A 137,759-nucleotide genomic window follows, 5' to 3' on the forward strand; every position below is an offset into this window, starting at 1 on the left:
CGTGCGCGCATGGTCTAATATTGCTATACTGTGGTGTACAGTGGTGTAAAGTGTTCCTGGGAAAATTCTAATCACTCGTATAATTTACCATAAAACGGGGAATTGACTATCGGGCCGCCCGCTATGGGCCGCCCGTCACGGGCAGGTCTGTCGCATGCGACAGACAGCAGACATATCTGCTCGTCAATTCCTAGGTACGGGCACAGACTCTGTGCCCGTAGCCCCGTACCTTTATATTTTACCCTATATTACTCTTTTTTCCATCTTTTTTCCCTCCCGTCGTCCAACCCTCGTCTTTTGATACTGTTTTGAGTTGACAGTTGACAGCTGTCAAAGTCATATGATATTTTCTGGAATTTGACATGGTAATTGGTAATTATTTGGCTAAAGTGAGGTCCTTTTGCAAGATTTTATCAAAATACAATAACTTTGATCTTAAATATGAAAATGCTAATGTAAAAAACTGAAAACGTATAGTTTTAATAGCAACATGTGTTACTAAAGTGCTAGAGGATTTCGAGTTATAGAAGATAAATAATATGGACGTTATTCGTCGTACAACCATAAACCTGCAAAGCCCCTGTGTTATGATTAAAAACTGCTTTTTTGTATTTTAAAAGTGAGAAAGAAGAAGTTAAATATCATGGCAGCCGTAAAACGATTTCTTTGTGTATACAGTTGTATGCTAATCCTTCTGGAACAATCGACATGTCAGTCAATAAGGCCGCAATCGCAGACTTACTTTCCTTCGCTGTTATCAAACAAATCAAGGTCAAAACGAGATGTGTCTCAAAACATGACAAGTTCCAGCACCACAACTCCACCGGGAGTCAATGCATCGTACGCGAATGTTTCATCTACGGAAAATACGAATGTTGTTTACGAAATCGGACCTTCAAATACATCGATCCTTTCTGTGGTGCCTGTAAATGTTTCGGCGTCTTCGTTGCCGAACGTTTCCGACGCGAGTCCTTCCGACGCAGCTCCTCTGCCCGGCAAAAGCTCTGCAGAGGATGAACATAACAGCTCAATGGCCATCTTTTTCGTACTTTGTATATTAGCTCTGGGGATCCTTCTCATTCATCTGATGCTGCAGACAGGATTTTCTTACTTACCTGAAAGTATTGTTATCGTCTTTCTCGGTGCATTAATCGGAATGATAATCAATTTAATGTCCATTAGGAATATAGCAAATTGGAGAAAAGAGGAGGCCTTTTCACCGACTGCATTTTTCCTGGTCCTTCTTCCTCCAATTATATTTGAATCTGGATATAACCTCCACAAAGGCAATTTCTTTCAAAACATCGGTTCAATACTACTGTTTGCTATTGTCGGTACTGCTATTTCTGCTTTTGTAATCGGAGCTGGTATATATTTGCTGGGACTGGCGCAGGTAGTTTACAAACTAAGTTTTGTGGAGTCCTTCGCTTTTGGTTCACTAATATCAGCCGTGGACCCCGTGGCAACGGTTGCTATATTCCATGCGCTAGATGTAGATCCAGTCCTGAACATGTTGGTATTCGGAGAGAGCATCCTCAATGACGCCGTTGCGATAGTGTTGACAACAGCAGTGTTGGATTCCAATGATCCTCTCATGTCAACTACAGAGGCCATCTTATCTGCTATAAACCGGTTCTGGTTAATGTTCTTTGCTTCTGCCGGCATAGGAGTTCTGTTTGCACTCATCAGTGCCCTTCTGTTGAAGCATGTGGACTTGAGAAAGAACCCCTCACTTGAGTTTGGTATGATGTTAGTGTTCACATATGCACCATATGTGTTAGCTGAAGGAATACATTTGTCAGGTAATGTATGCTATAATATTATTAATATTTTTTAACTTTTTATACAACTCTGAATATTGAAACAATGTTTTTCAATTTTAGGTATAATGGCAATATTGTTCTGTGGTATTGTCATGTCTCACTACACCCATTTCAATTTGTCAACTGTTACTCAAGTCACCATGCAGCAAACTATGAGGACCCTTGCATTTATTGCTGAGACCTGTGTGTTTGCTTACTTGGGCCTGGCTATCTTTAGGTAAGGCAGTTTATGTTCTACAAATCTACACTATCGAAGTTTATAATTATCCACTGATGATGATTAGCTTATTAGGAAACTAATAATAATTATACTTGAAATTGGCTTGATACGCTGCTGCATGTCTAAATTAAAGTCAAATGTTGATTATAATATATCACAAAATGATCCTTTTCAGTTTCAAACATCGCGTGGAACCAGCATTGGTGGTTTGGAGTCTCATTTTGTGTTTACTGGGGAGAGCAGCTAACATATTTCCTCTTGCACTGCTGTGTAATAAATTCCGTGAACATAAAATCACAAAGAAAATGATGTTTATAATGTGGTTCAGTGGTGAGTAGCAAACATTGATAATATACACTAGCTATTTCACCGAGCTTTGCTAGGTATTTGATAAAACATGAATAAAATGACATTTTCTAAAAATGATTCCTAGCTAGATCGACTTATCGCCCCCGAAACCCCCTATATACAAAATTTCATGAAAATCGTTGGAGCCGATTCCGAGATTCCAATTATATATATATATATATATATATATTTATATATATATAAGATTATTTTGATGTATGGAGGAAAACAAGTAAACAATTTTGATTCTCTGTAAAATAAGAGTTTAATCACTAAAAGTAAAATTATAAACAAACTAAATACAACAATAATATCATACCTGTAAAATAAGAGAAACGACAATTACGTTTATTGTTATTCCTCCGATAAAATATTAAAATATTTTTAACACAGATCGTTTCTCTTAAATCATTTTTTCATTATAATAAAATTGTCAACTTACTTCAAAATCAAATAAATCATACTTTCTCTTTGGAACTTATACCAGCCTACTCTATAACAAGAAACACCTAAGAGGTAAACTTACATATATATATATATATATATATATATATATATATATATATATATATATATATATATATATATAATATATATATATATATATATATATATATATGTATATATGTAGCGAGTAGGCAACACAGTCGGGGTGACGGTTGCTAGGCGACGGACTGTGAGGGAACGGAACTTGGTTCTTGGCGATAATTGTATGTAAAGTAAACACCAGTTTGAGATCAGAAACAAGACAGTTTATTTTTTTAATTTCGGGTTGCCAGTTCAAACACTACATACCTTTCCCTCATGTTAACAATTAAGTAGTCTATACCTATAACAGCACTTAGGATAATTTCTATTATAGAAACATATTTAAGCACTTATTTCATTTGCAACATAATATTATAGAATTAATGAATAAGTTGAACATACACATATGTTTGATAAAATAATACTTAACTGAAATTAACATCATAAGCTTATGTAACAAAATCACAATAACACTTACATCCGTCTTGCAAACATTTTAATCAGTATCAAGCATTTAAAGCTTGAGTCTAAGTTTAATCCAAAGATAAACTTAACCACTTAAAGTTAGAATAACTTAATATAAGAAAACTAACAATTAAACACAATTTAGACTTAGTCAGTATTGGGAATTCCAATCATATCTGGCCATAATTCAGGTGGTGGAATGATGATTGGAGTAAGGTCATCCTCAGAGCTTTCTTCTGCTCCTGACTCTCTTGGATGTTCGGAAGGCTCTACTCTATTTGGCCGTGCCAGGATCTGATCTATATGGCGTCTTTGCAGCCCACCATCTTCCATCCGCACCAAATAAGAAGCAGGGCCTTCCACCACCTCTACAACAGCTCTCTTCCATTTTTCTGGTCCATATGACCTTACTAAGACCGACTGGTTGACTGCAAACTTCCTATTTCTGGGCGTCTGTGCAGCATTCTCTAGCTGTACTTCACTTCTACTGGGTGCAGAATCCGGGTGAAGTACTGACACCGCAGTTCTGAATCGCCTTCTGTTCAGCATCTCAGCCGGTGATTTGTTTGTGGAGCCAGGTACAGTCCTTAGATAATACAATACTTTGCACAATCTCTCATGCCATGACAAATTCACATTCAACATCTTTTTAATCTTATTTTTAAAAGTTTGTATTGCTCTCTCTATTTGACCATTTGTTTGTGGATGGTATGGGGGAGAGTAAAGATGTTTAATCCCATTTTTCTCTAAAAATGTGTTGAACTCTTCTGAAGAAAAGGTTCTACCATTGTCGGAAACCACAGTATCCGGTAGCCCCTGTGCTATAAAAATTTTCCTTAAAATAGTAATAACTGTAGAACTGTTCATAGAATTAATCATCTCTGCCTCCAACCATTTACTGTGACTGTCAATCAGAACTAGAAATGTTTTACCTTGAAAGGGACCGGCAAAATCGATATGAACTCTGCTCCATGGCTTCTCTGCTACGATCCAGGACTGTGGGTCTTTAGGTGGATTGTTGCGTACAGATTGGCATTGTTCACATTCAGCAATCACATGTTCAATTTCTTTATCCATATCCACCCACCAGACATAGCCACGCGCGTAAGCCTTTGTCTGAACCATTCCTGCGTGAGGCTCGTGAAGGAGTTTCAGGACCCGTCCCTGTAGCGTTGAAGGAATCACAACTCTATTAGACCAAAGCAGACAGTCTTTATTATGCGATAGTGCCTCGCGCTTGTTCCAAAACACCTGTAAAGCAGGGTCAGAATTCTTCCTAGGCCAGCCGTGTAAAACATGAAAAATGACTTTTTGTAACAGTGGATCCTTTTTGGTTTCTTCCGCAATCTTTCTCGCATCTAACTGCCAATTACCAGGTTGCTCTTCTAACAGTAACACTTCTCTTAAAATTTCTTCATCCTTGGTGGCTGTAGCAGGAATAGTCCACCTGCTAAGAGCATCTGCATTGCCAATATCCTTGCCGGCTCTATATTTAATGGAATAGTCATAACATGCCAGTTTCAATGACCACCTGAGCATCCTGGGTGAAACTTGCTCTGGAATTGGTTTAGCAGGATTGAATAGCCCAATCAGTGGTTTGTGATCAGTCACTATGCAAAACTTCCGACCCATCAAGAACTCATGAAACTTGGATAGTCCAAACATGATAGCCAGGGCTTCCTTGTCAATTTGTCCATAGCGCCTCTCATGTGCTTGTAAGGTTCTTGAAGACATCATTATGGGTCTCTCAGAGCCATCTTCCATAATGTGAGCAATAATCGCTCCTAGTCCATATTCACTGGAATCACAAATGAGTAGTATTTCTTTATTTAGGTCATATCCAACCAAGGTAAGATCCGATGACAGCAACCTCTTTGCTTCATTAAATGCTGTATGTTCTTTGTCACCCCATGTCCAAGGTCTTTTTGATTCCAACAGCCGATACAGTGGTTCTAGAACTGTACTCTTGTCGGGTAGAAATTTTTCATAAAAATTATACAAACCCAAAAAGGCTCTTAAGGTCTCTCTATTAGTTGGAGCTGGTTTCTCTAGGATCTCTTTGACTTTAGCAGGTGAAGGATGAAGACCATCAGCATCAATCATATGTCCCAAAAATGTGATACTATTGGCAGCAAACACACACTTTTTAATATTTAGTCTAAGTCCCAACTCTTGCAGCTTCTTCAAGACCTGACGCAATCTTCCATCGTGTTCTTCTTTCGTGGCACCAGTAATAGCTATGTCGTCTAACAGACATGCTACGCCCTCCATACCAGCTAATGCAGAAGACATTACTCGTTGAAAGATGGCCGGTGCTGCACTGACTCCAAAAGCTAGTCGATTTACCTTCATTAAGCCAATATGTGTGTTCCAGGTTAATAGTTTTGCTGTTTCTTCATCTACTTTCATTTGCGTGTAAGCCTGTTTTAAATCCAACTTTGTGAAAATTCTTCCTCCACTTAACTTCACAAAAGCTTCATTTGATGTAGGTAATGGATATGATTCTGTTTCAATAGCAGCATTCACAGTAGAACGGTAGTCACCACATAATCTTAATGACCCATCAGGTTTTTTAACTATAGTGATAGGCGTAGCCCATTCTGAATATCTTACTGGGGTAAGTACCCCAGTGTCTACCATTCTCTGTAGCTCCTCTTCGACCTGTTTTTTCAACGGAAAAGGTACAGAGCGGGCTCTCATAAATTGTGGCTTAACATCTGCATGTACATGTAAAGAAACTTCGGGACCTGTATACTGGCCTAGATCTTCTTGAAAAATTTCTGCGAATTCTTCTTTGTAAGGTTTCACATCATCGTCAGACCAGCACAGTCCTATTACCTCTAACTGCAGAGGTTGGAACCAGTTCCTTCCCAGAAGATTGGGGCCATGACCAGACACCACTATTAACTCACATTGAGCCTCTTTGTTCCCCAATTTCACACATACATTGGCCAACCCTTTTACTTCAATTGGCTCCTTTGTCCAGGTAACCAATTTCACATTCGTTTTCTGTAAAGGTGGAGGTGTCTTCCATAACTTCGTGAATGTCTCTTCTGCCATAATTGTTCTGGAGGCACCTGAATCAATCTCCATCACAACATTCACACCCTCTATTGTCACCTCCGCAGTAATAGGGGCTGGAGAACTGCCTCCAAAAGCAAAAATCCCCATCATCTTGTCAGGTCCGGTAGTGTTTGTGCATTCCTCACTTAAATCTTGCACCTGATGGAGCCGAGAACGTTTCTTATGGCAGGCGGCGGCTATGTGCCCAAATCTCTTACAATAGTAGCACTTTGCTTTGGTAAACTGACACCGCTCGCTTTCTCTATGCACTCGTGAGCATCTTCGACATTCATTCGATTTGATGTTACCTATATCCATCGGCTCAACACTAGTACTGTCGGACGGAACTTGTTTTGAATCGCTAGCCATAGCAGTGGTGTACATATCTGGATACAGAACTTGGTAATTGAGACACATTTGTAGTGCCACCTCATAGGTTAAGTCCTTTGACTTCTCTTTCGTTTTAAGCAAATCGCGTCTCAAACGATCATCCCTTACACCTAGTACTAGCCGATCTCTCAATTGGCGTTTTAAATCCGAGAAATTACACTTTGCACTCAGAGAATTAATAGCTGCTACAAAGTCTTGTAAACTTTCACCATGTTCTTGTTGACGTTTGTGAAATTTTCCCGCCTCGAGAATCTCGTTCACTTCGGGATGGTAAAACTTGTCGAGAATATTGAATATTTCAATTAAATCCACGTCAACCGGTCTTTTTGGCACTAATAATGACGCAATTAAGGCATATGTGTCCCTTCCGCACTGAGATAAAAACAATGATCGTCCTTTGTTGAGGTTATCTTGACCCACGCCAGCGGCGTCGAGCGCGCACATCAATTGTTCTTTATAGTCCCGCCACTTATCAGTTTTTGGGTTAAATACACCCGGAAACACGATATTCGCAATATTAGCCGTCATTATGCACTATTGAACACTAATTTATCTCCTCGTCGCCAATAAAGTAAACACCAGTTTGAGATCAGAAACAAGACAGTTTATTTTTTTAATTTCGGGTTGCCAGTTCAAACACTACAATATGTTTTGTAACCATTTCTAATTTACATTTTGTGGATTCTGTGGTAATAAACGATTGCACTGCATTACACTGGCGTCCAACGTGGGGCTATTTTTTTCAAAGAAATAACAGACCCAATCCCCGTGCTCCGTGAACTGTTTAGCTAGCCGCTAGCCGGACTGGTATCGAAAATGCCACGAAACACAAGACAACATCCCCGTTACGAGAGTGAAGACGAAGAGGAGACACAGCAAGCAAGCGACGACTGAGAGCCCGGGAACGAGACGATGATTTTCGCCGACCCGCGGCCCACCCCGTCTACATCCACCGCGGCTGCTGGAGCATCTACCACCACCTCGACAGAACGAGTGATGACAGCGATGTTAGAAATGATAATGCAATCGCAGCGTACGCAGGAGGAGACCAACAGAGCCCTCCTGGAAACACTCCGAGCCCTCCCACGGTATGACCCATCCGGCAATTTCGGAGCTTTCACCCCTAACACGGCGACCTCAATGCAGAGAAGCTCGACTGCCCCTGCTGCAGTCGCCGCCCCGCCGGGCAATTTCACTAAATGCACCGCGCGGTTCAACGGGAAATCACGCGACGCCGAGAAACTGGAGGCCTTCTTGGACGCCGTGGAGGTATATAAGGAATGCGCAGACGTCAGTGAACAGCACGCGCTACGCGGCCTGAGCATGTTGCTGGAGGACGACGTGGCTCTCTTCTGGCGCGGCGTCAAGGACAACGTCTCAACATGGGCGGACGCCGTCGCGCGGCTGCGAGGCATGTACGGCACCCAGCTGCCACCGTACAAGATCTTCAGAGAAGTTTTCCGAACTGAACAGTGTGAGGCTGAACGTGCCGACGTATTCGTGTCGAGACTGCGTGCCCTAGTAGTGAAGCTACCCTATAAGGTTCCGGATGCGATGCAGATCGATATGGTTTACGGGTTATTGCATAGGCGTATTCGTAAAAGACTGTCGCGAGATGATGTAACTTCTATGGACAACTTCATAGAGAAATTGCGAGCCGTAGAGGACGCGAACGATTGGAGGATAGCGACTAAATAGCGACTAGCGTGTTTTGATATTTTTGACAGCAGGCTCTTAAAGAAGTGTATAATAAAAAATCTTAAATATATGTATAGTTTTTAATAAAAGTATTAAATATATTTTTGTTGTCTGGTACCTGTAAACACAAGTCCTTCAGGTACTTAGCACGGGGCCAGCAGCAGCAGCGCCCCCGCCCACGTTCTTATAAAGCCTTGTCAGACCAGCAACGTCTTCTGTCAAATTCTGTGGTCAAAGTTAAGGTTAAAGTTAAATTAGCTTTAACTATAACCATAACTTTAACATAATATTGTTGTTGAAGTGCCAATACCTCCTAAATAATGTATTTTTTTAAGAAATCGATTTCGAAATCCTCTCCTACTGGACGGTTTTACAAGAATACGTGATATTATTTAAATAGCAATTTAGAAAATAATACATTTTGTAAAAAAATCGTTATAAATTATTAAAGGAAAATTTTGTAATTTATAAAACCTAAAATGTTAAACGCTTTTTCCTTCTCTTGTCAAATAAGCACCTACAGGAGGTATTGGCACAGTATAGCAATAAGTCCCTACAGTAACAAAACGCCTTTGATGTCGCACGATGGCGCCACCGATGACAGGTACCGAGCAGATATGCCAGGGTTGCCACGGAACGGGAAATAAAATAAAAATAAAATATTGTGCTTGTAATGCAAATGTTATCATTTAATCTGTTTAATCAGCGTGTTATATTTATTATTTATATATTATTATGTCGTACTGCCTGATATTTACGTGAAACTTTATTTTTAGATGATTTTAATTGTCTATTAAAAAAATTAATTAACCCATCAAGCCCCATAAGCTCACCGGTGAGCGAGACACAATAGAATAACAATAGATTTACAAGGATCTACGAATCACGATCGAAGGATTAATAATGAAGACGCATTCGAAACTTCGATTATATAAAATATCCAATCATTAATCACACGTCAGGTGTAAGAGAAGCACTTCAAACCCAGGGATAACAGACGTACCAATTTCTTGGTACACATACCATGTTTTGGTTCCACGTACCATGTACCAAGACTACTCGGTCCTTGTACGTAAAAATACCAAGATAGGCCCTTGACCGACCAAAATACACTGACCATATAGAATAACCGGCAAATTTCAAAGATGCATGTAAAAAAACATTCCAATCAGATTTCCTTTATAATATAAAACTTTTTATAGCAAGCAGTCTCGATAATCAGTTGTGTTGTGTGTAAAAATGTTTTTTCGAAATCTCAATTGGTTTACTTCGGACTTCTTTTCCATTGTTTGGTTAAGCATACGAACCCTCGTTTCTTATAAAAATCTTTGTTAAAAATCATTTATCTATTTTTTTCAATATATTTTACACTAGATGAAGCCCGCAACTCCGTTGCGCCAAAACTCATTTATCGCGCTGGAAACGTACATTTGTCCGAAACAAAAAGTATCCTATGTCCTTTCCCGGGACCCAAAGTATCTCCATGCCAAATGTCAGCAAAATAGGTTCAGCGGTTTGGGCGTGAAGAGGTATCAGACAGACAGACAGACAGACAGACGGACAGACAGACGGACAGACAGACAGATAGACGCACTTTCGCATTTATAGTTATATTTTAATTTTACATTTTATACCCGAATTATGCAGTATAATATCAAAAAGATAATGCAGTTCAAAATAATATTTCTTCCGTGCGTTCGATGATTACTGCCCTCTATTGACAGTAGGTATACGAAATTAAAATATTAATTTTTTTCACTGGGATGCGACTTGCGACACAGTTTGTCATCAGTGTTCCCAGCACCGGAGCGGGGCACAGGCGTACCAGTTTTCTGTCTCCGATACCAGTTTTCAGCCAGCTCGATACAAGGATTTCCAAGTGGCCGTCTAACATCCCTGTTCAAAACTTTTATTACGTGCGCGGTAAGGGCGGTCCAAAGGACAAAATGTTACACTTGGTGTGTGTACCTAGCTAGGTAGCTACTAATTAGTATGTAACAGGGTATTCGACAGATTTTTAATTTATTCTATATTGTTTCTCTCCTTGTTACACTTCTTACAACGTAAACAATAAAACAGAGATGCAAATAAATGCCGCCAAGGCCAACACAATATTAGTGTAAACTGTGAGCCGATATTTATGAAAAATTAAATCCTTTTTGTTTTTTGAATCAGATTTACATCCTTACACTGAACATTTATTATAATATCCCATTGTTTTTAAGATAAGTTATGGTTTTACAACAAAAAATTCGTAGAACGCGCCAACGTCACCCCTGTGGGCGCAGGTATACAGACTCCGCGAGTTTGTGCGCGCGGGCCCGCACCGCCCGCTTCCCCGCGGGTACCGGGTTGATCTGCGCAAGTACATTCGTTTCACTACTGTAGGGATATGTCATATTGCTATACTGTGGTATTGGCATTTCAACGACGGTATATTTTTAAAACTTGTTTCATAAACTTAAAATATTTATAAAACTTGGTCAAATTATGTAACAGGTTACAACAGGTGAATTGTTTTAGTCACCTTAACCTGTAGATGTATTATGTTCAGTATTCTAATCAATTTTCAATTGCGTAATGTATACAGTATACACTACCCAAAACAGGGTCAAAATATCGTAGGTTTAAAATTATCAATATACCTATCTATCTACATCTAAACTAATATTATAAAGAAGAAAACTTTGTTTGTATAATTGTAATGAATAGGCTCAAAAACTACTGGACCGATTTTTAAAATTCTTTCACCATTCGAAAGCTACATAATATCCACGAGTAACATAGGCTAAATTTTATTTAGAAAAAAATAGGTTTCCGTAAGATATTTGGGTTTTTCAACAAGGTGTAAAAAACGACCAGAAAAGTTACTTATTTTGCGTACGCTGCCTAAACTATAAAATACTAGATATCCCGCGCGGCTTCGCCCGCGTAAATTAGGAATTTTACAGAAACCGTACATTTATTTTCCCATGAAAAATAGCTATACTCTCTTCACGTGGTCTACTCTATATATTATATGTACATATTATGTGCCAAATATTGCCATAAAAATTGCTCCAGTAGTTCGTGAGTTAAACCCTTTCTACGAGGGCTGCTATTTATGTATCCGGAATTAAAAAAAGAAACAAACATATATCATTTAATATGGTTTTATTGCTTTTCAAAATATTCGCCGCGATGATCGACACACTTTTGCATACGCTGGAACCAATTTTCATAGCACTTTTTCCATTCTGATTGAGGTATCTCCAAAACGTGCATTTTGAACGCATCAACAGCCTCTTCGCGGCTCGAAAAACGTTGACCACGTAATTTGTTCTTCGCGTATGGAAATAAAAAGAAATCGTTAGGTGCCAAATCAGGGCTGTACGGCGGATGACCAGTCAATTCGATCTTTTGACCCTCCAAAAACTGAGTTGTTTCAGCTGAGGTGTGACAGCTAGCATTGTCGTGATGTAATATGATTCTGCGTTGTCGGTTGTCCTTTCTTATTTCTTCAAAGACTTCTGGTAAACAAATGGTCGTATACCATTCAGAATTAACCGTTTTACGATTCTCTAATGGCACTGTAGCCACATGTCCATTAATTCCAAAAAAACAGGCGACCATTTGCTTCAAAGTACTTTTTGCACGAGTAACTTTTGTTGGTTTCGGCTCATCTTGGAACACCCACACCGTTGACTGTTGTTTAGTTTCGGGGTCATATGCATAGATCCAAGATTCATCACCTGTGTAGATATTATAAACGGCTTTTGACGTACCACGGTTGTATTTTTTTATCATTTTTTTGCACCAATCGACACGAGCCCGTTTTTGATCGATTGTCAAGTTGTGCGCAATCCAACGCGAACATATTTTTTTTACAGCCAAATGTTCGTGTAATATCTTATGTATGCTCGTCATACTTATGCCTAACGACGCCTCTATCTCGCGATATGTAACATGACGATCACGCATTATTAGTTCCCGCACAGCATCTATATTTTGTGGGACAACAGCTGTTTTTGGGCGACCTTCTTTATTTTCATCCGTGAGCATAGACCGCCCACGATTGAACTCACTGTACCAGTGATAAACAGTGGTTTTTGATGGTGCTTCATCTCCAAAAGTTGCGGTGAGTTGAATAAAGCACTGTTGTTGATTTAGCCCACGCCGAAAATCGTAGTAAATCATTGCACGAAAATGTTCACGCGTTAAATCCATGGCAAATGAAGACACGCAGTTTTCAAAATGACGCCACAATGGAAAAATAATTGACAGTCACATGAAACAAAATGTATTCTTCAACCAAAGAGTTCTATTTTCAAATGTTGTAATTACTTTTTAAATATTGTTCTTGTAAGTGGCCAGTTCCGGATACATAAATAGCAGCCCTCGTAATATTTCCCCCGTTTTTCCCACATTTTCCTGAGTTTCTTCGGTCGTATTAGTCGTAGCGTGATAATAATATAGCCTATAGCCTTACTCGATAAATGAGCTATGTAACACTGAAATTAGAAATAAGTTTTTAAATCGGATCTGTAGTTCCTGAGATAAGCGCGTTCAAGCAAACATACTCTTCAGGTTTATAATATTATAAGTACCTATAGATTTTTTTAAATTACGGTATCGCTTGACAAACTCGAGTCTCGATCTAAAAGACTATGAAAAGTACCAATAACAGCCTCATAATCATGGGACGATGCATAGTATAATATGGTAGTGATGATGATGATGATGATAAAAACCTTGAAGTTACAGATTTTTGATCCGATACGGACCCAAATTTTCCACTGTGCGGCGGACCGCGGTCCGCCATTTGGTGACCCCTGAACTAGGTCATAGCGTATTTTGGCTCGCCCATAAATAAAAAACCGACCTCACTTTGGTTTTTATAGAATTCTATCTATTTTTTCCGTCTACTATCAGAGAATTTGATTCATAGGCAGTTTGCAGTCCTACGTATTTTGGTTGTGTTTTGTCAAACCCAAGCGTCAGATCACGACTAATATTGAATTGGAATAACTTGACCAAACGACGTAGGTCCGTCAATTGCCTATGAATAAATTTCTGCTTTTTTTTTAATGAAATAAGGGAGCAAACGAGCAGACGGGTCACCTGATGGTAAGCAACTTCCGTCGCCCATGGACACTCGCAGCAACAGAAGAGGTGCGTCGCCGGCCTTTTAAGAGGGAATAGGGTAATAGGGGAGGGTAGGGATGGGAAGGAATTAGGGGAGGGTAGGGAAGGGAATAAAGTAGGGGATTAGGCCTCCGGTAAACTCACTCACTCGGCGAAACATAGCGCTAACGCTGTTTCATGCCGGTTTTCTGTGAGAACGTGGTATTTCTCCGGTCGAGCCGGCCCATTCGTGCCGAAGCATGGCTCTCCCACATGATCTCGATGGCACATTTATGATATTTCTCGTTGCAGGTCTGCGCGGGGCGATCTCGTACGCGCTGTCTCTTCACCTGGACTTCTCGGACGAGACGCGGCACGTCATCATCACAACTACGCTCATCATCGTGCTCGTCACTACGCTGTTCTTTGGAGGCTCTACGATGCCTTTACTCAAATTTTTAAGGGTAAGAGCTCTTGTGACAACAAAAAACAAGTTACGCTATAGCGGTCCTACGTGAGTACGTGACTGGAGTGCGCGCGGTGCGGCTCGCGAGGGGTGCGGCCCGCGAGGGGTGCGTCCCGCGCCGGCGACGCGACGCGTGGTATGAAGTGTCCTTGTAGTGTCCATTTATTGTAATTATAATTTGTTTAGGATAACTTACGGAGGGGCTATTTCTCAACATTTTAGTACTGAGTGATTATAAACGAAAAAATACGTGTATTTTTATTTTTAACAAGGATCAATATGTATATCGAAATTTGGCCGAAAGGTTTAATTGCAAGCTGTATAATACACAAAAAGTATTTTATCCCGGAAAAATGTACCGTTCCCGCGCGATAAACGAGTTTTGGCGCAACGAAGTTGCGGGCGTCATGTAGTATTTTATAAAGCGATTGTATCTCCCTCAAATTACACGTAGAAGATTATAATTGTGACTTTGTATAGAAAATGACAAGTTTTTGACAGGGAGTTTTGACCGCTACCGCTTTTTAAACGCACTTAAAACAAGCAATGATAGGCTTCGTTTCTGAATATTCTGTGAATTGAAAAAAAGTAGGGTCTGACATTTTTCTAACTTTGAAATTTACAAAAGGTTTGCAACATATATGGCGAGACATATCCAACTTCTATGGCGTATGACACGGCTATCCTGTCACGAGAAAATAGTATGCCGCGACTACTAAAAGTTTTAAAAAATGTGCGCCGCAATGAATCGTTTAACTAGAGCTAGTAAAACCAAAATTATAAAAATAATCGATGCCATTAAAAAGAGAAATGCTGTCTTGTTTTCAGGCTAACAAGAAAACCAAGCGTTCGCGCTCTCAACGGAAACAGAAGGAAGTCAGCTTGTCCAAAACCAAGGAGTGGGGCCAGACCATAGACTCGGAGCACTTGTCGGAGATCACAGAGGAGGAATTAGAGGTACCTGTCCAACTTACATTCTTTTTTTAGGGTTCCGTGGCCGAATTTGTGTACCGTCATGTGCATGATGTAATATTTTTCATAGCATAATTTGTCGAATTATTTTAATTTGACGAGTGATGTCGAATTGAACTAATGTATATTTTATGAACCCTCAGAAGTTAGACTGTTTGGATGAACCCTTAAAAAACCCGACCTAATATATTCTTTATTAAATCCGATAACTATTAGTAATTAGCCTTACAAAAACTAGCGTAAAATAACGCTACTTTTGCAACGGCCTTCGTACCGCAGGTATCCAATGGAATTCCGTCAGTCCGTTTCAACTCAAATTGTTTAAAAAATTGCAATTTCTTCACGAAAATATGTCTTATGCCAATGCATAACTTAGATGGATCTGGGTTAAACTTAACATTAACATTCCTTTACAAATACGAAGAATGGATGAGCTAACTTGACAACTAATCTGCTAACATGCACAAGTTGGCCCAATGCCATGGGCGTAGTCAGGCTTGGGCTCAGGGTGGGGCAGCAGTCAACCTACCAAAGCGGCGGGAGCGCTGCTGGTAAAGGAGAACCGTCAAAAATGACGTTTTTGTATAATGGCAGCGAACGCCACGTTCATTTAAAGCCTTGTCGAACTGTACGGATATTATGATTGTAGTTAGTTGAAAAAAAATTTTTTTTGTTTAGTTAGGCACCTTATAGGTGCCAAACTATAAGGTGCCTAACTAAGCCAGGGTGGGGCAAGCACCCCAGCTTGCCCCAGTGTGGCTACGCCCATGCCCAATGCCAACACTGGGAGAACACAATTACCTACCTAACTTGAATGAAGAGATTAACAGAATATTATGTACATGTCTTCTTCTTTGTCTTCTTTGTCCACCCCATGTTCCCAGTTCATCTGGGGTCGGGTCTCCCTGTACGTTTGCGCCAGAATTTTCTGTTCTGGGTTGTCTCAGTAGTTAGGCTTTCCTGGTCCATCTCTCTCTTGATGTTGTTCCACCAGGTTGCGGGTGGTCTTCCTGGTCTCTTGTACACGTTTGGTATATTGAGGACTTTCTTTACGGTGTAGGCATCGTCTCTTCTTTGTATGTGACCGTCAACATCGATAATGCGCTGTTTCAGGTTTTTGTCCAGGACGATGCCTACTCCGTTTCGCTTATTTGTGGTACCATAATATAAGAGTTGGTAATTGTTTCCAATGTCCCTTGATTTAGAGCCCTTCCACTTGGTTTCTTGGACGCAGCAGGCGTTTATCTTTCTTTTTTGTAGTATGTCGCTAAGCTCTTTACTGCGTCCCGTCATAGTGCCGATGTTCCAAGTCGCCAGTCTTAATTTATGATGACTTAAAATGGTAGATTGCGAACACAAGTTCTTGTCAAAATCGTCGCTTGGGGGGGACGCCCTAGCATGTTTCTTCTTTTTCGCATTCTGTGTCGCATCTACGTCGCTTCGGGGGTACGCCCTAGCATTAGAGTCCCATATATTATTCTTACTTTTCATCATGTACAGGGAGGAGAGTTTTGGCTTTAATTTTACGGCCGGTTGCCACCTGACGCCAAGGTTGTGCTTCTACCTGGAGAAATTTGGGCGCCGCCGTTGGCTCATCTAGGAGCTCTTCCGCCGCCATCCCTTCTGTACGACCCAACCTAGTCGCACAGCACTACTAGTGGCCTCTGCTTCGATTTCCTCAAAGAAGCCTATTAGCAGGGGTTTGATACGGAGTTTCCTTCTCCGGCCTGTTGGTCCGCGAGGGCTATTTTATTTCACCCTTACCCTCCAGCTGCCCTTTTCAAGGCTGCTTGGCGAGTATTCCCCTATCCGCCACCTGGGGACGCGTCCTCTAGGGGTCAGGCTCCCCCGAGGAGAATATTATGTACATGTATTAAGCTTAAATGTCAACATTTCCATAAACTAATCATTAATTCTTTGAGTGTGGTCGTCAGTAGATTCAAGGGATATGACCAATATTAAATATTTGAATTTCAGGTGAACTACTCGCATGCGTCTCGGCTGAAAGGCTTCGTCCGTCTTGACCTGAAATATTTGACTCCGTTCTTCACTCGGCGGTTCACACACCAGGTAAACAACTCATGTATTTCTTATCCCTTGATTACACCTGCCGAGTAGTGTGGCGAGACAGTGGTGAGACAGTGCTCTCGGCCAAATTGATCGGCCGAGAGCACCGAATGCTCTGCCGAGAGCACTATCTCGCCACTTTACTCGGTAGGTGTAATCATGTCATTATCTAAGGCTGGAAAGGTGACTTTCGTTGTAATTTTCGGGTATTGAATATGTATGTCAACCTATAACTGTAACCTTGTCGCATGTAGCATTTAAAAAATGTAAATAAGTGTAAGTTTTTTTTTACATACAATGCAAATCTTGTAATGACTTGCGAAACAAAATAAATGTTTTCGTATTACCACAAAAAAAGTACAGTCTGTTCAGAAATCAGAGTCATTTTGCCTTTATGACAAAAACATAATAATCTTCTTTTGTTTTATAAACTTCTTATTAAAGAAGTAAAGAGCCTGCTGTCAGAAATATCAAAGCACGCTAGCCTCGCCTACACACCCCGCTATCTTCCAATCGTGATATTATAATGATTCCATGAATCGTGCCACCGAGCATTGTGCTTTGCACTGCAGCTAATTGTGAACAATATCGCGTAACAACGGTCCCCGCATTATAGCACGAAAGTAAAGGCAATCTATATATATAAAACTGAAAGGTGACTGACTGACTGATTGACATAGTGATCTATCAACGCACAGCCCAAAAGAAATTTGGCATGCAGGTAGATGTTATGACGTAAACATCCGCTAAGAAAGGATTTTGATAAATTCCAACCCCAAGGGGTTCAACTAGGGGATGAAAGTTTGTATATAATAATACTTCTTAACGCGAGCGAAGCCGCGGGCGAAAGCTCGTATGTGATATTATAAATAAACATAGGTGACATAATTACACAGACTGACATTGATGCAATCATAAATAATAGCAAAGAATTATCGGAACCCCATGACATTAGTGAATCATTCAACAATTACTATATTATACAATTGACAAATAAAAATAAATTTAACTTTGATAGGAACTATATTAATTCGACTTTAACAAATAATAGCCCGAATACTATATTCTTAAAGCCGACAGACCAATACGAAGTAAATAGTATTATTAAAACCTTAAATAACACAAATGCAGTAGGATTTGATAATCTTAAAACTAAAATAATAGCGGCATGCGCCAAACATATAAGCCAACCTCTGAGTTTCTTAATAAACTTATCATTTGAGGAAGGCAGCTTTCCAGAATTATTAAAGAAATCTATTATTAAACCGCTATTTAAAAAGGGATACCTTACTGATATGAATAATTACCGTCCTATTTCATTGATACCGGTATGTCGAAAATTTTTGAAAAAAGTATTCTAAAACGATTATATGATTTTGTCTTATATCATGGAATACTGAAAAGCGAACAGTTTGGATTTAAAAAGAACAGCAATACCACATTAGCTTGCTTTGATCTCATTAAATATATTACTGAGTCGATCAATGACAAGAATCTTGTAGCAGCCATTTTTCTGGACATGACAAAAGCGTTCGACTTTGTAGATCACAAACTGCTTCTTTACAAGCTTGAATGTTACGGCATACGAGGTAAGGCAAATAGTTGGCTTAAATATTATTTATCCAATCGTCTACAATGTGTAGAAATATCCAGATAAAAAAATGGTTTCAAAAGAGTTATCAGATCAAAATGTTTAATTAATGCGTTTGGCGTTCCTCAGGGAAGTATCCTAGGCCCTTTTCTGTTTTTACTTTATATCAATGACTTCGCAATGCTATTGATCATAAAACAGTATTATTCGCTGATGACACAACTTTGGCAATTAAATGTAAAAATAATCAATTATTTCAAAACTTGATAAAAAACATACTTGACAAAATATTAAAATGGCTTGAAAACAATAACTTAAAAGTAAATCTAAATAAGACAAAAATTATACAATTCGGACACTCTAAGACACAAAAATTAACCTTGACATACAATATAATAAATAATAATACAAACATTGACATGGTAAATAACACAAAATTTTAGGACTAATCATTGATGATCGCTGCGACTGGAAATTACACGTAGAACATGTTTGTAGTAAATTGGAAAAATTTGTCTACACAATAAAAAAAATTACGAATTTTGGTATCGGTTGAAGCAGCTCTAAATGCCTACCATGCTTATGTATCCTCTGTACTTTCATACGGTCTATTATTGTGGGGCAACTCAGTTGAAGTTGAAAGAGCTTTTAGAGTACAAAAAAAATGCGTTAGAGCAATATGTGGAGCGTGGTCACTGGATAGCTGTAAACCATTATTTGAAAAATTTCACATTTTACCTTTACCTTGTATGTACTTAAGAGATATTAATGTATTTGTGAAACGGCATCCAGAATACTTTATACTAAGTGCAAATGCAAATGGAAGAACCGCCCCACCAAGAAATAATTTTAAATTATATGCCTCAGTGTAGACTTGATATTTTTAAACAAAATGTATACATTAATGCCATCAAAATATATAATAAAGGCATGTATTTAAATCAATATCTGTATATTCCCGTTTCTCGATCAAAATATTTGAAAGTTTCACCAAAAATACTGACTTGCACACTAATTATGCACCCTAAATAATGCGAATTCAGCATACTTATTTAAAGTTATTTGCGAAACTGTTTTACTGAACGAATAACTATTATAAAAATAGTGTATCTAACATTTCCTTAGTTCAACAAACATACTACAACTTTTTAAAGGAGAACCATCACCTAAATTACTTTTAGGAACATCATTTATCTATACTAATATTATAAATGCGAAAGTATCTCTGTCTGTCTGTCTGTCCGTCTGTCTCGCTTTCACGCCAAAACTACTGAACCGATTGCAATGAAATTTTGTACACAGCTATTCTAGAGCCTGAGAAAGGACATAGGCTACATTTTGATGTGGGGAAATATCTTATTTCCATGAAAATATCGATGAAAATTAATTCGCATTGTAGTTCTTACATGTGACAGCAGATGTCGTTTTTATTGCCGATGGCTCCGTAGCTCATGTGGTTAAGCGCGTGGTCAGCGCTCTTCCGGGGGGTCCTGGGTTCGAGTCCCGCAGGCGGAACAAAAAGTTTTCAATGTTTCTGGGTCTTGGATGTGAATTAAATATTATATAATATGTATCATAATAATATTTCAAAAATCTTAAATATATTTTATGTATAATGTTGTAAAAAATCCAGAAATATATCGATGCAATGAACATATTTTTAGTTCTAATATATGACAAAGATGGCGTTTTATTTTTTACTTCATTGTAACATAGAACTAATCATACTTATTATGTTTTTGTTTATAGTTTTTAATACGTTAGAATATTATGTTTAATAATATTATCACTTGGTATAATAATAATAAATCTATCTTATAGAATTCCTACTGCATTTCTAATTATGTGACAAGTTGACAACAGAAGGCGCTCTAAAATAAAGGACTTCGAGTGTACCGTGTTGGCCTATATTCCACCCAGAAAATATATCAATGCAATGAACATTTTAATTCTAATATATGAAAACAGATGGCGTTTTATATTTTACTTCATTGTAACAGATTACAGAACTAATCATACCTACTTTATTATATTGTTTTTATTATTCATAACTAGCTGTTGCCCGCGACTTCGTCCGCGTGGACTTTAGTTTATAACGCGCGGTGTCAACAAAATTTGTGTCAAATTTAAAAACTTTTTAAAACCCTGGTAAGTGGTACCTCTAGGGCCGCGCTACACCGAAATGGCAGCGCTGAAAGTGCTGGATTCGCCGCTGCCATTCAAGTGTAGCGCGTCGTGAGCGCGGCCCTTAATTAATCAAAATACAGAAAAACAGCGGTGCAGTGTGCACATAATCTATACTAATATTATAAATGCGAAAGTATCTCTGTCTGTCTGTTTGTCTCGCTTTCACGCCAAACGCCAAAACTACCGAACTGATTGTAATGAAATTTTGTATACAGATAGTCTAAAGCCTGAGAAAGGACATACTTTTTTACTGGAATAAAGGGTTGTAAGGGGGTGAAAATGCGTAAATTTGTTCAAATTAAGTTAGTTCCAAAAGTCATAATAGATGGCGCCGTACGTCTTCTACATCGCGCTGACGCTTGCTCAAAAGTCTTTCTATAAGAGGTGGTATCATCTTACATCCAAGTTTCGATTTTTTTCGATTGTTATATCTATTCTACGTTATTAAATAACTCAGTACTTTATCTATGCAGTGACGTAACCTTAAATCTATCAATCAAAGAGAATATAATCACTACGTTTTACTATCAATGATAAATAGTTTATGGGTAAAGTTATTGCTGGGCTAAATAAGCTTTAAAATTTGGCATAAAATATGAAGTTTAATATAAAAAAATGAAATACTTATTGTGTGCACACTGCACAGCTGTTTTGATTTAAGGGGTACCAGGGTTTTTTTATAAAAGCTTTTGACACCAATTTTGTTGACATCGCGCGCTATAAACTGAAGTCCACGCGGACGAAGTCGCGGGCAACAGCTAGTTCTAAATAAAACTCAATTTAATCTGTCATGTTCATATAATTAAGAACACATAAAAATCATCAAGTGCTAACTTAACATGGACTAAACTTTGGCACAGTGAATGGTAATCAGTTTATAAACAATAATAATAAACAATCGGCAAAGAGCGAGTCGGATTCGCGCATAAAGGGTTCCTTACCGATATATTGCAAAATAATTAAGCCTCCGGCTTAGGAATTACACTCTAGGGGTTGACAAGCTACTAAAGAAAAAAAAAAACAACTGGCTTCAATTATGAGTCGACGGAGCCCCGCTACGCGGGGCTTCTGCTTCTGCGTGGTTCACAAAAAATAACCACGATGGCTAAGGCGGGATCTACGCTGCGCTACGCTCCCGCCTTAGCCATCTAACCTAACCCAATCAAGTCGTATTGGGCCAACTTGGCCAGGCCAGTAGTGAATTTTGATAATTTTCTTAATTTTTGTCAAGAAACCTTGAATTATATAGTTTTGGAATGATAAAATCTTTCACCATATCTCATCATGATTACCAAAAATCTTTGTCGCTAACACAGAAATAGATCAAGAATCAAGATAATATATCTGTGGTCCCTAAAGAATAAAGAGCGAGCGCAAAAGAGTGAAGTGCGGCGTTAGATGAGGAGGCCCCAACATGTTTATCCGTAAAACAGAGAAACAAAAAGAAAATAAAGTTAGGTTAAAAATGTTTTAGTTGCACGATTTGTCAATTTGTAGACTTGTTTTTGATAATAGAAATTGATTTTGTTGTGGTGCACATTTCGATATCGTTTTTAAAAATTCCGTTGTAAGATTGTCCAATGGGGATTGTCCATTTTTTTTTAATTTTGCTCATTACAAAAACATTTCGAGGAATAAGGTCAGTGACCGTTTTTCTGTATATGAACGAAAAAAATACCCATTAGTTACTTATATTTTTGAACACATATGTTTAACCTTAGTTTGACCTTCAATGGCGTTAAATTAGCAATAAATTCGACCAACATTACGTTTCGAACTTTTGGTAAGCTTCTCGTATCAGCTTTCACATAATGAGAACTTGCATTTGACGAACCAGCCTTTATAAATAAGATTGAAAGGAAATTTAAAACATACTCAGAGGTCAATTGTCCGCCGATGATGACGTCAGAGCGAAACTTTAAAAATTTATTGAGAAAAAACTAGCCAATGAATTTCAAAATTATTTAATTTATATTCTTAAAATACCCTATTTTAACGAAAAAAAATATAAAAAGTACATGTGATTTTTTTTGGACAATGCCCATTTAGAGTGCAAGTTAGAATTTTTGACCGACTTCCAAAAAGAAGGAGGTAATACGTTCGGCTGTATGTATTTTTTTTATGTATGTTCAACGATTACTCAGCCGTTTGTGGTTCGATTTACAAAATTCTTTTTATGTTGTATAGGGTTTGACTCGAATTTGGTACCATGTTCATAAAAGTGGTGACCTGATGATGGGATCCATGAGAAATCGAGGGAACTCCCCAAAATTTATATGAAAACATATAGTGATTTCAATTTTTTCTGAAGTTTTTCAGGCATATACTACCAAAAAGTAAGATTTTGCACCAGGATGTACCCTGGTTCCGAAGGTACCCAACAGAACTTTTGAATCTTTATAGATACAAGTTTGAGGATTTTGGCTTTATTTAAACTACTCCAAGCAAAAGCCAATGAATCCTACATTATTTCTGCTGAACATAGGCTAAATTTTATTTTGGAAAAAATTGGGTTTCGTAAGATATTTGGGTTTTTCGGACGCCAGGTGTGAAATCAACCAGAAAAGTTACTTATTTTGCGAACGCTGCCGAAACTATAGAACTATTAAATTTTCTAAGTATCTTATAAATATCTATAAAAAAGTCCGCGTACACACTATACTTATCTATGTCGAGTGAGGCACAATAACCATTTTTCTATTTAAAATCTTGAATTTTTTATGGACTACATTTAAACGCGTTTATTTTACTTATGCTATTAATCCTTATGAAAATGAATTATTTCATCACTGAGTACAGTTTATGTAGATAACATTTGGTCTTGGAATGATTAAAATTGAACGTTTAGTTTTGAAATTATGGCGAAATTACAATATAACGATAGTGGGCGTCACCAAGCGGGGGTGCGCGTGCGGGAGGAAGACAATCTGTGCAGTGTGCACTGTCTATGCATGATGCATCCCTTCGGATAATGACTGCGTCCGCGTCGTCGATGTCCTGGGAATCATTTTGCAGCCGTAACCCTTATGATATAACTATGACCGCTAGTAATAATATGTACAACTCTGAGACAACAAGCTATAATATAGCCTTGTGGTCTCATAGGTACTAAAAAGGGTAAAATTATTATTTTTTAACAAAAAATTAAAACCGACTTCCAAAGTAAAAACAAAAGTGATATTCTTAAAAATAATCTAAAAAGAATCAAATAATTACTATTCCTTATTACAGTGCCGTCTTTAGACTTCGCATAAACCTCAATTATTTCTGTACTCAATCTTCATGCTTTTGAAGTCGGTACCAGCTTACCTTAGCGTAAGTTCTATGTCAAGGATCTCAGAACTTTTCCGGGCTGGTAGCGACTTCAAAAGCATGAAGATTGAGTACAGAAATAGTTGAGGTTTATGCGAAGTCTAAAGACGGCACTGTAATAAGGAATAGTAATAGGCTTGTGGACTTTTTTTTTTCTTATTGATAATTGAAAGACCCTTAAAAAATAGAAACATCGCTGAAAGAATGACTCTGATAGCTTAAAAATTCACCAAGATATGACAATTCAAACATCTCATAAAATAGACCTGCCGGAAACGCTCCATACAAAGTGCTACGAAAGACTGACGTCACTCTTTCGTAGTTTGTACGCATCGGGAGAGAACTTTGTTCGGTAGGTATATTAAATATTGCGTTTATGAAAGTGGTTTCATAACAAAAGTTGCTTTTAATTGCATAAGTTATCGATTGGTATACAAATATTAAGAAATTTAATTGAAAAAAAATCGACTTGATTATCTAACTTTGAAGGCGCATAACAAAAAAAATTAAAATGCTATCGAGCTGTAATTTTGGGAACACTTATTTTTCACCGTGAACTCTTTATTTTATTAAAAAAAATTCACTAATCTCTGACCTTGTCATCATCCCTATTATTTGATTCTTTTTAGATTATTTTTAAGATTATTACTTTTGTTTTTAGGGTTCCGTACCTCAAAAGGAAAAAACGGAACCCTTATAGGATCACTTTGTTGTCCGTCTGTCCGTCTGTCAAGACCCTTTTTCTCAGGAACGCGTGGAGGCATGAAGCTGAAATTTATATCAATTACTCAGGTCTACTGTCCCTTGAAGCTGTGAAAAAATCAAACTTCTAAGCCAACGCAATCAAAAGATACAGCCGTTTATGCCGCAAATTTTCGACACTTGCAAGGGAATCAAAACCTACAGGGTGCTTCCCGTGAACTCAGAATCTTGAAATTTGGTACGAAGCAACGTCTTATAGCATAGATAAAGGAAAAATTACGAAAACCATAAATTTTTAGTTACATCACATAATATATTTTTTTTTAATAATTTTAAACTTACTACCCATTTCCTCATAAACGCGTAGAGGTATTAAATTGAAATTCATACTAAATACTCAGGTCTATAATACCTTTAAGCTGTCGGAACCCTCGGTGCGCGAGTCCGACTCGCACTTGGCCGGTTTTTACTTTGGAAGTCGGTTTTAATTTTTTGTTAAAAAATAATAATTGATAAATTTAAATTTTAGTTTTACAAATAATACTAGCTGTTGCCCGCGACTTCGTCCGCGTGGACTTCAGTTTATAGCGCGCGATGTCAACAAAATTGGTGTCAAAAGCTTTAATATAAAAACCCTGGTACCCCTTAAATCAAAACAGCTGTGCAGTATCAGTAGGGTTGCTGAGGATTCCTCTTCCGCTTCCTCATAATAAGGAAGTTCCGCAATATTTTGGGTTCCTCAACCGTTACCGCATCCTCATAAATAAATAAAAAATCCTCTTCCGCTATCGCTTCCTCAAAATTTAAGAGGAATTTATGAGGAATTTCACTGCGCATGCGCGTCGGCCGTCGCGTATGCATCTTTTTTGTGTGCGTGTGTTATGTATAGTACTGAACTCCTCCTTAATTGCTGGACCGATTTTGATGATTCTCTATTGTGTGTGTTTTGAAAATGGTTTAGATTCATAGTTGGGTCCACTGGAAAATGCCCTTTTAATTATTTTTTGTGTAATGTATGTACCTAGTTATGGACAGACAGGACAAAGACTTTTGGGTTGGGTCCGCTAGTATTTTTAATTTCCTATCATCCTCTTCCTCATCCGCTTCCTCTTCCGCTTCCTCATCCGCATCCTCTTCCTCAAAATATATCCTCTTCCTCATCCGCATCCTCTAAATTTGCGAGTGAAAATTCCTCTTCCTCCTAATCACTTTCTCAACAACCCTATTAGTGTGCATATAATATTTCAATTTTTTAAAATAAGTAATCTTTATATTTTATGCCAAATTATTAAGCTTATTTAGCCATTTTTTAACAACAACAACACACAACTTTACCCATAAACTATTTATCATTGATAGGTTTAAGGTTACGTCACTGCATAGATAAAGTACTGATTTAATAAGTAACGTAAAAAAGAAATAACAATCGAAAAAAAATTGCCCATACGATAATACCACCTCTTATAGAACGACTTCTGGGCAAGCGTTAGCGCGATGTAGGAGACGCACGGCGCCATCTATTTTGAATTTTTGAAACTAACTTAATTTGAACAAATTTACGTATTTTCACCCCCTTACAACGCTTTTTTCCAGTAAAAAAGTAGCCTATGTCCTTTCTCAGGCTTTAGACTATCTGTATACAAAATTTCATTACAATCGGTTCGGTAGTTTTGGCGTGAAAGCGAGACAGACAGACAGACAGACATACTTTCGCATTTATAATATTAGTATAGATATCCGATGTATATGAACCATATTTTTGGTGTGAATTCGGTTATAAAGGTCGTCTCGTTTTGTATGTGTTTAAGTTTTTTTTGAAGGATATGGTCAGTTAATCAATTGTTTTTTTTGAGCAGCATTAGTTTTTCTGGTATGCATTCAGTTAATTAGCAGAGTTAAGGTAGTGTGCTGAAAAAATATTCTGATGTGCATTTAATAATATCCCTATAATAAATTTCCAAATCATTTTAAATACCTTAATAACCTAGTATTCAAAAGAGAAACTACAAAGTGGTTAACAGAAAAAAGTTTTTATAGCATCCAAGAATATATGAATTATAATTGAATTTATTACTGTAATTTTGACATTTTGCTGCTTATTTTTTATGAATTTTACTTATTTTGACTTCTAATGGATATTTTAATTCTAATTTAATAATTACTTGCTTCGTTTTGTAATCGATTCTAATTTTGTAATTCTATAAATTAATTTTCAATATTATATTAAATGTTTACTTTGACTTTTGCACGCCACCTGGATGGCAGGATGTTTAGAACAGTATTTTTAATTTGAAGACCTATGTAATGCACTACATTTTTGCAATAAATGTATTTTATTTCATTTCAAGGTCGTAAATATCCCAAAAATGTTTTTGATGATTACTTAAAAATTAAATATTTCCTTTAACCATTATTTTATAAAGTGAGATTGTATCATTGTAATAGTGCAAGTTATTTAATGTTAGTAACTCAATAAGTGTAATAGATATTTGTTGAAAAGCCCAGAAAGATTCTTAATTTCGAAAAATATAACTATCGAGTCAAAATAAGTGAATCGTGTTTTCCGTTAGGCAAATATCAGATAAATATACAATGATTAAATAAATCCCAATTTCATTTAAGTCAATCGTCTTCCGGGATTGTAATACTTTAAATTAGAAAACACGACAAAATTTGGAAGCCCGCTCAAGAGAACTCTCATTTTTTGTCATTAATCAGGTGATGGGCATGCTTTGTCCTAACAAAACTTGGAAACTTCATCTTATCATAGTTCGATTCTTGTTAAAAGCGAAAATTGGTACAATATTTGCTGTCTGAAAAAAAATTGTATTCAAAATATCCTACAGAGGACTATTTGGACGACACGTCAAGAGCCAAGTTCTCAACAACATTTAAATACTTCATTATTATGTTCACAGGAGTTGAAGGACTGCAAGAGTCAGATGACGGACCTGACCAACCAGTGGTACCAGGCCATCAGGATCTCCAACGACCACGACACGGACGAGGACGAGCTGCAGACCAGCTCGATGTCCAACTCGCACACCAGCCTGCAGCGCGGCGTCTGAGCGGGACGCATATATTTTTCATGCACCTCCTTTTTTCATTAATTTTTCTTAGTTTAAAACAGTTGTGTGCGGACAGTTTTGAAAAAAATACTTAGATTGTTCAGTCACTGCGCTCCTTCGCACTGTGCTGATTATCTTGTTTTAGTGCAATATAAAATTTATTTTATAAAAATACTTACTTAAAGTATTAATATGGTTTTTTACCAATATTATTTTAAATGAGCCATTTGTGTCAAGCGGACTAATAACATGGCTATAATATAGATAAATAAAAATAATAGGCCAATGGTCGAGGACGTTATTTCGAACCATTGGTCTATTGTTAAAAATTAGTACAATTTTTGTTTGTGAGAATTATTTATTTTAAAATTAAGCTATGGTACTTAATAATATAATTATTGGTATCTCTGAAAATGAAATGTTATGAACTAATATAAATGTCCCTTAAAATTTTTAACATAAATTATTATAATACAGTACCTACTTATGATTAATCAAAAAACATTCTTGATAATATGAATAAAAATGCTAAATTTTCTAAAATGCAAGCATAATAAAACTGTGCCATATTGTTGTTGTATGTTAAAAACGAGTACAGTTATATTGTGTAATTTGTGATTATTATTGATTTTATTGCGTGTATAATGTATAATAATATAAGGTATATTCGTAGGAATAAATTGAATACCACTTTGGTCACTATTTTATCGTTTGACAAGGCAGGTTTACTTGTAAAATATTTGATTCCTTTGGTTTCTTTTTTAATGCTTAAGAGTTATTTTTATACTACTAACGAAATGCATCTTTCTAATATTCAAGGCAGGTTTACTTGTAAAATATTTGATTCCTTTGGTTTCTTTTTTAATGCTTAAGAGTTATTTTTATACTTCTAACGAAATGCATCTTTCTAATATTCAATAACAGCTCAGTAATTATTTTGTTGCATAGATGGTCATAAAAATTAAATAATCTTTTTAATATTCAGCTTTAATTGCATTACTAATGAGATTCCAGCACAAGTTAAGAAATATCTTTATTATTTTTTATACTGTTTGATACATTCATAATCCACCATAACTTCATGTTCTACTGACTTTGATCGAGACCTATCATAATCTCTTTTTAAATATAATATATTAAGTCTTATGAGCGCCATTACGCTCAAAGCAACAATGCCAATGCCAATCATATTCATATAATATTATGTGATTATAACCCGGTCATAATATCTATAGACCGAAGAGAAGATTAAGGTTTTCCAATCCTCGCGGCGAGCGACCGCGATCGACAAAAATTCAAATAAAATGCCACTTTATGACATTCACTTTGCACTACGCCCCTACAAAACAGCGGCGGCACTGAAGATTGGAAAGTCACTTTTTTAGCGTGATATGCGAATACCACCCAAGAGACGAGTCTGCAGATATTTTTACGGATTGTACGTGTATGACGTATATTTAAATAACTTCCGTCCTAGCTTATAAAGCTTAGTTTTCATATTATATACCAAATTAACGTTTTGAGTATTATTAATTGTATTTTTATATATTCTTTAATTAATTTACTAATGTTATTTCACACTAAACAAAACTTTCCGCCCGCTGTGTGTCACGACGTCGTCAACGTGGAACGGTGCGGTAACGTGGCACGTTACCTTGTCGCGACGTGCAAAACGTCAACGTAACTTGAAAACATAGATGAAGTATATACTATAGTTGTAGTCTTAGCCCGTCATCGCGTGGCCATTTTGTGCTTATTTTCATACAAGTAGTGTGCGTTTATTTTCTTGAATATTTCTATTTTTCGATTATTTCGAAGCACATTATGATATAAAGAAAGTCAATTAGTTCATGATATCGATTAACTATAGTTCAAGTGATGAGAATCAGTAAACACACGTAAAAAGCTATGCAATTTTTATAGCCAAATTATTAATTGATGTGACATTTTTAGCACTAATGTCTTATGTAGCACGAATAAAGGACGAATAAACTTATAAATTATCTTTATTTGCTTACAAAAATACCGATTGAAAAGCCCAAAAAACGTCGTTCAAAACTTACGTATTTAATGTTAAATTCACGTGTTTGAGGCATCCTTTGGCCATTCTTATGGTTTATTATTTAGCGGAACCACAAAACTCAACAATATCTAGCATTAAATGTTCACTAAAAACCTTTATTAAAACTTTTATTACATGAAATATGCAGACCGACCCCTTTGTTATGTCCTAGTAAGTAGGACATAACATTACACGCTCTTGACGCTTATACACCGATATAAGGCTCTCTCCAGTCTATAGTACCTCAATGCTTGAAAATGCACGTCACCCCGACACAATGGTGCACGTCGCCGTGCCTTGTAAAATTCTACCTATTGTGCATTAACTAGGGTATTTTATTCGAATAGAATAGAAAAAGTGTACGTTACGGAAACGTCACCGTAAAACTGCACGTCACGTCGGCCGACATGGCTCGATCTGTTGCGCTTGCTCAGTTAATACCACGGAGCTAACTTTGTATGAGTTCCGTGGTTAATACTTAATGCACAATAGGTAGAATTTTACAAGGCACGTGCAACATTGCGTCGTCGTGATGTGCATTTTCACGTTACGTTAACGTAAATTTGCACGTCGCGACAACGTAACGTGCCACGTTACCGCACCGTTCCACGTTAACGACGTCGTGACGTGGACATGTGGACAGGCCCTTGCACTTCTCCATAAATTGACGATGCAAAATCGATGTTTCTGAACTTTCCAAAAGATAATTTCACTAAGTTTATATTTTTATGTATTTTTAATATTTTAAAGTCGTGAATATTGTGATAGTATTATTAAGTTCGGTTTTAACGCACAGTGTTTAAATCAGTATTTTGGTTGTGTTATTAGATATATATAATATTGTGTATAGTATTGTTAAGGATCAATTTATACTAGCGCAGAGTCGAAGCGCATCGAAGCAAATTACCAAAACTAAACATAACAAATTCAACCTTAACTCTTAGGAGGAATCGCTAACACAGTTTTTCTATACAAACATATTCCCCAATTTACTCCCTGGACAATGGGTCTAGGGAAATTATTTTTTATACCATATTGGGATCTTCATAAATCTATGCCTCTACGTTCGATTTTTCTAAATTTACTAATAAATAAAAAATATGACCCTTCAAAAATCGCAAAAAATGAATGTCCCGTACCCCGCCAATCCACCGACCATAAAACACGTGCACGTGCCTGCGCAGGGTGAAGCGTGATGCCAATAGTTTCTTCGTTTAAATTCTACTGCACCCGCGTTCCCTCTTAACTTCAAAGCGTTAACGCACACATTACTTTTGAGAATTTGAAAAGGGCGCGCACATTCGCTCGAATTCACGTGAATGCGCCCGACCAACGCTGATTGTTTTCGCAGAAGTAATGTGTGCGTTACGCTCTGGAGTTAAGGTTTAATTTTCTATGATCAGTTTTTGGGAATTCGCTTCGATGCGCTTCGATTTTCGACTCTGCGCTAGTATAAAATATTGACCCTTACTATAGAAAATGTTTCACATTTTATGTTTCTGGATTTATTGATTGTGTGTTTCTGGATTTCAAATGTTTTTTTTAACCAAACTTTTATACATTACTTGAATTATGAAACTAGTGCTGATAATCTGCATCATTCTTTCCCTTTGGTTATAAGATTTAGCTACTTAAATATTAGTAAAATGACGTTTATTTTCCTATGCGATTATTTTCTAATCGGCAGTGCAAAATATAATGAAGTTAAATGCTTATACAAAATTTATAAAATTCTGTTATTATAATATTGTAAAACAATAAGATACATTTTCTGAAAATTATATTTAGTCAAACTTCGTATTTCGGTTAAATTTGGGTTTTTGGTCTTAAAAGGTATTGGTATGGAAAGTGACACCAGCAACAATCTTTGTAATGTTGTGTTTAAGTATTAATAAATGTTCCTGTTTTATTGAGCAATTGTGTTATTTTTCTATTCCATAATCCATAAATTCTTCTAACTTTGAGAAATAATTATAGACCACAAAAATGCTAGTAGTAGAATAATGTACCTAGTATTAGGTTGTCTGGCAGAAACTGCTGCTAGCAGTAAGACCGCCTATTTGTACATATTTTTCCTTTATTGTGTTTTTTAAGTCTAAGTTTAGTTTTAAGTTGTAAGTACAAATAATGTATTTTCTATTCTATTCTATATTGTGGAATTGCATGCAAGCCACGAGCACATCTTAATTAATAATATTATTATTAACTATTCTCTATGTAATTTCCCCACCTTATTTATACATTATTTAAACCACATTACACATAAATTTTTTAGCTATTAGCAATATTGGATTGGTAAGTAATTAACACCTCCATCGTGGCATCGCAGACACAATAGATTTTCAAATGTTATGCGGCAGCCGGCTGCTGCTTGGGGATTGATGGGCTAAGTATCTACTAGTAGATCTACTATCTCTACAAGTAGTTGCCCCATTATGCCAGTCAGTTTGCTATTAACAGACAAAAGAGCTAAAATAGGGTGGAAACAGAATAGAAAGAAAAAAATATTTGTAGTTAAAATTATTTTATTTAAATTAGTAACCTTTTAAATATTTTAAAATAATGTTGAGAAAGCATAAATGAGGAGCTGGCAAACAAAACCGGATTAGTCCGTGACAAAAATATTTACAGTGGTTAAAAAACTAGTATCACTACTACTACTACTACTGAACTGATCCGGTTTTGTTTGAAAATGGATAAAGCTTTTTTAACCGGTTTGGATTGAAATAATTAACAGGAATTGACGCAAATGGGTCAAGAGAAGACAAATCGAAAAAAAATATACTTTTGTACTCTGATGGACTTGTCCGGTTTTGTTTGCCAGCTCCTCAAATGTTAAGTGTTTAATATGGTACAAGACATAGATTTTAGTCTTCTTCATTTTCTAAATTGATGTGGCTTCCAAATTTACCATACAAGTGTGCTTTAAGCTCACTCATTTGGGATTTTAGCTCCTCACATTTTGCCTCTATTTCACTTATTTCTGCTTGTCTTTTTGTTTTATTTTCTTCTAACGATTTCTGTAACAAAAATATTTTATTACTTTATATCAAACTTTATTCAACATCTCTGTATCCTTTCACACCAAGAAACGAATGAGGATTGATCCAGGGAGGAGAGAGAGGTAACCCGGTCGATAGAGAAAACTCCTCACAAGGAAATGACAAAAATTTTCCGGAAGCTCTAAAAATGTTTCATACTGGAACTAGGGCTATGACTACCATGTTAATTATCAAGTCTCTTCATCCATTTAACTAATAATAATTAAGTAGTTAAAGTTAGTCAATGTTTTCTGAAGTTTGAAGCTTTTAAGTGAAAATCTGTAATCTTGCTACTCACCATAGTATCTTCCAAATTCTGACATATGAATACCTCTCCGACCAGATACGGAATTTTTTCAGTGTCATCTGCGAGGCTCAACTCTTCTACAGCTTCCTCAAGATTTTTTACATCATTCAGTTTTATTTTTAATTCATCTTTTAAATCATCTACTTTAGCGTTAAGTCTGGCAAACTTGTTAATTTTTTGCTGGTCCTCGTACGATATATGTACATCTGAATCCTAAAATATAAATTTAGTAGTTAAAACTTAAAACAATGAATTAATAAACTTATCAGTGTTGTTCACACTTCATACAAGGTTTTATGATCTGAACGTAGGTGCTATTTCATTCTTACCGGTTGAAAAGTTCCTTTTCCTGAATTTGCCATAGTTTTTGGTGTATAGTATAATTAGCTGTGTAATACTTATAGTTTATTAATTAAATTTGATTTCAGATGTGTTTGAGGGAAATCGTGATTTACAAGATTGTAAGGTTAGATTTTTTTTACAATTGACAAATGACATATTATGTCAACTAGACGTTTTTTTTCTTTCTTATGGCACTTCGGCTATATAACCATGGCCAGTGTCGAGTATAAAATATATGGCGGGAAAATAATAATATTCTTTAAAATTTTCAGCATTGTTTTTCTATATTGTCAAGGGCATAGATAACGGTATGGAAATTTACCCGATACTAGAAATAACGGTAAAAATTGGAATTAATACCGGTAAATGTTATAACGGTAAATAGGATTTATAACGGTAAATATATATGTTCTTTGATAACGTTACCTACCTTTTGTGAAATAAGTACTTAATTTAATCAGTCAATTCAGTATGCAGTATGCACAAAATTAAACTAGACGTGTCTGGTGACTAGGGTTGTTGAGGAAGTGATTATGAGTAAGAGGAGGAGGAACAGGAATTTTCACGCGCAAATTTAGAGGATGCGGATGAGGAAGAGGATATTTTTTGAGGAAGAGGATGCGGATGAGGAAGCGGATGAGGAAGAGGATGATAGGAAATTATAAATACTAGCGGACCCAACCCAAAAGTCTTTGTTCTGTCTGTACATAACTAGGTACATACATTACACAAAAATTAATTAAAAGGGCATTTTCCAGTGGACCAAACTATGAATCTGAACCATTCTCACACACACAATAAAGAATCATCAAAATTGGTCCAGCAATTAAGGAGGAGTTCAGTAACATATACAATGGCTTTATACAGCCGTAGTGAGACCGATTACCGCATATTATGGCTGCGTAGTGTGTCAAAAAAAGGCTGAACAAGTAAACTGTCGCAAAAATCTGAACAGCGTCCAGAGACTGGCATGCCTAATAATCACGGGTTCGTTTCGTCAATACCCACCGCTTCCCTCGAGGCAGTGATCAACCTAACTCCGCTTCCTCTGCTTGTTCAGATGGAGGCTAGAAAGGCCAGGCAGGGCCAGGACGGCGGGCAGGACAAATTAGGCCTCCACCCCATTTAGACAGCTGGAACAGTCTCTTCGTGAATCACCCATCATGGACATGCAATCAGACGCCATGATCAAGGTGCATAGCTTTTCGAAGCAATATCAGGTTCTTATACCTGCCAGGGAGGACTAGAAAGGAAATATCCCAATTAATATTCGCCCTAGCGATATAGTTTGGTTCACGGATGGATCAAGGAAAGAACCGTGCGGGAACCGGATTCTACGGGGGCAAGCCACCAAGAGGCAAACATGCCAGTTTGGGGGAGTTTGCGACCATGTTTCAGGCTGAGGTCTTCGCAATCATCGGTTGCTTACTAGAAAGCCTAGAGATGGCACTAGTTAACAAAAATATTTTTTATCTTCTCTGATAGTCAAGCTGCACTTAAAGCACTGACTGCTGCAGAAGTTTCATCGAAATTGGTTCAGGAATGCATTGAGACGTTGAACATGCTAGGGAGGGACAATACAGTAACGTCCCCGGCAACGAAACCGCAGACGAACTGGCTAGGCTTGGGGCCGAGAGTCTCATATATGGCCCAGAACCGGTCTGCGGAATATCTCCCAGTACTACAAAGCAAGTGCTCGAGGAATGGGTTCGCGAACTAAGCAGAAAGCAATGGGTTGAGTCCCAGGCCTTGAACACTCCAAGGCACTAATTGCTGGCTTTAACAAGAAACTGTCAAAAATAGTGCTCACCATGGGTAGGAATCAATTAAGAATCCTTACCAGAAGCCTAACTGGGCACTGCAAGCTCAATAAGCACCTTAACAGAATAGGTGTTAGTAGCTTAACGACTTGCAGATTCTGCGAGGAGGAGGACGAGACACCTATACACCTTCTCCTTGACTGTCCTGAGTCTGTACTACAGAGCAGGAACAGGCACCTTGGTCGCTACGAATACTCATCCACAGAGGAAATTCGTGGCACCAACCATAACCACATCGTTCAATTTATGAGCAGCATTGGGTTGGGGACGGTATTCTAATGCGAAGGAGTCACAATAGATGACCTGCCTTCAGCAATAAAAAAAAAACATACACAACACACGCATACAAAAAAAGATGAGTAAATAATACAATTCTCTGGCTCTGGCGTGTGCATTGCCATGATTGGATACGCGACGCGCATGTGCAGTGAAATTCCTCATAAATTCCTTTTAAATTTTGAGGAAGCGATAGCGGAAGAGGATTTTTTAATTTTTATTTATGAGGATGCAGAACGGTTGAGGAACCCAAAATATTGCGGAACTTCCTCATTATGAGGAAGCGGAAGAGGAATCCTCAGCAACCCTACTGGTGACTATAGGAAAAATGACGTTTAATGAGAATGACATGGCCAGTACTCAGTAGTTCAGTGCTCAGTATCTTTATTCAAATATTACTAATTTATGGTTTGTCAGCACGTGCGTCCTGCGCTGGCTGCCGGATGGACTATGTTGTTTTGCAGACGACGGGGCGAGGTGGTATACAAAGCACAGACGAATGGAGGCAGTCAGTTCAGGACGTTCGTTCTAGTGGAGATAGAGAGAATAGGGCTAGCTGCCGCCTCGCTGCGTTACTGCAGGTAAACTGGTTTGTGTGATCCACGGACATGCCGCGCCGCCAGAGCCCGCCGGGGACCTGCGGAGCGGTGTTTTTGCCCTTGGTGTGCGTTGGTATTTATTGTATGTAATACATATTGTAGAATTCTCTTTGTGCTATCGTTCGCGGCGAAATTGACCGGTCTGCCCCGCCCCGTCGTGTGCAAAGCGCCTCTGATCCGACGGGCTACGCTCCTTAAAATATATTCCGTATTATAATACCTACATATTTTGTAAATGCTATCATATAATTTTGTGCTTCCTTTTTTAAATGTGTTGATATTTTTTACTACAGTCTACAAAATATATATGTATTAAACGTAGAATTCTAGTAATAAATACTAAGACATACAAATAATTATCCATATTTTGCCAATCCCCCACATTCGCCACAATTAAAACAAGTAAATAAATACGGACATAGGTACCTTGCATAATCGGTAAAAAGTACCCTGCATTCATTGACTAAACAAATTGCGGCACCATCTTGACTTGTTAAGTCTAAGTTTTTTTAAAATGAAAATAAGGGGGCGAACGAGCAAATCACCTGATGGGAAGCAACTTCCGTCACCCATGGACACTCGCAGCATCAGAAGAGCTGCAGGTGCGTTGCCGGCTTTTTAAGAGGGAATAGGGTTATTATCTTATTCCCTTCCCTACCCTCCCCTATTGGGGAGGGTAGGGAAGGGAATAGGGGAGGGGATTATGCCTCCGGTAAACTCACTCACTCGGCGAAACACAGCGCAAGCGCTGTTTCACGCCGGTATTCCATGAGAACGTGGTATTTCTCCGGTCGAGCCGGTCCATTCGTGCCGAAGCATGGCTCTCCCACGTATAAAAAACTGGTGCTCGGAAGTCGGAAGTTGGGCTGCGAGTGAGATTTGGTTTACGACGCATACCACATACCTGATACCAGAAAATATCGTTATATTTACCGGTATTTTCATAACGATATTTTTTGGTTATGTCACTAGATATCAATAAAAAAAATACCGTTATCTGGCTACCATTATGAGAATACCGGTACGTTACGATATTTTTTCGGGTATTCGATAACGTTATGAAGCCCTGCTAAAGTCTAGTCGTGGTTTAAGTAAAAGTCAATACATACAGTCAAGTAGACAAGTCAGTCGATTCAGTAAAGTTCAAACTTTGATGGAGTTTTGGAGGGAACACAAAATAGCACGTTTCTGGATATTGCATCACTTTCCTTCACTTGTGCACGATGACGAATATTTAATGGTTAATATTCTACCAATATTACACATTAAAAACCTATCGACGCCCCCACTGAATAATCAGACAATGTGCTATTGTGGGGTTTTTGCTGTTATGCGATTTTTGGCATCTAGAAGTCAAAATACATCATGGGATTTTTTTTCAGAATTTTTCTGTGGATATTTACAAAGATATAAAAAATATGTGTTTATTCCATAACAAGACTTAAAATTGTATTTTACACCAAAAACTGGGCAGACTAGGCTATTGCGAAAAAATATATCAAAACGAATTGACGATAAACGACTATTGCATGACTATTCGAGTAAATAAATTGCTGCCTACTGCACACTTCCACTCCTGCGCATCTCACTTTCACACTCCTCCCACTCAGGTAGGCGCTGATCACCCGCATCAGGTTCCCCAGACACCTAACTTCAGCTAACCGAACCTTTACAGCTGGCCACCAAGCATTCTCGAAGGCCCCCTCTGTGTCCAGCGATACCACAACAGAATTTTTCTCCTTCTCTATCTTCTCTCTGATGTGGTTCAATAGCCTATAGAGGGTCTTATCTTCTTTCGCGAAGACTCCTAAAAAGTGCTTGAAACTGTCACGACAGCACTTGCTACAGTTTAACGCCTGCAAGCAGCTGTCAGACAGTTAAACATTATATCTTTACAAATATTATCTTTATCGTAAAAAGTCATAGGACCTTTTTTATTGATATTTCCATAGACTTAATTATAGGTTTATGGATATTTCAATAAAGAATAAAAAAAAATTGTTCGGTTGAAAAATAACAATTCCTTGCAATTGTTTAAACAGTTTGTTTAAACAATATGGCACCGGGTTGCGCCCTGGCAACATGCATTTATATCATCAGGAGGGCAATTTGAAGAGGATCGCATAAAAAAATTGAGGTGGAATAGTTTTCGGTAGGTACTCATGCGCCGACTCGTGCTAGTCTAATAGAAAAATTGGCTAAAACATCTTGTCATTTCTTAACGTCTAGTTGAGTTTTGCCGGGAATGTGAAAAAAGTGATGTTGTTTATTATTTTAATAAAATTGTATTAGATGGGTTTTTAACATAGCGACGCCCCCACCGAATAATCGGACAATCGTAAAAATGAAAATGTTCAGGAGAGCCGAAAAACTGAATTTGTTAATAACTCCGTCAAAAAAATAAGAATATCTGAATGTCCCTGGCTAGCTTTTGTGGATGTTTTAAGTCTTCATAGACGTAAGAACGACCAGCGGATGTAGAGTGACATTACATTCGTTTTTATGTTACTCTCAATGAGCCCTTTCATATTTTGATACCCATATTGCAGTAGTGCATTAAAAATATCTATTCCGCTTTCTTGGATGAGCCACCACATATTGGACGTAGAATGACATTTCACATTACATTAGTTTTCGAGTTACTCTCAAAAAGCTCTTTCATTTAATATCCATATTGTATGACTGCATAGAAATAACTATTTCGCCATTTTGGATGGTCGGCCATATTGGATTTAGAGTGATGTCACATACCATATCGTGCATTGTAATCCAAACTAAACGTGTACGTGTAGGTATACTATAAATATGCTATTATATAATATATTACGTAGTCTGAAACCAGCTTTACGATCCCTTATTTTAAGCGGGACTTAAATCTGATCCCACAAATTATAGGCCTATATCGATTCTACTGACTCTAAGTAAAATATTTGAAAAAATAATTTTAAATCAATTTCTATTACATTTTAACTTAAATAATTTATCACACAATAATCAATATCGTTTTACCAAGGGTCGATCCACAACAGATGCTGGTATAGGTCTTCTTTATAGTATATTTGAAGCATGGGAGGGGTCGCAGGATGCCCTAGGGGTTTTTTGCGATCCATCCAAGGCTTTTTACTTTGTTGAGCATGCTACATTGATCAGGAAATTGCACCACTATGGCATTCGGGACTCAGCACTGAACCTTTTGACATCTTACCTCAAAAATAAAACTCAAAGGGTTGATATTAATAGTAAAAGGTCCAATGGGACCAAAATATAATTAGGCGTCCCACAGGGATCCATTTTAGGTCCATTCCTTTTTATCTTGTATATATACTTTATCTTGTTAAGCATAATGATAATGAGATACTTAGTACTTTTTGCTGATGACACTTCACTTATTTTTAAAGTGAAAGGACAACAGTCAAATTACGACGAGGTAAATAGTGCTCTCTCAAAAATAGTTAACGTTAACAACTTACTTCTAAATTCTAGGAAAACTAAATGTTTTTCAAATTTACTTTGCCCAACGTTAGGCAAGTTAAAACCAATATACTATTAAATGATGAGAAGATGGATTTGGTGGACACCGCTGTATTCTTAGGCATTACACTAGATAGTAAACTACAGTAGGGTCCTCATATTGCTAATCTTGCAGATGGGCTCAGTTATAGCATACGCAGTCAGAAAAATACGGGAAATTTCTGACGAAGACTAGTTTATTTCAGTTATTTTCATAGTAGAATGTCGTATGGCATCCTCTTATGGGGAAACGCTGTTTGACATTTTTGGGCTGCAGAAGCGAGCTATGCGTTCAATTTATAAAATGTCAGCTTTTGAATCTGTGAGAGAAAAGTTTAAAGAAATTGGTATTCTAAGACCATGCGGGCACGGGCAACTTAGTTGCACGGCGATTTATTTGTCTCTTTCGAAAAAATAATTGCCATGTCGCCGGGGTGCGCGCACGAGAGCGACAGTGACCCGACTTTTTTCAGTTTTTTTCTTAACAGTCATCAACATGGATTTGGTCGAGACGGCTGTGGTCGTTGCATTCGCTATAAAAAACCGAAGAAAGCGTCGAAAAATAGAATATTGGGTGCATCCACTATGGAGCGATCGACTGACTCTCGGGAAATTTTATACTAGTTTTATGAAATTGAGAGCATACCCAAAAAATTTTTTTAGTTACTTTAGAATGAGTGTCGAAAGTACTCTAGTATTTTAGAAACTCATTGCTGCAAGTACACACAAACTCACGCAGCGGCGGTCGAGTGGCAACTGGCCGGTCGGCAACTTTTTTGTTGCCCGTGCGCGCCAAGTGCGCGCACGCGCATAGAAACCAATAGGGAAGGAGACACAGAGTTGCGTCGCTACGTGCGCGCACTTTCATACTAGCTCCTAGACTTCATCAAGAGACAAATAAATCGCCGACCAACTAAGTTGCCCGTGCGCGCATACCCTTACTGTTGCTTCTCAATACATTTTGGATAATGTATAAAGAATCTTAGTGTATAGGTCAGTGATCTTAGTAAATTTACAACCAAAAGTGACAGTCACGGAAGAAGTAGGTACTAAAAATAAGTACAAATACAATATACGTCTTTACAATAAAATCCCAGAAAACGTTCAAAATAAATTTAAAATAGTAGTCAAAGAACGTTTGTGTGAAGGTCAATGATTTCATAAACGATGGCACATCTTGGGAGTAGGATGGCTGCTTGCAAGGCTACTTCTACATTATTGTATGTTGACATTGTATAATTTTAAGTTACAGCATTGTACATTTTATTTTAAAATATTAATTTTTTATCTCGCTTTTTTTTGGTAAAAAAGTGGGCTCCCTGCGAGTTCCTTACGCCCGCGCCGGTTCTTCTCGCTGGGTGAGTTCCTGAACCGGTGGTATCATATTGTAGACTTTCAACAAATATTTGCAAAAAATTATTCTGAATTTTTTTTTTGAGTTTGAGTTTGAACCTATCTAGGCCATAGAGCCCTCAATGCCTGCTTCTGTCAGTAATCAGGCATTATAGTATTTTTCATAATATTATTATGATATGGGCCAAAATACACGATTAAGATTTGGTAAGAACGCTAAGATCCTTGGTTTTTTTAAGTTCTCTCTGACTTAGGCATTGTCTACCAGAGGCGTTTATAAATAAACAGACGGCACGTATTGGTAATTACGCGGAAATCTGAACTGTCAAATGTGTATAATTATGTAAATCAACACTTGGATATAACAACAGAATTGGCGAGTTGTGATGAGCGCACCGGCCGGGCCGACCCCTCTACTGCGCCTACGCCGACCTTAGACATTCACTCCTGTTTCAAACGTCGAACGGTGCGCGCGCATACTAATAAACTTATTTTTTTTTACATAAACTCGTGATGGAGAAGGAGCCGCAGCCAGATTCCATGGCTACCATTACCATGAAACCGGAGTACCCTCCTTCCGAAGTGTACAGCACTTCCGAGCCGCCACCGGTAATTCCTCATTTATTTTTTCATTTTTTTTGCACAATTATCGTTCAAGATCTGACGCATTTTAAGTAAATAATTAAGATTTATGAATAAATTTCACGTAACACGTTACTAATTAAGTACGTGTCATTCTGAAAATGTACGATTGAGATGAATTATGTGACAGTAATTTATTGTTTTATAGGAAGTTTTCGAACATAAGAATTTGAGTTGTAAATATTATTATTACGAGCATTAAATTTCTAGGCCATTAAATTGCAGTTTGATCAAGATAGTTTAGAGTTAGTTATGTTGTCGGGCGACGTCGAGAAAGCGCCTTTCTCCCAGGCTGTAGCGGTTGTTACGTCCCCGTCGTGTCTCTAGCAGTCCGCAAACTTATTTACAAACCTTAACTTTGGAGTCTAGGCAGTGCCGGATTTATATTGTTTATGCATATAGGCCACTTTTTTTTTAGCCGCCCTATGTACGAAATCTGCCGCCCCTAGACCGCCTATTTATAATTCCATGGCTGAGTCTAGGCCTAAGTTAAGATTGCTAAGGATATCCGCTAAAGAGATAGAAGTTTACTAGATATTTACTTCCTTTTAGACACAAATAAAATCTACGATAAGTGGGCGATTCCGCTAGAGACGACCCTCAACACGAATTTTTAAAGTATAGCATTTGTTAAATTTTTTTATTGAATTATAAATAAAAAGATGTATATTTACTAGCAAAAGAACTTTTATTACTTAACAGATGTTTCAAAATGATAATTTATATTCTTTTATTTTTAAATATTTTAGAAGAAATGCTACAAATGACACGAAAAATCATAAATATTTAATAATTTTCTTTGAATAAAATATTTTATTTATAATTCTCCCCTATTCTTTTAAATTATAAATATTAATTTTGAATTATAGGTGTGCTGTAGTTCGGTTTTATAACAATACATCAAAAAAGGTTTGCTTAAGTTACATTATTTAATTGTTTGTAGTGATTTAGGTGATTTCTTTTCTCAGATTACAATTTACTAATAATAATATGTATTGCATATCAAAAATGTAGATATTAGTAGCAGCCTTATGAATAAATTTAATTTCTTTAGACTTGTTGCGCCTGCGAAATTCTGATGTTGCACCCGCGATCGTGAAAATTGTTAATAATTTCTAGTACTAATTACTTAAATTAATTTTATCTAGTTAAATCATTTCTTTGTCTTATACACTTTTGAAATATGGGTTAATAAATTATTAAAAGTTCCACAATTAGTAGTATTCTCAAATGAACTCGTCCAAGTTCTTAAAAGAGGACCAATTTGGTTGCACCCGCGATAGTACTTCAAACATATTTTGTGGCTTTTCTTAGATTAAATTTTAGTTTTCATTTACAATTTATGATTGAACTAGTTAAAATGTATCCCTTCAAAAGATAATTTATTAATAAATGTGTTTTATTTTGTCATTAGGACGCTTTAAGTGCGTCAAAATGTTGCACCCGCGATAATGGAATCGCCCAAGTACTAAAATATGTACATAACACCACGAGCCATAAAGTTTTTTAGACAGTAGGTAAGTACCTCACGAAAGAGCTTTTAAGATAATTAATACAATTATTATTTAAATGCACAGTCTAAAAAGCTATATATACAATTACGTAGGTATGTCTGCCGTCTGTGAAACATGGACCTTAAGATTTGAACGCTCTTTCTGCAGATTCTTTACATAGGTACTTACTTTCAAATATTTTTTCGAAATTTTTGAAGATATTATTCATACTTTGGACCGGCAAATCCCAAGACCAGTAAACGGCAAACCGTTGTTAGAAAAAACTTACTTTCAGTCACTGTGCGTTACAAATGTTTTCTAAAAGATAACACTTAAGAAGTCGGTTAAAGATACCAATAAGTACTTTTTAGTTGTTGCCGACGACAGAACAGGAGATAAAAAACCTACTGATGATTAAAGAATCCTGAAAGTAAAAAATGTATTATCATGTCTTAAAAATGTATAATATTTTAGATGACAGATAATACACCCGCTTTTTCTGGGAACAAACTCGCGATACGTACTCATAAATGTGAGAAAATCATTGTTCTATTGTTTGTGACCATCATTATAATAAATAACATATAATTGGATTTTATCATGCGATACAATGCGATTGAAATCGCTGAAAAAGATGATGTAATTTTGTTTATTTTAATGGAAAACGAGATTCATCTGCACCAGGCGGTACCGGCACGAGTACGTACGAGAACATCATTTGAATTATTATGGTAATTGTTACAAAAATAAACTATGATTATGATCATAAATCATGAATATTCTAGAAATAAAACTTTTTGAAAATCAAAATAATTGTATGTTACGCGTACACTTCCAAGAAAAACGATTAGTTCCAAAACGACGAATGCATTACCTACGTACAAATTTTTGTAGATATGCTACTAGGATAGGTCCGACTGAATATGACCAACATTTGTGTCAAGTTTTAAATACAAGATGTAACAAAACTAAGTCATAAAACTTTAGGGTCTGTTTGTGTTCCTTGTAGGGAGTTCACTGTGAAAGTAGCGCTGAAAGACCAACATTTTTTCACTTTTGTATTTTATTTTTGGGAAATTCGTGACGCTGGGACACTCGCCCATACAAACGTGAAAAAGAAATTGGTTTTACAGCGCTGCTACTTTTACACTGAACTCTCTACAAGGACCACGTACACACCCCAAATTATTATCACTTAGTTTTGTTACACCCTGTGTAAGCAAACACAAATCTCATTAGCAATGTTGAAGATCAAAATAAAGTCAATGTTATGGTTGGAAAAACCCGGCGTCTTGCAGGGAATAAAAACAAGCCGGAGTGAAATCTTCGTCGCTGACCGACTGTTGAGTTGTTGACACAATAGGGCTGACGTCACGGTGTACCGTGCCATTTAGCGACTTCGTTATATTCTGTATTGACCTATCAAAGACCAGAGTAAATAGCCGTGTATCCTTCAACCCAACACTAGCCACTGTGGTCTGAGAAGTTGTTTTTTTTTTGTTTTTAATAACAAGAAGTTTAAATAAAGTGGCATCTTGATAAACCCACTCTTAAAATAGATATACCTATAGTATTGTTGTAAATGGCATCCGCCTTTTTAGTTTGAACAAAAATTATTTACTTAAAAATCCCCGCACGATCACTAAACGAGAATCTAGAAGCGTCGAGAGCATCTGACTTTTTGTGCGTTTGCGCAACATTTTTGCATTAAACTTTTTCGCAATCGCTATTTGAAGGTTTATTTATAAATGTCGACTATTTGGCTTTATAAACCAGCAACTGCAAAGAATTATCAAACACGATTTGTATCAACTAGAAGTACTTTGTTGATCAAGGTAACTCCGTCAATTTAATTGATAATTAGGGCAATTTAAATAAATATATTTCATTTACTGATCTATTTATAGTTTTACTCAACGTTAGGTTAATCCAATTTGCTTGGTTTATTCGAAAGATTCTTCGAATTAATGCATAATTTTCCGCTTTGAATCTTCATATTTGACAAATAGATCCCTAAATCGGAAAATTATCTATGACTACTCATAATATTTTTAAAAAACCTATCCAACGATACTCCACACGGTGGAGTGGGCGTGAAAAAATAATATCGTCCCCGCTTGACGTGTAGGGGAGGTAGGTACCATAAAGAATATTTTTTTAGAGATTTTATGTACCATTTTGTCGGCATCATTATGTGCATTCATGCCGAATTACAGGTTTGTAGGTCAGTAGGTCCTGTAGTCTTTGAGTACAACCGCGGACAGCAGACAGACAGACCGAAACCTCCGGCCTCCTGCCCCCCCCAACACAAAATTATTATAGTGATTATTCTACAAAAAGTGATTATATTAATAAGATATAAGCCTACACAAAAGTTTTTCACTTAATTTTTGCCCAAACTTCCCTTTAAATAAATGAATCATGGACACTTAGTAATTTACTTAGTGATTAATTGATATAATTTTTTATATATATTTTTCAACTAATATTTAATAATTAATAGCCAAATATCACGTCCTCGAGTATTGAACATGACGTCTCAATAGTCATGCTGTATAAGGTACACATCATAGAGTTAATATTACCTAATAGGTAATATTAACTCTATGGTACACATACACACCTTAAAATATGATCACTTTGTTTTGTTATAACTTGTATATTAAGATAGTTGTAAAATCTGATAACTATAGAGATTGCAGGTGGTCTAGCACCAAGTTATCGTTACAAAGTAAGTTATTTATTGTGTTTTATAACTGCATAGAGTGAGTCAGTCCATAACGGTAAGTATATTATGTGTTCGTTTCACTGTGGGACTCACATTGAAATATGCAAGCTTTTGTGTCTCTGTTAGGAGGTGACATATTTTTAATATTCAATAGATCATAGCACAAAAGAATAGCCATATACAGCCACAACATACTCTACATATATAGCTCAGACTATAATCAGTATACAATAGTAAATTACAAAATATTTCAAGACGTCAATTGTTTCTTTGATATTGAAAAACTTCTTAGGACTGATTTTCGTAACAGAGAATTTAGCGAAGATCAATACTAAGATATATTAGAAACACTGACTAAGAATGAGATACATGTAGTAACGTTTCGTCTAATTATCAGAATATGCAGTATAAATAAAGATGTAGTTATGGTAACGATCATCTTTGCACGGTAGCAATTATTTTAAAATCAGGAAGATATCGTCTTGGTCGGTTTCCTAACGTAATGATCCGAAGACTTTCACTGGGGCAATTCTCTGAGCCGCTGCAGCGAAAGGATTGTCAAATCGATTGCCAATTCGTTTTCTATTACCTCGGTGTGACAATCGTGTTCACTACACTTTTACCTGCTCACGCAATTAGGCACAAGTTAACAAATTAACACAAAGGTAGCCATTGCAAAGTGACGCGTCGATGTAATGGGACGCATTTGATATTCAAACTGAACTTTATTTACTTACTAGTTACTACACAAGCAGATACAAATTCTGAATTCATTTCACAGACTTGCAGCCCGCGGTGTTAGGCTGCTGTTCCTTTAGTTAATTTAAAAATGCATAGCATCGTCACGCCGCAATGTGAATCAACCCAACAATCGATCTGATAATAACCGCGGAGCTTCGCGGCGAAATTACCCCAAATTAATTTAAAAAGTTAAGCACCATAACAATTAAAAGTTTGCGAACATATGAAGCTTTTCAATCTGTCGACTCCCTTTATGAAAAACGAGATGAAAAATTTTGTAGGAACTTTGTTCGAGGTAATGGAGGTAATGTGATTACGTAACCGCATGTTCTGAGTTAACTTGCTCCTCGTAATAAGAAAGTCCTTACAATATATTAAAGCCTTTAAAATGATCTCGTGCTTCGTGTAGGAGGTTACAGAGTGATTAAATTAGCAACTATCTTTATATTATGTTTTTTTCAAGTGCTGTCGTCGCAACGTGCGAAGTGATGCAAATTAGTTCTATCGACAAAACCGCTGACGTATCATAATATCCGTCTTCGTACTTCTTGCAATAGACAAAAGGTTTTTTTATTCGTTAAAATATCAGGTATTCAGGCTTTGACTTGTTTATATGTACGAGCGAGTACTCTAGAATTAGAACCATAAAATTTCCAAGTTTAAACCGGTCTTCTAACTAAACATTATAGCGTCAGATCTTGTGTTAGTCACATACACGAAATATATTATAACAGGTTTGCTTTGCAACTACTTAGGTAATAAATTGACCCGTGGAAAATCAATAATGTTCAAGACGAGTATTTTAAGATGTTTCCTAAATGTATATTATGTTGCAGCATTTATGTTAAGAGCTTTTAAAACGGTCGTCATTTCTCTTAAGTTTTATGAAGTCAGAAATTAAATAACATTTTCGTAAGACATACGCTTAGCTAGTCTGGATTGAAGTTATACATAGTAAAATAATTCTTTCTTCGTTTAAAATTCGTTCTTTTTTCGTCAAACAATAACCCAGATTTGCGCAAGTGTTTTAAGAAATATTTAGTTTTGAAAGTTCCATAACAAACATGGGGGGAAAATACGTATATCTTGGCAAACAGATCTCGTTTAGTAAGGAAAGAAATATAGAGGAAGTGAACAAGAGGATAGCGATCACTTGGAACAAATACTGGTCCCGCAAAGAAATTTTCAAATCACAACTGCCAATACCTACAAAGAAAATTCTTATGGATTCAGAAATACTCCCATGCCTCACTTACGCTTGCCAAACGTGGGCCTTTGACTTCAAAACACGTAGCAGAATCGAGACCACCCAAAGACATATGGAGAGGAGCCTTTTAGGAATAAAAATAAAAGACAAAGTGAAAAAAGAAATTTCTTAAGAAATAAGCAGTTCCTTTGTGTGGTCTTTCCATGTCATTTTTATGTAAACAGTGTCTTGTGTGCAATAAATGTTTAAATAAAATAATAAAAATAAATAGCGATATCCGTAACAGAGCAAAAAATAATGACGCTCTACTATTTTCTCTGAGACAAAATTTTTACTTGGGCCGGCCACATTGCTAGATACATGGATGACAGGTGGACCAAAAGGGTAATAGAGTGGACTGAACCGCAAGGTAAAAGAGCCAGAGGCCGTCCGTGTGCTAGATGGGCAGATGAGATAGTCGCGACAGCTGGACCAAGATGGTTAACAACCGCCATGGACAGAGATGAGTGGCATTCTTTGGAGGAGGCTTTTACCCGAAGGGGGTCCGCACAAGCCTAAATTTAAATCCTATATTTTATGATCTTAAAAAATGTATTAACTTGTATGGAATTAAATAAAGCTCTATTATTATTATTATTATTAAAACAAACATGAACCCTATTTTACGTTACCCTATGTATACGAGTATAGTCAGCCTTTTTATCTCATTCCTATGTTTAACACTATCCCTGTGATATATAGAGCCTATGTTTCATACTATGCCTGTTATAATCTCGTATGTTTACAAGAACCCCTGTTACAGTAACTCTTTTTAACCATCACCGTGTGTTGCAGGCGTACAGGCAGAGAATGTCGAACTCAGTGCAAATCGCGCGGATCGCTGGTCTCACGATCATCGCTGCCTCCTTCATCCTGGGCTCGTTCATCCTGGCCAGCAGCTGGGTGGCGGCACGCGCCTCCTGCCACCAGCTGGAGCAGCTGGATGCCATGCTGGACAAGGAGCTCGCCCTCGAGGGCAGGTCGTATGGAAACGACGCGCTTATTCCGGTAAGTCCCCCTCAATTGTACCTAGATTTTGTACCAGTTTTATTTTCAGTGCTTGTCCATTTCCGTTAAGCTAGCAAGAAATTGGTGACGTCAGGAGCAAAATGTCGAATGCGACCGTCGAAGTGTTTTGTCTCAGTTGTATCTAGCATTTTTAGTTATCAATGGTTTCAGTTCTATCTAATCTTGTCCATATTAATTGCAATAAGTTACTGTGTCAGTGACGTCGTCAACAAAATGTGAACATAATAATTATTATTATACATAATATTTTGACATTTTATTTTTCCGAAAGTACAGGATATTATCCTTATTCCTTACTCTTTACCGTCGGAAGTCCGTACTAATCAATGTCACTTCTGTGAACATAAAACTTACTGCAAACCTGAACGCGAAAAAACTAGGCTAAGTTTTCTATACTTTACCACAAGAAATACCACCAACATAAATGGTAAATGATAACATGTTGGACAAAGAAAAGTTAATAATGTTCAGAATACTGCTCTGATACTTCTCTATGAAAATAAGGTTATACTGCGAGAGAGATGGTAACCTCGTAAGTGTATAATTATAATTCACTTACACTACATAGGGGTAGACATCGTCGTGTAATAGCGAGATTCTTAGAATTTATGTTACATTATGCATGTACATCATGTGATTATGTAAATAAGGTACATATTTTTTGTTATATATGAGGTAATTTATGATGTCGAAGTAGGTTTAATATAAAATAAACAATAAAAAGTTAGGAGAATTAGGTAACAGGTACTTACAGTTATTTGTTTTGACGAATCCGACTGACTGTCAACTGTTAAACCAAAGTTAAGTGAAAGTTTAAGCAATTATGAGACTTTCGGCTCCTCGACTAAATGCTACTGTGGCTATACAGTGTGTAACAATTTAAGCCTTAGGGAGTGTATGAGTCCCCTGTAATAGAGTTCACTGGAAAATTAGCAGCGCTGAAAGAACAACTTTTTTCTACTATAGGAAGGAAGGAAGGAAGGAAGGAAGGGAATAGGGGAGGGTAGGGAAGGGAATAGTGTAGGGGATTGGGCCTCCGGTAAACTCACTTACTCGGCGAAACACAGCGCAAGCGCTGTTTCACGCCGGTTTTCTGTGAGAACGTGGTATTTCTTCGGTCGAGCCGGCCCATTCGTGCCGAAGCATGGCTCTCCCACGTATATCCCTCGGAGACATGCATGTACTTACTTGTATTATCGAAGCAGCTTACTTCTCAAAGTAATGTCAAATGTGTGCCTTACGCTCTGGAGTTAAGGCGGAATTTGTTATGTTTAATTTTGGTGACATTGAGACCCTGACGTGGTAATGATGATGATGATGATGAATGTAATTTGCATAGTAGCATATGCTTTCAGTTCTTAAAACAGCGCCTAAACCCGCGAACTTGTATTTATAAGGAATCCGGAGTTCTCTTAGTATCTTCGGAACCATAGTATACCTCGGTGCAAAATCTTGCGTTTTGGTAGCATATGCTTAGGATGCTTCTTATAAAACCAAAATCACTATATGTTTCCATATAAATTTCGAGGAGTTCCCTCGATTACTCATGGATCCCGTCATCAAGTCACCACTTTTGTGAACATGGTACCAAATTGGAGTGAAACCTAATACAACAAAATAAAAAATTCGAAAATCGGTTCACAAACGACGGAGTAATCGTTGAACATACACAAATAAAAAAAATAAATAAAAAAAAATAAAAAAAAATGAAAAAAATATCCACAGCCGAACATATAACCTCCTCCTTTTTGGAAGTCGGTTAAAAATTCAAATAAAATGCCACTTTATTACCTAGGTCCTCGGCGTCATTGCTATAGCGACCCATGCCGTCTCTGCTTGGTAATGGCATAGAGCAAAAGGCTTTAGCACGAGTTTAACCTCTAGATTTTCAACCAATAGTATACTCGGAAAACAACGGTATAGCTTCCATCGCTAGTTATTTAACCTAACAAGAATTTTATGCCGACATTTTAAATAAGTATTTACTATTTGTGTTATATTGTTATTGGTACGGTCTACCAAAGCTAGAAATAAAAAAATAATGTAGAAATTGTATCCGTCTGGTACAGATTTACTGTTATTAAAGCTCTGGCCACACGAGCGGTAAATTAGAACTCGGCCAATAAGGAGACGGAACGTTCCAAGTATCTAGTGCGTACTTTATTGGATAGCCAATAAGCCGGGAAAGTTGGACTTTCCAAGTTTTATGACAGTATGAATCATGAGGTAAACACAACATCCTTTATTTGTATATCAGGTTTTAGTTTATTCTAGATTTATTGCGAAGTAAGAATTTTTAGGGACTTAAAAACTGAATTTCCCGTCAGTGAGCTAGCTGAAGATGCTCGATCATGTCAGCTAACAAACAAAAAAAACTAAACCAAAATCTATCTATTTAGATGCTACGATGCAATGAACACACACACTCTCAGACATACAAACGTCAAACTAAAAACATCCCTATGATTTCGTCGGGCATTAAAAAGCATATAAATTAAATATCTAACAAATGGTGTTCCGTAGTCCGTACCTACTGCTTGTTTTAAAATATAAAAAATAGAGATCTTTTAAAGTGATAGGCTGTTCTAGCCTTTGTTTTACCAATGATCGATAATAGCGACACAATTAGCGTTTTCATTGTCTTCATTGTGTGTCGCTTATCGGTAACGAAATCCACACACGACTGCACAATAGAAATAAATGTCATTGGAGCACCCAGGAAATAAGGATTTGCAGTCATCGCTTAGGCATACGGCCTTCGGATTAGCTTTCGTCCGTAATGAATTAAAACCTTTACGTTCTCTTGTTAATCTATACTAATCACTACATTATAAAACAAATTCGCTTTTTTCCCCTATGTCCCTTTGTACCCTTTAATCTTTAAGCTACGCAACGGATTTTGATGCGATTTTCTTTAGTAGATAAGAGTGATTAAAGAGAAAGGTTTATAAGTATAATAACATTAATTAAAAAGTGGAGAAATACTGTTATTTTTGGGATTTCTAATGTGATGTCGTAAATAATTACATTTTTTTCGCTTAAATTGCAAACGCAGGCCTACGAGAACAACCTACGAGATTTATCAAAATAATGCACTTAGTATTGTACACAATGAAAAGGTCTAAAGAAAACTTCACGATGGTATATGTCTATCTCTTATGGATATCCCACAGTAACATTTTTTGTCATTTACTTTTAACTACAAATTAATGGCTAATTTTCTAAGCGATTTTAACCAATACAGCATTAATCCTTATTCAATTAAATACTTTAAATACATTATTGATTTAATATAGATCTATATGGTCCTTTACAGCATAATATTATATTAAATATATATATATATATATATATATATATATATATATATATATATATATATATATTAAATTGTGATTTAAATAAATATTTTCGAAGATATTACAGATTTAAAAATTGCGGGACGTAGCTTTTGCAGCCGACCAATGCGGGCCACGGGTAGTTATGAATATAAATCAAAACTACTGAATCGATTTTAATCATTTTTTAGTGAGTGACATAGGCTATATATTGTATACCCGTGCGAAGCCGGGGCGGGTCGATAGTATGTTATAAATGCGACAGTGTGTCTATCTGTCTGTCTGTCTGTTTTTTTTTTTTTTTAATTTCGTCCCCCTAACATTATCAGGGCTATTTATTTTCTATTTGTCTATACATACAATTTGTCTAATCAGCCTTTGATGTTACAATTATGTTCAATACTTATTATATTTTGTACAAAATTTATGATATCCAATATAAATATACGATGTAATTAACACTAGATTTAAATACCAATTCCAATAAAAATACAATAAATGATTCCACTAAAATAAACAATTACAATAAAATACAATTAAAATGTCAAATAATGAAACAACGGCACAAATATAAAACCAAAAGTATAGAGACTATCCTAATATTACAGCTTAAATTTGAACCTAATTATTGTTATCACACAAAATACTACCGTTACGCTTATTTACTACACCCACGATTGTCCTGCAAAAAGCCAGGAAGATATCCCGCTTGGATGGATGGCAGATTCTCACCCGTTATCGATGTGCCCAATTTCTGCTCAATATCGTATCTATTGCTAGCAAAAATTGGGCACTCGAGTAGCAGGTGAGGAACCGTCTCCTCAACTCCTGGCTGACACAGGCAGGACGGATCCTCCTTCAGCTTGAATCTGTTCAAGTAGAAGGCGAATCTGCCATGACCAGTCAGAATCTGTGTGGTGTGGTGTACGATGTCTATTTTTTGTACTATTTTGTATGCAGCAGCAGCGTTTGGGAGAAAGAGCTTCGTGACTCCGGCCGTCCCTCCCACGCCCAAATCGCTAAACTGATTTTGTTCAAATGTTGTATGCAGATACTTAGATAATTTGACTCCCGGGGAAGGACATAGGATACCTACTATAATTTATCCCGAAAAAATTTACGGTTCGAAAAAACTAAGTTCGTCGCAACTTAGCTGCGCACGTCATCTATTATAACCTAAACCATAAATAAAACTAATAATTGTCCGCGGGAAAACCTCCTGCAATAAGATTACATACGTGTGTAGATTTTTCTCGAATCCTATTATTATCGTGTTTATATAATTTTATGGCGTTGTGAATCGAAACAATGATAAAATTGAGCGCTATTATGTTGAGAATCCTATCGAATGTAATTATGATCACGGGATACGTTATTTGTTAAATTTAAATGAAATGAAACGAGTTAAATATGTATATTCCGCAATAATATGTATGAGAGTGATTAAAATGAAAGCTTTTACCGATACGAGTAATTGAATTGGAGGTATCGATGCATATAATATGTTATTGATTAAACTATAAATTCTTGCTGGGAATTCATCTCTCAGTAATAAAGTTGAGTCATCTATTTCCACTGAATTTACTAGTTAACAATACCCGACCGATCGATTTCGTTAAAATTAACCACTAATAGCGAATTTTACGCAAACGTTAGAGGCTCAGAGCAAAGAGCACTACTAGAACATACAGTAAATAATCCGACCAAAATCCAACATGGTGCACACGTCATATCAGAATGTTGATAGCGTTGTCAAACGTTGAACAAAACTGTTTGTTTGCTGTATACGCTGGTGCTGCCTAGTAGCCTCTATGTTTTCAGGCTAAAGCGTGAAAATTCCATTGTACAAATCCGTTACGCCAAAATTCGTTTATCGCGCGGGTACCGTACATTTTTCATGGTTAAAAAGTATCCTATGTCCTTTTCCAGGCCTCAAAGTATCTCCATATCAAATTTAAGCAAAATCGGTTCAGTGGTTTGGGCGTGAAGAGGTAACAGACAGACACACTTTCGCATTTATAATATTAGTATGGAAGTATGAAAGTATGGATTTAGATCAATCAATCTACACCTGATAAAATTAGTGCAATAGGATTTTGTTTGATTACTGTTGACTATTAATCTGATAGATCATCTGAGCAGAAAATTACGCAGTAAATTTTACTCTTTACTGCGTAATATTCGGGGAGGTGTACCCTTGTGCAGTATTTACGACACTCGGCCAGGTAGCCGCTACTTACATAATGAAACCTCAAATGTCCTCAGCGGTGAGGTAACTTGTTATATCATACCTCAGGTATATTTGCTGAAGTTAGCAGTCGCTTTACGGACCAAAACTCTTTAATATTACAAACTCCTCAGAGTTTGTTTGTTTGAACTCGCTAATCTCACGAACTATACAGATTTGTATGTTATTTGGCACAGACATAAAGATCATGAGAATGGACATTGGACATGTTACTTTTTTGCGGGAAAATTTATGCCTCTGAATTTCTTATTTATTCGGGCGGAGCCACGCAGAAGTCAGAACACCTAGTGCTTTTAGTTAATTTCACAAATATGTTACAGAATGTATAAATTATCATTTCTTTGTGAAGTTATAGTGACATAAGGCTAAGTGAATTCAATATTATAAATTTATTTTTACAACAGGTAAACAAATACATTTTATAATATTTAAACGTTATTTATTTCTTCCAAAATCTGGCATATACGACATCACTCAGGATTTCGTTACACGTCCCACATCGAAGGTAAACATTACTTAGTTAAGTAAATGAACTTGTGTCGTAACTCATACAATTACCGTAAGCAAGCAGTCAACGATCCAGGCGGTAGAGCTTTTTGAGCTTTTAAAAACCCCAGAAAGTTTCGCCAAGTATGACAAAACTTTTTAACCCGAATGAGCCAAAAGAAAGGTCATGTTTTCCAAAGTATGTATGTGTTATATAGTATAGACTACGTGTAATTATTGTTTGGCACGCTCCACAGCCTCAAAGGCTTGTTATATTTTGACTTGAGAGATGTCACTTCTTCGCTAGATTCCTGTTTCCCTGTCGTGATTGTTAAATGTGAGAGTGACACTGGCTAGATATTATCAATATGTAGTCAGTTTTTAGTTTCTTATATTATCGTTTTACTCGTTAGCATATAATATTATTATTTATTTACTTATTTCATTGAGAAATTTTAAGTACCATCGACGAAATTCCTAGGCAGTTAACGGACGCAAGTCGTTTGGTCGGCGTATCGGTCGGACGGATTTGACACGCGACCAAATTAGTTAGGTCCACCATATGCCTAGGAATCAACTTCACTGATAGTAGCCTCTGTAAAAAGTAATGGCCACTCCAATGGATATTTAAAAGCTGTACCGCGTCCTTCCTCTACGTCTCACTCGGTTCCCGGACTTCCCGGGCGTGACCGGAATGGCTCCGGATACTTTAAATTCAGTTGCAATTTATTGGTGGATGATGGCTTCAGCCCCGCTCAATAAAGTCCTTTCATTATTCCGCCACTGATTTATCGTGTCTCTATTTGACCGGAATACAAAACTACTATTAACTTTAAGAAGCAACTAAGAAAATGTCGATTAAATTCTTAATCGACTATTCAGTAATAGGTATCTATGGACGCTTCACCCGAAGGACTTGTGTTACGGGTATCAGACAGCGGAAATATATTTAATACTTCTATACTTTACACATTTTTATTTTATCATACACAATATATTTAATAAACATTACATACTTGACCCGGGAACTTTGAAAACCCGCGACTGCCGGCTTGAGCCGCCACACGCTCAAACATTGAGTCACAGAGGTCGTCAAGAAGGATCTATCTGTCGGATGTAGCGTCAATGATTTTTGCGCTTGTTTTCATGCTTTGCGCTAACTTAGATACTTAAAACACATGTTCGAATCGGCGTTTACTCAGTCGACCACACACAGCAAACGTTAAAGTTAAATAAGCTACACCTACTACAAATTATTAAAAGTTTGATGAATAACACCTGTGTGTCGATAAAAACAGTTACGTAACGGAGTTGTTGATAACACGCTAATTAGGTGTAATTTGTAAGAAGGTATTTATTGCATGCACTCCGTATATTATACCTGTGGGAATCCGTGTGTAAGAAATATTAGGGTTGTAAGTCTCGTAACTAGTAATAAAACTTTTCATGCAACAGCCATCGAAATAATGACGTGTTCTCCGTCGGTTTCCTTTTCCTTTACATTTTTAGAAATGAGTGCGTCGACCTTCTTACTTACTTACTTGATTGGTGCTGACTGCTGACACTGCTGACTGCTGGCGTAGGTGAAACATACATACTTTTCTGAAGATATAACACAACATTTTTACATACAAATAGAATATACAGTATTCTATATGCCTACTTTTTTAACGGGCTTTGGCCCACCCCACCACACATTCCCACCACTGTATCTCCTGTGTCGCCGGATCGACAGCGGTATCCAACCACGAAAACGTATTGAGTAGGCATATAGACTGCCTTGTCTATATGCTTACTCAATACAAAAATAACCTTTATGCGAAATATTTATTTTAATTATGGCTTACTCATATTTGGTCTTGCTAAATTCCGTTCTCTATATACGGGGCGTTACAAAATATTGACACACATAGAATTTAGTTTCCGTCGTTCGAGTTAAAATAGTTTCGTAGCTTAGACCATAGTTATAGAATATTCAAGGAACAATTTTATTTGAGCGCATTTGTGTTCGTGCTCGGTGTTTACTTGAGTGCTTCTTTGTGATTCTAATCATGGCACCGGCGTGGGAACCGCTAGGATTGTTATCACAATATTCTCGCTTAAGAAACAACACACAAGACGCTGAAAAGCCAAAAATAACATAACGGTCTACTTCGCCTCGCAGTTCAAACTAAAAAGCTTTCCTGTTGCGGCACAGAATATATATTAGTAGTACCAGTTGCGGGTTAAATGTATGAGCGGTTTTGCACCATGTCCTATTTGAATTCGATTCGAACTTGTGAAAAAACGGTCCGGAGTGGACGTAAAATTATTTCAAAGATAACTTGCTCGAGTAATTTCGGCTTCGGTTACAGCTCATTTCTCTCCGACATCCGTGCGTCTTATTAATTCAGTTCGGATTCGGATCGGACGTAGTGCGAAACCGGTTTAAGTGGGCCTGTTTTACGACTTGCTGATAAGTGCCGGATAGGCTATATACAGTTTTTTTTTAGAATTTACAATGCCAATTGCCATCAAAACTGCGCCTCTATAGGCAAACATTGGTACCCAATTCGATGCCATACAAATAATCTTTAACACGATGATACGACACAGTTCGCGATTGCATCCTTTGTTTGCGAGATTCGGAGGAATTAGTCAGTTTGGTCGTATGTCACGTTACTTTGATTATGCACGTAAGCCGCAGGTCCGTGATGCGCGTCACGCGGAGTGGTGGACCGGCTCACCTTGGGCTGTTGCGCAAACGGCTCTAACTCCTGCCAGCTAATGATTCCTAAAGGTTGGGAAATGAAGACGTTCATTTTGTTTTTATAGCGGCTTCGTTGGGCAATACCTGTTCTGTACAGAAGACATCCCATTGATCCAATTTGGACTACCGTTTTTGTTTAGTTCGTATAAAGGCATTGAAAACGGGTTTGTTTTTGTATGAATATGTAGTTGGTATATGAGCATTAAATTTGAATGATGGTGTAAGATTATTGTTGTAAAATATTAAGACTTTTATTAAAATTTTTAAAACCAGCGGTATTTATTTTGAATCTGACGTCCGACTCAGCCAACCGTAGTGAAGGTCATGCCATGATAACAACATACAGTACCTAATACATTTATAACTTTTAAGTAAACTAGCGACCAGCCCCGGCGTCGCACGGGTATAAAATGTAATATAGCCACTGAAAAAATGATTAAAATCGATAGCCTATTATCCTTCACGTGGTCTACTTCTTATCTGTGCCAAATAACATAAAAATTGCTTCAGTAGTTCGCGAGATAAGCCCTTTCATATAAGTAAATAAGACTCAATTAAGTAATGCTAGCAAAAAATTAAGAATATGTTGCAGCAACGTCTTTTATCTGACAAATAACAAAAACAACTATAACTATTTTTGGAATCTTTCTTATAAAACTATTACGATTGGTAATTTGGAAAAGTAAGATGTCATTTTGAAAATGAATATTTTGTAACTTTAGCTGTAATTATAATACTTATATAACACCCACACTGTGTAAAAAATAAAAATCAAACATTGTTTATCTTAATTTCCGATCCATAACATATATCAGCAACTTGTATTGCGTAAAATGAAAGTTTTAACCGATTATTATTTGCGTTAAGAGATCGTTCAACAATAACGTGATCATTTTTGGCCGTATTTCAACCCCGCCCATTTTATGTGATCACAGCATAATCTTTCAAAATTGCAAAGCAGACTTCAACATTGGACGTAAATTTTTAGATACATAATTAAAGTTATAAAATGATGATGACGTAATTATGTGCTCTCCCCCCTCTCCCCTCATAATCCTGTTGTATTATACAACGGGGTGATTTCGGTGATCACGTAATTGTTGAATGATCCCTAAGCCAGAATCAGTCTGAAGTTGAAGAAAATTTTATGCAACTCATTTAACCTATGAAATCTAAGGCACTGCGCAATCTCAGCGAAGATTCTCGAAGACATGTTAATAGTTTACACGTTTCTGCTATCTACATGACCTTTTTTTTTAAATTGTAAGTCCAATTAGATATTCCTTGGCAATGTAAATACTTTATGTAATTTATTTACTTTTTCTCTTTATCAATTTACATTTTAGGCATGAGACAATGGGCTTAGCGAGTCTATACGAATTAAGTCATAGTCGTAGTCACCAGAACAAATGAGTGTCAAAGTCGTGCTTAATCAATTTTTATCTGCGACTAATCGCCCGCTGTGAACCGAGGTGTGGCCGGGTCAATTGAAACAGAATCGCCTATCCGGCCAAGAGCGATTGGGCCAATGTAGAGTTCCGAAATTAGAGGGCCGTAGCCCGTAGCCCGTAGGTTATGTTATTATTGATTCTTTACCAATACTGAGTAGAGTTGTATTTGTGTCTGTGAGTAATGAGTATCTATGCCTATTCATGCGAAAGTGTCTGTCCATTAGGGTTCCGTACCCAAAGGGTAAAATCGGGACCCTATTACTGAGACTTCGATGTCTGTCCGTCTGTCTGTCCATCTGTCTGTCTCCAGGCTGCATCCCAAGAACTGCTATAGCTAGACTTCTGATATTTTCACAGATTGTTTAAATCTTTAATTTTATTCGAACTTTAATATTAAATAATAAAACTGGTATAAAATAAATAATTCACAGGGGCTCCCATACAAAAAACACATTTTTTTCGCTCTGAAATGCTACGGAACCCTTCGTGCGTGAGTCCGACTCGCACTTGGCCGATTTTTATATTTTAAGCTCTATCCGCCAATTTAACTTAATTTGATATGGATTTACCTTCAATCCTGGCATTGGATAGTTTTCAACCAGTGAATATGTAATACACTAAACGAATTTCGGCGCAGCTAACTTGCGGGCAACATTTAGTATAATGTAATATTCAATTGCATACTTTACAATATAGGGAACTCTCTGCAAACTCAAGGAAAAGCACCACAATTGGTAATTTTTAGCAGAAGCGATAAAAATAACTGTTTAAATGATTTGTTCTGTGACCTTTATCCGCGAAAGCAATAGCATTCCCAATTGAGCCAGCAGTAGTAGAAATGTTAGTGCGGCTCGGAGTGAAAGTTGCATCTGGTCACCGAACCGAGTGGCGAGTGCATCTCGGCGTTACATGACGACTGACACTTGTCTAGCACTTTTGGTTTATTGCTAAAACCAGACTTGTATAATGTAGTATTTAATAGTCATAAAAAGTATCGTTTCGCTTAAAAAGTCATGATCATGATAAGTCAAAGCTTATCAAAAATGGTCCCTAAGGTCCTGCAGTACCCCAATTTAATTTTTTTACAAAATATAGTATAAATAGTTATCTCCATTTCATACTTACATATTTTAAACTGTTAGGATTAGTTCACATTGTAACGTGATGCAATGGAAAGTAAACCTTAACTATACAATATAAAGTATTATCAGAAGTTGATTCCTAGGCAGATGGCGGACCATGTAATTTGGTCGCGTTAAGTCAAACCCATCCGACCGATCACAGCTAACATTGAATTGACATAAGCCGACCACATGGCGTAGGTCCGTCAACTGCCTCGGGGTCAATTTCCTCGATGGTACAAGCCGTTGAAGCTGGATAGACATCATGTTAATATAGATTACTCAGTGTCTTTGCCTTCGTCGAAATTGGCCCAGCAGAGTACAGACTAGAAAGTGTCAGAGGATAATAAATGAGGTTGTAATAAGGTCGATAGTTGGACGTCTGAGTGTCAAGATTCCGATAATCCCGACGCCGCAGCCATCAAGCCTAATTTATAACGGTTCTACTTGGATAGTACAACAGTTATGGTACCAGAATAACGAATTATCCCGAAGCTGAACAATGTTTCTCCGATAAGTAATAAGAAAATATAGGATTTAGGGAAATATACAATCGCTATTTGTTAGATTATTATTTTGGACAAAAAAGATATTTTTGGTTTTTATTTACTTTCGATTTATTTGTCAGTTTCTAAACTAGAAGAGTATTAAAGCTTTACGGGGTGATGGGTGATAACTGATATTTAATACGATTGGAGGCTTTGTATCTAATAAGGTATATATATGTCAGAATATAAGCAAATATTTCAATAGCGGAAACATTTTTTCTTAAATTAGCAGTTTCTTATTAATGCTCCTTAGGCTTAAAGTTAATGATATTCAGGGGTGTGTCAATGCTGCAAAGTCTATAAACAGCTGATACAATTTTTATCATCTGTTGGGCTTAAGGCGTGGATTAATCTCAATCCAAAACGATAACCTTACACACAACCAAAGACCAAGCGTAAACGCATCGCAATAAGATTCATTTTAGCATAAAACTGTAGTTACTCGGGCGGATCTTCTCTATTTTCATTTTAATATAGATTTACTAAGTATTTATTCAAATAAAATGTATAATTATCCTAGTTAATACTTATATTTCGATGAAATAGATTTTTATCGAAGGTGAGTTGGTAAATTAATTACAGCCAAAGTATTAGGTTTTATTAAAATGTTTATAGTTTAAGGTAATTTAAATATTGTGCTTTATATCTCATATTTTTTAACACTTCGTTATTATATTGGAACTAGGTAAACCGGGAGTCACGGAATAACAAATTGGGGTTTATCCTCGCCTTAATGTGAGCATGAACTTTTTAAAGTTGTGACAGTAGGGAACCCTCCAGTATGCAAAGTAAGCATAATATTACTTTATTCGCCACTTTCGCTTTACGCAATATCACTTTCTATTAAAGATTTTATTACAAAAGAAAGATTTTGTAAGGCTGCCGGCTGCGATCACTGATTATGATTTTATCCTTAATGTTTATGGTCATGAGTGATTTATGCATCTGATGTGCCGTATTTGACTACATAATGATTTCCTTTTTGAAATGAACCGCGAAAGAAATCCTTTGCTTATGTAAAAGCATACGAAAGTTAGCGTCACTTAGCGTGAGGCGCAAGCTTTTTTGACAAATCCATTGAAATCAGTGCCAACGAATTCATCATTTTTGAAAAACTTGAAAGCTTCTACAAAAGCTATTTAGGAACTGTAGTGCTTGAATACTCGTAATAATTCTTACCATTTCACAATCTTGCATTATTAATCTTTATGCCGTTACTCAAAATAGAAAATTATATTTCCTAATAACAATTACTTTGTAATAAGTTGTTTTCGAATAGGTACTTAAAAACTTGTCGTTTTCTATACAAAGCCACAATTGACAACATCTGACACTTCTTTGTCAATCGCGGTTTATATAGAAAATTACTTTGATTATATAAAGGAAAATTACAAGTTTTTGACAGAGAGTTCATGACCGCTACCGCCATGTTTCGCCGAGTACAGTATAGATTACTAGTACACTAGTGGTGGTAGTAGCTAGGTATATCTTTGATGTTATCTACAAGGTTTCAAAGTTAGAATAAAAAAAAAACTTAAAGTTCTCTTGTTATTTACGAAGTGTGTGAAGTAAGGAGCTGTAAATCTTGTTAGCAGTTCGGACTCTGTGTAAATCACTAGATTGGATTATCAGCGCTGTTGTCAGCTGTTTGTTTTTTATTCTTTGTTCAGAGTTTGGTCGGAGATTTGTAGCTGGAAAAGGATTTAAAGTTTTTAAGCGTTAGCTACTTTTTATTTACGAGGACATAAAATACTCTATTTTTTAAAGAAAATAACAATAAAATCGTTATTTTTTTATTCCTATTTAAAGGGAATATCGTCTTCGAAAGAACATTATCGAGTGATCGCACCAAGTAGGGCAAAAGTGAACTAAACTGCCTTGAGTTTGACCTTTTGTAACAGTATCTTTATGTTGGATGTACTTATCGTATTTAACATAACGTTCTCCTATTGGAAAATATTGTTATATCGATTTGAGGATATATTATATTGATTCGTTTATCGATTTGGCATAAAACGAAATGCAATCGATCGTTTCGATTCATCTAAAATGATACAATTAAAGTAGATTCTACCATTAAAATCGTTTCTTCGAAATTTTTAAGGCCTATATTAAAGGACCATTAATATTAGTTTGTATAACATTATTTGCGATGAATCGAAACAACAAACACAAGCTGTCAACATTTCTTCATGTGTCCATCTCAAAACTAATATGCAGATTGCAGTGTATGTTGGTTCGTCACGCCATTTTCTTCATTACGTGTGCAAACATTGCATTAGTAATTTGTGTGACTTAATAATTTGGCTCATGAATATGTTGCCGAGTTGATTATGCAGGCACGTACTAATAAACTATCGGGCTAGAGCATTTAGTCAAACTTCATTCGATAGTTTCAACGGTGACGATAGAAATCATAAATCGGAAAATTTTTGAATACCTACCCATAGATATACTAACACGTATGTGTTTTATGAAAAGTTGTAAGCTTTATGATAAGTGAGTTTCAGTTGTAAGTATAAGAATCCGCAATTTATTTTTTATTTTTGTGTAAAAATTGCGGTTAATCCGTTTTACCTGCCTACCAACCTTCGTTTTTTTTCCAGTTGGCTAGGAAACCCAAAAATATTTGGGATGTGACAGAGGGCAAGAACTGTAGCGATGCGTTATTTCAAATTTATTATTCGTAGGTCATACATTTATAATTTCCATCTTCGATGTTAAAACTGTGGTCGATACTATCGAATACAGTTTGACTAGGGGCCCGGAAAACTATCGGAACTCGCAATCGCCTCATTGTCTTAAGACGTAGAATGAAACTGCTTTTCTATTAACAATTCGATGTTGGGCGGTTGTTGCGATATCCGCTATTCTATGGAAATCGTTAAGTACGAGTCGGTCTACTTAGTTTTATTTTTCATTTTCCGCAAATATAGAGTTTCTACTTTTTGACGTTTAGAAAGCTAAAGAAATCACAGCAGCTACATAGAAATCCCGGAAAATTAAATTCCGAAAATGTAGAGTTCATTAAAAGAATTTACCTTCAAAATTGGTATCTATAATGAAATTCCTATCTTAATCTGCATTTTAATTCCTCGCGGAATAATACATTTGTTCACTTTGAAAGCACTACACCGTGCAAAAAGAGAGCACGAATGCTCGGAGATGGGAGCATAGAATCGATATTCCAATTTAGGAAATGTCACCTGAACCCACTTTGTGTTCGAAGTCACCTGTCCAGTTTTGTTTTATATATTACTCCGTCAAAAAAGTGAAGAAATTATTTTTAATTTCTTCACTTTTTTGACGGAGTGTCATCGTATCAACATCGTAGTGTCATCCCTTTTTTCTTAGATTGATTTGAAAGGGATGACACTACGATGTTGCCACTTTTTAATTTCTTCACTTTCTTTACAGAATATATGAAAGCCTTGTTTAGCACTCGAAAACGACCTAAAACGCTTTCTATTCTATTCATTATGATTTTCGTGCTTTCATTCCTTTTTCTTTGTACGCGAGATGTATTTAGTGTGAACTGTGAACTACTTACAAAAGTACCACTAATTTTCAACGAGTCATTTTAATTATTAATTTTAAATATCCTCATCATTATTTTCTATTTTGACTGGAACCTGTATTTTGATATTGACCCAAAATAAGTAAAATTATATAGGTAGTGTTATATGAAACCTAACTCTTAAAATTGTAAGCTATGTATGCGCCTTTATATTATAACATACCATTTTAATATTTTGGTTTGATTAAAGAAAGGCTTCTATTTAGTTTTAATAGCATTTTTTACACTGCGTTGATTTAGACAGTCAGAAATGTAAAATTAGCCACTTTATAGTAAAAAACTAGACTCTAATGACTGTATTATACAATATTTAATACGAATTGCAGTTTTAATGTCACTGAAACTTTTGCGTTTGCGTAATTTTACTTTGCTAATTTCTTGTGTTTCTGCGCAAAATGTCGCGGCGTTTTAATAAGTGTTGGCAAAGTGTGTTTCAATAGGTTGTAAACGATTGTAATGTTGCCATAAATAGTCATATTAAACGTCTGAAGGCCCTTACAATCACCAGTCGTTGTAGGAATAACTTTATTCTAATGGTACGTGCTATTATAATAATATATCATGCGTTGCTTATTGTGCGTATGTGTTTCATTTGAAGACTAGATAATTGGAGGATACTGTATAAATCATCTACTACAGATACAAAGGTTTTAATTAATATATTATATTCTAAGTAATCTATTAAAATAGTCCTATTTATGTTATAGGTTTTATAGAGACCGTCACTCGTGTGTATAGGTATATAGAGTTACCACATGGCAGCTCTAGTAAATATGGTCCAACTCTGACTAATGTTAAGGTTAAACGTAGAAGTTTAACATTTTGTTAAGATTGTTGATAAATGTGTAATAATCGGCCTAGTGCGAGTCGGACTCGCGCACGAAGTGTTCCGTCCGTTATAGAGCCTAAGGGTCCCCGCAGACTTACAATTTAAAGTTGGCCGACTATCGTACAAACCACAGAAATAGATCAAGATAGAAGCGCCATACGCTCGTGTTCATACAAATTGGAGCGACATGGCGCTTCTATCTTGATCTATTTCTGTGGTTTGTACGATAGTCGGCCAACTTTAAATTGTAAGTCTGCGGGGACCCTAAATAAGTCAATCACAAGTTGTGTAAGTTGTAATGCAAAATCACGTACGAAAAGAGTTCTAGGTATCGTTTCTCCTTTATGTAAACACAGACCATGTCCAATTGTATTGAAACTATATCCGATTGTGTTTTACAATATAAACGCGAAGGTTGACTAAACATTAACCTACATCGCATTAGATGGACATAAGATGGACCTACATCCCAAAAACGTTGCACACTTTGTCGAAAGTACTTAAAATTGTACCCCAATGTACTTGCATAAATGCAGGGGCGTCTTTCCATTATGTTCAGGGTGTGCGTTGCACACGGGCGCCGCGGTCCTAGGGGCGCCGAGCGCCGCTCGCAATGGAGACCCAATCGGCGTGCGCCCGCGTTGGCCGGCCGCCGCGCTTTTGACCAACGTAAAAAGAACTCCAGTTTGCATACATTTTGTGTAGCATCTGGAGCTCTTCTGATATTGTAGAAATTCGAATTACAGCAAAGCAAGGCGCGCCACCGCCAACATTATTCTGTAAGAAACATAACCCTTCCTGGCAGTCGGGTAAAAAACCTAGCTAAGTCTCGATGTAGCTGCTTGTTTATCTCTAAACAGTAATTAAATCTAGACAAAGTCGTGCCAAGCCTAAGGTTCCTGACTGCGATTTCTTCATTATTATTGTTAATGCTGTTTAATCGGGTTTGAGTTTTGGCACAAAGCGCTGCTATAAAAGCTTCCATCATATGGGCTCCCCGAGAATTTATACAAATGGGTCACAAGTTTCTTAACAGACAGAAGCATAAAGGTCGTAGTTGATGGTGAATGCTCTGAAACTCAGTCTGTTTATGCTAGTGTCCCTCAGGGCTGTGTGCTATCGCCTATCCTATTCATACTGCATATCAATGATATGTTACAGACCAACAATAGTACAGGTGATGCCCTATATGCCGGCTCCCCCCATAATTCTCGGCTAAATGTCATTGAGAGTCGAAAAGAACTTGTGTCTAAATAACCGACTTCCAAAAAACGAGGAGGTTATATATTCGGCTGTGGATATTTTTTTTTTGTATTTTCGACCACTACTCCGCCGTTTGTGAACCGATTTTCAAAATTTTTGTTTTGTTATATTAGGTTTCACTCCAATTTAGTCCCATTTTCACAAAAGTGGTGATCTGATGATGGGATCCATGAATAATCGAGGGAACTCCTCAAAATTTATATGGAAACATATGGTGATTTTGGTTTTATGAGAAGCACCCTAAGCATATGCTACCAAAACGCAAGATTTTGCACCAAGGTATACTATGGTTCCGAAGATACTAAGAGAACTCCGGATTCCTTATAGATACAAGTTTGGGGGTTTAGGCGTTGTTTTAAGAACTGAAAGCATATGCTACTATGCAAATTACATTCATCATCATCATCACTACCATGTCAGGGTCACCAATGTCACAACTCACATGGTTGTATATGGATACAATATACACACAACACCATAAAATATCATCAGTCACCACGTTATGTCCTTATTTATTTGGTACATTTCAAAGCGATTTTAATACAAAATATATACTTTTAAATGTTGTTTCAAAATACATAATATTTCAAGTACCACAAAATTGAACATAAGTAACAAATTCAACCTTTACTCCAGAGCGTAAGGCACACATTTGGGTTGGACTGAAGGAAACGGGGCACTATGTAAAAAATACTTAAAAAAATTTTTCGTCAAAATTTTAACCTCTTATAACCACCCTTTTTGAATATACCAATCTATAGAGGGCGCCAAGGGGAGCAAAAAAGCTCAGATAAACTTTTCTCAAAAATCAACCCCTGTTGAAAGACAGGCCGAAATGTGACCCTCGTTAGCACGGAGAAAATACTTAGAAAAATTTGGATGAAAAAATTAAACCTCTTATAACTACCCCTTTTGAATACACCAATCGATAGGGGGCGTCAAGGGGAGTAAGAAAGCTCAAATAAACTTTTCTCAAAAATCAACCCCCGGCCAGATACAGGCCGATATACAAACCTCGTTAGTATGGCGAAAATACTTAGAAATATTTTGACGACAAAAAACAACCCCCTATGACCACCCCTTTTTATTATACCAATCGATAGGGAGCGCCAAGGGAAGCAAAAAAGCTCAGATAAACTTTTCTCAAAAATCAAAATCACCATATGTTTCCATATAAATTTTGAGGAGTTCCCTCGATTACTCATGGATCCCATCATCAGATCACTACTTTTGTGAAAATGGGACCAAATTGGAGTGAAACCTAATGTAACAAAACAAAAAATTTAAAAATCGGTTCACAAACGGCGGAGTAGTGGTCGAACATACAAAAATAAAAAATAATAAAAAAAATATATATCCACAGCCGAATATATAACCTCCTCGTTTTTTGGAAGTCGGTTAAATAGATAATTCATTGGAGAAAGTCCCTGAATGGGGTAGACGTAACTTAGTCCAATTCAACCCCGTCAAGACTCGTTTTGAGAGCACCTCTTTAACAATCTCCTCCAGCATTGAAATACTTGGCGTAAACATATCGAGCGGAGTCCAGTTCCGATGTCATCTAGATTCTAGAGGGTAAGGCCAAGTTAGCCTCGAAAAGGCTTGATGTTCTTGACAGAGCGAGACAGTATTTCAGTCCGAACCAACGCCTACAACTCTACAAGGCGCAGGTTCGGCCTCATATTATTGAATACTGTTCTCATCTCTGGGCAGGGCGCCAAAAATACCAACTACTCCCTCTAGATCGTATCCAACAAAGGGCCGCTCGAATTGTTGATTGCCATAGTGTTTCAAACAGGTTGGACACCTTAGAATTACGCCGAGATGTAGCTTCACTCTGCATCCTCTATCGGTTATCCTGAGGAATTGTTCGGAATCATACCTCCTGCAACTTTTTGTTCCACACGAAAAATATACCATCCTCATCATCTTGATGAGTGGCAGACTTCCACCGTGCGTTTTTCGCGTAACTTTCTGCCACGGACTGTAAAGCTCTGCAATGAACTGTCACTAGCAGTATTTCTGCTACCTGGACCAATACGACCTGCAAACGTACAAGAAGAGAGCGTATTCCCACTTAAAAGGCCGGCAACGCACTAGCAGCTCTTCTAATGTTGCGAGTGTCCATGGGCGACGGTGTTTGCTTTCCATCAGGTGACCCGTTTGCTCGTTTGCCCCCGTATCTTATGCCCATACTAATATGTAGTCCTCACCCTTAAGCGGCCGTACAAAGTGTACTTGTACTATGTAATCATTTCATTTTGACCGCGCGCTTGCTAGGGGGCGCTAGGGTAATGTTTGCACACGGGCGCCACATGGGCTGGAGACGGCCCTGCATAAATGACGTAATAAATGAATATTATTTTCTTTAAAATATAATATTTTAGTAAGTTTATTTTCTAAGAATTACATATTTCAATTTGAAACTTAAGAAGTTTCTCTGATATCATAGAAATCTAATCCTAGTCTACCAAGAGAAATTCAGTCGGGCACCTTTTTGAAAAAAAGGCGGAAAAAAGATTGAAAAACATCTTGTACAGTTTTCATTTCATACAGGTATGATTTATTATTACAAGAAATCAAAATATAACGAATATAAACATTAAACATCCAATTTTTCCTAAAAACCCTTTTCCGTTTTCTGTTCGATAGCTTGTTTACGAGTAGATAAAATGGAAATTATCTGACGTATAACAGGAATAATCCCTAGTTACCTAGTAACATGTTCTTAGAACTAACTTTCATAGTCAACACTCAACTTAGAATCTCTCTCAAAGTGGAGATATAACTTAGAAACTTATATCTCCACTTGGAGAGAATAATTAGAATGTTCTTATTTGACACTCTTCCATCTACATTTTTAAATACTACTTATTTCTTAACTCATTACAATATCTTAGTTACTTTTAACTCAACACTTGTTATTGCTCAAAAGCCGTATAAATTAAATCTAATTACTATTAAGGACGGATATAATACAATGAAGGTCCTATAAATAAAATATGTACAATAAAAAACATTAAGCTCTACTTAGGCTCTACTCATTTAATTTTCTAAATACTATTATGTCATACATTCTCGCACGAGTATATGTCAAGACGATATTGCATTCTGGTAAAACCGCAGAAGTGCCACCAACTCTAAATTAAACCTGTATTTAGCAGCCTTCTCTCTGTGAGCACTTGAGTATCGCATTGCACATAATATTATAACTAACGCCCGCACTATCAATTATTACTCAACTATAATAATAATTGACCTAAAGATTTTGACGTAAACTCCATACAATATGTTCTGTCAAACTCAACATTATATTAAACGTAAGTAATCGTTAAGTGTCTCTAAATGCGGTCGTAAAGGCCAGTTTCACAAAGGGGAAATTATTGCGACTAATAGCTTATCCGGAAGTTTTACTTCGTCGTCGTCGGGATGGAAAGGAAAATAATAAAACAATATGATTAAAAAGTTTCTACTTAGAAGAATAAGGACTCCTCGCTGACACAAACAACTGAAACCTTTAAATTGAAAGTTAAAATGCCCCATTTTTCGATGTGTTCCAACGAACTTTCTGCAGTGGAGCTAACTTATAACTGCTGTCATGTCTCCTCATGCGTGCATGCGTCATTTTATGCAAAACATGGCGTAGTCACGGCGTAATTATGCAATAAGCACTTTCACAATTGTAATATTCATAATAGGTTACGCGTGTTGTGTTTCTTATCTTCACCATGATACTAAATAAATAATGAAGAGTGCTTTATGTTTTAGTTTTTAGCAGTAGCTCTAGGATAAGGCACAGCTTAATTATTTTTAAATATTAAAATCGCCAAATTTAATTCTTTCCATTGGCCTTCTTTAAATATTTTTGTATAGATTTTGTTAATAAATCTGGCTATTCCTACAATCTCTACACTTCCACACTTTTCATACTCTGGCCCCCGTTTTCTCCGGCTGTAGGAAGCTGAAATGTTCTAGAATCTAGTAGGTGGTGTTATGTGACTGGCATGATGCTGTGTTTTCCGGCTAGACTGATGACATCAATTATCTCTAACGAGCGGAAATGGCTGATTTTCTGGGCGTGATCATGACATCCACTCCCCAGTAAGATGTAATAGTTGACTGATGGCTGATATTTTATTAATTATTCATGCTCCTGAGTCTCTGAAACTTACTTGAATTTCTTTATGTATCCGAAAAGTACGTCCATTGCTTAAAAAGGCCTACCTACTTAGAAGTTCATGGATATATAATAATAGAAGTGACAATGAATAATGGTTTTTCTATTTCAATTTATGTGAATTATTACCATGCAAAAGACTCATTTTCCCCATCTGTATCCTGCCGCGTGTATTCGCGTAATTCTATGATTGTGTTGTACGAAAGCCCATTTCCTTGTTATCACGCAACAGAAAGCAATATCTCCGCGATGCTCGTCGTTTCGCAAAGCAGTAAAAGTGTTGGGGCACAATGCGACAATTGCTGTAATCGTCGTTTTCTATTGGTTGCGGTCGCCAGCATTTTGCGCTCGGCTGCTTCGGTACTGCCTAGTACCAACTACCAGCTACATATTTTGTATCTTGTATAACCTGTACCGCCAGACAACACTAAAGGATCTACGTAATTTGGTCGGGCTATGTCAAGTCTATGTTAGTCGTGATCTGCCGGTTGGGTACAGAATTGTGACTGTTGTAAGAACTTTTTTGTTGTAAGAAGTCTCTACTTCTTATTAAAATTTTATATTAAAAGTTTCTCTAAACTTTTAATCCCTGGCACCTATACAGAAGAGCGCAATAAATTGTATTCTCTTAATAAAAAAATTAAAAATACTTAAGCGGATTCAAAAACATATTTTAAATAAAAACTGATTTATGAGTTAAACATACATCAAAACCTGCAAGTCATGAGTCATACGTATAGAATGATACAATGGTATTTTATAGAAACTTCTACAGAGTATATATTCATCAGACCGAAATATGCATCATGAATTTTTATTCTCAGATTTATAAGTCGTTTGTAAATATATTAATCGTTATGATTAATAACTTTATTTTAATTTTAAACATTTATTATAACAATATTTATATTATCAGCAGTATAAGTTTCTGCTAATTTATACTTTTCTTTATAAAATTCTGATACAATATTAACCTGGTGGATCCCGTGGGATATGGGCCTTAGATGTTAACCAAAATTTAAGTAAATTCAAGATAATTCAGAATGTTCTAAAAACATAGACAGTTGTAGCAACATACCACCTATAAAGCAATTATAACTTCTCTTTTTAGCCAAAGAAAAGATAAAGATGTTACAGAATTCCTTTATTGTAAAATAAAGTAGTCTGAATAAGGAAATTCTGAGGTTTTCCCAACCTCAGCGATGAAACTTAACGAGACAAGATAGATTACAGATAGAAAAACCGGCCAAGTGCGAGTTGGACTCGCCCATGAAGGGTTCCGCAGCAGCAATAAGGTTTATATGTATGAAATTAAGAGGTTTTTGATTTATTTTCATATTTCAGTTGATTTAATGAAAGTTAAATTAAGATTTACCATTTATGACGTATAAAAAAGACTACTGGCTAGATCTCGTTCGAACCAATTTTCGTTGGTAGTTTTTGTAGTAATGTACATAATATTTTTTTTTTACTTATCATGCCTCTACTAGAGGGGGGAGGTGGGACACACATTTTACCACTTTGGAAGAGTGTCTCTCGCAAACTATTCAGGTCAGAAAAAAATGATCTTAAAAACCTCAATATGATTTTTGAAGACCTATTCATAGATACCCCACACGCATAGGTTAGATGAAAACATTTTTTTTTGTTTCAGTTGTATCTATGGGGACCCCTACAATTTTTAATATTTTTTTCATTTTTGTATCAAAATCTTAAAACGGTTCACAGACTACATCTACTTACCAAGTTTCAAAAGTATAGCTCTTATAGTTTCGGAGAAAAGTGGCTGTGACATACGGACCGGACAGACAGACAGACAGACAGACATGACGAATCTATAAGGGTTCCGTTTTTTGGCATTTGGCACGGAACCCTAAAAAGCATCGTAGGTGTCTTACTTACATTTTTTCTCTACCATACTGAATAACGGCCTATGCAACGTGATGTTTACACTGTCAATTATCACCAGTCAGCCTTGCACTTCTCTAGTTTTTAAGTTAAACACCATCCATTGTTCCGAAGAAACCGCAACAGTAGAGACAATGAGCGCTTGTGTGGGACTAAACCCACTTATGTGCCCACTTTGTATTTGGTATCCTTGTGCCTGGCCTCAATTAAACATATTGGGCGTTAGACTTTGCTTTTGAAAGACTCTGTTTAATTTTTAAAGTCCTATTAGTATCCTAATAGGACTTTAACATAGCTCCTTTTGACTAAATTCATGGTAGGCTATTTACATTGAAGCCATTGTAAAATGTTAACGCATTTACATTCTATAATCTATACCATCTTTTTTTGGCATAAATAATGACTAAAAGTTTCGTGCGGCTTTGCTCACGTAAAAACACTTGCTTATTACTGAAATAATTGTTCATTTTCCCGTGATAAAAAAATTAAATGATATCCTTACATAGATATCCTTCCGGGCCAGGTAGTCTACTCTTATGTCTATGCCGAATTTCATCAACATCATCCTAGTCATTATCGTAGTAGTACGAGTAGTTTCGGTTGTTTCGACGGAGCCTATTCGGTGCAAGCAAACTTTTCTTCTTTATAATAAGTATAGATATAACGACAAAATTCTGATGGTTCTATTTTCAGTCAGATATTTGTAACCTGTGTGTCCGTTTTAGCAGCTGCCGCTAAAATAAAACATAAAATATGTCCGCAATTGAGACGTAAACACTAAACATGCAATATTATCTAGTAGAACGTAACATTTCGTGCTGACTAACTATTAATCCAATACTTCCGTTCCTGCAATTTGTCGCCATACTTAACTGCAGCTGACGGTCGCTTTGTCACAATCGCGGCTTTTTATATCAATCACTGATTACGAGTTACGACAGCGCAACAACAACTTTATCACAGCATAGACAGCTATCGATCTAGAAGTTTCTATTATATCTTTAATACAAATTAAAGAGGTTAGGATTTATTATATGATTCTACCTCTTCAATCTATTTGTTGTGAATCTCTTGAATCTCATTTAGTTAATGAATTAAAACAACTTTTTTAGTAGTAAAAGTACAAGTTGTTCCTACTTATGTAGTCTAGTAATGTATTGTACCGCTACATGTGGGGTCGTGTCAAATATTCGCTGCATGTCGCGATGCCGCTCGCCTGTTGCCTGTTGGATGTTACTCAACAATAGCTGTCTAACTATCCGTGGCGAAGGCGTTGAATTTTGATGCGCATTTGACGAATGTATTCCAGCTTGAAGCTGGTAATTCTGCTGGATGTTAACTCGAATGAGTCGTGTCGTCGAATGGTCAAGAGGCAACAATGATGTTAATATTAAATATACTAACAATAAACTGGAACTAAGAATAAAGAGTAGGTTTTCTGTTTTAAAACCAAACAATGTAAGGACTCTTTCCATCTCATATCATGTAGAACTATAGTCTATAGTCATGCAAATTGTTAACATATTTTTCTATTTCCTTCAGGATGAGCCCCTGCCGATAGGCAACGCGCATGCTCTGCACGCCGCGCCGCCTGCGCCGGAGTCGACGGCCGCACCGTCCGCTCCACCCGCTTTAGCATCCGGCAGCTTGTCCAAGGAGGAGCACCTTCATCAGGCCGAGACCAAGGTCGATGAAGACAAACTCCAGGTACGGTACTGAAATACTCAGATGCTGTGGAAGTTACGGCTTTACTACGCTTTCAATTATCTTTTTTGTGTCCTTCGTTTCAGCATATCAATTTGAAACCATAATATTATGCGGTGGCTACCACTGGCATGTGCTATTTATGATTCGCAACGATAACAAATTGCACGATCCTTTATTTTATAAATGTGAGCGTAGTTCGTTCCAACCTCAATTGTCATTTTTATCGTTACTTCATAAAACATGTAAGAGAAGACCCAGGTCAAATGAACCATAATGACCCGGCTCTCTCGTTTCATATCGATAAAAGGAGACAGCACTAGCCGGGTCACAGTCGTGTGACACGTTACATAAACGCATGAACAATAATTTCAACGGATATAAATGCATGCGATGGAGCGTGTCTATGCAAGTAATGACGTAAGCTCTGCTTTCACTTGCTCGGTGTTTTGTTCGTTTCTTTCTCAATTCGTGTGCTGCAAAACTACCGACTTTTATCGATGTTGTGTTCATCTAAATACGGTAAGTATTCCAACTGTAATACAATTTCCACTAGATACAGCCACAAATAGTTTGCATGTACACTTCATTAGGGATTCAAGTAATGTCCAGCCGTGCTTGGAATAATAGTATATTCGTCATCCTGCGACTACGAGAGCATTGAACAGGTATATCGGCTAATAAATATTGTAATACAATATCGAATGCGAATACATTAACCAGCCAATGCTACTGGGGAATGTTCCAGAAAATTGTTTACATATTTCACCCATATTCCTAAGATAGAGCTTCACCGTTCTGTACATGGCTTCAACACTGATATACCATTAGAAAAAGCAAGTAGACAAGAGATGATAGACGAAAGGAATCTAAGAGAAGAAAAATCACGAAGGATGAATAGATGGGACTTTTACTACATTATCATTTATCATTGTTGTCACATTTCACATGTTGTTACATTTACATAGTCAATATTTAACCGAAAGCATAGATGTATAATATAAACTATTGATTTTTCACCTGCAGTATCGATACTAAGCGGAACAACACTAGCTGGGTGCACGGTCTTAACCGTTGCACACGGGAAAGCTGTTATCTTCCGCAACGATTCACCGTATCAGTCTATGATATTACTCGATATCTATACCTGTACTTTCTTCGCTTCGCGCCGTATAGCAATGATAAATAAATCCAAGGTTCTGTTATAGCGCAATAGGGAAGAATGTATAGGAGCTAGAAGTAGTTATAGAAAAAAAATACGCAACGTAACATCCTAATTTTAAAATGGGAAGTTGCCTGTCAGTAAACTCTTCACTAATCACATAATAGCCACTGAATCGATTAAGATGATATTTTGTTTGGACTTTGGATAGTTTTTATCGCGAAAAAATGTACAGTTCCCGTTGCAAAAAGTTGCGGACAACATGTAGTAACTAGTAACATATTATAATGACTTAGTTGTGAAAAAATACTTCAGTATAAAATAATTTTAAAATTGTAGCTTAGAGAAAGAAAGCTAGATCAGCCTCCGGAGTTAAGTGAAACCAAGCTACAATTGTTTAGCTTGTGTATATATTATTATTTTATTATATTATTATATATTATTTATATATTATGTATATATTATTATATTATTTTGGTCCCAGACGTATTGACTAGTTCTTTCCTCTTGACTAGGCCGACTATGTTGCGAGAATGCCGTATGTGCTTGGGCAACTATACGGACATCTTGTCCCAGGCACTACAGTATTTGAGGAGTCTTTACTTCGCTCTGAAAATACTGTATAAATCATCCAAAACGGATGAAAAGGCCTAGTTTTTATATTATTATTAGAAACGGACAATATAAAAAGGTAACACAATATAAATGTAGTTACTGTTTAAATTATTCTTGTGAAAATGTTTTCTATTGTCATTTGTCTTTTCCTTGTAACAATGTCTTGTAATCATTAAAGTTTCTGACAGCATTGAGAATTGTGCGCATAATCATCAGCCTTGTATTGGTTTAATGACTTTCCTTATTATTGTCAAGTATTTTAAAAAGCTATTATCTACTTTCAAGTCATTTTAAAGCCTTGCTTTATCCTGCTTGAAAAGAAAAACACAGAAATCCTCTTAAGAAAATTGTCACCGAAATTTTTTAAGCATTGGCTAATTATGATACGTGTAGTACCTGTGCCGTCAAGTATGGAGGTAATTCGTTTTACCACTGACGAAAATTGTGTTATCCAAATTTCAAGCGTCATAAATCAGAAGTTTCCCCCCAAGTTATTTCAAACAAATTCAATCTCAAACTTTGACGCGCTACGTCGCGTCGCGGTGCGCGCCGTCGCGGTGATACATTTTTTTATACTCTCAGTTTTTATTATTTGTAGACTCTGTGTCGCAGGCGGATTTTATAATTCGCCGTTTTTCATTACTGCTAGCTGTTTTAAAAAACAGGGCCGTTTTGTAATGCGGTGATTTATCGATTAGCCGGATTGAATGCGGCTGAATGAAAAATAGGCGGAATGTATTCGGCGCCATACGTTATTCAAAACGGCTAGCCATAATGTAAATAAAATGTTAATAATAAAAGCGAAAGATAAGTCGCCTCTTTGACAGTTTTTAGTTCCGATTCTTAATACTCGTGGCGCTGCCTGTGACATAACAACAATGGCGTTGGATACCGTATGTATGTTGCTAAATTCCGAATTAAAAAAAATTAATTAAACAAAGAAAATAATAAATTTCAGAACAATTTTCAAATGCAATTAAAGATTTTTTATTAGTAAATAATATTCTCAATAAAAAAACAGTAAAGAAAGTACCGGTACGAGGAAAGTACTATGCGGCTAAACGTGGCCCGCCTTATTGAAGAACGTATCGCAATGACAATCCGGCTAATCGTTAAACCGCCGCATTACAAAACGGCCCGGTTTTTTAAAACAGCTAGCCGTAATGTAATACGGCGGATTATACAATTCACCTGCGACATCTACATAACAATTTTATAGCAATTTACTGATAGTGCTAATGGAGTGTGACATGTAGGCCATTTCTTTTATAAATTGTGGCAAAGTTAGGTAAAGTAAAAATTTGTATTCCAGACAAAATATTGCCGTAACTAATACTTCTGAGCATCTCGCGAAAAAACCTTACGACGAAACTTTTGTTTATCGCTCTGACCCTATGAACTTTCATAGGCCCAGCGTTATACGCGTTATTATATAACAATTTAAAAAATGTCGATGGCTGTACAAACGGCAGTAACACGTTCTGTTTGCTGGACACAATACCTAATACATCCTGCCGCGCACAATGCCCGCCAGTCGCGAGCCATTGTTCCCTCGTAAATAATGCCGGTTTAAATAGATATCCCACTTATTGTTTATTTTTTAAAATTTTAATCCGCCGAACGTGGCAATAGATAGAGGTGTCGCGTTACATTATAAAAGGAAAGAAAGGTATAGGATAGGACCTTTAGGGCAGCATTGTACCACTCGGTTAGAAAAAAAAAAGATTTGAAGATCTTAATGTACATTATTTTTGCTACCATTAATCTTGTTTCGAGAGCGTTTTCTCATTGTTTTATTATTTCGTCTACTAGAGTCGTTGACATGTAGATTACATAAGAAATATATAATGTAAGTAATTTCGATTCAAATGTTCAGAGCTTTTCTCATGAGAGTATCTTAACTCGAACATAATGCAGAACAAATTACTATTGCATTTATAGATGGTGTTAGAAGTCTAACCCATTAGTTATAACTTATATATATACTCTACATAACCTTTACAATATAATGAGAGCTTTCACTGAGACGTAAAGAGCTTATGGCTTATTAGAATTCCCACTTTCTCTGCTATAAAGTGGTTAGAGTACTTAATCAGTTTAACAATGACATTATATGAAGTGATAATTTAGTTAGTTAGCCTAGTTTCTACGACATTCTGTTCCAGATATTCGAAACATTACAAGTTACAAAATTACTTGAAAGAAACTTTTTACATACTTAATATTATTCACAACTAAAAAAATCGGTCAAGTGCGAGTCGGACTCACGCACAAAATGTTCTTTATAGAGGAAAAATAGGCCAAAAATTTTGTTTTTTGTCTACACAGCCTCCTTCAATATTTATTTTAGTCTAAGTAATAGGGTCCCATTTTTACCCTTTGGGTGCGGAACCCTAAAAATGATGTGGACAATAAAAAATTACATAATACGATCTAATTTTTAAACTTTTTTATTTCAGAAACTCGACGACGACAAATCGGAGAGTGACGAGAGCTCGGACTCCGACAGCTCCGGCGAAGAGGACGAGGACGAGCTCATCAGACCCATGTTCAAGCTGCCCATACAGTTCGACCTGGACGAGCTGGCCGGGGCCTTCTTAGCCAACAACCAGAAGTGAGTTGCGTCACCATTACACAACAATTACCTAGGTCAACGCTCCGACTATAAGTACTCGAAACTTGAGTGCGACGTTTTGAAATAAATGAAAGGTTAGGTAGTTTTTTGGTAGCCGAACGTCGCGTCGCTTGGTTTTGAAAATTAGGAAATTATGTAAATAGTGCGTGTAGTAAAATATCTATTTAGTTGTCTAGGTCTTATGTTATTTACTGAAATGTTCAATTACGGCTCGCTTTAAGTTTCTTCTTTAGATTTCGTCTGTTCGTCTCGAGCATCGAGCTCCAAAAGTTTTAATTTAACAATATTTAAGCCTAAAGATAATGATCCTAGATAAATATTATGGTAGAGAACGTCGATAATCCTGGCTCAAGGCCAGAAAACTGAATCATTTTTAACTTCATTCAGAGCTTGCATGAAAAAATTGGGCGCATGATAAGATAAGAAATCCTGCATTCGCCTCTGTATTTGGCAACCAACCTTAACACAGCTTTTGTTTCTGAATTTATCGTTATTTTAGGCGACTATAGCTACTAGAGATTTTTTCCATAAATATTCTTAATTATGCAAATTATATTAAATAATTATGTAAATATAATTATATTTGTGTCATTGGTGCTACTTTATACTTACTTACGTAATATTTTAAGAGAATATTCTAGCATGTCTAAATGATTTATAATAATTTGTTTAGATTCAGTTTGTTTCCAAATTCAAAATGTTTTTTTTTTCAAAACAAAGGCGCACAATACTGTTAATGTTCTTTTTATATTATTTTCGTGACGATCACGTTACGGCTGTCGACAAAGGGCCTTGCGTTGCTTAACTTGTCAAGGCTCATGGTATTTGTTGAAATGTTTTGAAAGTAACACTTTGTATTAAGGAAATAATAGTAACAATAATATTGCAATTAAAGTCCCTTCTGTGTGAGAAAGTTTATCAAAACTTATCATTTGAGAGCTATCCTAAAAGCTATACTTACTCTATTTTAAAGATACTCCCTCTCTCACAACAGCTTATATTGTCTTAATTTATTTTAGTTCTTCTATATGAAAGGATAGTAAGTAGCTGGATGCACTTTTAAGGACATAAAGTAGATAAAATATTTTGTCGAGCAGTTAGATTTCTTAAAACAACGTATGAAATAGCAACTATAGAAACTATGAGTTAGCAAATAAAATGGTGTAAGTATTTTATTCAACGTTCAGAAAAATATATTTTACATTTGTAAATGTTACAGCCAGTTTCGTATTCACGGTTACATAACTTTAGAACTTTTGAAGCTTATCATAAGAGCTGATGTATTTATGTTAAAAAATACGTAAATTTCATAACTCTAAATCTAATTTTGTGGAAAGAAATATTGAGTTAGCTGGCTGATACAATAATCGATGGCTTCACATCTCTTCACATACATAATAATATACTTACTTAAATTAAGGGTGGGTTGCACCAGAGTCGTGGTTAAAGTTAAAGTTATGGTTACAGTTAAGGCTAATTTAACTTTAACCTTAACTTTGACCACAGAATTTGACAGAAGACGTTGCTGGTCCGACAAGGCTTTAAATGAACGTGGGCGGGGACGCTGCTGGTAAAGGAGAACTGTCAAAAATAGCGTTTTTGTATGATGGCAGCGTTAGTTCCTTTTTTCGCCACGTGCATTTAAAGCCTTGTTTGCTCTATGGTTATGATTAAATATGGCGTCCATTTTTGACTTTCACCAAAGATTTGACATTTTGCATTGTACTGAAAGTTATAGTTAAAGTTACAGTTAAAGTAAGTTGGTGCAACCCAAGTATCACAAAATTTATTAACTTTTGATGAAATTAATATCCACTATTGACTATCTGATATTTCCAGGGGCCGCATGAACTGCGTAGTAGAGCGTAGGCGTGAAGACCCCGTGGAGAGGAAATTCCCGTTCAACCTGCTCGGTGCTTTCGCCCCCCGCAGCGCGCAGACCGAGCGCGTCGCCATCATCTGCCACGGAGGAGATGACAGGTTCGTTGGTCATTTATGATAGTTATATTTATTCCTTATAGTAGTGTTACGGAGAAGATGAGAGGTTCGTTGGTCATTTATGATAGTTTAATATTTATACCTTATGATATGTTACAATATTTTATGGCAGGGGCTCTCAAAGCTTGTTCTTTTGAGCTATTGTGAATAGGTCTGTGAATAGTAAGGGTTTAGAAAACAATGACATTAATTGTTTATTAACACTTGGTAGATAAAAGAAACATTTAATTTGTCGTACCCAAACTTAGTGTTAATTTGTGGAACTTAATATTATTTTTATGAGAAAATGTAATAGATGCTATATTATATCGTGGGCCCATGGCATTCCGTCACTTGCAACGCATCACACATTTGTGGCGTACTTTGTAGCGAAAAATCCTGTCGACCACAGATGGACGGCTGGAATGGACACGAAGCTGAGTTTAAGTAACTTTAATAGAAAAATATTCAATATTTCGATTCTGTCAGCTTAGGGCCTGTCCACGTCTACCCGTCACGACGTCGTCAACGTGGAACGGTGCGGTAATATGTACGTGGCACGGTACGTTGACGTGACGTGTAAATTTACGTCAACGTAACGTAAAAATGCTCGTCTTTTTTCTTCTCTTTCCGTTTTTAACAATAGCAAAAGCAGAATACGTATTGTGCGGTCTACATCTAGATCAGTAGTGAAGAATGTAGCAGTTTTACAAGGCATGGCGACGAACAATGTTGCTATATCGTGATGTACATTTTACGTCACGTTGACGTAAATTTGCACGTCACGTCAACGTACCGTGCCCAAAGAATTCTATTTAAAATAGAAGTCTTTGACCGTGCCACGTTACCACACCGTTCCACATTGACGACGTCGTGACGTGGAGATGTGGACACTGGACAGGCCCTTACGATACTGAAATAAAGTATCGAATAACGCTTGAAAAAGTTACCTATACTTACCAGAATCATAAGCACAAGACGTATGAAATAAGTTTATTGTAATAATAGACATAATAATGTCTCAAAGATACACTCATCGAGAGAAAGAAAAACTCAATAGAAATACATTCATTACATACATCATACTCATTGATATACAAATAATCGGCCAAGTGAGAGTCGGACTCGCGCACGAAGGGTTCCGTACCGTTATAGAGCAAAATTAGGCCAAAATTTGTGTTTTTGTATAGCATATTTTAATTTTTTATTTTATTTTAATATTATTATTAAATATTAAAGTACACATTATATAACTAAGGATTTTGTGGAAAATTCAAGTACCTACCTGTTGCCATTATTGATATAGGGCCAAAAAACAAATGACTGCCAACTAGATTGCCTGGCTAGATTGACAACTCATAATACTTTTCTTGCAAATAACTGAACGAAATTTTTTGAAAACTAATGTCAGTTTATATAGCTAGATTTACAACTCTTAATACTTTTTGAAATAACTGACATTGTATGTAGCTAGATTGACAACTCTTAATACTTTTTTCAGACAAATGCCAGTGTTCCCCGACCCGCAGTCGCAAGTGTTCGCGTTCCCGTTGTCCGGTCCCATGCACCTGCCGATGAGGCCGCAGCCGGAGAGGCCAGCCATGAACCCCGCGCCGGAACCCAGGGGACCCTTCCAGGGGCCGCCCCAGCACAGGCCAGCTCCCTTCCCCCTGCCGGTAAGTGCTTATTATATGACATCATAACGATGTGCTTTTCTGAAGGATACACGATTTTGTGCTACCGGGCTTATAATAATATGAATATAGAGGTAAATTGTCGTCACAACGAATTTCCGGAGAATGATCACGATTTCGTATTACCAGCCCTATTGAATAAGCTTATGAGTTATGACTAATTATGACTCTTAGAAGCTATGTAAATTATTTAAAGCTGTGTCTTTACAAAAGCAGGATTTCCCAACCAAGGGGTTTGGCGCGGGGGCAAAGAGCTAGGGGCACACCATTTTTTATTTCCTTTAAAAAAGTATTTTTGCGATTTACAGTTATTGTAATATCTAAACATAGGGTCGCATCAATCAGCTGGTACTGAACTTGCATTAGAACTTTAAAACGTGTTATAATGTGTATGGAAATAATGATGGGGGAACTACCTGATTATTTATTGCTCGGAAGGGGGCTGCCATGATAAAAGGTTGGGAAGCCCTGCAATGTAGGATGCTGTATAATGAAACTTATAAGGAGCCTTTTCTAAGACTTCACGTACAATAATAATAATTAATATGCACAAGATTGACTCTTACATACTCTGTACCTCTAAGATTTTTTGTTTAGTAGAGATGGAAAAAGATACAATTTGATTATTCTATAAAAGGAACATTTATGTAACAAATGTAGGTAAGCTACATTTGATTATTCTATAAAAGGGGTTCCCAGGTTACGTTTAGATATTTGAATTACCAGCTGTATCCTTAGTCCGTACTCCGTACTTACGCTGACCAGCCTGCCTAGCATACGCCAACGAGATATCTCACTCTACATGTTTTCTCGATGTTTGATGGTTTGTCTCTTCATCTCTATTAATAATAATAATAATAATAATAGCTCCCACACCGGTTTCGGTGACGGTGGCCGGTTTCATTGAAACCAGGCCAGCTACGTAGGAGTAATTTTATAGTGCCCAAGTGTGTGCGCAGTACACAAGAGCACTCTTTTTTCCTTTACTCTCATAACCCAGTGGGACGGAAGACCGACACGACCGGCGAGAGATCAGGCGCAGGACCGACTTTTTACATGCCCATCCGACGCATGGATCATCTTACTTGTCAGACAATCAGGTGATCAGCCTGCATTGTCCTAACCAAACTTGGAAATAACATGTTTCCAACGCGGGAATCGAACCCACAACCTCAGAGTCAAGAGCCGCGCTCTGTACCACTAGACCACGGAGGCGTTATCTCTATTGACCCTAGCATGACAAACATTTTTTCTCGCGTAGATCTATCATGGAAATAACACATTTTTATAGAGTTTTGTCGAGATTTTGATATTATGAGACAAGTAGTTTTTAATTATCTTCAGAGTGAGATATCTCGTTGGCGTATGCTAGGCAGGCAGGCTACTTATATCCTATAAAGTTACAATTGATAATATAATAATAATTATTAAAATCGCATTCACCAAATACTTGCAAATATTTCTCTAGTACCGAGCACCGACTATTTCGACAAATTCGTCCCTTGGTCGTTGTTCAATTTAGCCCGCAAAGTTGTTCAAAAGTGCTAAAATTTCCATGCCCTAATATTCTCTGAAGCGAGCCCACGGGAAGCATCTAGCATTATACATGATGTAACAAAACTAAGTGGTAATGCTTTAGGGCGTGTATGACGTATGTGTTCCTTACATACTTAAACATACCTTGCATACCTTAATAATAATATCTATGGACGCTTCACACCAGGTCAGTCTGGCCCCGTGGTAAGTACCTGAAGGACTTGTGTTACGGGTAGAAGACAACGGAAATATGTTATTTATTACTTTTATACTATAAATACATATTATGTTTTTAAGATTTTATTATACACATTTTTAATACACAACCGTGACCCAGGGACATTGAAAACTTTTTGCTCCGTCGCGTCGGCGGGATTCGAACCTGCGACCCCAGGCTTGAGCCGCCACACACTCGTAAGTCGTAACCATTGAGCCACATATGTCGTCAATATTATAGAGTTCATTGTGAAAGTAGCGGTGTTATAAGAGTTACTTTTTTAACTTTTTATTTGAGCAAAGTCATGACGTTGGAAATTTCTCATAGAAACATAGAAAAGAAGCTCTTTAATCATAAGAAAGACACCCTAAAATATTATTATCACTGTTTTTTAACCTTCTGTATTATATTTGTTAGTCACGTGGACGGTAAAAGATAATGGCTACAGTTGTTCATTAAGCTGACAACACCGTTGGGTCCAGAGTCAACAATTTGAATAATTTCGGCGTTATTCTTTGGGCGGGCGGGGGTTACTATTCTGGCGGAAGTTTGGCATCGTTGGTGTGTTTTGTTTTGCAATTTTCAGTCAATTTACCTCCGATGATGTCTTGATTTGAAGAGTATTAGCTTGTCCACACTGTGCCTTTTTCTGTTCGTCAAGGGCATGCGTTATAGCGCAGTTAACAGCGACCGTGAGGCATGCCCGCGACGCATGCCCTTTGACCGTATCCAAAACTTTAAAAATGACAATATTGGCGTTGCGTTTCTTGACGCATTCAATTATTGAATGCGCCAATATGAAAGTTGATGACGAAAATTGAAGATGAAAGTGCACAGTGTGGACATAGCTATTGGTATCTATGTCGCAGCCGACTGGTTTAACCCTTTGACTGAACAACGCCATTCAATCACACGGCTATACGTTAGCCGACTTGTTGACTACAACGTTCAACACTACAGCTAGACGACACTTTGCCAACTGGTTTAATGGCAAATTAACTAGGGCGACCATTAGCTTAATATTATGTAATTTGGGAGAATAGGAAAACTTTTTGTATTTTATTGAAAGATTATTCTCGGATTAAGTTTAAGGGTTGACCAAAAGTTTAATGCAATAAGTAAAAATAAAAAATTCTGAGGCGTGTTTTGTGACGGTCGCCGGCTGCTGCCGCAGCACAGTCACAGTTCTAACCTATCCTAGTTTTGGACTTTCTGGATTGTGTTTGTTTTTGTTTTGGCGGGGGGCTGCACCCCCCGAGCCCCTATTTTATTTGACGGCGGTCGCCGGCTGCTGCCGCAGCACGCTCGCTGCGCTCGCTCGGCTCCCTCTGTGTTGTGGTCTAAGTTCTAACCTAACCTAACCAACTTTTGGACTTTCTGGATTGTGTTTGTTTTTATTTTGACGGGGGGCTGCGCCCCCCGAACCCCCCTTTCGGTGGGCCTGCGTCCATCCATTTCATAATCCCGTTATTTCTCCTCGAATATTTGTGAAAATTTTGATTCACTCGTATGTGCCTCCACAATTTTTGTCTCTTTAATAACACTTATAACTTTTATTAACTACTTTATTTCCGAAAAACAACCACAAATACCAACAAACACCTACTAGTTGACGCCATATTGTAAATAAAAGGCACCTAGCGCCGCAGCGGTGCGCGCTGAACTACTTCAATTAGACGGCGGCTTTTGAATCAGCTGTAGTGTTGAACGTTTTGAGCGACTAAAATATTCAATACAAAAGCTAGACGTGTGATTGAATGGCGTTGTTCAGTCAAAGGGCTAGCTGTTTGATTGAACGGCTATTTAAGCCAGTCGGCTGCGACATTTATAATGACGGTAATAGCAGTTTCTTGTATGATCATCATAATATGCGATCTAACAAAACAAATCGATAACACTTTAGGGTGTTTTTTATCACTTTGGTACAACCTACATACATGATTTATTGGTGTAGTAGATGAAAAATCAATCTAGTTTATATTTATCTTATTCGTGTAATTTTCAGTAAATTTAGCTCTGACGATCATCTTCTATCATACTAAGTTAATCTGAAAATCAATAATTACTCGCTGATCCCATTGGTTTGTAAATTGACATAGATAATGAAAAAAGAAGAGTAATCTTACGTCCTTTCTCGTTTTACGATCATTCAGTTAAAGACTTGTCATAATATTTTCGCTGATTAAACTTCTATTGGCATCCCTAAAAGCAAATTTTAACTTCGTTTATGTCGCTGTTCCGGAACACGCTTCATAAATGGAAGTTCAGGGCCTGTACTTGTTGCGTGCTACATAAAATTGTCTGAACTCATACAAGTCAAGCGTCAACTTTCATATTAAGTATTATAATTTAAATTCTCCCTTGTTTGCGCTTTCAGAGAGCATCGCCATGTTCGAAGTTTGAAATTTTAAAATACTCTTAATGTTCTATAAAACTTTTTCTTTTTTTGTTGGCCAAGAAGTTGGCCAAGAAGCTGCAAATGAAACTATGGAAGCATGTGTGAATGCAGAAAAGCAGGCCTGAAATGATCTACAGCTGTATGCCTCCATTGTTCTGGCGAAACATACTGTAACATAAAAAAAATTGTCACTTTTTGCTCATAACTTTTTTAATTTTTAATTTAGGGTAAAAAGTTAAATACAAACATATTTATGGGCAAAATAATTTGCAACAAATTATGATTTTACAAAATTTTTGTAGGACGTGTAGTTTCTGAGATTTCGCGAAAATACTGTTACACCACCTTTTCTAAGGTGCCGGGGGACAAGGGGCCCCACAAACTTGAGGTTATATGAAGATAAATGCAAAGGTCATGTAACATTTCAATGGACTATTCTGTTAGTTTTAGGGGCAATATTGTTATCTTTGAAAATAATATTATTATTTATTATGTTCCATTTACTAACATGATGTCCCGTAAATGAATTCAAATTATTGTATTTTGGTTATTGAAGGTAAATCGTTATTTTGAGTGATTGTACCCGAACCGTAATACGATCGAATTACTCATGGCTGGCTATATAAATAACTTTTAAACTGGCTTGTAATAATTATTATGGTTTATACACGAAATTTCGTTTTGCTATTTCTTTTTATCAGGATACCACAAGCAACGTCTCTGACTATAATCGGACCACAAACGGATGAGTAATCGTTGAACATACAAAAAAAAGCATACAGCCTCCTCCTTTTTGGAAGTCGGTCAAAAATTGAACACAAACAAACAACAGTATATCCAGTAAATTAGAGTACTTATTATAAGTGCTGGCAGTTTTTCCCGGATAACAAAACTTTCCTTTGTTAGCAAACAGTTACAAACTGAACGTATTAGTTACATGCCTGTAGGTGGGTTGCCCGGAAATAGTGATGGGTGCTGATGTAAGGTTTTTTTTTATAAAATTTGGGGCCAAACTAGCAAACGGGTCACCTGATGGAAAGCGACACTAGCAACATCATGAGAGCGGCGACATTTTGTTTCAGAGTTTTACGTGGCAGAAAGTTACGCGAAAAGTTAGGTAAAACAAAACTGAATGTACGTCTCGAGCCAGGATGACTTATAGCAATTTCATTATGTTATGGTGCTCCAGAATCCATTAACCCAGCTTGTGCATTTATTGACATGGCTAAAAAATGAGGCAGCAAAGCTTTCCTTTCGAGCATTATTGTTTACCTTTTGTCTCTACTTTATTCATAAAGTTTTTGTCATACTCAATTTAGTGTCAATCCTTTCATTTGTGTGCTTTTTAAGTTAGGACCAATAGATAAAAAGTATGTTTGTCAGTCTATGTGTTACCTCTTAAGAGGAGTCCACACCGCCCTTTTTTCCATGCAAACGTTGTCCCCTGTTTCCTCCCTGGATAATGCTAGTGTAGTGTTATAATTTTTTTCCTGAATATCTACGACCACTAATACAATGTCCCTATGTTTTCTATCTTTTTCATAATTTAATCATTAAATAAGATATGAACGTTCTGAAACCCAAAAAAATGGCCAGATTTTCCGCTGTGTTCAAACATCCAGAAAACAGATTTGGCTAGATTATACAAAAAAAGTAAAACATAGGAACACAGCTCAAGCCTTTCTTTGATCTTTAATGAAAAAAGTACTTAAATCGGTTAAGTTTTGGAGAAGGAATCAGGGGACAACGAATCGTTGATTTTCTGCAGTTGTCTCTATCGCGTTCTGCTCTATAGGCTTGAAGTAAGGGAGACAGCTATAGATATTACACGTACTTTTTTTTCATTTCTCTAGCCCCTGGTGTATCCTCTTAAGTACTCACACAAGCGCTTAGGATAAAATTTGATATGGCTTATTTTAACTTTGTTCGTTTCCCATCACTAGTAACGACGAGTGCAGGTGAAAGAAGTAGAGTTTACAGTTCACAGAGTCACTGTAAGATACAAATAGTTTAAACGAAAGAAGTTAATACATATTAGTATAATCTATTTATAAATAATAAAAGAAATACATTTTCATTTGATGTTTTTATTAAACGTGTAATTTTACAGATTTTAGTCAAAATTAATAAAAATTTCGAGAACATGTTCTAATATCAATTCTCTTCTTTTTCTTCATCATCATCCTCTTTTTCATCTTCTTCTTCTTCTTCATCATCGTCGTCTGCTGCGGAATTTCCTCTTCATTACCGTCGTCAACGACATTTGTCTCCAAGTTATTCATGATTTCTGGGTCAAATGGTCTATCATTATCACTATCGGTCTGATATGGTACAGAATTATTGAGACAAGCTTATCCATTATACTGGCCGCAAGCTAAAGAGCACCGTAACCCCGCTTTCCAGTTCCAGGAATCCGTTTTTGATCGAGACTACCAGTTGACCTCAAGTGATTCTCTGACCGCGCGCTCTACGCCCTCTATTTTGAAAACAGTTCCAGGTATAAAAAATGTTAAATAGAAAAATTGTAAAAAATTTGATTCTCTACAACTTTCCTATTTATACAAAAACGTAAAATGCATACAAAACGAAATATTTGCAAAAAAAAGTAAAAAAAACCGAATTTTGTGACTTTTGACCCCTGATTTTAAAACTTGCGACCATCCAATTACGAGTATATTACTTTGTAAATTTTGATAACTGTTTTAGGATGCCAAACTACAAGTTTTTACGTGGTAACATACTGGGTTCCTCGATTTTTCTAGATTTGCTCCTAATTTGGCCTAAAGTGATTGGACTATTATTACTTTTTAATCGTTCAACGGAATAAACTTTCATTTTCCATCTCAATAAAGTATCGATTCTAACTTTAGTAGCGTTACAAAATACAAACTGTATTTACTCAATGCAAATATGTTCAAACGTGCAATATATACATTATACATAATATGTAAATATATTATGTTGCACGCGAATATACCGGGTGCAACAAGGAACCTGTCCCGGGTGTCCGCCCAATTCAGGGCCCGCGGTCAATGCACTGCCTTTATGTAATGTGGTTCTGTTTATTACGGAATTCATGACATTCAAATCATTATGTAGTTGATACGAATGTTTTTTTTGTGGTGATGTGTTAGGTTAGTGGTGTTCGACCGAAGCTTGGATTTCGGCCATCTTTAAAGTTAAAACAAAGTGCCGTCCTAAGCCGAAAGTTCCTCTTCTACAAGGTGTAACAAAACAAAGTGTTCCTTGTAGGGAGTTCACTGTGAAAGTAGCAGCGCTGAAAGACCAAATTTTTTTTCACTTTTGTATGGGGTAACTCGCGACACTGGGGATGCTTGCTTGCAAAAGTGAAAAAAATATTCGGTCTTTCAGCGCTGCTACTTTCACACTGAACTGAAGAGTACAGACGTGTTACTTGTAGAATGTAGAGTAACACGTACACACTAGTATTATCAGTATAGTGTAGCATTATCACTAAGTTTTGTTACACCCTGTAGAAACAAAAATTGAAATAGAGGAAATTCCGAGACGTTGCTATTTCTAATAAAAAGGGCCTAGAAATATTTATTATTTTTGAATTTCGATGTTTTACAATTATTAAAACATTAATTATTTATTATTACAAAAGTCTTCATATTATTCAAATTGAAATTTTGAAGCTATAACAATAAATAAAGTTTTCTTTTTTGTAGGTAGAGTAAAGTTTTACCGACCGCGCCAAGAGCCTGAAAATTGAAAATTGTCGTTTATGATCTATTAAACAAGATGCACCTTTGAAATCACGGACTTGCTATAAGTGTTAGCTTAGTTATCACCTACTGATTTACGGCCGTTCCCAATATTTGATCTATCTCTGGTTTTGCCCTACTAGAGATAGGAATAGCTCACAATTGACATAAAATATATGTCTCTAATGTCTAATTTGAGCTATTCCTATCTCTAGTAGTGCAAAACCAGAGATAGATCAAATATTGGGAACGGCCGTTAATAACATAACTCTAGTATCGGCTTTGTGTAAGTTTTTGCGCTAAAACCGGTTGAAATATGAGTCAGGAGCCAGAGGTAATAAACGCTAGTAGGTATGTTATGTATCGACAAACTGTTAGGTACGGACAGTAAAAACACTACTATTTTAACTAGATGACGCCTAATTTCCAAATTCGTTTATTGGAATCGGAATTGCAACCGTAAATTTTTCCGGGATAAAAAGTATCCTTTGTTCTGTGTCGGCACTCAAAGTATTTCGATACCAAATTTCAAAAAAATATAAAGTTTAACATACAAAAATGAAGTACTTATTGTTTGCACACTGCACAGCTGTATTGATTTAAGGGGTACCAGGGTTTTTTTTATAAAAGCTTTTGACACCAATTTTGTTGACATCGCGCGCTATAAACTGAAGTCCACGCGGACGAAGTCGCGGGCAACAGCTAGTTATGAATAAAAACAATAATATATAATAAAGTAGGTACCGTATGATTAGTTCTGTTATAATAATGAAGTAAAAAATAAAGCGCCATCTGTTTTCATATATTAGAATTAAAATGTTGATTGCATTGATATATTTTCTGGATGGAATATAGGCCAACACAACACACTCGAACTCCTTAGAAATGCAGTAGGAGTTCTATAAGATAAGATAGATTGATTATTATTATAGCAAGTGATAATATTATTAAACATAATATTCTAACGTATTAAAAACTATAAACAAAAACATAATAACTAATAAGTATGATTAGTTTTGTTCCAACGGAGTAAAAAAAGCGCCATCTGTTGAATCGTATTAGAACTAAAATGTTCATTGCATCGCGTCGATATATTTCTGGATTTTTTATAATATTATACATAAAATATATTTAAGATTTTTGAAATATTATTTTAATACACATCCAAGACCCAGGAACATTGAAAACTTTTTGTTCCGCCTGCGGGACTCGAACCCAGGACCCCCGGGATGAGCGCTGGCCACGCGCAATGCGAATTCATTTTCATCGATATTTTCATGGAAATAAGATATTTTCCCACATCAAAATGTAGCCTATGTCTTTTCTCAGACTCTAGAATAACTGTGTACAAAATTTCATTGCAATCGGTTCAGTAGTTTTGGCGTGAAAGCGAGACAGACAGACAGACAGACAGACAGACAGACAGACAGACAGACAGACAGAGATACTTTCGCATTTATAATATTAGTTTTTGGCGTGAAAGTGAGACAGACAGACAGACAGACAGACAGAGATACTTTCGCATTTATAATATTAGTATGGATTAGTATAGAAGTATAGATACATAAAATATATTTAAGTAAAAAATAAAACGCCATCTGTTGAATCGTATTAGAACTAAAATAAAATAAAACGCCATCTGTTGAATCGTATTAGAACTAAATTGCATCGATATATTTCTGGATTTTTTATAATATTATACATAAAATATATTTAAGATTTTTGAAATATTATTTTAATACACATCCAAGACCCAGGAACATTGAAAACTTGTTCCGCCTGCGGGACTCGAACCCAGGACCCCCGGGATGAGCGCTGGCCTGCGCAATGCGAATAAATTTTCATCGATATTTTCATGGAAATAAGATATTTTCCCACATCAAAATGTAGCCTATATCCTTTCTCAGACTCTAGAATAACTGTGTACAAAATTTCATTGCAATCGGTTCAGTAGTTTTGGCGTGAAAGCGAGACAGACAGACAGACAGACAGACAGACAGACAGACAGACAGAGATACTTTCGCATTTATAATATTAGTATAGATTAAACAAGATGCACCTTTGAAATCACGGACTTGCTATAAGTGTTAGCTTAGTTATCACCTACTGATTTACGGCCGTTCCCAATATTTGATCTATCTCTGGTTTTGCCCTACTAGAGATAGGAATAGCTCACAATTGACATAAAATATATGTCTCTAATGTCTAATTTGAGCTATTCCTATCTCTAGTAGTGCAAAACCAGAGATAGATCAAATATTGGGAACGGCCGTTAATAACATAACTCTAGTATCGGCTTTGTGTAAGTTTTTGCGCTAAAACCGGTTGAAATATGAGTCAGGAGCCAGAGGTAATAAACGCTAGTAGGTATGTTATGTATCGACAAACTGTTAGGTACGGACAGTAAAAACACTACTATTTTAACTAGATGACGCCTAATTTCCAAATTCGTTTATTGGAATCGGAATTGCAACCGTAAATTTTTCCGGGATAAAAAGTATCCTTTGTTCTGTGTCGGCACTCAAAGTATTTCGATACCAAATTTCAAAAAAATCGGTTCAGCGCGAAATCGTAACACTTTCGCATTTATTATATTAGTATGGACGTTAGTTATGACTTATGTATAATATTTATGTAGTGAAGCTGTGGGCAAGCTGTGATATGTTAATTGGCAGCTGGTGATAACATTTTCATATTAACTGCGTAAAACACATTAGCAGTCTAGTTTAGATTGTTAGAACTAAAGATTTTTTCAATCGGTTGGGAAGTAATTACCTACCGAACTTGAAATTAGGCAATAACTTTTTCAATACTATCTATAACCGAATATCGCTCACACCGTTCTAGATAATAAGTAATAACATACAACCGGACAATATAATTTATTATATAAAAAACTTTGTATTCACATTTTAACTATTATACAGTGTGTAACAAAAATAAGTGATAATACTTTAGGTTGAGTATGTGTTCCTTGTAGAGAGTTCACTGTGAAAGTAGCAGCACTGAAAGACGAAAGTTTTTTTTCACTTTTGTATGGGCAAGGGCCCGAACGTCACGAGTTTCCCCATACAAGAGTGAAAAAAATTTTTGGTCTTTCAGCGCTGCTACTTTCACAGTGAACTCTCTACAAGGAGCACGTACACACCCTAAAGTATTATCACTTATTTTTGTTACACCCTGTATATTATAATCCATACTAAAATTTAAAAATGCGAAAGTGTTTCTATCTGTCTGTTTGTTCTATACACTTAAATCGCCGATTTTGAAGGGTATGGAGATACTTTGAATTCCGGCAAAGGGACATAGGATACTTTTTATTTCTTAAAAATATACGGTTCCCGCTCGATAAAAGAATTTCTGTACATTGCGGGCATAAAATAGAGTGTAAATAAATAATAGTTATGCTATCAAATATTTTTTTTATAAATTGTAATTTAAAATTATTATAATAGCTGACTGACTGGAGACAATTTAATCTTGATATTACTATGAAATACAACCTGTAGTTCCTTATTTGTTTCACCTTAGACATCACTGTAATAAATATACTTCAACCGCTAATTTACAGGTAAACACATCTGCCAACATTTTATAGGAAGTAAATTGATGATACTAGTTATTAGACAGGCATTATTATTATATTAATAATACTCGCTGTCCCGGCAAATGTTGTTTTGCCACATAAAGTATTTCGCCCATATTATTTTATTGAAGCGACTAAATGAGTATTGAGATCATTTTGATGGATTTTTTAAATGTAACAAGAAAACCAAACATGTTCTTTTTGAGTCTATAGGAGGTTAAATTCACTTTTAGCGGGATTACATTATTCGGTATTCCAAACCAGTGATCTAATCCAGCGGTGGATTGCTATTGGAATTGTTAAACTAATATGTATTCTGTGCTGGAATTTACATTATTCCAGTACACTGGATTGGGATTATGTAAACCGGCCAATTTTGTTATACTTAGTTTTATCAAATAATAATCAATACTCTATCTTATCTGGAATAACGGGACAGAGACCATAAACGGATCATTGTTAACGTTCTAACTATTCCGCCTACATGTCGCAACATTGGGCCGCACATTATGTGGAATTATTGTCAGTCATCGAAACAATAACGTCGGAGGAGGTTCGTGGTTGGAGGCGAATAACGGGAGATGTAATGAGCCGAACGGCACATGTGTCAGTGGGTCAAAATGATTTCATCTTATAACTGTAGCTCATGTACATTTTTCTGCATATGAGTCGGTGTGAAAGTTCAAAGTAAAAGGTGCGGAGTCTGCCTTTCTTCTTATTGGAAAGATGTTAGAACTTGCAAAGACCGCGGCTTTAGCTCGAAGAAATGTAACTCGTGTCTATATCCGTAACTTCCATACTTATACTATAATATTATAAATGCGAAAGTCTGTCTGTCTGTAACCTCTTCACGCTTAAACAGCTGAACCGATTTTGATGTTTGGTGTGAAGATACATATATTCGGTTCCTTGAAAAGACATAGGATTGTTTTCCCGGAAAAATGTAATGTATGTGTATAAAAGAATATCGTCGCAACGGAGTCACGGCCGTCATGGTATTCTATAGTAATTTTACTTAATTTCGTCAAAAGATGAGTAAATCTAGTGATTAGTGTTAGAATAACAGGGAAACACAGTTTCGCTAATTTCTAACGAGCGAGTGTAGCCTCCACAGTCGGAAACTGCGGCTTTGATCGAATTACATGAAAAAGCTTACTTTAGTATACGTAGGTGACTAGTCCTCGAGTTTTAGCGAGACTAACAAACTTAAAAATCAATTTTGATTTACATAGATTTTATCAAATGTAAATTAATTCTAACATGCGAAAGTGTAAGATTTTACCTCTTCATGCGTAAAACGCTAAAACGATTTTGATGAAATGTGTTGGTTCGAAGCCATACGTCATAAAATTGCAAACAAATATAATATTACTAGATGTCCCGCGCGGCTTCGCCCGCGTAAATTAGGAATTTTACGGAAACCGTACGTTTTCCTACAAAAAATAGTTTATATGTACCTTCACGTGGTCTACTCTATATCTGTGCCAAATATTGCCATAAAAATTGCTCCAGTAGTTCGTGAGATAACCAGATCACCACTTTTGTGAATATAATACCAAATTGGGATGATACCCTATATACCAAAAGAAAAAAATTTGAAAATCGGTTAACAAACGGCGGAGTAATCGTTGAACATAAAAAAACGAACATAACACCTCCCCCATTTAGAAAGTCGGTTAAAATTGTAGCCTATGTGTTATTCTGATGTATAAGCTATATTATTGTAAAGTTTCATTAAAATCCGTTCAGTAGTTTTTGCGTGAAAGAGTAACAAACATTCGCCTTTATAATATTAGTAGGAATTAGTAGGATTTATTATAAATTTTTGTTACTGGTTTCGCGGTTGGAACCGTTTGCAAGATTGAAACGATATAAATGCCAATACACATTTATGATTGTAGATATAAATTATTAACTGACAATATTCGATCACGAGTCACTGTTTTGTGAGCATTTACAGAATACATTTTTGTACATAATAGCCGGAATATTATGTAATCATATCGATAAAGGTATAATTTTACAGTAAAAAATATCAAATTATAGAACATTATCATCAACTTTTTTCGACAGATCACCTTGACTGGCGAAAACGGGATTCAAAGATGCGGTGGACTCTGTGGCTGTTATTCGCTTTTTGTTCGAGTTCGAGTTTTGTTTGCGTCAATTAAATTTCGTGAGATGAAAAGACACGCATTGATAGATGTACATAGCCCGTAACTAATGAACTGTTTATATTTTGGTCTTACAGAGAAGTTATTTTAGATAAAGTTGGATTAGATACATTTTACCATGCGACCATTTCTTATCTAGTTTCAAAGTATGCGAAGCCCTCCTACAGCCAAACTAACTGAACAACAAAGCTCGCTCGACGGGGCTCCTCCCAACGTATATTTTATGACTCTGTGTGGTGAAATATATTAAATTTAATAAAAATGTAGTAGAGAAATATAATTTACCATCGCACAATGAAATAATTGATTGATGCGATTGTAACTACACAAGTTCCATGATTATAATATTCTAATCACATGCCATTATTAATATTCACAAAAACTATTTATCTTGCATTGAAATTAATGAAGTGACTTCATAGATACAATAGGTGGCCGTGTAGGATCCAAAGTATAAAATATGATAATCTTTATAATGATGACAAAATTCATTATCAAAAAGTTTCATTTAACAGTACAGTTGACGCCATATTGTAAACAAAACGCACCTAGCGCCGCCGCGCGGTGGTGAGCGCTGAGCTAATTCAATCAAACGGCGGCTTTTGAATCAGCTGTAGTGTTGAACGTTTTGAACGACTTAAATATTCAATTAAAAAGCTAGACGTTTGATTGAATGGCGTTGTTAAGTCAAAGGGCTAGCTGTTTGATTGAATGGCTTTTTTAACCAGTCGTCTGCGACATATATATATTGTAAAATAACAAAAATATTTTAAACAATAATAACTTCTTATTCATTCATTAAAAGAAAAAAATACAACATAAATAAAATAAATAAGTAAAATAAATAAATAATTACAATTGCATTACTTGATAAAAAATGCTATGCAATCCCTTTACCGCGGCAGTCCCCTAGTGCCACACGTATTATTCTATTTATGTATTAAATTCGTTACGTTTGTGATGCTGTGATGACAGGATAATCATCACAACCGTAACGAATTTAATAATAATAAGGCGATCCTTAAGAATTCAGTTGAAGTTCAGCAAATGTACTCTTCTGATGTTGCGAGTGTCCATGGGCGACGGTAGTTGTAAGTTGCTCTCCATCTGGTGACCGTTTGTTGTCTGGTTGCTCGTTTGCCTAATACAGCAAAAGAAGTAGGCACTTGGTAGGCACTAGGCACCTACAACTCGCAAATTACACCGCGGTAAGTCAATAGTCAGTATTACCAGAGTAGACAGAATGATAGAGTATGCCGACTTAGAACTGATGTTGAAATTTTTAATTTTGACGTATTATGACGAAAATCGTCGCTAGGGTTGTTAACTTGTTACCTACGAATTTAAAACTATGACATATTCGCTGGACGTGTTCCTCTTTGGTCGTATTGTTGTTAGTGTTTTGGCACATATGATTAAAGTTGTCAGAATCCAATTTTGAAATCTTTATTTTAAATATTTAAAAATAAATTATATCAGCCAGCGCGAGGCACATTCCGTTCATAATCCTAGTGAAACCCGACGAATTTGACAGATATTGAAACCTGTCCGTTTCTTTGCAATCGAACTACTGGTAGTTATGTCTATTGTGCTATTACGATATTTTGCGATCGAGATTCAAGTTTTCGAAATAACTAGGTACCTAATGTAGATTAATTTCGATAACTAAGTTCAAATTAAAGGTCACTTTTATTTTTAAAGGCCAAGCGACATCCCGTTTGTATAAAGTCTTAGTTTTCCGAGATCAAATTAAATTAACGAGTGGCTTCTTCCTACCTGTTTAGGGTTAAGTCTGCGCCAACAAAAACAAACGAGAAATAAACCCTGAGGAGCCTGTGGTGCCGTTTTTTTAGCTAGAAACATGAATAGAAATTGTTAATATTAGTAACTAGCTGTCCCGGCAAACGTTGTTTTGCCATAAAATGATTTTCCATGTTTTCCTGCTTTTCTCTCGAAGTTTTTTTTTATTTTTTTTGAGTTTCCAATTTCCAAAACAGTCATTTATTTGTTTTTTCTAGATTATTTTTTCTTTGGAGTCGTTCATAACGCACAATGGAAAAATTGAAATATCGCTTTATTTATGAATATGAGTTCTACCGTGGCACGAGTGCTGCAGAAACAGCTCGAAGAATAATGAACAAGCCCCGTGGACGACCCGAGACCAAATCAGAGTTTGCAGCAGGCTTCGGTTTAAGTGATAAAACTGCTTTAATCTACTTGAAGCAAATTGAGAAGATAAAAAAAACTTGAAAGATACCTCATGAATTGAGTGAAACAAAACCAGAAGACACGCGTCGACGAATGAAGGGATTTTAAATCAGATCATTACTTGTGATGAGAAATGGATCCTTTACGACAATCTGAAGCGTTCGTCGCAATGACTATCCCCTAGAGAATCAGCCAAATCCTGTCCTAAGCGAAAATTGACTCCGATAAAGTTACTTGTGAGTGTTTGGTGACAGTGAAAAAAAAAAAAAACTAGCTGCTACACAACTAAGGCTGGTCAGTCGCTCTAGGCCACTGCTGCTTCAGGACAACGCTAGACCACACACTGCACAACAGACTGCCGCAAAACTGGAAGAGCTGTAATTGGAATGTCTGCGACATCCGCCGTACTCCCCGGACCAACCAACAAATTACCATTTTTTCGGAATTTGGATAACTTCCTACAAGGTAAAACATTCAACTCTGATGTGGCACTCCAAACCGCATTCAATGAATTTATTGACTCTCGTCCCTGCGTTTTTTTTAGTAAAGAGATCAACGAACTACCCTTAATATGGCAAAAATGCATCGATAACAATGGTACATACTTTGATTAATTAAATATATTACTTATACACAAAAAATCGATATCTAATATTTCGATAAGGACTTTATCGAAATATTAAAGAAATCGATGCATAGCAATGAGCAGGTAAGGTTAGGTTAACTCCAGCCGACAGACCACGATTCATATTATGACTTCACTTTGAAGATCGTTATTCATTTATTCCTATAATGTAGACTAGGACATACCTATGAATTTTCAGCCATCGTGATGTAGATATGAAAAAGACGATAATATGCCCGGTTTATGAGGCATTTTTCAGTAAAAAAGTTTAATCTGTTCGCTATTGCTTTTGATTGGTTAACGTCAAAATATTAACCAATCAACAACGGTATCGATTAGATAAACTCCTACTGGGCATTCGTGAAACTTTGTCTTTAATTGAACATTTTCCGTTAGAAGTAATTTGTATGACCTAATGAAGGTATAGTCTATTGTTCATTATGGTCTGTGATCACGGCACCGAACTGTTGCGTTTGTAACCCGCGGCCCGAAGTCGATGTCGGCAATACGGCTAACGGCATACTATAATTGCTGTAACGTCCTCTAACTACTAACACGCGAATTTAATTATACGCCAATAGACAAAACACGCTTCATTGAGTTCAGGGAAAATTTTCCTAATAAGTAATAACTAATGAGTAACCCCACCCTACAGTTTACGACTAGACTTGATATAGTTAACCCGCGAAAATAGCTTTGGTCCGGCAACTGCCTGTGAACTAATTTCTCTGATGGTACAGGAAGTACGAAATTAACGCTGGCTAGCCAATTCCTTTGCTCGAACTTCGCTTGCCACACTGGTTTCGTTGAAGGTACTCTGACTACTGACTTGGTACTTCAGTATTATATTTTGTTGTTAAAATTGTAAAAATTCTAATATGTGAATGAATTTTTCACATGATAAAATTAATTAAAATATCTATTATGTTATAACTCAGGGACAACATAATTTAAAATGATCCTCGGAGGTATCGTAATAATAACATTTCGTGCGACAATGAATTACAGCCGCTGCCAGTATTTATACCAATTATGACCTATAGATTTAGGCTAGATAAGACTTCGCCGCTAAATAATGATTGATACTACCTTGTAAGGATTTTAAATAGACGTTGATTTATCTCATAGCATAATATGCATTCGTAAAATATTAATCCGACTGCGCTAGTCACACGCACGAGGGCCAGCAATAAAATAAAAGGTTAACATAGAATAATTTTAATCTCTATACTTAAATAAAATCACTAAAATTAGTCAGCATTCACATATTATTATTGTCCTAGCTCGACCGTCGCAGCGAGGAGCGGGCGACGGGAGCGCGGCGGTCGGCACGCACTTCACAGCCACTTATAGCCGCACAGCGCACTACATAACTAGTCTGGGCCCCGGGCGCGCTGCCCTCGGCCCGCGGCGTCCCATTGTTTACACGCGCAGCCTTGACATTCGTCCGGCGCTAGCCCCACTTGCGAAAACGGTTGTAGTACCGAGGGACGGGGAGGTACGGGTACCGCGCCGGCACCACCACGTTCTCCAGGTTGTAGCCCCGCCGCTGCCGCACTAGCTCCCCGCCCAGCTTCCTCGGCTTCAGGATCTTGACGATGTTGGACTCGAGGATCACGTTGTCGGAGGCGACGGCCTCCTCCGGCCGCACGCGCGTGATGAGCTTCCCCCTGTTCCGCTGCTTCAGCAGGTACTCCTCGTTGAGGACGTAGTCGAGGAGCTTGGGCACCTGGTAGGCCTCGATCTCCCGCTCGTAGCCGGTGCGGTCGGCGGGGACGGGGGTGGGGGCGGGGGCGGCGAGGGCGGCGGCGGGGGCGGCGAGCGCCAGGAGCAGCGCGAGCGCGTACATGGCGAGCGACGGCGAGTGTGTGGCGCGCGCGCTGGCAACACATTTATATAAGTGCAAGATCGGCACCATTCGTTCCTAATTTGAGTACACATTTTTTGCTGTCGTGCGGGCCGCTCTTGAACTTGGTAGGGTAATCGATCGCAGGTTCCGAGGCCGAGGCGACTCGTCCGCGTTTTCTTCGTAATATTTTTGATTTTATATTAGTTTGTATGCGTCCTCGTTCTAAATATTCCTTGCAATTACGAGGTGATCAGTGCTAGCGTGCGGTTTGCATACATTATATCACACCTCGTCTCTAATGTGCAGACGTAACATTTAAGTTTTGTTTATAATCAAATTTATGCGGAGATTTTCCTGACGATGTTTTTTATGCTTCTTGCGGTGTGTAGTGTTTAATGAGCGATATTGGTTTTTGAAATTAGTAAAAAATAAGGAAATCGATTCTTAGTTCTGTTTATGGTAAAAAATAGATAATTTATTATGTTATATTATGTTATTTTTTGTAAAAGCCAAACAATATTAAATGAACACTGTTTATAGATTTACGACGTGTTCGTTTGATTTTACATGTAGTATTTAATTGTCTACTTAATAATTTGAAATTGTCGGAAAATTAATAAAAGTAATCTTAGGTTTCGTAGAGAGGAAAAGTTTGTACTAGTAGCGCGCACAATATCCTAGAAAACTTACCATACATTTTCAAGTACTCGGTTACTCTATTTAATTGGCATAATTTACTCTTTCAATGTTTTTTCTGGGTTTACATTTCTACACATAATATGATAATTATTAATAATTTTCTAAACGTTTTCTCTTTTTATACACCAAAAACGATATCATACTTTGGATGAAAAATTAAGTTGCTTCAACGTTATTTATTGATTACTGTGCAGTGATTTAAATGATAAGGCAAAACCTTATGACCAATTTTATAAATATCAGCTGGAGATAATCTCGTTGTTTGTTGTAAAGTAAATAAGTGACGCGTGCTCGGATGATAAATAAATAAAGCTCCAACGTCGTAAGTATTTCAAATTACGTATTTATAGCGGAGCACGATTTTTTCAAGGATAATATTATTTAATCTTTCGGAGCATTAAGACGTTAGATAGCTTGATGTTGGATGTTTTTGTTGTGATTTGTTGAAAACATGCTGATTGCTAAATCCTAGATACATCAATGAGCGATGTTGTTTTTGGTGTCTTAGGGTCAACAGACCGCAACGCGACGAGGCGAGGCGAAGCGCGGTGCGGCATAAATTTGTATGGATGTGACAGATTTCAATTGTGCGAGGTGACATGCCAATCTGTCAATTCAGTACAAAGTTAGAAATGCATCTAAGCGTCGCGATGCGGTCTGAATCAACCCTTACAAGGAAAATACTTGTAGGAGTTGCATACATTTGTTATTGAAGTGCTTATGCAAATTACATGGAATTTTACCGTAAGGACGACACCGCCCTTTAATTAATTTGTTTCCAAACCCTTATTCATTATAGTACCAGTTAGTTTTTAAATAGGGTACAAACGTCAAACACCCTCATTACAAGCAGCGCTTAACAAGAGAAGGTAGAGCAAGCTGCTTTGAGCAACTCTACTATTTATCAAAGGAGAAGATTTTAATTTTGGTAACTTACAAATTATTATATTTCTAAGGTCGCATTATGTAATTTCAATCGTTTCATTAATATTCACAAATGATTGCTGTAGCCGCATCGCGCGGCGCTACCGCCGAGGCTAAACAACCTAGAGGAAGTAAAAACTCCAATGACTTATTCAAATTGGTTAAAATTAATATCATTTTCTGTGTATTTACATTTGACATGAAAAATTATAATTTTACTAGCTGTTGCCCGCGACTTCGTCCGCGTGGACTTCAGTTTATAGCGCGTGATGTGAACAAAATTGGTGTCAAAAGCTTTTATAAAAAAACCCTGGTACCCCTTAAATCAATACAGCTGTGCAGTGTGCACACGATAAGTATTTCATTTTTTTATATTAAACTTTATATTTTATGCCAAATTTTAAAGCTTATTTAGCCCTCCAATTACACAACTTTACCCATAAACTATTTATCATTGATAGATTTAAGGTTACGTCACTGCACAGATAAAGTACTGACTTATTTAATACCGTAGAATAGATATAACAATCGAAAAAAAATCGAAACTTAAATGTAAGATGATACCACGTCTTATAGAAAGACTTTTGAGCAAGCGTTAGCGCGATGTAGAAGACGCACGGCGCCATCTATTATGAATTGTTGGAACTAACTTAATTTTAACAAATTTACGCATTTTCACCCCCTTACAACCCTTTTTACCAGTAAAAAAGTAGCCTATGTCCTTTCTCAGGCTTTAGACTATCTGTATACAAAATTTCATTACAATCGGTTCGGTAGTTTTGCGTTTGGCGTGAAAGCGAGACTGACAGACAGACATACAGAGATACTTTTGGCGTTTGGCGTGAAAGCGAGACTGACAGACAGACAGACAGACAGAGATACTTTCGCATTTATAATATTAGTATAGATTATGTGCACACTGCACAGCTGTTTTTGGGTATTTTGATTAAGGGCCGCGCTACACCGGAATGGTAGCGGCGAGGCGAGCACTTTCAGCGCTGCCATTCCGGTGTAGCGCAGCCCTAAGAGGGGTACCACTTACCAGGGTCTTAAAAAGTTTTTAAAGACACACATTTTGTTGACACCGTGCGCTATAAACTAAAGTCCACGCGGACGAAGTCGCGGGCAACAGCTAGTGTTACAATAAAGTAAAAATCTGTTGAATCGTATTAGAACTAAAATGTTCATTCCATCGAAATATTTCTGGATTTTTTATAATATTATACATAAAATATGTTTAAGATTTTTGAAATTTTATTTTAATACACATCCAAGACCCAGGAACATTGAAAACTTTTTGTTCCGCCTGCGGGACTCGAACCCAGGACCCCCGGCATGAGCGCTGGCCACGCGCAATGCGAATTCATTTTCATCGATATTTTCATGGAAATAAGATATTTTCCCACATCAAAATGTAGCCTATGTCCTTTCTCAGACTCTAGAATAACTGTATACAAAATTTCATTGCAATCGGTTCAGTAGTTTTGGCGTGAAAGCAAGACAGACAGACAGACAGACAGAGATACTTTCGCATTTATAATATTAGTATGGATAGTATGGATTAGAAATGCACTAGGAGTTCTACATAAGATAAGATAGATTGATTATTATTATACCAAGTGATAATATTATTATTAAACATAATATTCTAACGTATTAAAAACTATAAACAAAAACATACTAACTAATAAGTATGATTAGTTCTATGTTACAATAAAGTAAAAAATAAAACGCCATCTGTTGAATCGTATTAGAACTAAAATGTTCATTCCATCGATATATTTTTGGATTTTTTATAATATTATACATAAAATATGTTTAAGATTTTTGAAATTTTATTTTAATACACATCCAAGACCCAGGAACATTGAAAACTTTTTGTTCCGCCTGCGGGACTCGAACCCAGGACCCCCGGCATGAGCGCTGGCCACGCGCAATGCGAATTAATTTTCATCGATATTTTCATGGAAATAAGATATTTTCCCACATCAAAATGTAGCCTATGTCCTTTCTCAGACTCTAGAATAACTGTATACAAAATTTCATTGCAATCGGTTCAGTAGTTTTGGCGTGAAAGCAAGACAGACAGACAGACAGACAGACAGACAGACAGACAGACAGACAGACAGAGATACTTTCGCATTTATAATATTAAGTATGGATGAGTAGCTAACAAAGTTGAAGGTGACACTTAAGTGCTTAAAATTGTACGAGAACGTGAGTGGATAGTAGAGCAGCCCTTCTAGACAAGTGGCAAACGCTAACGCTACAAAATGTATGCGATTCGACATAAGTCATCGCTTCGCTAGCGAATACTTATCATCTAATCTAATAACTAATCCATACATTTTGTAACGTTAGCGTTAGCGCTAGCGTTAGCGTTTTGCCACTTGTCTAGGGGGGCTGTGTATATTTCAAATTATTAATGGTGCTATGCTACGTTATTTGCCTAAGGTTCGATCCTGAATATAATATATCCAGCTAGTAATTGTATTCTAAATGAGCAATTATTGAAAGTAAAACTTTCTAATACTTGACACTTCTCATATTCCTTGCTACGGGTTTTTTTTTACAAGAAAACAAAAAAAATCAAAATGTAATAAATTATATTCCATCTACAAAAACAAATGTCTCCTATAATTGTAAATAAATAAAAATGAAAAGTTGCTAAATGCCAACTTATTAATATAAAATTATAAATATTAACTGTGAAAAATTATTGTTACGAAAACATTTGAAAAATTTCAGATGCATGAAACGGAACTTATGTCAATAGAGATTGACACTGTTGAATCGAAATCAAATCGATAAAAAAGGGCGGCCATCTTAAATTGCCGGCACCACTGAAATGTCAGTACGAAATCGATAATTTCGATTGCAATTTCTTTACGAAGTGATTCGATATTTTTAAACTATCGATTAATTTTTGTTTGGTAACTTCCCTACTATTGTCAATTATAATGTGTCACGCATATATTCATCATAAAACGCACAAACTATAATATTGAGATAATAATATTATTAGAATTTAGACGGGTGAACAGGAATATATTTTGACTGCTGCATAGCAGTACCCTATCAAAATATATTGAATTTAAAATGCATGGGAGATGTTAAAAGTTCGAAATTTAGTTGCTTTGACTCAACTTTATCTGTTTTTTCTAAAGTGTTTAAAATATCTTATATCTTTAAACGAGCAGTTCTTGTATATAAATATATAATTGGAATCTCGGAATCGGCTCCAACGATTTTCATGAAATTTAGTAAATAGGGGGTTTCGGGGGCGATAAATCGATCTAGCTAGGAATCATTTCTAGAAAATGACATTTTATTCGTGTTTTATCGAATACCGAGCAAAGCTCGGTCAAATAGCTAGTATTTAATAATTTTTAAAATAATAATATAAGAACGATGATTCTATTACAACACTTTTGCTCCATTATTTATTCACTTTCTAATATGTATATTTAAACATCCATATTTGTCCGGAGAAACGTTTATACATTGTCGTAAATTAAACAATCAGCGATTTAATAGGAAAGAGCAGAAAGTTGTATTAGAGTTTCTGCGTGTTTTATGGCGAGATCTACTTTCTTATGATGGCGATAGCCTCAGAAATTTAATCTTTATTAGTTTTTACAATTTAATATATTTAGCCCCAATTTCACCAACGTATGTTAGTGTTAACAGCTTGTTAAAATGTCATGTCTTCTCTTTCATTCATAAGAAAAATGAAAGAGGTAACGTGATACTAATTCGAGCGTTAACTTTAACAGTCGTTGGTGAAATTGGGGCTAACTATAATTAGAATACCAGTTAATACAATAAAGAAGTATTTGTGTGAAGATAAAATAAATATACAAGTATTTTTATAGCTTATTCTCTTTAGTGTCTATTATTTTATAAATATGTAGAGTTTGTACAGAAGGACTACAACTCTCAAAAACTTCAAGGGTCTAAGTATTAAAGTTAGAAAAACATAACTAATTAGAAATTACAGATTACAACATAAACAGATGATTAAAAATTAACATACGCTTGAATATTATTAATTTAATATTTGATGTAATTAAGGAGAAGGGCACCACAACCGGCCGGAAACGAGGCTGTATCAGGTTCTACGGATCCGGACAGCAACTAGTTTAGTTAAAGAAGGTTAACATTTTACGAACACCTTCGGATCTTGGTCGTTACTTATCATTTAGATCATTATCATAATTTGGTTTATATACGTCTTGTTAAGTAATGGTTCTATAAATGTTTTAAGTTTAAAACCTTTAGTGCAACGGCATTTAAGAAAATATTGAAGAGTCTATTTTAAGGAAGGTTAGGTTTACCTTTCTAAAGACTTATCCTATGATAGAATCCTATTAAGTGATTGTCGTGTATTTAAATTTTATAAGTACAGGAAATTTTAAAATTTTAAAGTTATTTACCTTCTATACATAAAATAAAATAAAAGGTTTTCAATCAAAATTCTTTGATTCATATTAAAAATTAAAGAAGACATTTAAAGTAATAAAATTTGATGTGGGAGAGCCATGCTTCGGCACGAATGGGCCGGCTCGATTGGAGAAATACCACGGGCTCACAGAAAACCGGCGTGAAACAGCGCTTGCGCTGTGTTTCGCCGGGTGAGTGGGATTACCGGAGGCCCAATCCTACCCTTTTTCCCTTCCTACCCTCCCATATTTCCTCCACTACCCTCCCATATTCTCCTCCCTAACTATTACTCTATTCCCTCTTAAAAGACCGGCAACGCACCTGTAGCTGCGAGTGTCCATGGGCGACGGAAGTTGCTTTCCATCAGGTGACCCGTTTGCTTGTTTGCCCCTTATTTCATTAAAAAAGTAGAAGTTAGATAAAAGCCTAAATATTGCAATAGAAAGTTATATTACCTTAGATACATCTCATATTATCTACATTTCATGATAGTATTTAATCTGAAGTTAACTGGAATACATGTTCTGTTTACTGCTCGTAGACTGAAATAAATAAATAACTAATAATATATTATAGGACGCGTTAAAGCCAATTTTAATATGTGTAAAGTAATAAATGTATTCAAAATACAATCAAGGCAATATTAATAAACCTTCGTAGCGAAGTTATTAATCTCGCCCTTATAGAGGCCATGTTACACGTGTCTCGAATCTGATAAAAATTTAACACGAAGTCTAAATTGAATATTGTCAATCGATATCTATCTTGTTAAATATTGATAGTCAGTAGATTTAACAGATTACACAGTTAGGGTCAGTGCAGACCGCAACGCGACGAGGCGAGTAAATTTGTATGGAATTGACAGATTTCAATTGCGTGACGTCTTGCGAATCTGTCAAATTCATATAAATTTAGAAATGCATCTACGCCTCGCGTTGCAGTCTGAATCAACCCTAAACAGAGCTCTGAGATTATGGATTAAGTTACAGTACTCTCTTAACTTATGTTATCTTATATCTTTAATCGAGCAATTCATATATATATATATATATATATATATATATATATATATATATATATATATATATATATATATATATATATATATCTCGGAATCGGCTCCAACGATTTTCGTGAAATTTAGTATATAGGGGGTTTCGGGGGCGATAAATCGATCTAGCTAGGAATCATTTTTAGAAAATGTGTTATTCGTGTTTTCTCGAATACCGAGCAAAGCTCGGTCAAATAGCTAGTGAAAATATTAATTTAGAAAGCTAGTGATATAATATAAAGATAGTGATGTGTATATTCTATACTTTAAATGAGACAATCTTGTAAGTAAAAAAAATATTTCATTTCTTGGGAAAGGTTATCACTTTTCACAAAATGTTCAATGTAGAGTTTTGTATGGGAGAGACATGATTTCTGGCAGTCATGCATTTTTAGATACAGCTATTTTTGTTTGTTCTTTAAGCAACGCTAATTTTTTTGGTACTAGGTCCATATAGCTTCACAAGTTCCTAGAAAATGCCACCACCTCTGTCCGCTGCTTTACATTCGAAAGTCAGTGGGGTGCAGTTCACTATTTTGCTACGTCAGAACATCGTGACCCAAGTTTTTGTTTACACTAGATTAACTAAAATATAAACTCAAACATTGTATGTAAATAGAGGACGAGACGACAAAGGAGCGACTCTTCCGCGTTATTTGGTTCCGTCATATCATGGGACGCTACACGAATACATAGTATCAAATCTATACAGGATAATGGGCTGCGGCCCACGGGTGACTATAATAATATAAAATATATTGTATACAAGTAATAGTTTGTTGTTATAATTGACAGGGCCGGGTTTATATTTTTTTATGAGTATAGGCCATTTACGCCTACTAGGACGCCATAGGATGCTGACGCTCATAGGCCATGGCCTATACTGCCTATACATAAATCTAGAGCTGGTAATTGATATTGTAAGCTACTGTTAAGGCGGTGATGCCATGAAGTTAATATAATATATGGGTGATGCCCTACGGAGATGCCGTAATTTACCGCTTTTTAGAGCACTATAACTCATAATTTGAAAGCCACAAAATTATAATAAAAATACACCAATAATCTTCAGTATATGAATATTCCTTTCCACCTTATTAATATCCTATTTTGTTCATGAGTATACTCATGATATCAGCTTCCAAAGTAAAACCAATTTATTAAAATTCAAGCATACATTCAGCATCACCCTGGTATTTACAAATCACTTTTATTTGAAACACGCCAATAGATCGACAATATCATAAATCACTAATAGGTCTACCAGAATCTGATAGCAAAAAGTGAGACAATAAAGTGACTAATACCGGGGTAATTGTAATAAAACATTTTGATCCTTTTTTTTCTTATAGCGGCTTATTCTGTGTGTTAAACATGCAAATATAAAAAATTATCCAATGATCAAGGATATTTTTTGCAAGACAACGTTGTAGAGCAAAAATAGGCCAAAAGTCGTGTTTTTTCCCGTTTTTACCCTTTGGGTACGGACTACGGAACCCTAAAAAAGACGTATCGTCCGGTAGTATTAGTCGGGGTCCAAAGATACGACAATTTATTGCACACCGAATATTATCTTAAGACCCGCATCGAACGGTCCCGAAAGACAAGCCTTCTGAACCCCTCCTAATAAATATGTATCAGCAAAATTCTAACAGCAAATCATAATAAAATTTAACTAAGGGGCTATTTCACCACTACCTGATAAGGCTATCCATCAATTAACTTGACAGATCAAGTATAGAGAATCTGTCAAAAAAGTTGTGAATAGCCTATTATTAGGCACTTTATCAGAAAGTGGTGAAGCAGGCCATAAGTATGTTATAATGTATGTTATTAAAATATATTAGACGCCGCTCGCAACTCCGTTGCACCAAAATTTGTTTATATCGCGGGAACCGTAAGTAAGTCAATTTTTTTGGATGTATTTTTGGAAAGTATCTTATGTGCTAAACAACCAAATTTCAGCAAAATCAGTTTAGTGGTTTGGGCGTGAAGAGGTAACAGACAGACAGACCAACACACTTTCGCATTTATAACATTAGTAGGTACCTAATAGGGTAATAGGTATAGATGGACACTTCGAAAATAGTATGAATTTTTTAATTTCAATATCCCCAAAAAAGGTTAATTTACTAAAAAAAACAGAATTGAAAATTATTCTTAAACGAAACACAGGATGTTATTATGTTACCACATTTATTTTTAACCGACTTCAAAAAAAGGAGGTTATCAATTCGACGCGTATGTATGTAATATTTCCAGAACTGCCCAGTTTTTGTATATCGTCTATTTCAGTGTCTGAACAAATGTGCCAAATTTTAAAAGTGTATGTATGTATGTATGTATCTATGTATGTTTTATGTTTGTGTTCGCATATCTCCGGAACTAGTACGCTCCAAGTTACATCAAAATCGGTTCAGTAGTTTTTGAGATAAGGCAATTTTAATTCTCAATTACGTACAATTTTGAAGGCGGTTTTAACTTTTTAAAATACTATCAAATCGAAAGTTCGAAAGTACCGCCATAGCAAATGCTCATCATAATACAACTCTCTTGAGGCCCTTACAAAATATATATAAAATCCAAGAAACCAAGTTATTTTATTTTATACTAATTAAGATTCTTTAAGGGAAGCAAAAGAGACGCTTCGCCCTTAATATTTAGGGAATAATTTATCCCGAGTCTATTATCTATTCTGTGCCTGAGTCCTCCGGGACCCGCCTGTCCAGGCTCCTCTATAACCTGTCTCCATAGCATTTGTCACGCCGTGACCGAATAATTCTCCGACATAAGTAGCATTACTTGTTCTGTCATCAAACCTATTAGTGTGTGTATTGTTTTGGAGTTAGTGAATGATGTTTTTAGGATTAAAGTAACTGCTGTGTATAAACTTGGCGTTTTATCAGTTGTAAATGTGAATCATTTACAACCGATAAAACAAATATATGCTAAAAAGACACTCGTAAGGTGCTCGCGTAAGTAACGAACTTCGGACACATTTATTGATCATTAACGGCCGTTCCCAATATTTGATCTATCTCTGGTTTTGCCCTACCAGAGATAGAAATAGCTCACAATTGACATAAAATATATGTCTCTAATGTCTAATGTGAGCTATTCCTATCTCTAGTAGGGCAAAACCAGAGATAGATCAAATATTGGGAACCGCCGTAAAAGTTTTGTCAGTATTCATAATATTTTTGATAGAGTCAGATTTGTACTTAACAATGCTTACTTATAATATGATGAGTTGTCATTGTATGTAGATTAGAGAGTCATAAGCTTCGTTGAGACACTACGCATGATAATATTTTGTTGTTGTTGTGTTACTTTCGACATAATAACAGTGCTATTGCTAATATTTTATTAAAAAAGCCTTTTAAAATATTTAATATGTTTTTATCATAAAAATACGTACTGAAACGCATATTCATATTTTATGCCCGGCAAGATTTCGATCATAAAAATATATCTTCCCCCACGTTTTACGAGCCTTACCTATTTAATTTTTAGCGCAACAAAAAAGCAATGATATAAAATATGACTTACATGATTGAATACGAATTTCATTTTTTATTTTCTCGATTGCTGGTTTTATAACGGTACAAAGTACCTTTTGCGTAATTCATAAAAAGATCGAGAGTAGACAAATAACTTTCTCGATATCGAAACGACACATTTTCTATTCGCATATTTGCGGTGGCGTCGTTACACTTTAAACACTTGGGTCAATCTTCTTTACAACATTCTTCTTCACTATATTATTTTTAGGGTTCCGTATTAACTTTACTATTCGTGATCTCTATTAGTAGAGTATAATTAAGACGTCACAGCGAGGTCGTCGCTCGTGTGGTGACCACAAGTATGTCCATGTATTATTCATACACCTCCGTTCTTTGTTCGCGAGATGCACTGCTCACTGATTGGTTTTTATGTTTATTTATTTAATTTGCATTTATATTACTAGCGGTCCCGATTTCGCTTCGGATATGTACATGTGTAATCGGTACTTTTTTTCTTTTCTGTGGTGTAAACAAAACAGAGCTTTTTACGATTTAAGAATCATAAATTGCAAAATATTTATTTAGTAAGCTCAATCAACGTGAATCAAACAAAGATTGGTGAATATTCTCTATACGCGTTCGTATTTTTCCTCTATTGCTAGCTTTGAAAGGCCATATAGACCGTGTATCTTTTAAAATCTGCAGTCAACGAAACATTACGATGAATCCTATAATATTTTAGCTAAATTAGATTGAATGGCTATAGATAGATGGACAATGGGCATGGACGCCCTACGAAGTAACGTGCTTCTTGTACTGACTGTTTCCTTTGTCCCCAGCTGCCATGGGACTCCTCCGAGGAGCAGATGGCCCCGCCCCGCGAGATGCGCATCCACGTGCAGCGCGTGTTTGCCGTGCCCGCGCAGGGCCCCGACATGATGTTCGCGCCCCCGCCCCTACCCCAGCAGCCCCAGCAAAATGAGGTAAATCCGCCACTGAGAACTCTTGCTTCTGCTTCTCTTATACATATTTTTCATTCGTGCTGATCATTAGTTAATTTAAGAAAAAATACAGTTCTATGTCTCGTAGTAGTTTTAATGAAAGCGAAGGAAGGTATAGTAATATTTTGAGAGCCGATGGCCATACAGAATACACATTATGATAATATGCCATGACGTATGACTATCACGAGTATTATCTATGTTTCTATATCTAGACATTAAAGGTATAAGTTGGAAGTCGGCTACATGAAGCGGCAGCAGACGACATGTCCTCGCGTCGCTACTGGTTTCTATGTATTTCTATGAGTACCCTCCGCAGCTAGCGACACGAAGCTAGTGACACTTTCCATGGAAATAAATAGAAAACAGTAGCACAGTATAGCAATATGACATATAATATTGCTATACTGTGACAGTAGTGTCGCGACGACACGTCGTCTGCCACCGCTTCATGTCGCCCGCTGCCAACCGGCACCTTTAAAGATAGAGAAATTTCAGTCTAAAGTAATATAACGTGAGACACAACATTTAATCCAAATCTGTTAAAGCAACAAGGCCAACAACAATATAACAGTGATCTATAATAACATTAACAAACATGACAACATAATATTGTGTCTGTGCAAAAGATAGCACCTACTACCGTTACACGAATATTTGCTCGCAAGTCACAAGTTCAATAGATGTCGTCAACAAACCCGCGATTACTCGGCGGAGGTCAATCTCCTCGATTCGGTCGCGGGCCCGAAAACTTACTTGTACTTTTATTAATTCTGGTTCGTACCCGCACTACCGGCTACCTTGGCATTGATCATAAATCATAATGTAAATAATTAATAAGTAAATTAATAAGTAAGGATAAGTTATACTATCTTAGCAAATCACAAAATTATAATGCTACACAACAATAAATAACAGATAAAATATACAATTTTGGTGGTCTAATCGCTATTCTAGGATAAATACAAAAGCGACTCCTTCCAACCAATCCAAGAACCAATATAGACATTAGACATGAAGGTAAATTCGAAAGAGCCCATCTCCATACCAGACCACGCTAATCAAGCGCACACATAAATTCATACCTAAGGAAGATCAGCGGGGCTAAAATGGTGGCTTTGAAGAATCATGATATGAATCATAATATGATTCATTTTTCTAAAATCGCAAAATGCAACTCTGCTTGCAATTCATTTCTGTATTTTTGTACTGATTTGACATTTGTCAGTTTGACAGTTTTGACAATTCATTTGCTGAATTGATTGAGAGGAATTGCTAAATGTGACCATTTTAGCCCCGCAGATAACTTGATGTAGACCCCAAAACAATGTATTAAGTCGTGGCATGCGCTTGTCTATATGCTGAGTTTGGTTTCAAGGAAACGACTGCTATACTGCATGATAATTATACTGTACACTAACCCCAAAATAACACTTTGAAATATAGTATTTTATAGTTTTTATTGTGGACCTCAACGAGAGAGGTGAACGACTCGTGACGCAGTTCCGAGACTGCTCGCTGTCGAACCGCTAGACGTTCGCAGTTATCTTACATCGGAGAGGACCTTTATGACAATGATATAAGAATTCATTTCAGAAACTTAGAGGTAGTATAACTATGAACACACCACGATCATTTTAATTGGTTGTTTATTGCAATTTAATATTTCGCCCTTGTTTATTTCGATCATGGATTAATGGTCTACGAAGAAATGCCAATGGCCGATTACTTTCTTTATAGCAAAAACACATTGTTGAGTTTCATTATGTTCTAAAAACATATTTCATTTTAATCGAATAAGAGAGGTCAGTTTTCTATTTATGTGATCCATACATACAGCCTTTTCGTGACGCTGTATCTCCTGTGTCGCCAGGATCGACAGCGGTATCCATCCATGAAAAAACCCTTTGATATGATCTCAGGGAGCCCGAGGTACATGCTTAAGTCGTCTTGGGACCCGCAACGAAATGAATCAGAAGAAGATAGGAGGAGTAGTACCACCATACATTATTAATATTCACAATTAAATACCAATTCCAGCAGCGCATGGCCGACGGAGAAGACATGCCCCCCCGGCAGATGCACGTGATCGCCTTCCCCCCCAACATGGCCGACAACATGGGCCCCTTTGCCCCCCCGCCGCCGCCCGCACACGACCAGAACGAGGTAATTACATCATAATATACACCAAGGTAGTAAGTATCTCCAATATGCTAGAATTATGGAGAATTTGATCTCCTGAGGCTTCTTAGTTCTTACAGACGAACGGCACTTTTCCTCGGCTGTCGTCGATTGCCGTCGAAGCGTGTCGTCGACAAGTGCCGTTCGTCTGTAAGCACTCTAAGGATTCAGATAAAAACCGAATTGGTGAAAATATAGTGTATAATGTGGAAAAAATGCTGCCGAGAGTTTTGGTATCCCTGGCAAGAGAAAAATGTCAATAACAGGACCACTCCCGTAGTAACTGCAAAAAGAAAAACAGGAAAAACCATTTCAAAGTAAGTACTTGTAAATAGGTCAGTTTCGGAAAAATCGAATCATGAAAGTGAAACTGAAAGTACGCTATTTTATCGACAACATGAGCTTTTAACTTTTTTCAGATGCCGAGAGCTTTTTTAACGGTCACGTAACGTAATAAAAGCTTTCAGGTGAACTTTTACAAGCCATTATAGGCAACCTACCGTGCAATTTTCATTCACAATATTAGGGGATAGTGGGGCAAGACTGCAGGGTACCCGGGCCTAAGTTTCAAAGCATAGCGACTCTTGATGATAAGACCACAAGAGTTATTGTGCTGTGAATTTTGAGTACTCATTTTTTTTTCTACCGTCCTGTTTAAATGTACTTACTATAGCGTAAAATTGCCTTCGATCAGGCAAACTAAGACAAATGCAGCGTCGTAAAATCTTGCACACTCACACATATTTATGTGTTCTTTAGTATTTCTGTGATGTCTGCAGACGTTCGGGTTACTTCTTTGTGATGAAAATTTCTAGGACTCTAAGGGGAAAGGAAAAGTTTCGGGAATTGGACTTAAGTCTTGGACTTAAGTGATAGTAATAACACAATTTTATTTTAATACCACAAGCAAAGTCGCGGGCAAATGTTCAACGAAATATAAAGGAGGATTTATGTTAACATCAATTTTTATGTAATAACAGAGGAATATCCAAGAAAATAACAAGTGGTTGTTGTTTCAAAGTTTAATATACGCCCTTCGTGATCAAACACCGCCCACGCAACTTCTCACATCAAGCCTGAGCTGAAACCATAAAATTGCATCGACATTCATTAATATTTAGCACTTATTAACGTAGTTAATACCTATTATAATAACGTGATCGTGCTTTAGCCCCAATTTCACCAACGACTGTTAAAGTTAACGCTCGAATTAGTATCACGTTACCTCTTTCGTTTTTCTTATGAATGAAAGAGAAGACTTGACATTTTAACAAGCTGTTAGCACTAACAGACGTTGGTGAAATTGGGGCTAAATTTTCTTTACGGGTCATTCATTGGTTTTGAAGTTTTACTTTTTCTGATTTTATATAACGCATACATTAAACATAATAAATTACTTATATCGTTGAAGGAAAACTGCATGTATTATCAGATAAGTAGATTTCTAGGCAGATGGAAGATCTACGTAGTTTGGTCGCGTTACGTCAACCCAGCCGACAGATCGCAATTAACATTGAATTAACATGATCCGACCAAATGACGTTGATCTGACAACTGCCTAGGAATCAATTTCCTCGATGGTACATACTTGTGGTATTTCCTATAGGCTAGACGATCAATAGGTAATTATTGTATTGTGCAATATCATGCTTCAATTTTAATGAGCAGTTTATTTGACAATTAGATTGAAGGCGCGCGATGTTCAACATCAAATCTAGACAGTCAATAATGTTGTAACGCAATACGTGTTATTGCGCAATAAAATTGCTCGTCTATGGGCCCGGTTAGACTGAAGTATTTAGGTATTCTAGTACCTTAATGCACTTAGGGCTCAGTCCTAAGTCTAGCACTAACTAGGTAACCCGATTGTTCCAGCAACAGAGCGTACTGCACCAGTTCGTCCCGCAGCCGGCCCCCACACAAGAGATTGAGCAGCCCGAGGTAATAGGATTTAACTCCGAAACTTCCATGTACCACGGAAATATGCTTTTACGATGTCATTTCCAATATGGACAAGTAAAATGGCATTATGTAATATTTTAGTGCAGGGTTCCTCAAAATTGAAAATGATGGTGACCGAGAATAGATCTATTAATTAATTGATTTGTTCAAGCTAATTCCTGGCCTTTAAAAGCGAAATTTCCTGTTTACTTAAGTACATAAAAACGCTTTAAGGATTTAAATTATTTGTCATACGAATATAATACATGATTTTATGCTCGTTTATGCAAGATAAAAGCATATTATTATTAAAATAATTTTACGCTACTTCAAAGTTCAAAATGCACAACATAATGTGCAGCCATTAGCCCGGGCGCGCACTAGCGGCCAAGTCGCGGCGGCCATCGAGATAGATAGCTTAAGTATGAAACCGCCATAGACGGCGCGCACCTGGCCGCAACGCGACCAGCGGCCACACCATTCGATGGCCGCCACGACCTGGCCGCTGCGGCCTGGCCGCTAGTGCGCGCCCGGACTTAGTGTCAAGTAAAACGTAATACATAATATAAGTACTAAGTAGTCAAATAATAATCTTGATTATTCTTGATTACGAAAAGATATTTTCTAGTTTACACGAGTTTTTCTAATTTCTTACTTACTTGAAAACTAACATATTTAAGTAGGCACTCCACGTCATTTGGTCGGATTAACAACAGCTCAATGTAAGACGTCATAATCTGTTGGCTGGGTTTAACATAACGCGACCAAAATTCGTAGGTCTGCCAACTGCCTACGAATCAACTTCTCTGATAGTACTTTCATTGACCATTGGATTCTTCCAGGTCCAGAAGATGGAGATGGAGGGTCGCAAGCTGATGCCGTGGGAGCTGACCCCCGAGGACCTGCACATGATCCAGCGCACCGCGCAGGACGTCGTCGCCGGACAGCGCCAGCAGCAGATCGACAACGACATGCAGGAGGTGAGATATAATAAAATAATCGGCAAAGTGTGAGTTGGACTCGCGCACGAAGAGTTCCGTACCATAGAACAAAAATAGGAAAAAAATGTGTTTTTTGTTTAATTATTAAATTTATTTTGTTTTTAGTATTTGTTGAACTATAGCGGCAACAGAAATACATAATCGGCGAATATTTCATCTCTCTAGCTATTACCGTTCTTGATATACAGCCTGGAGACCGACAGACGGATAGACAGACATCAAAGTCTTAATAAAAGAGTCCCGTTTTTACCCTTTGGGTACGGAAGCCTAAAAATACGCGTGGCAATAGGGGACTGCCGCGGTAAATCTGTTGCATAGTGTTTTGTATCAACTTATGCAATTATAATTCCCATAAATACGTTAGTCGTACGCACGCACACACACACCGTGCTGAACTGAAACGACGTTAGACGTTCTTCCGTTAGATTCTTCCAGCGTAGAACAATTTATCAAGGTCATCAAGAGTGGATCACGTAACACGTTACACAGGTGTAGCTAAAAATTTCAATTGTAGCAATGAAACGTGTATCTTCAGTCAAGTTGATTTAAAATGCATAGCTCCGTTTTGTGGTACTGCTAATATTTAATTTATTCGGATTAGGCCGTAATGGACCAAGAGCCAGCGAGGGCCAGACCTTCCTTCGTTTCGTAGAGCTGAAAGTTTATCTGTTTGTAAGCTATGGCGCTTAGGTCGCGGTAAGTTGCGAAAGACGAGATTCCTCCACTTACCGCGAAGAATATAAGCTATGAATAATAATGCTTTACTGTTTCTTGAAGGTCAGGTAAACCTTCAGAATTGGATACCTCCTAAAGTAACCGCGACCGAAACTCCATCTTTTCTGGTCGTTCTTACCTCTGTAAAGGTCACAAACAGGTAAACTTTCAGATTTAGAAAACGAAGGAAAGTCTGGCCCTCGCGGGCTCTCACTCTATAATCTGCTACCATCACTCAATATAAACCTGATATAATAAACCATTAATCACTCAAATTCAAAAAAAATCGTGATGTAAAGTAAATATAGCAACATTCCTATTTAGTTTGTCTTTAGCTTTTTCGCAGGCGCTACAGTAATTTGTTTTGTAGGTGAAGACGATTGTGAACACGCTGGCGGCGGCAGCGGAGGCGGAGGAGGCGGAGCGACGAGCGGACGACGAGCAGCAGCACCAGCAGCAGCAACAACAACAGCAACAGCAGCAGCAGATGCAGCAGCAGATGCAGCAGCAGATGCAGCAGCGCGCTCAGCGCACCATCCTCTTGCCGCAAGATCTGCCCGCCGAGGAACGCCCGCACTGTAAGTAGAAAATGATACGAAATTTTTAAGACGTAATAAGTGTTGGTTCTGGACGAATTGATGATGTATTTAAATTTGTTTCATAAAATATTGTAACCATAATAATATTATGATAATGACTAGATACCACTATTATAGGTTTTAACTAGAAACCCTGTTCAAAACAATACTATGACGCGTCTGCTATATTTTTCCTGTTTGGTAAAAATTTAATTTAGTTATTGCTATAAAGTATTAACAAGCTCTTTTTTAGCTCGGGCTGTATGTACGGAATCTTTGAGCACGATTTTTACCTATCTCCAGTAGTCTAATTAGTTCGAAAGTTTGCATACGTATTAAGAGCCAATGACAAATTTGTTAATATGATAAAAAGAACTGTTTTTTTTTTATATTACATTATTATAATACAATTTTGACTTACTTTCAGACATGCAGCCCCGCTCGGTGCGTAGCGTGGACGCGCTAGTGAACAAGGAGAAGCGCGTCAAACGCTGCGCCTGCGACTGTATCTAGGCCTTAGACCGCGACGCGTCGGGCTTACATTCCGTCCATCTTAAATTCACCTTTAATTTATCATTACGGTTACGGTAAATGTAAATAAGCGTCAAATCCTACAATGTCCGGGGTGAATTAGATTTTAAATTAGCGTGTTAAAGATAAAAGTAATCTGTTACCATCCTACTAGATATTATATTGAGCGTAATAATCTAAAATAATCAGGATAATTCTCTAAGTAACGCTGCGAGGAATAGAAGTGCATGTATGAATTCCCGACCAGACCGCAGCAACGTCAGAACGCAGGCCACATCAGTATCGATACCATTGCGGTGTTATTGTCATAGGAATTGTAATTTAACATATTTTATGACCCTAAATTAAAATTTTATTCTTTGTTCTCATTTTGTTTTTCATAAACCTTTGGATCCGAAATTGGTTTTATTTTCACGATTTCAATCCTCAAAGCAAATAATACACGGAATTCCAATTATTTATACTAATTGATGGATCGTGTTGTCGGGCGAATGAAAATTCATGTTTAATGTAAGGCTTTTAATAAATATATATACAATAATAATTTACAGTTTTCCTGATTTACTTTCATAATACTAGTATTACACTCGTCTTCTGCTACCGTTGCGATCTGTCCCTCTAACAAGCACATTGTGCTAGAGGGTTGATCTTAACAAATTATTAGATATTCTTTCATTTTAATTGAAGTTACTGACTGCGAATTAAAGAAACATACCATACTTAAATATTACTTTTTCTGCAAAATTAAAGTCTATGAACACTTTTCGTCTGGTCAAATCATACTAACCGCCGTACTCAGAGACATTTAATTATGATTAACCTTCAATTTTATAAAGAGTTTGACAGATGATGTATGGCACTTATGTCAAAATTTTGAATTAATTACATTTAAGTAATTAATGTTCCACTCTAAGTACGGCAGTAAATCTCATGCTATAGTAACTGACATGTCAACACCCGATAACCTTAACGAGTATGCTCGCCTCGTTTTCGATGTTCTATTACACTGTATCACGTAAGTGATGTACACTATTAACCCTATCAAATTTAATACTAAGCCAACCGTGTAACTGATCAACACAGTCTTGAAGGATTGAAAACACCACAAGTGAACAACGTCCTTGAATAGTATGTAGAAGTTTAGCAGGAAACACATCGAAAACGTTATTATTGTAAGGTTTCGAGCGAAAACTCGTATTTTTTCCGCGAGTACCCGGTACAATATCGTCACGTACACGACCGTTCCGAGGAACATGAGCGGCCACTTGAAGACGCCGCAAATGATCAGGCGCATCGTCCACTTCTCCAGGACGCCTGCTGAGACGATGGCCGTCGCCACCGCCGCCAGCGGAACCGGTACTAACCACGAGATCCAGAATATCATGATCACCTTCTTCTGATTATTCTTCACTATTACAAGTATCAGCGTCTCGTACATGTGCTTCACAAAGAAACAGAACGTTACTATGACAACCACATCGATGTAGAACTTCAAAAACATGATCAGTATGCTACAAATTAGTTCAGGACAGTACTTCTTCTGATAAAACGAGAGCACTAACACACTGCACCTCATAAGGTTGGTGAGGATCAGCTGCGTCATCATCTGATTCCTGTGGTTCCTCCTCCATCGTGGTATTCTGTAGGCTGCCAGCACCGTTATCATGCACTCCAATATCACAACAATGAATTCGAATAAAATGAATATTTCTTTGCTATAAGTTTCGACAGCAGTCGTAGAATTTTTGGATGAGTTTCCAAGGGTTCCAATATTAGGGAATGTGAAATTCATATCACTTTCCGTTGTGGGGATCTCTGTGGTGATTTCTGTCGTTATGTCCCCCATTTTGTTTTCTAATGCACACCCAGTCAGCTCCGCAGACTGACTGGCTCAGTTTATGTTAATACATTATATTATTTACGCACATAACAGGAAATTACAGCTGCGTTAATCACAACGTTCCCAGTAAAGGAATGTGACGCGTCGATGACGTATGTTTTATGAAACATCACGAGGATTAACCAGAGTAGACAGAACCTGGTTTAACCATCGCTCTACTTACCTTACCAGTGTTTACGTTTAGATTCTTACTGAATTCCTAATGCCCAGAAATTAAATAGTTCGACTAAAAATGGTACATTTGTAAAAATAATTTAGGTCTACAAATTACGCGAGGTGTTTTTTTAGGGTTCCGTACCCAAAGGGTTAAAACGGGACCCTATTACTAAGACTTCAATGTCTGTCCGTTTGTCTACCTGTGTGTTTCCAGGTTGTAACTCAAGAATCACTATAGCTAGATTTCTGAAACACAGAATGTGTATATCTGATGCCGCTATAACAACAAATACTGAAAACCAAATAAAATTAATATTTAAGGGGGGCTCCCATACAACAAACGTGATTTTTTTGCTATTTTTTGCTCGATATCAATAACTGCAACACATAGGCACTTGAAATATTCACGAAATACTCAGTTATATTTTTACTTTAATATTCAATAATAAAATTTGAATAAATTACAAAATATCAAAATTTAAATAAATATGCGTGGGAGAGCCATGCTTCGACACGAATGGGCCGGCTCGACCGGATAAATACCACGTTCTCACAGAAAACCGGCGTGAAATAGCGCTTGCGCTGTGTTTCGCCGAGTGAGTGAGTTTACCGGAGGCCCAATCCCCTACCCTATTCCCTTTCCTACCCTCCCCTATTCCCTTCCCTTCCCTACCCTCCCCTATTACGCTATTCCCTCTTAAAAGGCCGGCAACGCACATGCAGCTCTTCTGATGCTGCGAGTGTCCACGGGCGACGGAAGTTGCTTTCCATCAGGTGACCCGTTTGCTCGTTTGCCCCCTTATTTCATAAAAAAAAATTATTAAATAATTAAGGATGGTTTCCATACAAAGAAAAACACAATTTTCAGCCAATTTTTGCTCGATTGAGGTACGGAACCCTTCGTGCGCGAGTTTAACTCGCACTTGGCCGATTTCATTTGAAATTTCTGTCGAATTTTTATTTTCTTTCGAACGAATAATTATTAGAGAAATATCTTAATCGCATAACGTATTTAAGCGATTAAATCTTAAGCATACGTGATGAAATGGACTAAATGAGTATACATTCTTTTGAGAAAAAAATTTACGTGCGATTTGCCGAGACCCTCCAACGTAAGATTAGATGAGATTTGACTTGACCCCCTCCCCCGACCCCCCCCCACCCTTACCCGATTTAAATTAGCAAAGCGTAGACGACACATTACCAAACTCAACCTAAAATTCCTCTGTGCAATGAGTAATTACATACACAATTTCTAACAATGCATAAAAATTTGAATTAGATGTATCATAAATCAAGGGAAATTTAAACTGAGTCGTGTGGTCTGTGCTCTGCTAACCTATAATACTAACCACAGTAAAATTGTTATTATTGCAAACTCATTATAATAGAGACTATACATCAATCGTCATATTTTTCTTACAAAATAATAATTATAATGGGTACAGAAGTTTCCAGAGTGTGCTCTGCAGAGGTCAACGACCCTTAATTTTATTTGATGATCTTGAAACAAAGGGAACTAGCAGAAAACCTTATTTATTACGTGCTCACATTGACCACTATAAGATTGATAGTTTCGTCAGTAAAAAGAGAAGTAGTATTTGTGACTTTACCACAAAGTCATTAAAATAAGTCTTTTTGTATCAACTTTTTTGCCGGCCAACAAATTACCGAGTATCGAGCGGGAGGGTGTGTCCGCGCCCCGCGGCGTTCGCCGAACTCTACCGTCCGGACTTAGGTGCTCCGGACTACGCGCTCCGTACAGCCGTGCTACGCGCTCTGAACTACACGCTCCGGACTACGCGCTCCGGACTACGCGCTCCGGATTACACGCTCCGGACTACGCGCTCCGTACAGCCGTACTACGCGCTCTGGACTACACGCTCCGGACTACGCGCTCCGGACTACGCGCTCCGGATTACACGCTCCGGACTACGTGAGCCGGACTACAGTCCCCGGGGCGTGGAACGGACATGCCCACAGCACAGGATTTAATAGGGATTCTTGCCGTTGATATTATATAATATGCAGGGATTTACATGTATGAATGCAGAGTAATTTTAAATTGATGTTAAACGTTATGAGCTACCTATGTCATACGCAACACCCAGGCAAACAGACTCGTTAAACTTATCTACCTCCATTTTCGTCGGAGGCTTAAAGTGGCTTGCTGTAAGGCTTTTGGCTTTCCTGCGCGTTTTCTGCTGCAGCGGAAAACACGCGACGCTGAATCCGTGGACGCAGAAAACGCGCTCGTTTGAACGCGCCCCAAATATAATATATTAAGTATGTTTTGGAATTTTTTATTGAGTTTTTATGGTGGGTAGAGATAGGTTAGATTTAAGGCTTAACTAAAAACTCGGCTCTTACTTAGATCTTTAAGTTGAGATAGTGCGAATCGTACGTCATGCGAACATTAAAATTACTTACTACGAAAAATTTTATCTGACTTACTAAGCTGAGTTTATATTACATTTTCAAAAGTAAACTTAGTATCTAAAGCTTGCGACTACACAAATATTTGTAATATTTTGGACACTTCAAATATTTTCATTATAGCTTTTAGATTTCAAATGAAAATAGCGATTCTTTGCAATGTGACGCGACGCACAGGGTGACCATATGTGGCAGGATTGGCGTCTTATTTTGGCATGAATCATGATCGGTTGACGTTTTAAAAACTTGGCAGGTTTTGGCAGGATTGGGGTATGAAAAATAAATGTTATTTTTGCATCAAAGAAGTCAGTGATTTATTAGAATCTGGTGGTAGTAATTCAATATTCAATAATATTACCTTTATTTCTTTCTTTCTTTCAAATTCTGCTTTAAGCGTAGATAATTTTTGGGGTGCAATAGGCAGAATGCGAAATTCTAATAGACAGTATAATTTTAAATGTTTCAAAGGGATTGTTATGCTTACCAACGCTTCATGCGAAAGAATGTTCTCCCAGATCAATACAAAAACTCGGAACCGTTTTAAGGGTTCCGTACCCAAAGGGTAAAAACGGGACCCTGTTCATGAGACTTCGATGTCTGTCTGTCCGTCTGTCTGTCTCCAGGCTGTATCTCAAGAACCACTATAGCTGGAGTTCTGAAATTTTCTCAGATTGTGTATTTCCGGTGCCGCTAAACCAAGCAACCGGAGCAACAAATTCTAAAATCAAAATAAAAGTAATATTCAAGGGGAGCTCCCATACAACAAACGTGATTTTTTTGCTCGTAATCAATAATGGCAACAGCTATACACATACCCCCTTACTAATAAATATAAGCTTGTCCGATTTTATAAACAAACATGTTGCATCTATATTGCATGAATGGTGAGCATAGTGATTGCAAATTTTCCTTCAAACCTACAAAATAAATTTTGAATCCCATGAACAAATCTATGTATAAAGATGAAGAAATGGAAGATGACGATGCGAATGTTTAATCTTATAAAAAATGCAATATATTATATTATGTGTATTTTTACTTTTCTTACTTTAAAACAACAGTAAATAAAGATGGCAGTATTTATATGACCAAAGTTTGGCAGGATTTAAATTAGCTAAAACCGCTTTAAAAATTCCTATGCAATGTTGACTTTGGGCTAAAACACCTTTTATTTTGCACATAATGTGGCGCTATTACGCAAAACATAAGTTCACAGATACTCCCAGCCGGCATTAGTATTCATCACAGGTCGTGGCTGTCGCGGGTTCTGTATACTGTATACAGCAACCGGGAAACATACGACATACTAAAAAACTAGGACATGCTACGTCTAGCAATTTTGTTATTAATGGAGACACTATACGAGTAGTATACAGTATAAGGCCACCCGAGCTATTGTGTTTGTATTTTTGATATTGTTTTAACCGACTTGCGAAAAGGAAAAATTTATATATTCAGCTGTGGAGATATTATCACAAAAACATTTTTTTTAAAACGGGCTTTGGCCCTCCATACATTTCCACCACTATATCTCCTGTGTCGCCAGGATCGACAGCGGTATCCAACCAAGAAAAGCCTTTGATATGATCTCAGGGAGCCCAGGGGACATGCTAAAGCTGTCTTGGGACCCGCAAGGAAATTAATCTGAAGAAAATAGGAGGAGTAGGAAGAATTCCAGATTCCCTCCAGAACAACAAACATATTGTGAATCACTCCAAATTCTTAGGCTGTTTGTCCAGCGCTGCAAAATCTGTATTTCTGTTCGTATTTCTACTGTGCGTATGTAAAGCCCATTGATTCATGATTTCAAGGATTTTCTAGCAGGATAATGATCCACCTGGGCTTGAAAACCGCAGTCGAGGTAAGTTTGCGGTTTACACAAAGCAATAAAACCTTAAACCACTAAGTACGATGACATCTTTGTTTACTGACTATTTAGCAATCGACAAAGTTGCTTCACCAGTGATAAAAGTCCTTAATAAGACTGAAAAACACATCAAGAGAGTAACTGCAATGACTGCAGACTTTCAAGTTATACTGATCGAACAAAATGCTTTCTATCAGGTGACCCGTTTGCTCGTTTGCCCCCTTATTTCATAAAAAAATGCTGTAAAGGGCCATATTCAATAATGTATTCAAGAGGAATCCACACCGCCGTTTTCCATACAAACGTTGTCCCCTGTTTCCTCCCTGGATGATGCCGGTTATGATTTTTTCCCTGAATAGCTATGGCCACTATTAACATGTCCCTATGTTTTCTTTTTTTTCATGATTTTATTATTAAAAAAAGATAAGAACGTCCAAAAACCCAAAAAAATGCCAGATTTTCCTCTGTGTTCAAACACCCAGAAAACCAAACTGGCTAAAATATACAAAAAAATTAAAACATAGGAACACAGCTCAAGCCTTGCTTTAATTCTTGATGAAAAAAATACTAAAATCAGTTAAGTTTTGGAGAAAAAATTAGCGGACAACGAATCGAAGATTTTCTGTTCTTTTATTAGAACTTTTGTCTTGTTGTCTCTATCGCGCTCTGCGGTGGGAGACTTGAGATTGGTGAGACAGCAATACATTTTCAAATACCTATTTTCAATTTCTCTCGCCCTTGGTGTATCCTCTTAAAGTATTTAATTAAATAATGATTATTGCCGTATTGGTTAAAATCGCTTCGAAAATTATCCATTATTTGAAGTTAAAAGTAAATGACAAAAAATTTTTATTGTGGGATATCCTTATACGTATAATATACCATCGCGGAGTTTTCTGTAGACCTTTTCAATGTGTACAATACTTGGTACATTATTTACATGAAAGGACATAGGTTTCTTTTTTGCGGAAAAATGTACGGTTTACGTGACATTCCTAAATTACGCGGGCGATGTATATTGTACATAGGCGTACATTATATATGGCGTTATTAAGTAACACGAAGTCAACGAGTGTTTGCTATACCGAGCAAAGCTCGGTCATCCAGGTACCGTACTTATAATAATTATATAGTTTATATACATGATTATCTAACGAAGCAATATAATATCTACTTAAATTATATTTATTAATTTGGTATGGTTACCTTTCAAAATTATTATTTCCTAGATGACCGGTTAACATCGTGCCTTTCTCCTTATAAAAACCACGAAATAACGTAGTCATTGGTTTTTAAGACAAAAAAAATATATGTCGCCCAAAAATCTATGTTGTTTCTATGTAAGTTTTTTATTTCGATCTATATTTTTTATGAAAGCAAAGAAGAAGAAGCATAATATCTCTTCTATATTATGTTTATAAAATAAAAGATCGTAGATCTTTCTAAAGGTTTTGATTCATCTACTAATTATTCTTACTTAGCGTCTTATCACACTGGGCCAGCTCAGTGTTTACTAAGCTTGTTAATGTGGCTAAGAATCTAAAGTTTATTTTTGTACACGTAAAAACTTAGTAAGCGGCATAATGTTGGTTTTCGCCATTTCAAAAGTTTTGACAGCCTACTTAACTTTTAAAAGACTCAAATGATACTCTAACGATATTTATGTTAGAAACTAACTAAGAACTTATTAAATATTGATAGAATTTCGATACTTAAGACCAATAGTTATAATGGACTCAGTATGAAGTTGGAATCGACGACTTTCCACGACTTTGGACGTCCACTGTACGAAGATTTTCCAAGTTTTAGTCTGTCGGGAGCAGGGCGAGGCGAATGTATCGATTCTTATTTAACCACTACATGTTGCCCGCAGCTTTGTTTTAATTAGTTTACCGCCCGAGGAACCGTTAATTTTTGAGAACCAAAACTATCCTTTGTCCTTTCCCTCCTTTGATAGGCAGACAGACAGATACACAGTCAGAAAGATAGACGCACAGACTAGTAGAGAGACAGACAGTCAAAAAGATAGACACAGACACACTGACGTGCAGATAGGCAGATACACACACATTCGCTTATAATAATATTAGTACCTATCAGTGGCGAAGGGTGAATATTTTCGGAAGGGAAGCCGGAGTAAAAAATCTACTTACCAAAACGCTCAGCACTGATGTTCAACAATGTTCGAGTTTCAAGTTTGATAATGATGCCTTTGAAAAATGCCTTCTGAGTTAAGTTGTATGCGTGACGGCACATACGGTCATTCAAAACTAAGTTTCCTCCGACAGCAAATAATCTGGCAGACAACAGTCTCAGCTGTACGAGTCACAATTAACAAATCACAATACCTACAAATTAATTTAAATTCGCGACACTGCACTATTCTTAACGCTAAAACAAATAACATTCGACATTTAAACACAAAACAAACAAGTTGTTTACAAACACTCATCCGCCATTTGACTCATAACAATTTTACTTCATGAAGTTCATCTTTCTCGCTCGCACTTGTGCGTTGCTAATAAACCTTTCTCCGTCATAACTCGCCGAGTATCGGCTTATTTCCGAGTATATTGGCGCGTGGTAGAACGAGACAGAACATGACGATCAGTTCACAGGAATAAAAAGGACAGATGCTTACTATGAAATATCGTTGTATGAAGAAATAACCCGCTAATTTATCGGCTTCTATCGGAGACGGCCTGCACGTTGCATTGCCTATACAGTGTGTAATAAAAATAAGTGATAATACTTTAGGGTGTGTACGTGTTCCTTGTAGAGAGTTCACTGAGATAGTAGCAGCGCTGAAAGACGAATTTTTTTTTCACTTTTGTATGGGCAAGGGCCCGAGCGTCACGAGTTTCCCCATACAAAATTTAAAATAAATTTGGTCTTTCAGCGCTGCTACTTTCACAGTGAACTCTCTACAAGGAACAAGTACACACCCTAAAGTATTATCACTTATTTTTGTTACACCCTGTATAAATTTGTAGGCGATTAATTATTACTTAATTCAAACTATTTCAAGTAAAAGAAAAAATTATTGCATATAAAATTTTGTAGGCGTTTAGTGAATTCAAAGTTTTTTTTAAGTATGTAAAATATTTATTAGATAAAAATGTATTTGGCCCATAGATTCGATTTTCCAAAAGGGAAGCCGACGGGAATCGGGTTATATGGACTCTTCGCCACTGGTACCTATACCTATGTCCTATATCTTTCTAGGTTTACCAAAATGGTTCAACTTATTATAAACTTAAGCGAAGGACACTTTTATATTAAAACTATTGAACGGTTTTATTAAAAGAACGTTTTGATTACAATTACCTATGTAAATAGTTCGAGTTAGAAGTTTCCTCCCTGGGGCGCTCTCTTATATAAAATTATAATGTTGGTAGTTGTTCGCTTGAGAATAACCTAGTTTATTTAGGAAGAAAGGAAGCCTTAGTTCACAGTGAGATGGGCCGACGTTTTACAATTAAAGTAAAATTTTTAATCTGATTTTTTTTAAGAATCGTTTCTTAAAAATAATGATTTATTATAATTATGGAGACCCCAACGAACACGCTGTTTTAATTTTTAATTTAATGAAATATAACAATATTTATAAGCATCACTGCCACAGAAACTTTACTGATAGAATACACAAAGAAAACTATTATCTCTACATTTATGTCGAAAAGTAAACGTTGTTGTCAACTGCAGGTGGTAAAGTTCTACATCTTCCGGTAAATATAAAGGGACATTGTCCCTGGCTAATTCCCACAGTGTGTTTATTGTTATATTACCTCTAACGGACCGTTAAGGCGACGAGGTAAGGATCGCTCTTATTGAAACTTCAAGGTAAATTAATAATCCTGAAAGCACTACAAGGCCGTTTTGGCGCGGGGACAGTATTGAAAATAATGCCGCCATAATATTGTGACAAATGTCATTTAATAGACATTGGACCTTTATTCAAATTGCTAGCGCCATGATAATTATTAATGTAGATTAATGTCAAATTCCGTATAAGTATTTGGGATTTCTAATTTAGCTGCTGAAATTATCGAATATAAGTTGTCCGAATACCCACTTTCTTGTTGATCAATGTCATCCAAGTTTAATTTTGGATGTGGCTTTGAACATTTACCTGCTGTTTAAGAGATATGCTGCTGTCATTGGGCTGAAAGGTACACATGTAACACCCGTACGCGCCAAAACATGCCTTATACTATGTGTATACTTGGTGTATTCCAAGAATATGACGCCATGACTCAGCGGGTGTCCAGTTCGTCACTATAAAGACATTTACAGGGGGCTGTAAACGCGTACATTAACTAAAACTCATTAAGGTTTATAGCAATTTGGTGATAAACGTTATATTGGACGTTATCTGGTGTTATGATAACGGTAGTCATAAACATGTTTTCGACGTAAAATGCTTAAAGGGGCTTTATGCGTATTAATTTGACAGTCAGCGCGAAAAGTAAATAAATAAATAAAATAAAATATATTTTTATTCAAAATGGGTATCATGATACACTTTTTGAAAGTCGAACGAAGAAACTACGTTGCCTACCACCGGTTCGGGAACTACCCCGCCGAGAAGAACCGGCGTAAGAAACTCGCACGGGGCCATCTTTTGCAAAAAAAATGGAAAATTACAATGTTATGGCTTACAGCTATGTAACAAAATTAAAAGAAAAGTAACCTGCATGGAGCCACCCTATTCCCAAGGTGTGCTGTCCTCGAAGAAATCATTGATTTTATAATACGCTTTAGCACACAAACGTTCTTTAACTGCTTTTTTAAATTTGTTTAGTGAAAAATTAACTTACATTTTGACACGCATCTCCAATAATTACAACTCATCAAACGGTTCTTGATTATTTGAAATCTTCCATCTTCTAAAACTGGCTACAAGTTGTCTATTTAGAAATCTAGTACTTGGAGTAAGAAGTTTACAATTTAAAATGAAGAGTTCATGATTTTAACAGTTAAACAGTTCACACATCAATTTAGAGTGCTTTCACAGCACAAAATTAAACTATTTCTAAGTTATTATAGCTATGCTTTCATTTTCAGAGCACATTACCAAACTTCATGGACCATCGATTAAATAAATTCACGTTTTACAATTAGTTTTGAAGTTATTAAGTTGGATGGTAATTACTGGGGGCAAGTGTGCTAGGAATTAGAGCGAGAAGACGGCCCCAATCGCTCTACCTGCGCGGAATATTAACTACTAGTTTGGACAAAGTTTGCCCTATTTGTATATTTTAAGCGCAATTTACTATGCGCTTACAAAGGTGAGATTAAAGAAAAGAGGTAGCTAAGTGGCTCATTAGAGCAAAGGAAAATGCACTTTAATGCAGCTTTAGCACAACAGCTGTAAAAGTGATATCGCTTCGAGAGAATTGCTTTAGTAATCTTCGCTAAACGACGAAGTGTTCTCAACTGAAACAATAAACAATTGAACAAAGCAGCTTACAAAATCGTAAAGGGGGTAAAGCTCGCCAAATCTCACTCGGGGGAGAGAGATCTTGGTAAATATCGTACAGAATTTTTTCAATTAAATAACTATCGCAAAAACAATAAAATAAAGTTATATAAAAAAAGGAAATTCGCTTGGGTCCGTTTCGTTTGACTGTTACAATAATCGAAAAACATATTAAACATAATATACAAAAACAGTAAATCAAAAGTTAAATTACTTAGAAACGACTATCAACCATGATCAATCATTCATATTTTATTTGTGTCTTGTCTTTCTTTTAAAACCTTCGATAAAATGGGATCAATTCTAGTCTCATGAGCGAGCCAAAAAATACAAAGGTAAACATACCACACATTCTTTAAACATAATCCTCCTTGTGGTTTACCCGACTGGTTAAAACCCGAGAATTCGGTACCTAATAAAAATAACTTTTTGACTATACTACTTGGGCAAGGTCGACAAAAATAAAGCGCACTCATTATCCCTTTTACATTTTTATTTGACTTACATAATGCAGGAAGGGCTCATGTGAATATTTTATTTAGTTGCGTAAAGCCGAATGGTCGATTGAGTGCAATACTTTTCCCGAAAGCTTTTAAGTACTGATTCGCCACCGTAGAGCTTTTAACTTTTCGACGCATGACATGCATATGCACACTAAAAGGTACAGTTACATATGCTCATTTCAAGCACGCAGCATGCTCAACCCGAGTAAATGCTAATTACGAGCATGTGTGTCAATGCATTGTTCACAATAAGCATGCTTATTTCGAGCATGCTCGAAAATCAACCGGCATGCTTATTTCGAGCATGCTCTAAAATCGACCGGCATGCGATTTTCGAGCATGCTACCTGCGGCGCGGGTGGCGGGGGGCGTGGTTTGCGGTACGTGTTGACAGGTTTGTGGTAGTATAGACTATCGGTTTTCCTCTTATAATAAGCATGCTTAATACAAGCAAATGAGTTCGAACAGCATGCTTGTTTTAAGCATGCTAGTTTTGAGCATGTGTAACTGTAGTTTTATTCTTGTAAAAGTTAGCAAAGGACATTAGAAGGACGTAAAGGACGCTTAAGGAACCACGGAAGACCAGGTACCGTGGTGTTTCTGCGCTGCGGTGATACACCTAAGTGGTATTCCATTTCTGTGTTAAGCAATATGTAGTACACTGCCTACTGATGCCGTTCTTGTTTTTTATTATTTTTTATATCCGTGGTTTTATTGTATAATTGTTAGGTAATCGTTGTAGAAATGTAAATTTTATAATTGTTTTAGTAGATAATGTATTATCTACTAAAACAATCTTTATATTAATATATATACTTATATTATATTTTTTATATGTAATGGTGTCAAAATTTTGTAAAATTGTTAGTCTTTATCTTTAATGTGTATTGTCTTAACGCATGAATAAACTATTATTATTATTATTATTAAATGTAGTAAATATTCCTTTGTAGATACGTGATATAAACAGATATGATCATTTAAATATTGGTTTGGATCACCTGTCGCGCTCATGATCAACAGGAAACCCGGGCGAGGCTCGAAGGAGCACGCAGGCTTCGGGGCAGTCGCCGCCCGCCCGCCCTAGCGACCGCCTGCAGCCGCCCTGCGTTACGCGCCCCGCGAACACTGCCTCAGATATCCACTGATATTGTGGATTTTCTATCGATCTCCGAGGAATATTCATTGTAATATTGTGTATACTAGTAAAAGTTGTTTGATAAAATTTCTGTGGAAATCTTCGAGCGAGCTTCGCCTCAGGCGAGGTGAGTTTATTTGTAAATGTGTTTTCAATAATAATATACTTTGCTGTATTTTTGTTTAGAATATTGTGTTTCATTTTATCATATTTACTTTGTTTTAAGCTACAATATTGTTTTACACGTTTTAATTTAGGTACAAGTTTTTTTTAACTTATCTTTTAACATTATTGTATTTTCTGTGTCGTTTAGTTACTATATATAATTGTTATTTCATATTTTTGTTTTGGTAGTTTAATTTAATTTGTAACATAAAATAAGCACTTGCGACAAAATAACATTATTATTAGTTATTACTAATCAAGGCGGTGACGGTGGCCGAATTATTATTAAGTCTATGTGTTATTACCTCACTGTTAATGTTATGGGATTAATAATAAATCTGTATAAATCCATACTAGTATTATAAATGCGAAAGTGTGTCTGTCTGTCTCTCTGTCTGTCTGTTAATTCTTCACGCCCAAACCGCTGAACCGATTTTGCTGAAATTTGGTATTGAGATTCCTTGAGTCCCGGGAAAGGACATATAATACTTTTTATCCCGGAAAAATGTACGGTTCCCGCGCGAAAATTTGATTTTGGCGCAACGGAGTCGCGGGTGTCTTCTAGTAATCTATCTATATGTCTGAAAATAAACAATGGAATCAGTGAGGACGTCAGCAGTCAGCACGAGGAAACGTTTGTAAATAAACATTGTTTAATGGGAGTGGCCCGTCGTAAGTTTCACTCTCGTTTTCCCTTCAATTATGTTATAATAACATTCAATATATCCGAGAAAAACTATTGAATGAAAACATGTACCTTATAAATAATATTACAAGGTATATGTTTTAAAAAATTCGATTATTGGCTAGGGAATAATTCAGTTTTAATATTCATCAAAATCGGGTTCACAATTACTTTTGTTCGCAATCTTTTATTAAACCTTTTTTGAAAACTACTTTATATTATGTACTATCAGAGAAATTGATTCCTAGGCAGATGGCGGACCTAAGTAATTTGGTCGCGTTAAGTCAAACTCATCCGACCGATCACAGCTAACATTGAATTGACATAAGCCGACCAAACGACGTAGGTCTGTCAACTGCCTAGGAATCAATTTCCTCGGGTATACATACTCAGTAGGTAATTTCATATTAGCCGTAGCGAGATTTTATCATAATAATATAGAGCCTTGTTCGGCCGCGGTACAATGTGGAATCAATTTTATCTACGCTTTGTGTGAGAGATTTCTGACCAGATAAGATACTGTGTTAATGCTTTTATTAATGATTTATCGGCAGGTATGGTGGCCGATATCTCCAATTTCCATGGCAGGTCTTTTATTGAATATTTAGGGCTCATTTCTACTGCTGGAGAAAGCTTTTCAAGTATGCAGATAAAATACATATTGGTGGATTCTCATATAATATAATTCGAGATTTCATAAAAATCAGTTAAACAGTTTCGGAGGAATTTAGAAACCGCCACACGCGAATTTTACAAGATAGTAACTGAACATAAAATATTTGAGCCTAAAATATAGATATTAGTCTTCGCACCTAGATACTAGACAGGTTTACGGCCTAGTGTTCTATCATGACGTGATCATGATCGACCCGCTTTAGTAGTAGTTAGACCCAATAAAGTTCACTGCAAAAGACTTTTTTTTCATCTTTGTATGGAAAAATTCGTGACGCGAGGACGCTAAGCGCTAACTCACACAAATCACTAAAATAATTTTGATCATGGCCAGTGTCAAGTACTTAGAGGGAAATCAATGTTAATGTAACAATCATTTTTAGCATTCATTTTCTATATTTTGGAAAAATCTAAAGTCTAATTAGTAAAAGTCAGTGCAGCCAATGATTGAAGTCGGTCGATTCAGAGAAGTGGTAAATGCTTTACTGAAACTTTCCATGGAGTTTAGGAGGGAACTCATTAAAAAACCAGATAACACAATTTTAGGAAACTAATAAAAAACACAACGTCACTCTTTCATATTCCCGGCAAAACTCTACCTTCGTAAAAGTCTAACCGCCTAATAGTACTCAGAGACATTTAATTATGATTAACCTTCAATTTAATGTAGAGTTTGACAGATAATGTATGGGGCTTATGTCAAAATTTTGAATTAATTACATTTAAGTTATTAATGTTCCACTATGAGTACGGCAGTAAAAGCACAAAAGTCTTAAAAAACTTTGACTTAAGCTTGTCAACCCAGACTGTTGTTGTTTTTATTGTTTTTTTTTTCTAGTTGACATGATATGCAATGTGTTCTCAAAAAAGAACTAGTTTAATGCACAAGATTTTTCACAAAAAGCCATTAATTAAAAAATACACAACATTTTTTCCATAAATTTCGGTTCTTCTATGTTTTATTATGTGTAAGCGTAGTCCACAAGTTTGGCTATCAAATGAGACCTTTAATATAGGATATTTACATGAGAAGTATTGGTTAGATTAGTGTGAAAGCCCGACAAAAACTAAAAGGCTGCCAATTTACAACCGTGAGAGAGAGAGGACAAATTTGAGAGCCAATTTGTCGATGACATATGCCATACATCACGACATTAAAGAATCGGACACCGGTGTCGGGACACATTATATTTTATCAGTAGAGTAATATTTTACTTAAAATTTAATAATAATTTATTCCTTTGTTTATGTCTAAAAATGATATTAAATAATTCCCTACAACTAAATAACATGTTTTATTCCAACAAGAAACTGTTTTTTGGTATTTACCGTATGCAATATGCATGGTCGTTAGTCCGCAGATTACCTACCTAGGTAGTTCTCCAAATTATCTCGTTTTATGTAAGAAACTATGCACTTTAGCTGATTCACCCAGGTAATCTGCAGAATACCTTGGTAATCTAAAGTAAGTGTAAGTCTAAATTTACTGGTTTACGCACATTAACGAATAACGGTAACATAAATATACATTAATTCTTAGGTTTGAGAATTAAAAAAAGAAGTAAATATTAAATATTGCAATTTTTAACATATTTCAATATAGTGTTCAAGTAATTATTATTTTAGACATCATCAAAAGCAGATTTAGATAAAGTGTTTAAGGTAATTTTTTAAACATAGTAGGCGTAAGATTTGTTACCGTTTTCTGATTGGTCTAATGCTAAGTACTCACATACGGTTTTGCTCGATAGTTTTACTCCAAATCGGGCAATAACCACCGTGTGGACCGCAAAACTGACAGCTCGAAGGCTCGCTTCGAGCCATTTCGATGGAATTAAGAGGAATCCACACCGCCGTTTTTCCATACAAACGTTGTCCCCTGTTTCCTCCCTGGATAATGCCGGTAGAGTTATGATTTTTTTCCTGAATATCTATGGCCACTATTAGCATGTCCCTATGTTTTCTTTTTTCATAGTTTTATTATTAAAAAAGATAAGAACGTCAAAAAACCCAAAAAAATGACCAGATTTTCCTCTGTCTCAAACACCCAGAAAACAAAACTGGATAAAATATACAAAAATAAAATAAAACATAGGAACACAGCTCAAGCCTTGCTTTAATTCTTAATGAAAAAAATACTTAAATCGGTTAAGTTTTGGAGAAGGAATCAGCGGACAACGAATCGAAGATTTTCTGTTCTTTTATTAAAACTTTTGTCGTGTTGTCTCTATCGCGCTCTGCGGTGGGAGACTTGAGATTGGTGAGACAGCAATACATTTTCAAATACCTATTTTCAATTTCTCTCGCCCCTGGTGTATCCTCTTAACCAGACCGGAACTAGTATCGATTTACCCAAGAGTTGTGACGGGATAAAAATAGACAACCTAACGTTTTCATATTCTACGGGCTCCTTACTTTCGATGGTTATGGAAATTGTCTACTAACCAAACTAGCGAAATGTAAAAAAAAAACTTTTTTTTTTAATTCTGGACTGATTTTTTTAGGCAACCACTTGCAATAAATTTGTTGAATAGGTACGTAATTGAATATAAAATACTTTTCTTCCATTAACCAGCTCGGTGAAGGTCCTTCTATGGTGGGATCCTAGGCCATTATGCTACGAATAATAAAAACTAAGGAAACGTAACTCCCATACTACCCTTTAAATTTGGTTCCTTTCGAACTGTCATGTAACATCAGCCTGATACCGCTGCATCTTATCTACGGACCCAGGAGCGTTAAGTTTCTAAACTGTGAATTGAGTTTGCCTCATTTTCAATTCTTTTTATTCTCTAATCCCTAATTTTTTATTCATTACACGTAATTGCCAAGTACGAGTCGGACGGTGCTTACTGAAGGATTTGGACTTAATTTTTTAATTAAATTAATAAATTATTCAGTTAAAATTCCCTCGTGGTTGTTTCAACATTTTATTCTTTTTCTTTTTCTTATTTTGAAGGCAAGATATATTTTGCCAGATAATCAAACATATTTATCTAAAACCCCAATACAATAGAGAGTTACGTATTTCCATAAGATGCATATAATATTATTATAATTTTAGTTAAAGTTAGTATACCAATTACTGGTACGGTCGAAGACATATCTTATTTACCGCTTTTGAACCACTACTACTTTAGAATTACCACTTTAGCTCTTCATTTTGAAATTAAAAATTATTCCAAGAAATAGTG

The 137,759-nt window shown here is 36.6% G+C and overlaps 4 protein-coding genes and 1 long non-coding RNA gene across 5 annotated transcripts; 2 read left to right on the top strand and 3 right to left on the bottom strand.

Annotated features, from left to right (window-relative positions):
- The first annotated feature begins 430 nt into the window (after positions 1-430).
- Positions 431-28,466, top strand: LOC121739454 (sodium/hydrogen exchanger 8). The gene is made up of 7 exons (XM_042131942.1): positions 431-1,802; positions 1,884-2,040; positions 2,219-2,373; positions 13,951-14,102; positions 14,933-15,061; positions 17,054-17,146; positions 27,854-28,466. The coding sequence occupies exons 1-7, from the start codon at positions 644-646 to the stop codon at positions 28,001-28,003; spliced, it is 1,995 nt and encodes a 664-aa protein (XP_041987876.1). The 5' UTR covers positions 431-643; the 3' UTR covers positions 28,004-28,466.
- Positions 26,529-44,440, bottom strand: LOC121739458. Its single transcript, XR_006037451.1, has 3 exons — positions 44,431-44,440; positions 40,795-40,897; positions 26,529-26,540 (listed from the first exon to the last, which is right to left on the bottom strand). It is a non-coding gene; the product is annotated as an uncharacterized LOC121739458 (long non-coding RNA).
- On the bottom strand, positions 32,896-33,863 carry LOC121739456 (probable prefoldin subunit 4). Its single transcript, XM_042131944.1, has 3 exons — positions 33,743-33,863; positions 33,405-33,626; positions 32,896-33,085 (listed from the first exon to the last, which is right to left on the bottom strand). Exons 1-3 carry the CDS (start codon positions 33,773-33,775, stop codon positions 32,933-32,935), a joined length of 408 nt encoding a protein of 135 aa, XP_041987878.1. The 5' UTR covers positions 33,776-33,863; the 3' UTR covers positions 32,896-32,932.
- Positions 41,724-119,930, top strand: LOC121739455 (activating signal cointegrator 1 complex subunit 2 homolog). The gene is made up of 12 exons (XM_042131943.1): positions 41,724-41,922; positions 48,959-49,171; positions 74,430-74,594; positions 78,828-78,982; positions 80,843-80,983; positions 82,482-82,656; positions 112,455-112,598; positions 114,657-114,782; positions 116,673-116,738; positions 117,581-117,718; positions 118,824-119,031; positions 119,459-119,930. The coding sequence occupies exons 1-12, from the start codon at positions 41,827-41,829 to the stop codon at positions 119,542-119,544; spliced, it is 1,713 nt and encodes a 570-aa protein (XP_041987877.1). The 5' UTR covers positions 41,724-41,826; the 3' UTR covers positions 119,545-119,930.
- LOC121739457 lies at positions 100,349-101,030 on the bottom strand. The gene has a single exon (XM_042131945.1). It carries the CDS (start codon positions 100,993-100,995, stop codon positions 100,600-100,602), a length of 396 nt encoding a protein of 131 aa, XP_041987879.1. The 5' UTR covers positions 100,996-101,030; the 3' UTR covers positions 100,349-100,599.
- Positions 119,931-137,759: the final 17,829 nt, after the last annotated feature.

This window comes from Aricia agestis, chromosome Z, assembly GCF_905147365.1.
Source record: "Aricia agestis chromosome Z, ilAriAges1.1, whole genome shotgun sequence".
Taxonomy (NCBI): domain Eukaryota; kingdom Metazoa; phylum Arthropoda; class Insecta; order Lepidoptera; family Lycaenidae; genus Aricia; species Aricia agestis.

Bases quoted from the DNA above. Each gene is read 5' to 3' on its own strand.
- LOC121739454 (XM_042131942.1), top strand. From the start codon at position 644: ATGGCAGCCGTAAAACGATTTCTTTGTGTATACAGTTGTATGCTAATC. The intron at 2,041-2,218 runs GTAAGGCAGTTT...GATCCTTTTCAG, and splicing joins TTGGGCCTGGCTATCTTTAG to TTTCAAACATCGCGTGGAAC. The intron at 14,103-14,932 runs GTAAGAGCTCTT...TCTTGTTTTCAG, and splicing joins CTTTACTCAAATTTTTAAGG to GCTAACAAGAAAACCAAGCG.
- LOC121739456 (XM_042131944.1), bottom strand. From the start codon at position 33,775: ATGGCAAATTCAGGAAAAGGAACTTTTCAACCG. The intron at 33,627-33,742 runs GTAAGAATGAAA...TTTATATTTTAG, and splicing joins GAAAAGGAACTTTTCAACCG to GATTCAGATGTACATATATC. The intron at 33,086-33,404 runs GTGAGTAGCAAG...TTTTTGTTACAG, and splicing joins AGAATTTGGAAGATACTATG to AAATCGTTAGAAGAAAATAA.
- LOC121739455 (XM_042131943.1), top strand. From the start codon at position 41,827: ATGGAGAAGGAGCCGCAGCCAGATTCCATGGCTACCATTACCATGAAA. The intron at 49,172-74,429 runs GTAAGTCCCCCT...TATTTCCTTCAG, and splicing joins GAAACGACGCGCTTATTCCG to GATGAGCCCCTGCCGATAGG. The intron at 82,657-112,454 runs GTAAGTGCTTAT...CTTTGTCCCCAG, and splicing joins CAGCTCCCTTCCCCCTGCCG to CTGCCATGGGACTCCTCCGA.
- LOC121739457 (XM_042131945.1), bottom strand. From the start codon at position 100,995: ATGTACGCGCTCGCGCTGCTCCTGGCGCTCGCCGCCCCCGCCGCCGCC.